Consider the following 123,550-nt stretch of genomic DNA (forward strand, 5'->3'; position numbering starts at 1 on the left):
TACGTCTCCTCGTATCAATCTCAATGCACTGAAAGAAGCATTGCGTTACGAGGCGTGCTTTGTATTGCACTATTTCATTCTTCTCATTACTTTTCCTCACGAAAACCCACTTGCAGCCAACAGGCTTCACGCGTGGTGGTGTGAAAACAATAAGTCCAAGCACTTTACGTTTCACGAGCAAATCGAGTTCGACCTGGATTGCTTATTTCCAGTTTGAACAATCAATTCTACGTCAGCATTCATCAATGGAACGTGGTTCAATGTCATCGCTAAGCATAATGTCAGTAGTTACTGAGTATGCGAATGCATCATCGACGATTATCTCATTCTTATTCCAAATCTCATCCAATAGTATGTAGTGGACTAAAATCTCGCGATTTTCAGGAGGACGACATGTTTCATATGAAACATCACCGTAATCTAGAATAACCTCATGCGTTGAAAAACGATGAGTGAGCAATGGTCGGATTCAAACTAGGGTCACTAGTTGGTGCCATTTTCCTCTTTCGGGGTTATGAATCCTTTGAACTAAGGGGTCTTGCACACTTCAGGTAAGGTTCTAAAAAACTCTAGACACTAGTATTGTGGATAAGATAATAAAAAAATGATAAAATGCAAAAAGAGTATCCAACAAGTCCAAAATTTAAAAATACATTAAGCATATATGCCATATAACTATAGTGAGAAGTATTGTAAGATGACACATGTACAATAAGTTCATAATTTAAATACACATAAAATACAAAATAATAGGAAAATAAGGAAATATAATAATTAAATTTATCATAACAAAACCTAATAATATTAGTGGGTTGTTATTATTAACCACAATTTAAAAGTTAATAAGATTGTAACCATATAAAATGGCCCAGCCTAGCCTACCCACTCCACCCTTGCTTTCTTTTCACTCTTATCATCTTTGTTTTGCCGCATCACCTCTTTTTATTTCATTATAAACGCCTCATTTCTATAAACTAATTAAATGAACCAAGTTGTATACCCCTCTCTCTCCATCTTTTTGGTAAACACCCCCTTGTCTATAAACTAATTAAAGGAACCAAATTGTATACCTCTCTCTCTCTTTTTTTTTGGTAAATACCCCCTTTTATTATAACCAGCCTTCCATTTCCTCTTCCAACACCTCGTTTCCATCGTACCTTTCTGTTTTCGAGAAAGAGGTGTTGCGTCTTCTACTCTCTCTCTCAGAATCAGGCCCCCTTTTAGAGCTCCCGCCACCTCAATAAGCTACTCTCATCGTCAAAGCTCTCATTGATATTTGTGAAGAAATTCGAGCTGGGTTCTTTCAACTATCAAGGGGGTTTGTCTGTATCACCAAGATTTCTACTATGCTCTCTCTCTCTTCTTGACAGATTGTAGCGAAATGGATAACCATCGAGGCTCTGACGAGCCCGCCTAGACCGCCGCCTACCACCACCTAGATAGAGCCTAGGCGGCCGACTAACTTCTACACGATTTTATAAATGCTTTGGCATAAATCCCGGCGGCACACCACCACCTAAGCCAATTTTTAGAACATTGCTTCAGGGTCGAAGCAGATGATTGGCTAGCCGCCAATGTACCTTGTCGCGTGGAAGGTGCGGCCTCCCCACCTTCAGGGACGGTTCAACCTTAACAGGTTGTGGATGTACACATGGTACATCTATCCTTGTAGGTGCGTTTGCAGTGGGTATATGTGATCTTGTCACCTTTACTAAATCATTAAAAGCATCCGGCATGCTCTGAGCAATGCTTTGAAGATCTATAATTCGTCATAGCTCAGTTTCATACTGGGCAGTGTGGGGATCTAAATGAGACATAGTGGGAGTATACCACAACAATTCGTGGCGTTTTACAGGAATGCTTATCTCTCCCTAAAGACGGGAAGGCTGTACTCATCAAAGTGACAATTTGCAAAACGTGCGACAAAAAGATCTCCTGTCAAGGGTTCTAAGTAGCGAACAATTGATGGTGAATCATAACTGACATAGATTTCCATTTTTCTTTGAGGACCCATTTTGGTATGTAGCAGCGGCGCTATTGACTACAAAAATGGCGCACCCAAACACCCGTAAATGCAAGACGTCAGGCTCGTATCCAGTGACTAACTATAACAGTGAATGTGGTTGAGTAGCGATGGGCCTCAGGTGGACCAACATAGCTACGTGCAATATTGCATAGCCCCAGGCAAATACTGGTAGTTTAGTTCGCATAACCAAAGTCCAAGCGATCAATTGAAGGCACTTTATGAAAGCTTCTGCCAGGCCGTTTTGGGTGTGAACATGGGGTACAAGATGTTCCAAATCAATCTCTACTAACATGCAATAATCGTCAAAAGTCTTATAACGTAAACTTTCCAGCGTTATCCAGTCAAACCGACTTAATCGGATAATCAGGGTGGTGAGCCCTTAGCTTAATGATTTGAGCTAGGGGTTTAGCAAACGCAGCGTTGCGTGTGGACAATAGGCAAGCATGTGACCATCGTGTTGATGCATCAACCAACACCATAAAGTATCTAAATGGTCCGCAAGTTGGTTGGATAGGCCCACAAAAGTCCTTTTGAATCCTTTAAAGAAATTTAAGGGGGGCGTGAATAATTTTTGTATATGAGGGTTGAGTGTTCAACTTCCCTAAAGAACATGCTTTACATGGCAGAAGTCCAACATAGGGATGTAACTTATGCTCGTGTGAAGATTTGAGAGTACGGCGCATCATGTCACGTCCATGATGTCCTAAACAGTTATGCCAAAGCAACAAAGTGTAGTGGAACTCAGGCATAGGGCCGACCACACTATGGGCTTCTATGCTTGCGAATGGTTGTGATGTACAACTCACTCGGCAGACGTTCCAACTTCTCGTGAATACGTTTCTGGCTATATTCGTATGAAATGATACAAAGAAATTCAGAACCATTATTTTCAGTGGTTTCAATGTGATATTGATTATCTCGTATATCTCTAAAACTTAGCAACATTCTTCGAGAACGTGGAGAATAAAGTGCCTCCTTGATAGTCAAGAGAGTACCATTAGGACAACATGATACGTGTCTTTCGTATCCTTTAATCAGGTTGGATGAGCTTGAGACAGTTGCCAAATGAGCTTTCTTGAGTATTAAGTTAGTAAAATAGTGTCGTTCATGCAAGATGGTGTGCGTGGTTGCACCATCTGCCAAACAACTAACTTCCCCACTAGACATACCTAGAAATAAATTGATTGAATTGGTCACATGTATAAATATAATTTCATTCATTCAATTAAGCAATTCGAGAAAATAATATCTATTCAAGTAACAATCCATAATTCAAAACAAACCAAAACCAAACAAATTATTCCAAATACTTAGAAAAGTTGTTCAAAATTAAACCATAAACCTAGAAAAATAAGGGGTTAAGGCCGGCCACTCCTAGTGGGTTCGGCACTAGGAGTAAACACCCTAAAAACATGACTAATTTATTCATCCATCGACACTGACGCCTCTTGAAAATGCGATATCTCCATTGATGTAGTTGCATCTTTCGGATGATCCACATGTGCAAAGTTAGACTCACGACGGGAATGATACTTGACAATAGCCTCAGGGGAAGCTCGGCATATGCGTGACCAATGATCCCTTGATTCACAGCGATAACACATGTCCAGTTCAATAGAAATGGGCTGAACGAGAGCTTTGCCCTTGTTCTTGAAGTTTGGGGCCTTAGGGGCGAGTGGAGGACGTTGCTGGGTTACATATCTTCCTTTATATGTGGCACTTTGTTGACCTTGGGCCCGTGGTGGGGCTTGCCGCCCATTGCTACGAAATGACGATTTTTTCATCGTTTATGGCTACTAAAATGTGTCGTTTGCGCTTCAGGCTCGGCATTCGAGCCAATCGATCAAGCTTGATGATTCTTCATCAAAAGCTGGTTTTGTTTTTCAGCGAGAAGTAAAACATAGATCAAATCCGAATACTTGGTGAATTTATATGCCCTATATTGTTGCTGCAGGACAATATTAGTGGCATGAAAGGTCGAATAGGTATTCTCCAGGAGATCTGATTCGGCTAGTTCCACTTTACAGAATTTCAACAGTGAACAGATTCTACAAACTTCAGAGTTGTATTCATTCATGGACTTAAAGTCCTGGAAGCGAAGATGCTGCCAGTCATGTCTTGCTTCAGGCAAGTATATGTATTTCTGGTGATCGAAACGGTCGGCCAGAGCAAGCCAGAGGGTACATGGGTCATCCTCAGTGAGATACTCAGTTTGCAAGTGCATCATGGATGTGTCTTCAAATGAAGATCATTGCAATAGCCTTCTGAGCTTTGTCAACAGGTTTGTTGGTGATAAGTGTCTTGATGGTGGCTCTAATACCTTTTGCGATCAGATGAAGCTTCACGTCTTGAACCCACTTCAGATAGTTTCTTCTAGAGACTTCTAGAGCAGAGAAATCGAGCTTGTTCAAGTTTGACATGTCCCTAAAATAAAGGGAAAAATGTGATTAGTCATATGGTAAGCCATAAACATATATTGTAGAACATGCAGGTTTTATAGACATGTATTAGTTTAATTTATTCATGAAAACTACAGGTTTCATGTGGTATGTTTTGAATGAAAATTTCAGGTTTCAAAGACACTAAATTTGAAACTACAAGTTCAATTTAGTTTTATGAACAATTAGTTCATAATGAGAGATTCCTGCAAGAAACACAGAATGTAATATATTAATTTGAATATAGTGAATTTGAGGTTCTTCGGGAACTCAAGTGTGAGAGTTTTGTTACTACGAAAGTATGTCACAGTTTAAAGTATAAAAATAAATTATTGAATCGTTAATGTCCAAAAGTAATCTTTAGGTCAATAATTTTGGATTCATTATCAGATTAATGGACTGTTGGTCGTTTTTAATTAATTCAATAAATCGGGCCATACATGGTTGATTATAGAAGCTAAATAATATTAGAATAATATTATTGGATCGAAAATATAGCCCCAAATATAATTAGGCACGGGTTGGGTGCCTTGAGTAAAAGGCAAGGCCCAAAAGTCCTCAGGAGTAGGTTGCAGGGCACAGAGGTGAGGGAGAAACCCTAGCCGCAACTGGGTTTCAAGGTTAGGTTGAGGGGAAGGCATGGGGCAAGGCCTAGTAGGAGCTAGCCTTGGGTCGCATGGGGAGCTTAACCGTATGGGTTATCTACATGTGATGTGGGAAGTAAGCCGCAATGACCAAGCCTAGCCTTGTGGGTTGGCGTGGAAGACACGGGCCAAGGTGCAGGCTGCAGGCCTGGGCAACGATTGGGCTCGGGGCTTCAGGCCTTGCCCAAGTTTAATTCCAGGCTGAGGCCTGGTTGTTGATTCCACAATGATGGTGTCGTGGTGTGCTGCACCATGTCCAATTTCCTTTTTTTTTTTTTTTCAAAATCCTTAGGGTTTGGGAAACCCTAAATATGCTTGTAATTGAATTTTATACTTTGACTCACATATTCCACATAACAATTTAATTGTGCAATGCATGAAACAAATATATATATTGACAAAAATATAGACATATACAATATATATCTAAAGGAAAATATAAATATAGAGGGGTTCATGCATCATGGGGACTGTTTTCATGCTTCGTGGACGTTTCAAATATCTTCTTTTATTTTAAGCGTACCTGATTAGCAGAACACGAATAAGCCTTGAAGTTGGTGGAAGATAGCCTCCTCCTACGATGCGTCAATTCCTCAGCTTCTGGTAAGAGCGTGCTGATAACGTGTTATAAGTCTATTTGATTGAACGCTCTAGGATATAGAGAGAGGGGGCCGACAATATTGATGGAGAAGAGAGAGTGATTTAATTGTGAGGTGTGTTTGATTCACCCCTTTGTGCCTTTATTTATAGTAGTACGATAGGTAAAATCCTTTTCCTTTAGGATTACAACATTGAATAAGTAATCTACTTCTAATAGGAATATAAGATACATTCCCATATCCTCTAGGATTTACACAATCACATTCCTATTCTCAATATGACTGCAACAATTTTTTCTATTTTTTTCAGTAAAGTGATAGCATTATTGGGTTAGGGGAAGAAAATTGGTGGAGATTTTTTTAGTTGAAAAATACCAAAATTTTTCTAGAAAAACTATTTTTTTCTATTTTTTCAGTAGAATGATAGTGTGAGCATGAGAAAAAAAAAAAAAATCCTAAAGAAAGGTTCCTCCCTAGAAACCTTTGTCAGCAAGAAAAACAAAACACAGCTTCATTTTAGATTCGAGGAATATCTGGAGGAGAACCCCTGGGAACGTTTCTTTTCTTCTCTTTTTTTTCACCTCAGAAATAAGGAGTTTAGCTCCTAGACATCTCTCTCCCCGTTTCGTTATAAAAAAGTTTTATTTGCTCCAATATTGTGGCTAGGGCTTTTGTTGATCCCTTGTTTACGGGATTCATACTTGCCTTTTTGGGTTGAATCTTGCTTTTAATTCTCTGTCTTTTGTCATTTCTGATGTGATTTGCTATTATGTATTGATGATGTCGTCAGACCAAGTTCATTAAGGAGGAAAGTTGACCGGATGGATTTGTTTTGATTTGGTACTTTCAGGAGTAAGTACTACGCTGCGAGGATCATGTTTTACTATAATTACATTGGTTTTCACCAATTTAGGTGAATTAGTAAATAGTTTATATGAAATCATTACTATTTACTTTAATTCCATAAAAATTTAGGAAACAACTCAAACATGATTTTGATTATGACTTTTGCCCATTTCTTCCTCCTGTTTCACTTACGGATTAGTAAACAAACTATTATAACATGTTCACCTACTATGGGTAACATAAATATGGAATGGGAAAATGCAATGTGTGATTATGATTCTCATTCAAGATATATGAATTGTGCAGTTACTAACACACAATTATGAACAAATAGGTGAATATCAAGTTAAAATAAAGCTTGCATTATATGCTCGTTTGGATGTGTTTTTAAAATTTTTAAAAGTACATTTAGAAAAAATATTTTTTTATTCCAAACATACTTTCTGAATTTACTTCTAATTTTACTAAAGATTAATTTTAACAATATTTTCATAAAAAATATTTTTAATAATTTTAAAAGTAATTCCAAAATTAATATTTACTCCAAATCTTGGATTTAGCATACGCAAAGAATCAAAATAAAATAATAAAAGGATTTAGATCCACGAGACAAGTACGGTCAGAGAGTTTAGTGAAAAAACAAGTACGGTCGAAGAACTGTCTAAATTGGAGGGAGGAAAGAAGAGGAAGAGTCCCCGGACAGCGGCATATCACCGCGCCATCGCGTTCGGGGTTTTTCATCACAAACGGGAACAAGATTTACAACCAAAGCGAAACGACTTAGGGTTTCGCACTCTTCCAGTTCCGCGGTACCAGCATTGCCTCGGTTACTATCTTCGGCTCTGTAGAGAGCCGCTGTAAGGTTCGATTTTGCTCTAAATTTTTGTTATTTCGTTATTTTTCCACTCGCGAATGTTTCTATGTTTGGTGATTGTATATGGCTTTCATTTATTCGATTTAATTGTCAGTTTTCCGGACCGGTTTAAAAGTTTTTGGATTTCATGCATATGAGGATTGATCTATGTTGTTTCTGTTTTTTTTTTTTTTCTTTTTCTTTTTTTTTTCTTCATCCAATTGGTTTTTTTCTAATTTTTTTTCGTTTTAGAGGTCTTCAGGGATGTAATTGGCATAGTTTACAGTTTTGAGTGCTTAAATCATAGATATAAGAAAGTGCAGTTAGTTTTTCAGGAAAGTAGGACTCTGGGATTCTAGGGTTTGTTTTTGTATCAATAGTTTTTCAGGAAAGTAGGACTCTGGGATTCTAGGGTTTGTTTTTGTATCAATTGAAAGCTAATGCTTTTATTTAATTTCTGGAGAGAAAATCTCGTACTGTCCCGAATCGGTTTCACTTTGGCAGTATTCCTCTTTATTGCTTTGAACTGAGGTAGTGTTTTAGGTTTACCGTAAACCAGGATTGGTAATCGTAGTGGGAAAAAAAGATTTCTTGGGTGGAAGTTGTTCTCGAGAATCATTATTTTCTTACATTATTGACTGGAAATTGTCTATTGAAATATTGATAATAGGTTTTCCCTACTTTTTCAGGTTAACTGTGAGTCTGCTTGTGAAGAGGCCTGGTGGGGGAATATGGAAGAAGATACACCGACTGAAGAGCTTGAATTTACATGGGGAAAGAAGAAAGGAAAGGGAGGGAAAAATAAGGACGTTCTGTTTTATGAATCTTTCACTTTTGATGGTGAAGAGTATACCCTGTATGATTGTGTTTATCTTTACAAGAAAGATGAACCTGAGCCTGAGATTGGAAAGCTAATAAAAATATGGGAAACTGGTGAGAAGGCAAAGAAAGTTAAAGTTTTATGGTTTTTTCGTCCTTCTGAGATTTCAAATTTTCTTGGAGGTGAAGAGATACTTGAGAATGAGTTGTTTTTGGCATCCGGTGAAGGTGTAGGCCTTGCGAATCTTAATCCATTGGTAATTAAATTTTGATTTATGCTTTTCACTAGTTTATTACTTGTATTGTTAGAAATGTAATTATTGCTTGATCAGGTAAAGGTATGGTATATAGTTCGCCAGGTTAAATGAAAATAAAGTCTTTCTGATTTTCGATTAATAATGATGCAGGAACTTTCTGTGCTGTATATCTTTGCAATGTTGTTATTTCTTTTTCTTCGTTCTGCTGCCAAGTTTGTCTGCAAACTTTTACTTTTTTTTTTTTCACCAGGGGTTGACTAAACCATGCACTTGTATTTTATAGATTGGTTGAAAGTGTTTGAATATAATTTACAACAGATTCTACGTCTCTGGTACAGTAGGACCGTAAAATATTGTTAAGCTTCTTAGTGTGTTATTTTTTATATTTCTTAAAAGACTCTAATTGGCAATCCTTACAACTTTGATTTCCAGCAATACCATAAGATATGCATTCCCCTTGCGATGGCAGTTAAAATTGTGTCAGATTACATGTTCTCTCTCTCTCTCTCTCTCTCACACACACACACACACACACACACACACACAATTACAAATACATGCTAAGGTGAACTTGGGTTTTGAACTTTTGGTAGTATTTGATAGATGTTATCATTGTTCTAAAAATCCCCTCCTAGGCCCACCTAGGCGCTAGGGGGCTGGCCACTGCCCCGATTGGTTCCTAGAGGTTTGAAAACTAGAAAAGTGTGCTTAGACCTACTTAGGTGTATGCCTAGCCTGTCTGGGCGCTAGGCCCTAGCTCGTCGTCAAACCTAGCGCCTAGCGTCTTTTAGAACATAGGATGTTATATCTCTAATAAACATGGTAGTATGACAAGTGAGAAATTGTTTCAGTTGGTAACAAACTGTAAATATTTGTGCAATTAATGAAACTAAGAACTTAGAAAAATAGATTATGTGCATGTATTGGTAAGTAGGAATTGAGTTTATACTTTATACTATGATAACATTGTAGCATAATCTTAACAAGTTGTGGAGCAACGGTTATGTTATGTTCTAAGACTGCCACCAATCTTGGGACTCTCTTTATCACAAGATATCATTTGTGATTTTGAAGCTCTGTTGGAATGGTCAAATGCAGGGACTTCAACAATGGATCTCATGCTTTTATACCATAATAAAGTTTATGTTGTTAGGATATAAATCAACAATTATTTCATATTCTACTATTATACATCAATGGTCTAGTTGCTGAATTGTATAATCAAATCAGGAATCTATTGCTGGAAAATGCAATGTTCTTTGCATTTCAAAGCACAAGGAAAATCCTCAACCATCAGACGAAGAGCTTCAAATGGCTGAATTTGTGTTTCATCGAACCTTTGATGTTGGGCTGCAAAAAATTGCCGATAAGATGGAAGGAATAATTGCTGGGATTGATGGTATGTATATCTGTCAACTTGGAGTCTTGTAGTTTGACATATAGTTACATGTTTGTTTCCACATTTCAAGTCTTATATCTTTGTTTATGTAATTGTTGCAGTTAAATTCATGTTTAACAGAAAGGAAATTCAGAAGCCTGGTGGCGTTCTGAAAGTTGATTTAGGAAAAAATGAAGTTTGTGGGAATGTCATAGCAAGTAATGAAACAATGGTTCTATCAAAGAAAAACTCATTTAAAGAAAATATCACTTTAGAGACAAATGAAAATTGTGTTGATTCTTCAACACAAGAAAATGGTGGTTTGGTTAAGCATAAACCATCACTTGTAGAAAAGCCTGCTTCTGGTGTAGGTTTAAATTCAAGTGACACGGATAAAATGAATGAAAAACTGGAACATGTGTCAAATCCCATGGCCTTGTTGAGGTTTGAAGTTAAAAGTGATGAAGGTGAGGTTAAGCATGGTAAAGTTCATGCACGACAAGTTGAAGAGGAAGAAAAAGTGAAGTTCACTAAGGATAACATTGATTTGGATAATAGGCCAACCAAGAAGGCGAAGCTTGATACGGGAAAAATTAGAGAGCGAATACATGTGGAGGTGGAAAGAAAGAAAAAATTTACCTAGTGTTTGTGACCCAAAGGTGAAGAATGACGCTTCAATTGAAGTGGGCAACGATAAAAACAAAAGTAGTGACTTGAAGCATAGGAGTGATACAAAGGTTTTATCCCCAAAGGTTTCTAATGAAGTGGACCATGGACAATCAAAAAAGCCGAAGCTTGACACTTCAATTGAAGTGCCCAATGACAAAAGCAAAAGTAGTGACCCAAAGTGTGTGAATGCTACAAAGGTTTTATCACCGACTATGTCTGCTCTTGATGATATATCCAAACTTAAGCGTTCAAAGGATTCTCTTGGAACAAACAATTCCCCTCTCAAAAAGATGAAGCCTGATGAAAAGGCAACAACCATTTCCAATGGCAACGATGGCAACTTGCCTAAAGCATCTCAACGTAAAGTCAAACATGATTGTCGTGGAACAGACGAAGAGTCTTGCAAGAAGATAAATCTCAATGAGAAGGCCATGGCGCTTTCTGATGGCAAGTTGCCTAAAGTTCCTCTTACACAGAATCAAAGTATGGCTGATAAAGTTGATGGCCTTGTAGTGGAAGTTACTCGACATCCCAATGGTGTAAGTAATGCCTCTCTTTCCTCATTTCATTCTAGTCCAATGATCACCTTATTGAGAGCGTGATTTGTTGTTATTCCCCACATGAAGTCGAACGTTGGTGTCATTTCTAGCATGTTTTTTCTTTGGGTCTTACAAATTCCATACTTTGTTTTATATGGTGGAGTGTCCATATACTCTCTCTCTCTCTCTCTCTCTCATGAGTGAGGGTTTCCCCAATGTGAAAGTTTGGCGAAGCCCTAGGTTTGACATAATTGGAACTACTTTTAGCGTTGATTTTGGAACGTTAAATAGTTTAGAGAAGGTTGGTAGTTATATTTTGTTGATAGTTATGTTTAACCTGTTACCGAAAAAAAGAACAAGATATGTTTAACCAATGGCACACCCTTGGAGATGCTCTAATTATGGAGAGGCACGATGTTGGGGTTAGGGCTTTTTTTTGTTTTTGTAGTTAAGGCACAAATTGGCACTCAATTGTAGCATTCGATAACAATTGAGGTCTACTCAAAAGAGTTGGTACTCATTCATTGTACACATGGCGAGTTGACTCTCATTAGTACTTTGTGGTCGAGTTGACATCACGTGCCATGTATGCTACACAAGAGTGCTTCATGCCTTGCCTGCATTAGTTACTTTTCTAAATGAATAATGCCAAGGCTATCACGAACTACCAACGTTTCTAGGAAATATTCAAATCATCAACCAAACTTCAATTTTTAATGCTTCTTTTATGGTCGTGGTCATCTTCGCCTTAGTCAATGATTACGCCATTGTATAGTGTAACAATGTATGAGAAAATCGTGCTTTGAGACACAACCATTTTGGTATAAGAGTCTTATATATGAAGTACTAAGACCCTTTTTACCTTTCATGACTTAACAATGGTTCTTCACTAAACCATTCATTCGTGTTGATTTTTTGTGTTATTTCCATGTGGAATTATGCTTAAATTTCTAACTTGTCGTGTTCAAATATATAAAGTTGAACCATTCACAAAGTTTTCATGCGAGTTCAGGTCATGAATGATTTCGCCAATGGTCATAGTAATGGAAACAATGTTCTACAATCTTATTTTTAGTTGAGGTAACTCCCTTCTTGTAATCCTTGCTAAGTTTGATTAGTGTCCTCGTGGTGTAATCCTTACTGGGTTGAAAATAGTTTTTACTTGTTTCTTTCTTCATCTTGGTTCTTTCAATTAGAACACTAAGGGCTAATTTGGCACTTCTTTTGGAATGGATAAAAGCGTTATTAGATAACCAAGGGCTCTTTCTTTTTAGGAAGCACGTTTACTCACAAGTCCTTTTATACTCATTAATTTCTTGTTACATTAAAGGGTTTCAGACTATGGACCTAGCCTACTTGTGCTCATCGCCCTACGCCCACCCTCATCACTAAGCTCACAAGTGCTTTTATAAGCCACAAGCATTTTTACGTTTTCATGTCAATCGTTGAAGAAGTTTTTTGGTTATCCGCAAGTGCTTTTAAAGCTCGCTTGGAACTACTTGTTTAGAAAGCGCTTACGCTTATAAGCGCTTTTGGTACAAGTGATTTTTGAAAACCCGTTGAAGTTTTTATTAAAACTCAAGTGCTTCTAATAAAAACAGTTGGATGTGCTTTTTGAAGAAGTGCTTGATGAGTGCTTTTCCATAAAGTTCTCATATGACATACTACATGAAGCCCACATTGTGTGTAAATATAAAAATTTCAAGAAGCAAAAAAAATATAAGGAAAAGAGAGAAGTTGGAGAGAAAAGTGAGAGAGAATGTGACTAGTTTTTTAGGGAAGTATTATTAGCACTTCAAAAATCTCATTCTACACTCCTCACAATTGTATTTTTCTTTCCAAATATAGAAAGTTAGGAGTGTAGAATGAGAATTTTGGAGTGCTAATAACAATTCCCTTTTTTTATTTTATGTTTTTTTTAATTAGAGATGCTATGATTACATGTGGGTGAGGTTTGAAATAAAAAAAAAGCAAAATTTGGTTTGTGTGCAAATTACATTACTGCCCATGATTTTATTTTTGTGATATAAGATCAACTTGTCTCGTTACCTTCTTTTGGTTGATAAAGAGGGTTTTGGTAATATGTTGTTTAGATAATAAGTGTTTTTTGTTAAACATAATCATAAGTGCTTTTGGTTGTCAAAAGTCACTTTACTACTTGATGAGGCTTTTAGCACGTTGAATGAGTCCTAATTAAGTGTTTCTTTGTTATAACAACACATTAGTGTCTCTGAAGTACTTGGTTGGAAGAACTTCAAAGTGTTTTTCCATAAAGCACTTGGCTTTTATAGAGTATTTGTTGTGATTCTAACAAAAAGCCTTCTCAAGGGATGTCATAAGTTTCTTGTGGGCTCAACTTAAACCATTGGGCTTGCATGTCTGAGTTTTGGTGCATGCCAAGTTGCAATACGTACACCAACATTGGTTTAGTGGTCCTAGCTTTAGGAGTACCAATGACCATCCCTAAAGTGCTTATGAGTGTTTCTTTTAAAGCATTTCAAGTGGGCTCTAATTTAGTGTACTCATTCAAATTATTCGTTATCCTTTATTTCTTGAGATTTGATTTTATACATTCACCTCTTGATCTCCTCATTCCTTGTCCTCCATCTACCATCAAGTTTTCACCTTGTGCATCGCCAGAGGCGGATCCATTCATGGACCCAGGTGGTCCCGCGACCCTCTGAAGTCTGTAGAAGCTCCTGTAAGGACCTCCGAGTATCACCCAATGATTTGGGCAAGTGGTGGAGGAGAGAAGACCACCATTGCTATGTTGCTGCTGTGTAATAGAAGCTTTGAACAAAGAAGAGAGGTCTAATTTCAGATGAAGAAGAACACAGAGCTCTTTGCTGTTCTTGGGCCTTGGTTCCAATGAAGAAAGAGAAATTGACTCTCTCTCCATTTCCACATGACCAACTCCCCTTTTTTCTTTTTCTTTTTTTTTTTTAATTGTTGTACAATCAGATTATGCCATCTAGGATTTTTGTTAATACCTTATACATGTTTTGCACTGTTATTTCTTTTAAAATTCAATGTAAATTCATACAACCTTTGAAATATTTCGTAAAGTACTACGGACTTGTAATCACTTAAACTTTCATCTCATACTATCAAATTTACTAGAATACTAAAGCGAAAATTATGATATTCTCAATACAAGTGTAGTTTCTTTTTTTTTGAAAGTGTAAATAGGCACTTATTTATATTATATATAATAAAGTTACTTAAATCCGCCTAGTTTGGCCATCTAGGCACTAGGCTTCAGCCCGCCGCTCAACTAGCACCTAGTGTGTTTTAGAACCTTGATTAGGACCACCCGATGTTAGAATCCTGGATCCATCGCTGCTGCACAAATAGAGTTCCCCCTTCTTTCTAGGATAGTGTTCAAGTGAAGCCTCAGTTACTTCATAGTGCTCAATGATTTCCTTTTCGTACTGTATAGTACAACCAAGTAATTATATTTATAGGGATGTGATACCAAAATGCAAAGGCAGTGCCTTCAACACTGAAGGTCTGCTTCTTATTTGGTATTCAATTACTAATTGGTTCTGTTAATTAAGATTATCATTCATTGATGCAACTGCCACCATGAGAAATATATGTAGTTGCATTTATGGTATGTCTGACTTTGTCTAGATAGTGATTTTCTAGCACTCTAATTTCCCGTAAATGCTTATTGCTGACTTTTCTCATACAACATGAGAGAGGATCTGTTTTGTTATATTACAACCAAGTTGTGCTCAACCTAGTTTAACTGGATGATGACTGGAGTTTTATACAAACAGATACAACAGCTTGTTTCAAGTTTGCAAGACTCTACACACCATTCTCACACAAATAGATATGCATTAGCACACCATCAGTTAATTAATCAATCCCCAATACAACTGTAGAGGGCATTGTATTCTCTTTTTCCTCAAATGAACAGTTTTAGATTATAACACTACATCTCAATAGAAGTTGGTTTTACCTAACATTTATTGTGTTTTGGGTGAGGGGTTTGGTAGTCAGGTTTACTGTTAGTTCTTTTGTGTTATTAATGCCTAGTTCTTCCAAAATGATAACATAAAGATCCCAAAAAGGTTAACCTTGGATTTAGTTCTTACAGTTTCTCATCTTCATTTTTGCAGGATAGAAGAACATGGTTCAAGGGATTTGTGAGTTGTTCATTTTCACTTCTATTCTTGGGTTCAATTGTTAAATTTGCTTGTGTATCTCAAATTTTTGTTTACTGTTGAATTTGATTCTAGTGCCTTGCACCTGTAAGGCCTCAAAATTGTCTTCCACTCTTTTGTCGAGGGGCAAGGAAACATAATGGGGTGTTGTCAATTTGAACCTCAACTAGTAATTACTTTCACCAAAAAAGTTCAAAGAAAAGTTCTAAGAAAAGTTCTTCTAAATTGGCGTTTAATGGATGTTTTAAAGTGGACAGTAGTGAGGGCCATGTTGGTGAAGAAAGTTAGGGTTCCACCATAAAACCAATTGGCAATATGGGGAGTAGCCCAATCTCTTATAAGCCCATGCAAGGTCCCTCCTCCCATCAACGTGGGACTCATTCTCAAGACGCCCCCTCATGTGTGGCGAATTTTTGAGCCTAACACGTGGACAACACAACAGGATGTTGTGGAGCACATGTGTCCCATCGTGGCTTTGATACCATGAAGAAAGTTGGGGTTCCACCATAAAACCAATTGGCAATATGAGGAGTAGCCCAATCTTTTATAAGCCCATGCAAGGTCCCTCCTCCCATCAATGTGGGACTCATTCTCAACAATTGGACTGATAAATTGTCTTTTATCAATGTCAGCCTTGGGAAGATAGAATTCAGAATGCACATGAGCAAGGCACTCTTGTTCTGCTCCAAAATTTGGATCCAGCATACACTTCAGCGCAAGTGGAGGTAATAATCGCATTGGAGGTTTAGATGCATATGCTGCTGTTACTTGGAGTACAGATTTTGAACTAAATGTACTAATGTAGTGTACTATTGTGTTTGTACTTGTCCAATTTTTCATCATTGTCAACTCCAGGCTGCCATTTATATGTTGGGTTCTCTACGTTACAGCAACATCTAATTTGATCTTATGCATTTCATTTCAGGACATAGTATGGCATGGTATTAAGGAAAGCTGCACGGCTAAGATGATTCAGCGGACTGCAAATTCTAGTCCTCACTATGGTACAGATATGTATTTGAATGACTTATTTTATTCTCTTATCTATTTTCTTGGAAAATTTGACTCAATCTTGCTTTCAGATGATAACATGTATTTGTAAACACAACATGGATGAAATTACGCATATAGTCTAATTGTAATTTTTTTCGTTTGTTCATATTGTAGGACAAGCTCTTGTGATTCTCAAAACTAGGGAAGCAGCACAAAAGGTTGTTAGAGAATTGGATGAGGGCTGCCTATTATTGTCAAATGGAAGGTTTGTAGTTGGATGATATTCTAGCACAGGCTCTGCAGCGTACATCATTTTGCTATTTATTCTCATTATCTTGTTATATTTCTCCTTATGTGTTCCACTCCCCATTAAATAACTTAGAATCCTCTGCATACCAAGATTTCTTTTCAAGTTCTTTCTTATGACTTACTGGTGACCTTTTCTGTTGTGTCCATTTTTTCTGTTTTATCAAATCAAAGCAGTTAGCATCTAAGATTTTTTCACAAGGCAGTGTATTTGTTTATAGTTTCTGTTATTCTAACTGCTTTCAATTGATGAAGGAGACAGGCATCTGTCAATCTCAGTGTGATTATCAGCTTTTACTTTATCTAATGCTAATTTTTGCAAATTGGGTGTCTCGCATGATTATACATAGTTTTATGTGATTTGTAGGCCTCTGGTTGGCAGCATTGGAACTCCTTGTTCCTCAGAAAGGAAGCCACCTTTTTTTGGTCATTTAACTATCGAGAAACTTTGGCACCAAAATGCACGGGAAGTGGTACAGTTGCATCTCTATCTCTCTCTCTCTCACACACACACACACACACACACACTCTCCCTCCCTCGCTCCCTTACATGCACGTGAGCGCACACAGGCGCCAACAAGGCTCCTTACAAGCATTGTCACATATAAGAGATATACAGGCACATAAAGTTGTTATTATTTGTTTCTGTTCAAATTTTCTTCTCATCTACATATTTATATTTTAATTTCACATCCAGAAAGAAGCCATATCAACTTCACATTGTTCCCAGCCCAACACTATTGAATACAATATGGCCATGGAGTGGTGTTTACAACAAGAAAGATCAGATCTTTTTTGGAAGAACTTGTATAAGGTCTTTGAAATATTCCACCTCATCTTCAATTTATTGTATTGTGATGGAATAATGCTATTACTGTTTCTTCATGTTATTTCCTTTGCCAAGCTATCTTAAATGATATTGTTTTTGCTTCCCAAATTTGTTTTTAGCAACAAGGAAAGGAGTTGAGACAACTCAAAGCTAAACTTAAACTCAAAGATGCACTTAAGGCGAAGTAAGCAGTGTGGCTGGGTAAACTTGCTCCCATTGGTAAGTTTTGCAACAAAGAAAGATCTCTACTTCCAACATTGAGTTACTTAATTCCGTTGCTCCTTGAATTTTTTCACCCATCAATTATCTTTACGTCAGCTCTATGCACTGATTCAAATGAATATTTTCTCCTCTTTTGGGGATTTGTGAAATTGTCAAGAATGATCTAATTTCATATTTTTTTATACTTGCGTGGAAGTGATTCATGAAAGTTCAATGCAAAGGTTTTAAAGGCTCTGGGCCAGCAAATGATGTGTATCTGTTCCCCTGTACAGTGTATTGTAAAATGTGTGTGATCGAACACATTTAAGTTTCAGTTAAATACTTGCATCGTTCGTAGTCCTTTCCTTGAGTAGGAGAAACTCAAATCATATATTTGCATATTCTATTTAGTCTATACTCTCTCTTCTCTCTCTATCTGAGTTTAGTCTATTGACACAATCCTTTTTTCTTCCCCTAGTTTTATCATGGAAGAACTTATATGGCTGGGCCGTAATTCAGGGATCAGGCAATTTCATGGTTGCACAGGTACAAATATTTTGTTTAGGACTGGTTTCCAGGTGTTGTGAATCTCACCCGTAGTCTTTGCCCGTAGGAAATAACTGGACGGTATGCTTACATATGAGCTCCATCACCGAATAAAAATGTAAATTCCTTGGTATCATTTTCAGATAGGTGAATGGCCGTTTGTACAGTTATGATTTAGGTTAAACAAGTGTTTTTTCATCTCAGTTGAAACTAACAGACCGTGGTCGTTGTTTGTACAGTTATGATTTAGGTTAAACAAGATTTTTTCGTCTCAGTTGAAATTAACAGGCCAAAATTCTTGTAGGCTTTTTCTAGTCACTGTTTACCATTGAAAAGTTTTTCTTGGTGGGGTGACTGGTCAAATTCACTCTTTTTATGGGAGAAGGAACTTGCATTTAAGGGGATGGCAATTATCTGTTCTAAATTAATCACGTTGCATTATGTGAGAAAGTTAAAAGACATGGTCACGAGATAGGTTTATGCATTGCCATTTTGCCATGGGGTTTTGTTCTTGATTTTGGTATTTATAAAAATTAAAGTAAATAGGGGATTAGAATGAAGGAATAAAAATTAAGGGAGTTTTAACGAAAAGTCTACGGTACTGTTCTTTTTAACGAAAAATCATATTTTTACATTAAAAAGTCAATTCTGATCTTATTTATTTTGTTCTTGTCATTAAAACTCAAAGTTTTCAAATAATTTTTATTAGTTTTCTTAAAAATTAAAGGGAATAAATCAAGCCTTGCCCTTTGATTTAATTTATGATACTTTTCTATTGGATTTGACATTCCTCCCAGCCAAGCAACAAAGCGTTGAACAGTTGAAGCACGAAAAAAGTTGGTCTACTTTCGCTGTTCCATAGCGAAAATATATTTAAAATTTTAGATTAATAACACCTGAATTTTTTCTACTTTTGTGCAAATCAAAATTTACGGTTTTACAATTTAGCACTCTCGTTAGGGCTCGTCCGATAATCGTATATTCTTTATACAAGCAATAGTGGAAGGGAGTAGGCAAGATGATATGTTTTTCGCCATTGTGTTGCAAAAGACTTGCAACCAGTGGCGAAGTCATATTAGGACAAGGAGGTGTGGTTGCTGTCGTTGTTGGAAACCCTATGAAGAGCGAGGACTCCGCTCCTTTGGACTTGCACGTTCGGTGAAATGCTTAAATGAACGAAGACGGCAAATTTGACAGCAGGGAGCTTGGGAAAGTCGAGCTTCTCCCGGCCTTGATCGGTGGTCAAACGGGGCAAGGATTGGGTGGTTCTTGTTCAGGAGACTAAGATGAGTTGAATGGGGGTGGTGGCTGAGATAGTATTTGCCGGAAAATTCACCTAAAAAATTTGCAGAAAACTAGGTCGGTGCTCAGGTAACCAGGTCGTCGGGTTGGTCTTTCCAAAAATGGTAAGTCTGCTCCAGGTTTATTGGAGCTCCTATATACTGAACGTCCAATTTGTCCCTGTCTTTGCTCACTTATTTCACATTTGTTTCAACTCTATTTCGCGAACGGTTTTCACCTACACGTGTGGAGTAGAGCTCTATTCGAAAATACTAAGAGTAACCTAGAAAGGTCTACAAATTTTTAATGATTAATTACAAAAGAAATGAACTTTGTAACTTGCCAACTAAAATTCTAAAATTAACGTTAATAATAGTAATTTCTTGAAAATACAAATTTTAATAGTGAAATCTAGGGATGAAATTTTACATTTAGCCTTTTAAGTTTTGCCCCTCCCTTTGACAATTCCTGGTTTCGCCACTACTTGTAGCACACACGTGTTCATGAGGCTCTTTTCTCTTAAAAAGCTTAGTCATTTTTTCCGTTTGCTTTCAAACTCGTACGAGTGTGTACCATCTTCGTTAAAGAAATAACGAGGATTCCCTTTAAAGGGGACTTGTGCATTAAGTGGATAGGAGGTGCCGAATTGCAAAACTGTGAAAAACTGAAAACATTTGAACACAAAGTATGCAAATTTCTTCAAGAACAATATTGACATTCTATTTTAAGTAACTTATTCGGCACATGACATGAGTACAAAATCAATAAGTTTTGTTGGAGGAGGCCACAGTAATATCACCTTTTACCTCGACGGTCAACGTTTATTCCATTCACACCAAGTAATTTTTACTTTATTTTTTTTGCATGAAGTAAGCAATTAGGTAGGTAATCATCCGTTTACCACTTAACGGACTGATCAACAAGTGCGACGTCGTATCAACTGCCTCAAAATATGTGACCGTTAATTTTTAAAATCATAACTAGGGACACCTCGAGTAGACGTTAATTCCTCCGTTCCGTGCGAGCACACAAAAATTCTCTCCCTCTCTCTCTCTCCCTCCTCCCTCCCTCTCTCTCTCTCTCTCTCTCTCTGCTCACTCTGTAGTCTGTACCAGTTTTGGCAGCACTCACACTCTTTTCATTTCACTTCGTTGCCCTCCTCCTCCATTGAAACACTCTTTCCTCTCTCAAAAGTGAAAACCCGAAAAAGCCCGTCTTCGCCTCAAATATCTCTGACCTACCAGAGCTCCCAAAACCCAGCTCCAACAAGTTTCACTCTGCGGTGGAAGTGGCGCCGTCTTAGCCGCACCCAGAAGCTCCAAAGCGCAAAGCCCACATGTTGTTTCTCGTGTTTTTTCCAACCTTTTGCTCTTAAATGTCAAAAAGTCCAAAACTTTGAGGATTTTTTAGTCGTATTTTTCTGAAGACACCCACAAAAGAATGGGGTGCGCCCAATCGAGAATCGACAACGAGGAATCTGTGTCGCGATGTAAGGAGCGGAGAAACCTGATGAAAGAGGCGGTGGTGGCCCGGAACGCCTTCGCTTCCGGTCATTCCGGCTACGCCGTGTCCTTGAAGAACGCCGGCGCTGCGTTGAGTGATTATGGCCATGGAGAAACCCAAGTGACCCAAGAGATGGAAATTCTTCACAGCCAACACCGGCCGATGGACCCTGCATCTGAGCCGCCGCCTCCGCCGCCACCCCATTTGGAGAATTTGAACCTTCCGCCGCCTCCGCCTCCTTTGCCCACTTTTACTCCGAGTCCGATCAAGCGGGCCATCAGCATGCCGGCGATGAGTGCTGAGGCTCGAAAAATGGGGGGGCGGAGAGTTGGGCTGGCCATTGCCAAGGAGGATGAGGAAGAAGAAGGAGACCATGAACATGGTGAGGATGAGAGCCATAAAGGATTTCAGAGGAGATCGAGAAATGGAGCTTCGGAGAAGACGTCGTCGCCGCCGAGGACGCCGGAGATGAAGGCGGTGCCTCCAATGCCGGAGTCGAAAGGCATGGCTTGGGACTATTTCTTTATGGTGGATAACATGCCGGGACCTTCTTTGAGTGAGAATGAAGAAGCTGAGGAATTTGGTGAAGATGAGAATATGGGGATTGGTGGCGGCGGCGGTGGTGATGTGGATGATGGGGTTGAGCCTAAGACTCCGGAAAAAGTGGAGGAGATTGAGGAGAAGCCGGAGGAGGAGACTCCGGTGAAGGTGGCAATTGAGCATTCGAAGACTGCACCACCGGAGTTCAGTAGGAGAGTAGCTAATGTGATTCCTGGTGTGACGTTGATGGACATATTGAATAAGATTGATGATCATTTCTTGAAGGCCTCCGAGAGTGCTCAGGAGGTTTCCAAGATGCTCGAGGCCACTCGGTTGTACTATCACTCGAATTTCGCAGATAATCGAGGTAGACGAGTCTTCGTATTTGCTTTAAGATCAAGTTATTTTATATGATGTGCTTGTTTTGTTCTGTTTCTTAGGTGTAATGCAATGATTATGTTGCTTCTTAAAAGTTTGAAAGAGACCTTTTTTTTTTGGCTCAAAAGCTTGGGCTTTAGCCTTTAACTATCAAAATAATAAATCTTTGGTATTCAAACTACCTTTTGGTAATCTGATATCAACCAAAGATGTTTACACTTTCTGAAAATTGAGAAAAAGCACTTTGTATGAGAACTTTGCCAACATGTTGCCTCTAGTGACATCTGAAACTAATTCCTCTTTAGTTGTCGGCATTTGCCCTTTTTTGTTTAAAGTTTGATGCTTTGAATCATCCTGTTCCAGTACTTGAAAAGTGTTGAACTAGCTTATGAGGCCGGAATTTGACTGGCTGTTGTGCCGAGAACATCTTTTGGTTTTTCTTAAAATTCTATTTGTGAGAGAGATCTGCTGAATCATTTGTTGGATGTGGTACTGATTCTCGTAATGTTACGCAGGACACATTGATCACTCTGCAAGGGTTATGCGTGTTATTACATGGAATAGGTCGTTCAGAGGCATACCAAATGGTGACGGGAAGGATGAAAACTCAGAAGATTATGAAACTCATGCCACTGTTTTGGATAAGATGTTGGCCTGGGAAAAGAAACTTTATGATGAAGTGAAGGTATATTGGATTAGTTTGTTTCATTTTAATTTTTTGCTGCTTTTCATCTTGATTCACTAGTGCCATCCCGCATCATGAACACTGTTAGTTGTGGCGGTCCTCTTTCTAATTGGACAGTTGACAACAGAAAAATGTACGGCTTCCTATATGTTTATTCTCTTACACTGAAATGTTTTTTTATCTTACTTTATGTTGATAGCAAGGGGAGCTTATGAAGGTTGAGTATCAGAGAAAGGTTGCTCTGCTGAACAAGCAGAAGAAACGCAGCGCTAGTGCTGAAACCTTGGAAAAAACAAAAGCAGCTGTAAGTCATTTGCATACAAGATACATTGTTGACATGCAGTCCATGGATTCTACAGTTTCGGAAGTAAATCAATTACGGGATGAGCAGCTGTACCCTAAGCTTGTTTCTCTAGCTGATGGGTAAGCTTGTGCATTGAGATATCTCGTTGCTTATTTACTTCGTTCTTGTTCCCCTTTGTGTCTTCTTGATTGATCAGATTATCGTTTCTGTCTTAAAATCATTTTGATTATGCATCAAGAGCGTTTCATCATAAAAAGACTAGCAACATTTAATGGTCCACAAAAGTACCATCTCTATTGCGGAAAATTGAACTGATGGATGATTTCTGTTTCTGTAATGTTATGTGTTGAGTTTTTCCATCCTCTTTTGTAAGGTTATGTGCTCGCACACAATTATTGTACGTGATTTTTCAGCTAAGTTATTTGCTTCCACCTTAATTGATGTGGCCATATGCTTGTATTACTGAGAAAAGGTTTCCACTGGAAATATATTAATCACATCTGCAACTCAGGATGGCAAAAATGTGGGAGAACATGTGCACAGATCACGACAACCAGTTGAAGATTGTTACAGACCTAAAGTCCCTCGACATTGCCCTTACTCCAATGGAAACAACCAAGCACCACCATGCCCGCACTGTCCAACTTTGGAACGTTCTCCAAGAATGGCATTCTCACTTCGTAAATCTCGTGACTCATCAAAAACAATACATCCAAGCTCTTAATAGCTGGTTGAAGCTTAATCTCATTCCCATTGAAAGCAGCTTAAAAGAGAAAATCTCATCCCCGCCAAGAGTTCAGCATCCGCCAATCCAAGCTCTCCTCCATTCATGGCACGATTTTCTTGAAAAGCTTCCTGATGAACTTGCAAAGTCTGCAATATCGTCCTGTTCGGCTGTGATAAAGACCATAATACTTCATCAGGAGGAGGAGATGAAGCTAAAGGAGAAGTTTGAGGAAACAAGGAAGGAGTATCTGCGTAAAAATCAGGCATTCGATGACTGGTATCAAAAGTACTTGCAGAGACACGCGCAAATGGATGAGGAGAGAGGTGAAGATGCAGTTCCCAAGGATCCCGTCTCAGAGAAGAAATTTATTGTTGATAGCTTGAAGAAGAGACTGGAAGAGGAATGTGAAGCTCACCAGAGACACTGTATACAGGTGAGGGAGAAGTCACTCGGGAGTCTCAAAACTCGCCTGCCTGAGATCTTCCGCGCCATGACAGACTACGCTCGTGCATGTTCCGAGGCTTATGGAAAACTGAGGTCCATCAGAGAGGCACAAGTATGAAGATGGTGATGTCCTAATGTGTATGATCTGTTTTGCTAGGAAGTAGGAGGATTGTGCACGTTTTTGTATGTGGAAAAATTGTTTCAGTTGGTTGGTGATCTTTATTCCTCTGAAAAAATTGCTGAAACATGCAATCATGCATAGGAGACAATGAAGTTGTGATTCTAAGGGAAATTTCATTTAACTTGTACATTTTTTTTGCTTGTGGAGTTGGTATTAGCAATTCAAAATAGTCCAATTGCTCTCTTGTCCTTTTTTTTATTAAAAAAAAAAAATGCTCATATTTTTAGAGTGTCGATAACAGCTTCATATGTTTGATCACATCTTTTTTTCAAATGGTTCCCACATGCAATTGAGATTTTCCTGTACCACTATGGCACGATGATTATTGGACGGTAACGCTATTGGGATTAAAACTCATTTAAATGAGAGAATCCTCCACATGCTGGGGTTCACTATTAGTGAGGATTGGTTGTATTGTATAGACAACGGTCTATATACCAGATCTTTTCGTCCTATGGACGAAACTCTCTCACAAAGAAGTGACCTTTTTATGAAAAGAAATTCTTTTATGCAATTAAGTTTTAATCCTACCAACGTCATCATCATTCAATTAATATTTGTCCTATGTTTCAAAACTACATTATAATTCAAGTGAATGACCATCACATAATATCGGTGACACGAGAAAATCTCGCTTTTGTAAGAGATGGCGCACTAGGGCAAGCCCCACACACTAGTTGCTTGGTAAAACATAGAATCTATCAAAAACAATGTTAGTGGATGACTGACTGACATTGTCAGGTCAGTAACGTGCGTGGCACAATAGAGAGAGAAAGGTTATGAGAATATATGACAAAACAATCAAACATGCCAAATTCTCTGACTGACTGACTGAGGATCTGAGGTGCATTGGTGTAATTAAATTAATGCGAGAAGTCATGTGACATTTTCGAATGAGGATTTCAAAGAATTTTTAGTCGCGTACATTTATTATATATTGTATGATTATAAATTATTTTATTTAAAATTGAACACAAATTGTATTTAATGAAAATTGACTGCATGATATACTATAAACGGATACGATTAAAAGACTCCTTAGATCCTCGCAAAGACGAGAAAACGAAGAAAACATATTATTCTTTGTCCGTGATTAGTTTAATCTCAACCTACGATATTCTTGTATTTATGTTTTTGTTTTGTTACACTGCCTTTTAAACAAATGCATATTTGGTAGTCCCATTCGATTACGAACTAAGAACATTGTTTTTAACACGGGTGATGCCAGAAGAGATTACATCTAATTAAATTATTCTTTTAATAAAAAATACAAATAGGTCTCACCTTTATTATAGAGATAATTTATATCTGATTTACAAAATGTGATTACCCTAACATTTCCTTTCTAACCGTACAGTTGCCATTGCAATTCAACTCTTTCTTGGAGCTTCATGGAGAGCAGAGTTGTTTGTAATTAGGTAAGACTTTCCTTTTCCAACAATTTGGAGTCCGTTTCGACCATATTATATTGACCTCGAAATCACAAGTACTTGTCAACTAGGAAGCTTAAGTAACCTTTCGAAGAGTTTCTGTTGATGCATCTATGCCGAAGCACACGAGCCAACCACAAACAAATGAGTTTTTCATTTCTCCACCACCTTTTGCGTTGACTCAATGTCCACCCGATTTTGTACATCAACAAATACAATAAATTTTAGAAAAGTACCAAGTGCTTCTTTAAGAAGTACTTGAAAAGCAATAAATGCGCTTTAAGAATCCAGAAAATTGTTGATAAAAAAAAAATAAAGAAAGCTAGAAGCATTTTTAGTTATTTATGCAATGTTGTCGTAAGAATTTTTAATTTAGGGTAAATCTCAGTTTACTACTCCCAAGTTTCGTGATTTTCAACGTTTAGTACATGAAATTTTTTTCGTCCCAGAGTCATACCTAAAGTGTTAATTTTGGGACGGTCTCATACATTCGTTAGTTTGGCTATTAAGTCTCCTGTTAACTGATGACATGACGTTTATGTGGACAATGACTAGGCGCCATGTGTCTCCTAAATTTAAAATATTAAAATAATTAATTAAATAAAAGTAAAAAAAATAAATAAACAAATAAAATTCCCAGTACCCCCTTCATCTTCCCCACCCTCCATCCCTGTGAAACCCTCATAACCACCACTGTGAAACCCTCACAACCCCCTCATTCCACCGTGAATTTACACAAAACCCAAGAACCCAAAACCTCCCTCTTCGTCTTTATCAGAAAACCCTAACAGCTGCATCTTTCATTTGAGAAAAAGATAAAGGTCTTATCTTCTTCGTGGGTTTCTTCCAAGCAATGGGTGATATGCGACAGTTTTAGAGAAATGCCTCCGACCAGTTTTCAGTGCCGGCGTCTCTCGGGTTGAGTGGGGATGGCAATTTGGGTCTCCCGATTCTACTGGTGGTAGCGGCATTTTGAGTAGACAAAGGGAACCCCGTTAATCGTGCATGGTAGCATCCTCGACCTTGGTCAGATAACGGCGACTATCCTTGATTGCAGGTCTGAGGCTCTGTTGGACTATATGGACCGGGAATTTAAGGAATGGACCCTCAGACATCTCTGATTTGAAGAAATCAAGGAAATCAGAGGCATTGTTTGGGTTTTCTGCGAAATGGAAGATGCAATTGTTAGGGTTTTCTGGTAAAGACGAAGAGGGAGGTTTTGGGTTCTTGGGTTTTGTGCAGATTCACGGTGGAGTGAGGGGGTTGTGAGGGTTTCACAGTGGTGGTTGTGAGGGTTTCACAATGGTGGTTATGAGGGTTTCACAGGATGGAAGGGTGGAGGGGGTGGAGAGATGTTGGGTGGGCAAGATGAAGGGTTTTTTTTTTTTTTTTTTTAATTAATTATTTTAATATTTTGACACCAATCATTGTCTACATGGGTGCTACGTCATCAGTTAATGGAGACTTAATAGCCAGACTAACTGATGTATGAGACTGTCCCAAAATTAACACTTTATGTATGACTCTGGGACGAAAAAAACTTCATGTACTAAATGTTGAAAATCATAAAACTTGAAAGTAGTAAACTGAAATTTATCCTTTAATTTATGTAAAAGCCCATGAAAAAATTTCAAAGGTGCTATCTGATTTTCTTTCAAACACTTCACAACTTCCATATCCTGATAGTCTAATCCGGGTTAGTAAAGCTTTGGAAATTTCAACACAATCTAATCGGAATAATTAACAAATAATCTTTTTTTAATTACTTTTCAAAGGAGGGTAGGCATGTGGCTATGAAATGATGACTCTTTCGGCGGTCACACTTTTGAAACCTTTAAACAAAGCTGCTTGCTGACACACCTCTCTCTCTTCTAGTAACCTTTGTTATAATATGGCTTCTTCATCCAAGCCTTTTCAGCTCATGACCATTTCCAACTTTCAAATCTTACCAACTTTACCAAAGTTTCAGGTTTACATTTTCTCTCTGTATTCACAATACAAATTCGTTGTATTTCGTGTCATAATAATAAATAAATAATAAAAATATTTTTTAGTATCTCTTCATTTATAATTTATATTAGTGTACTACCTTGTGTTCTACGGGCTATTGATAAATTGTCAATAACACATGAATTCCATCCAATATTAACAGTTAATAGGTAATGAGTTTTTGTTTCCACAACTTAATTTTGAAGTGCTTTTCACTAACATTACCGTGTACACGATTAGAGGAACTGCACTAGTTAAATATATCTTTCAAATGGGTAAATTATTATTAGGAAATAGGAATACAACTTTAATTTACATTTTTTGCTTATTGGTGCTAGAAGCCACCTTAAAGAGCAGCCGAGTTGAGCCAAGTCAAAAGCTAGAGCCATCTATTTCCAAGAAGAGCCCTTACATTTAAAATATATATATACATTATATATATATATGTATATATTTAATGTCACACTTAGAAAAAATGTCATATTTTTACATATATATATATATATATATACACACACACGCACACTGCTTAAGCTAATTGATTATCTAGATTCTACAGAGATTAATTAGGTGCACAAAACTTGGTCTTTGTCTTGGCAATGGGCATCAGAGAGTGGAGAAATTCACGCAGCCAAAGCATAAGGCTGGGACACAACTACGACATGCCAAGCAACTACAACAAGTCTCAACCAGGGTGGCAAAAATTCTGGAAAAGATTCAAGATCGAGAGGAAGAAAAATTTCGGTTCAAGTACTGTCATGCCGCAGACGTCTTATGATCAGGAAACATATTCGATGAATTTCGATCAAGGGACGGGATGGATGGAGCCGGATAACTTGCCTCGGTCTTTCTCAGCTCGTTTTGCTGATCCTTCTAGGGTTTTGCATGGCAATAGGCATTTACTGGATTGATGCTTTGAATGCTGAAGAAACTTTGTGTATATAGTTCTTGATCTTGGTACGTTGGAATGTTTTTTTCTGAATTTATTTGCTCTCTCTCTCTCTCTCTTTCTCTCTCTCTACTCTTTCACGTTCATCGTTCCATATATACGATAGTTAATTACTTTAAATTTTGTTTAAGCATCAATATTATTGACCACATAACCTATAGGAAATGATAAAACTCTCCATGTGGAAGGAAAATCCATGTAAAATGATTGAATTTCGCCAAGGTTTAGTCTTTTTACCTTAGCCTTATGATCTCAACCCAAGGAGAAAGATCTTTCCTACAAAGAGTATGTCACTGTTACAGCATTCTAAACAAATCGAACACTATTATGTATTTTAACTTTTTTACGCAATAATGCATAATTGACTTAAGATACCACCGCATGACAATTCGGTGCGTTTAAGTTCTCTTAAATAGAAGGTAAAAACACAAGCTGAAGAACAACAAAATCTTGGTGGTCTCTGGAATGAAAAGACAAGAGGCAAAAGATAAACATTAGATTGGTCCAACAAATCATGGCCGTTGATGAGAATCCTACGACTGAAAAAACTTTGCCAACAAATTAAGCACACCAAAAAACCCTAGAAAATCAACTCCCAAGTTTCAACTTTCAATCCATCAAATCAGATCAGAAAATCAAACCAAATAATACCAAATAAAAAAAAAAAAATACAAGATAATAATTCACACCAATCCACTGCCCTCAAAAATTGAATTTTAAAGCAGATTGCCTGTGACTTGTAGATAAAGTAATGAACAATAAAAAAGCCAATATAAACCCAACGCGAAATCCGATGGCCGGTGACTCAGACGATGGTTGCCGGTGATTCTGTGTTCACCATGAGGTTGAGAATTAAAAATTAAAAGTTTATTCATGGCTGCACGATTGGTGTGAACGGTCAGGATTGAATGATCAAGAAAATATTTCCCTCAGTGGTGGAACCAGAATATTACAATAGTTGGGTTGTGATTTCTCTATAAAAAAAGTTCATTGCACCATTCCATCAAGCATTTAGAGGGCACCTATCAAAATTTACCAACATTCGCCAAAAGTTTGTGATGACATCTATTGATAGCTGCTTGTTCTTCTAGCATCTACATCTGCCAAAGGTTGGCTGACTGTCAAGACCTGCCTGCCAAGACTTTCTAAGCGAGCATTACAGCAGCATGTGGTGCGCACAACTGGGTTGCAAACAAAAAAAGGAGAAGGAAGACATGGGAAAGAAAGAAGAAGCTTGGAGAAGGAAGAAGTAAGGCTAGGCTGTAATTCAACGTTATTCACTCTCTTTAGTTGGAATCAAAGATAAATATACCAACAAATAAACATGGAGTTAGGTAGTTGTTGGGGTCATAAGCAGCCATTGACCTCAAGCTGACTCTTCTACTTATCTCTCTTGTGCTATATATCATATATGTGCCTATGAGACTTGCGTAACTGGAAAGTTTTGGTGCTCCGCAAAATGGAGAGTGAAACTACTCACTGGAAAATGTTCTCAAAGAAACGCTGCCTCCACTGGATTCTGGCTGGCTCCGATGCACGGCTTATATAGTTTGAGAGAGAGAGAGATCATCAATAATCTCCACAAGAACACGAGCCGTCCTCAAACTTGTGAAACCTATTTGCATCTCTCACCAAAAACACCACCTTCAAAACCTTCGACAAGCCTATGATAAATGCATGGCAATCCCCACACACTCTCAAGTTCTTGAAAATCCGAATCGTCTTGTTCCCCTTCCCTGTCTCACCACGCACCAACGCCAGCCCGACTGCCAACTTCTCACTGTGAAATCTCAAGCTCTCCTCCTTCGACTCCTCTTCCACATCGTGCAGCGCAAACCTCACCCCGTGAACATAACCCAGCTCCGATTTTACTCTCTTCTCCATCTCTGAAATACTTGATGAATCTTTTCTGTAAGCGGATGCGTCTCATCTCCGTTGTAGAAGAAGTAGACCTTATTATACATCTCCACCCAACTGCGTCCAGCCTCTTTCCTTAACCCTTTCATCTTAAACAGTTTTCTTATTCTCTCGCACTCTTTCCAGTACCCGACCTCAGCGTAGATGTTTGACAGCATCACATAGTTGACAGGGTTACTGCCGTCCATTCTCAGAAGTGTCTCTCCTACTTCTCTACCTATTTCCAAGTCCCCATGTATTCTACAAGCACTGAGCAGAGTTTGCTGTATTCCAACGTTTGGTTTTAAAGGCATGGTGTCGATGAGATTCTTAGCTTCCTTTACGCGTCCGGCTCTTCCAAGGAGATCAACCATGCAAGCATAATGCTCTACATTCGGTTTAGAGTAATGTTATTCATACCATGTTTTTGTACCACATTTCTAGACCACCTTAGGTGACATCTGATATGAACAGCCACATCATTTGAAAAATTTTGCAAAACCCAAGGAAAGAAATAAGAAAGACTTCTTATATACTATAATCATCATTTAATTAATTAGTTTTTCTTAACTATTAGTTTATTAAATAATGACCTAAATTTAAAAATCTGATTAATTCAAATAATGTGGTTGTCCACATCAAATGTCACCCAATGTGGTATGAAAATGTGGTACAAAAATATGGTATGAATAACATTACTATCCGGTTGTCGCAGCACAATCTTGAGAAGTATTCTTGGCATTCTTTGACTAGTCCAGAATGGCTACAGGCTGAGAGCACGGCTAAGTCACTCCATCTGTATTCTTGCATTTTCCTAAACAAAACCAAAGCTCTCTCCTCATTTCCTTCAAGTGTGAATCCGGCTATCATCGCGTTCCAACTGATAAGATTCTTAACTGACATCACATCAAACATCCGTGCTGCTTCGCAAAATTTTCCACATTTCGCATACATGTCGAGGATAGAATTGCTCACCACTGTCCAAGACTATTGTGTCTTGGACAGCAATGGTTTCAGGGTATACGAAAATCAGGTGCTACGCGGATGCTTTGGATATTTTCTGGCGCATGCAAATACTGGGTATTGAAACCGGATGAGTTCAGTTTTGTTTCCGTCTTGCCAGCATGCGCGCAGCCTGGAGTCGGTTTGTGTTGGCAATTCCCCGATTGAAATTTATGTGAAATGTGGCTGCACTGACCACGCTTGGCAGTTATTTGATCAGATGTTGGAGACGTATGTATTTCTTGGAGTACCATGGTTGCAGGGATGGCGAATTACGGGAAAGCTCGCGGAGAGGTTGAACTGTTCCGAAAGATGATGCAAAGAGCAAAGGTTGAACCTAATGGCATTACATTTCCAGGTCTTTTATCAGCCTGCAACAACGTACCTAGACACGTGGCAACACTACAACAACGTTCCTAGAGTCCCCCATCGACTATATACAAGAATGAGGGGCTTTGCTCGCTCATGAAAGGAGACTTCTCTCCCACAATTAAGCTCTTGGATCTTAGGACCACTAGTCCAGGCTTGGTCCTCTACTTATGCTTAGACCATTCCATTGTATACAGTACATTATTAATGAAAACTCTTATAAATGTGGACGTAGTCACGTACCCTAACTTATGATGAATCACGTACATCTCGTGTCTTATCTCTCTATCCTTATCTCTTTACATATGATATCACTGTAACTTAGTGACCAAAGCACCCTTAAAAAAGGTTACTAAACCACTCTTTACATTACCTCAAGGTCGACCGAATTTTGCACATCAACAAAGTCAACAAATTTCAGGAAAAAAAAAAAAAACTTGTTCATAAACAAAATTCAAAAGCATTTGTAGTTATTTATATATGCATGCTGTCATAAGCAATTTTAATTATATAAAAAGCTCATGACAAAATAAATAAATAAAGGTGCTGTCTGATTTGCTATCAAACACTTGATGACTTCACATGTTTGATAATCTAATCCAGTTTAGTATTTCAACACAATTATGAATTAACAAATAATCTTTCTTTAGTTACTTTTCAAAGGAAGATAGGCATGCGGCTATAAAATGATGACTCTTTCGGGGTTTACACTATTGAACCCTTTAAAGGAAAACAAGGCTGCTTGCTGACACACCTCTCTCTGCTAGTAACCTTTGTCTCATAATATGGCTTCTTCATCCAAGCTTCTTCAGCCCAAGACCATTTCCAACTTTCAAATGCTAACCAACTTTACCACAGTACTAAATCTAGATTTTTCTATGTATTTGATGTCATAATAAAAGTGAAAAAAATAATATATCTTTCCGAATTCCTTTATTTGTATTAAGTAGTGTACCATCTTGTATTCCATGGATTTTTCACAAATCGTCACTAACATAAGAAATATTAATTTGAAGAAAAATTCCATATGAAACACCCAATGTTAACAGTTAACAGGTAATGAGTTTTTTTTTTTTTCTACAATTTAATTTTGAAGTGTTTTGCACTAATATTAACGTGTAACGGATAGAGGAACTGCACTAGTTAAATATATTTGTCAAATGGGTAAATAATTATTAGGAATACAAGGGTAGTTTATATTTTTTGTTTTTTGGTGCTAGAAGCCACTTTTTTATTTTTATTTTTTTTAAACAAACGATATTATCTACACTAAAAGGAGGAGTGAGTTAAACTTAAGTTAACAATAATGTAGAAGAATACTACTACATTACTAGACCTAGACGGTAATACTAAGTGGTAAAAGGCACCTTAACCTTAATCCAACTTTAAAAGCATCCAAGTTGAGCCAAGTCAAAAGCTAGAGCCATCTATTCCAAGAAGAGCCGCGTGTGTGTGGTATGTCACACTTAGAAAAAGATGTCATATATATATATATATATATATCACACTTAGAAAAAGATGTCATATCTTTACATGTCTATACACACACACGCACATTGCTTTAGCTAATTGATTATCTAGATTCTACAGAGATTAATTAGGTGCACAAAACTCAGTCTTTGTCTTGGCAATGGGCATCAGAGAGTGGAGAAATTCACGCAGCCAAAGCATAAGGCTGGGACACAACTACGACATGCCAAGCAACTACAACAAGTCTCAACCAGGGTGGCAAAAATTCTGGAAAAGATTCAAGATTGAGAGGAAGAAAATTTTCGGTTCAAGTACGGTCATGCCGCAGGCGCAGGCATCTTATGATCCTGATACATATTCAAAGAATTTCGATCAAGGGACGGAATGGATGGAGCCGGATAACTTGCCGAGGTCTTTCTCAGCTCGTTTCGCTGATCCTTCTAGGGTTTTGCATGGCAATAGAAATTTACTGGATTGATGCTTTGAATGCCAAAGAAACGTTGTGTATGTACGTAGTTCTTGATCTTGGTATATTGGAATGTTTTTTTTTTTCTGAATTTTATTTGCTCTCTCTTTCCTCTTTCACGTTCATGGTTCCACATATATGATAATTACTTTAAATTTTGTTTAAGCATCAATATTATCGACCACATAACCTATAGAAAATGATTAAACTTTCCATATGGAAATAAAATCCATGTAAAATGATTGAATTTGGCCACGGTTTAGTCTTTGTACCTTAGCTTAATTTTTGATCTCAACCCAAGGATAAAGAACTTTCCTACAAAGAGTATATATGTCACTGTTTCCGCATTCTAAACCAATTTGTTATGTGTTTCAACTTTTTTACGTGATAGTGCATGATTGACTTGAAATACCGTTATAATAATATTTCCGTGTATATAAGTTTCTTTCATATAAACAACAAAATCTAGGTAATCTCTGAAATGAAAAGATCAGAAGGCAAAAGATAAACATTAGATTGGTCCAACAAATCATAGCCGTTGATGAGAATCTTACAACTGAAAAATTTTGCCAACAAATTACGCACACCAAAAACCCCAGAAAATCAACTTCCAAGTTTCAATTTTCAATCCATCAAATCAGATTAGAAAATCAAACCAATAATACCGAATAAAAAAAAATAAAAGATAATAATTCACACCAATCCACTGCCCTAAAAAATTGAATATTAAAGCAGATTGACTTGTAGATAAAGTAAGTAAGGGATAGCTTGATATAGATCCAATTTTGTGAGCCATTAGTAGAATTAGTCCACTTCATTGAAATAGGTCCAATAATTAAGATTCCACATATACTTATTTGTGGTTTGTACCATATTTACCCCTTAGACTTACGAATTGTTATAAATACACAAAATTTCTTAATTATGGGATTATTTGTCGTTTAACTAATCCCTTAATTGTAGGATTAGTTATAGCCATATAATCACCTCAACCCTAGTTCGTTTCATCCCACCTTTTTTCCTTCTTCCAAACAATTCCCTCTATCAATCCTCCTCTTTTTTGTCTCTTCTTTTCATGGGTGAGATTTTTGTGTTCTTCCTTCCAAATTCGTTCCTTTAATAGAGGTATATCATATCATATTTATATTTCTATGTTCCGCCATGTAGGTTCCTAACATTTTTCTTCCTATACAATAGGTAGTTTATTTTTATTTTGCAGGTAGATTATATTTGCTTTGTAGGTATAAAGCATTTTTCTTCCTATACAATAGGTAGGTAGTTACTAGATTATATCGGTTTTGTTTTCTTCATAAACAGTAGGCAGTTACTAGATAATATTTTAGTTGGGTATTTAAATATTCAAAATTTAAAAACTGAATAAATGATAAAAAAAATTAAATAATTTAAATATTTTTATCTGAAGGGGCAAAATTGATATCAAAATATGTAATTGGATAACTGGACTCAGTCCCAAAAATTACCTATGTTTTTGGACCTAGATCCAAAAGCCCCATAAAGTAATGAACAATAAAAAAGCCAATATAATCCCAACACGAAATCCGGTGGTCCGTGACTCAGACGACGGTTGCCGCACTAGTGGTGTGAACGGCCAAGATTGAATGATTCGGAAAAATTCTCTCTCATTGGCGGAACCAGAATTTTACAAATAGTAGGGTCATGATTTCTATAAAAAAAAAGAAAAAAGGTTCATTGCACCATTCCATCAAGCCTTTGGCGGGCACCTATCAAAATTTACTAACATTCGCTGAAAGCTTGTGATGACATCTATCGATAGTTGCTTATTCTTCTAACATCTACATCTGCCAAGCCGCGCCTAGGCTAGCAAACTGTCAAGACCTGCCTGCCAAGACTTTCTGAGCGAGCATTACAACATCATGTGGTGTGCACAACTGGGTTGCACACAAAAAAAGGAGAAGGAAGACACGGGAAAGAAAGAAGAAACTTGGAGAAGAAAGAAGTAATGCTAGGCTGTAATTCAACGTTGTTCACTCTCTTTTTAGTTGGGATCATAGGTAAATATACCAACAAATATACATGGAGTCAGGTAGTTGTGGGGTCATAAGCAGCCGTTGACCTCAAGCTGACTGCTCTACTGATCTCTCTTTTGCTATATATCATATATGTGCGTATGAGACTTGCGTAACTGGAAAGTTTTGGTGCTCAGCAAAATGGAGAGTGAAACTACTCACCGGAAAATGTTCTCACAAGAAACTCTGCCTCCACCGGATTCTGGCTGGCTGCCATGCACGGCTTATATAGTTTTAGAGAGAGAGAGAGAGAGAGAGATCACCAATAATCTCCACAAGAACACGAGCCGTCCTCAAACTTGTGAAACCTATTTGCATCTCTCACCAGAAACACCACCTTCAAAACCTTCGACAAGCCTTTGATAAATGCATGGCAATCCCCACACACTCTCAAGTTCTTGAAAATCCTAATCGTCTTGTTCCCCTTCTCAGTCTCACCACGCACCAACGCCAGCCCGATTGCCAACTTCTCACTGTGAAATCTCAAGCTCTCCTCCTTCGACTCCTCTTCCACATCGTGCAGCGCAAACCTCACCCCGTGAACATAACCCAGCTCCGATTTTATTCTGTTCTCCATCTCCTTCAATACTTGATGAATCTTTTCTGTAAGCGGATGCATCTCATCTCCGTTGTAGAAGTAGACCTCCTTATCGATCTCCACCCAACTACGTCCAGCCTCTTTCCTTAACCCTTTCATCTTAAACAGTTTTCTTATTCTCTCGCACTCTTTCCAGTACCCGGCATCAGCGTAGATGTTTGACAGCATCACATAGTTGACAGGGTTATTGCCGTCCATTCTCAGGAGTGTCTCTCCTACTTCTCTACCTATTTCCAATTCCCCATGTACTCTACAAGCACTAAGCAGAGTTTGCTGTATTCCAACGTTTGGTTTTAAAGGCATGGTGTCGATGAGATTCTTAGCTTCTTTTACACGTCCGGCTCTTCCAAGGAGATCAACCATGCAAGCATAATGCTCTACGTTTGGTTTAATCCGGTTGTCGCAGCACAATCTTGAGAAGTATTCTTGGCATTCTTCGACTAGTCCAGAATGGCTACAGGCTGAGAGCGCGGCTAAGTAAGTCACTCCATCGGGTTCAATGTCATCCGATAGCATCTGGTCGAAAAGATAAACAGATTTCTTTCCAAGACCATGTTTTCCGTAGCCAGTGATCATAATCGTCCAAGAAATTACATTCCTTGCTGGAGTTTCATTAAACAGTCTTTCTGCCTCGTTTGTCAATCCACACTTGAGATACATATCCAGAATTGAATTAGTCACTGATATGTCTAAACCAGAGGGGATTTTAATGGTGAAAGCATGCATTTGCTTACCTTGTTCTATAAGAGCAAAATCAGCAAATACACCCATAAGGCTTGATAGAACAAACCCGTCCACTTGATGGTCGACACTAACCCTGAGCTGCCTAAACAAGTCCATAGCTTGTAGTAGATTGCGTTCTTGAGCATAACCAAGAATCAGGGAACTCCAGGACACTAAATTTTTCTGTTCGATTTGATCGAATACTCTCTGAGCTTCAGTTAAGTGCCCGCATTTGACATACAGATCAACAAGAGCACCGGCAACAGTAGTCCGAACTGAACACAGGAATCCTCTTGTGATTAAGGAGGAATGTATTTGGCTTCCTTGCCGAATTGCTCCGAGGCCACTACAAGCCTTGAGCGTGCTTGTAATCGTATACTCATCGGGCACTTCCCCAAGCCCTTGCATTTTCCTAAACAAAACCAAAGCTCTCTCCCCATTTCCTTCAAGTGTGAATCCGGCTATCATCGCGTTCCAACTGATAAGATTCTTAACTGGCATCACATCAAACATCCGTGCTGCTTCGCGAAATTTTCCACATTTCGCATACATGTCGAGGATAGAATTGCTCACCACTGTCACCCATTCAAAACCAGATTTGATGCACATATTGTGAATCTGCATTCCATTCTCAGCAATTCCCACAAATCCAGACGCCTTGAGATTGATCGAAAAAGTGAACTCGTTCGGTTTAATCCCTGAAAACCCCATTTTGCTAAAATGAGACAGTGACCCTCTGGCATTGCCATTCTGTAAGTAGCCACACATTAAAGCCGTCCACGAAACCACATTTCTCTCACGCATTCTATCAAACAGTTCATAGGCAATCCCCATTCTACCACATTTGCCATACATATCTATAAGATCATTGTTTAACATCAAATCAAACCCAAATCCCATTCTCATCACCATCCCATGAGCCTGCATTCCCTGATGAAGTAGCAAATTCCTCGAACAGTTTCGAAGGAGATTCGCCAACCTCTGCCTCTCATTCATCCTTCCGAGCAACCCCGTTCCGCAAAGTCCCCGACGAGAATCAGCGCCTTGTCTGTCAGAGAATTGGAAAATTCCTTCGTACCCAAGTTATTAAATTGCAAAAGCATAAAAGGGTTGCAGAGCATCCACGCTCAGATTGTGAAGCTCTCGTTATCACAGAGCAATTTCCTGGTTACCAAAATGCTGGACGTGTGTGACTGCATTGGGGATTTGCGCTACGCTGGTTCGTTATTCAAGCAAGTTACGGAGCCGAACGTGGTTCTGTTCAACGGGATCAGAGCTTATACGCATAATCACATATATGATTTAGCAATCAATTTGTATAAGCAAACGCTCAGAGAAGCAGAGAACCAATTTTTCCTGACAAATTCACGTTCTCGTTTGTGATAAAATCTTGTGCCGCGATTTTATATGAAGTTTTGGGGAGGCTGGTTCATGCCCAAGTGTGAATTTTGGCCGAAGTCTCATTTGCTGATAGAGACGCGTTGATGGGTTTGTATACGAAGTGATAATTTAGAAGATGCACATAAGGTGTTGATAGAATGTCTGAACGGGATGTGATTTCTTGGAATAGTCTCCTTTCTGGGTATGTTAGATTGGGGCAGATGACAAGGGCAAGAGCTCTGTTTGAAGAAATTCCTAACAAGACTATTGTGTCTTGGACAGATGGTTTCAGGGCATACGAGAATCGGGTGCTACCTGGATGCTTTGGATATTTTCCGGCGAATGGAAATACTGGGTATTGAAACCGGATGAGATCAGTATTCTTTCCGTTTGGCCGGCATGCGCGCAGCTTGGAGCTTTGGAGGTTGGGAAATGGATTCACATTTACTCGGATAAGAAGTGGCCATTGCAGTCGGGGTTTGTGTTTGCAATGCCCTGATTGAAATGTATGGGAAATGTGGCTGCATGGACCAGGTTTGGCAGTTGTTTGACTGCAGGGCTGGCGAATAACGGGAAAGCTCGCAAAGCGGTTGAACTGTGTTCAAGAGATGCAAAGAGCAAGGGTTGAACCTAATGCATTACATTTCTAGGTCTTTTATCAGCCTGCGCACATGCTGGTTTATGGAATGACGGAGTCAAATATTTTGATTCTATGGGAGAAGATCATAAAATAGAGCCGGAAATCGAGCATTATGGTTGTTTAGTTGATCTTCTGGGACGTGCCGGACACCTTAATCAGGCTCTTCACAGAAAAAAGAAGATGCCGATGAATCCGGGCTCAAAAGTTTGGGTTCGTTGTTAAGTTCCTACACGGCTCACTGCAATCTCGAGATTGCCATTACCGCGAGGGAGCGCCTTTCGGAGCTTGAACCAGAGGATGCAGGGAACTATGTGTTAATTTCCAATATCCATGCAGACCTGGGGAAGTGGGAGGATGTGTCGAGGATGAGGAAACTCATAAGAAGCAAGCGCACGAAGAGAACCCCGGGTTGCAGTTCAATCGAGGTTAACAACGTGGTTATGGAATTTGTAGCATGCGACGATTTAAAACCATTCGTAAAAGACATTTTCCATGCTAGAGCTGCTCGTTTCTGAGCAGAATATACAAAATGATAAGTTAGAACCTATACAAAATAACACGACAATAAAAATATCGCAACTTCGAAAGCAACGTTGATAAATTTGACTGATATAATTAAATTTCCAAAGAAAAACATACAAATCCTAATCCTAGCTGAAATGCTGTGCAAAAGAGAGGCCACATACAACAATTATTGCATACACAGCACAATCCATAAACAGAGCATCAAGTACCTTCTTCCCCTTCAAGCCTATCCCCAAAGCCATGCCTAACCGCTCAGCCCACTCATACTCGGTGCCACTAAGATTTTGACAATCACCGAATCCGGCAAGCACTCTGGAGAGTCTTTGTGGACCGCTGTCGAAAATTCGTGCCAGCACAAGTGTGACATTGGTTACCAAGACCAGGTACACAGGCCTAAAACCCAGAAGGGTTTTAACCATTTTACTTCCAAGTAAAGGAAAACCAAAATGGGCAAAAACCACGAGGAGTGCAACCGCCATTGAAATGTAAATTCGGGTCCTTTCTGATGCTTCAATGGCGCTACTAATTCTACTTGCAGTGAAAAGTCTAGGTTTCTCAAACGACAATGATGATGGTGGTAATTCATTCTGAACCGTTGATGGTGGTGATTCATCCTGAACCGTTGATGATGATGACCGTATTTCCTCAATCTCAGGAGTGAAAACTGCAATCCACAACCGCCATTAGCAAACACAAGAACAACAACAACAGCAACTAAAGATGGAGACTTTTGGAGATAGAGTGAAAGAGGGTACCTGGGATTTGATCAGGGACGGGGGTTTTGGTCTGGGACGTCGGTGATTCATTCTGAACCGTTGATGATGATGACCGCTTTTCCTCAATCTCAGGAGTGAAAACTGCAGACCGACACGCCATTAGCAACTACACCAACAGCATGCAACTAAAGATTAAGGCTTTTGGAGATAGAGAGAAAAAGGTACCTGGGATATGATCAAGGACGTGGGTTTTGGGAATCTGATCAGGGGGAATCGACCGCTGGGATGGCGGGTCTGTATCTTCACTGTGAGTTGCTGGGTGTGGCGGTGCTGAACAAGAAGAAGAAGAGGGCAGGGTTTGGATCCGACCCGTGATTAGGGCAAGGCGGTCGGCCCCTCGCTCCATGATCTTCCTCCGTCGGGCTTCTCTGCTGTTTGTGGTCATATTTTTCAATCAATCGATAACCGCTTCGTCTTTTGCTTCTGGGCAAATGCAGTTCATACTTCTCACGAGTCTATCAGATATCAGTTCTGGCTCTGGATCGGTTGGTTTTGGATACCGCTTTTGATTCGGATCCGAGTCCGATAGTTGTGAAATTCCCAACTTGACCTCATACATCAACCAGCCGTTTTTAATTTTAATTTTTTTTTCAAAAATATATTTTGTGAGATTTGAACTCGAGGCCAGTTTCAACAAAGTGGAGATTGAGTTTTAGTGAGAACGGTTACCAGCTATTAATTATATCTATGGGTGGTATTGGTGCGATTACCGTACCAAAACTCATGTACTAATTACTATACTAAACTTTTAGTATGATAAAATCTATTACCATTATCTTGTCAAATTTTTGGTATACCGAATTTCGGTATGCTAAATAATTCAGTTAGCATGGTATGGTAATGGTAATTACCACTTTGTTTTGGGCCAAAATTTTGATTTTTTTTTTTCAACCCAAATCAAGGCCCAAACTTGTTTAGGCTACTCTCTTTGGGTTTCTAAAACTTTTTTATTTAATTATGAGAATTTTATAGAGATTCATTTAAAAAACAAGAAGTAAAATGAATGGAAGAATTGCTGAAAGAACCCAACATCCCTAAAAAAAATAGTACAAAGATTCCTAAATTCCATCTCTACATTTGTTAAAATTGTAAAAAAATTAATCTGATAGACGAAGCCTGGGAAAGAGACATCCTAATTTGATGAAGGAGAAGATGAGATGGACTGCGAAGAGAGAGAATTGCCGAAACGGGAGCAACATAGATGAAGCCGATGGCTAGATAAGTGAAAAGATGAAGAGTCGCAACGTAAGAATGCTTAGGGGTTTTTTTTTATTGAGACTGTAGAGGTTAGGGGTGAGATGATTGGATAAATAACTAGGAAAAAAAAATATAAGGTGCATATATAATGATAATAATACCTAAGTATATATATAAATGAATAAATAAATAATATAATATTAATAGTAGTGGTACGGTATGGTATACCATTGGTAATGGTTTCGAATACCATTACCGTATCAAAAATATATGGTACGGTACAAATATCATACCATTACCAATGATACAAATTTTTTGGCACAACTTTGGTATGGTATGGTTAGTAATTTGGTTGGTATGGTAATTTGGCAAAAAATTTCACCCCTAATTATATCAACTTCTATTTAGTAGTTCAATTATTTAATCAAAATCATTCATTGAAAGTGAGAAGCATGTATTTTGGCAGATTTTAAAAGACATTTTGGCAGATTTGTATGATTTTAAAAGATTTTTTTATAAGTGACAGATTTTAAAGGATTTTAATGGATTATATAACTCTATATGGATTTTGGCAAATTTAGATAGATTTCTATAGATTTGTATGAACTTCTTTTATGAATTACGTAGGATTTTAAATGTTTTTATAACATTAGAAGAATACATAACAGTGGATATCATATTAGTTCGGATTTCAACAACTTACTCTCTCCAGCAAGTCTGAGATACAATGCTTCAATGTCTTGGAAAGATGGGAAATATATTAGAAATGAAATAATAGCCATGCATGTCTTCTTGTCAATAGATTCCTAGAAATGAAATATATTGGAAAGATGGCATTGATAGTTCTTCCCACGATAGAAACTAGATTGGTTAAGTAAAGCTGGTTATTATGACATGCAAGGCAATTCACATGAAATCGAAGCTAAGGCTAGTAAAACAATTAGGGAGTTAATGTCAAAAGGCTCCTTAAGTAATTAAGCTTGGATTGAAATAGCGGGCCTAAACAATCATCACAAAGTCATAAAGTCACAAAATCTGCGATTTGGCCTAAACAATTATCACAAATAAACCAACAGTCATTACTTATACACCAACAACAATAACAGCAATATGTGAAATAAAAAAAATAAACCATACAAGAATTTGGAAGAGAAAATCAATACGTTAAGGGATGAGGGATGAGGGAATAAAAAATCAGGGAAAATAAAACCAGTAGTCATTACTTTTCTATATCTGAGAGAAGAGGATTGTTCTTATTCTAGAGCATGAAAAGAAATCAAAAATCAGAGGGGGAGGGTTGGATTCTTGATGGCATTTGGTATTTATACCACCATCCTCAAATCTATCAAAATCCTTCACTTATTAAAATCCTAGAAAATCACTGGTATTTTGACTGCACCTAGACATTTGTGGACATTTTTAAAATCCTAATCGACTACTGGTAGATTTGGATGTATTCTTTAAAATCTTCTTAAATCCTAATTTAACTACACCATTTTTAAAATCCTCTTTAAAAAATCTTAATGGACTACACTCGGATTTTAAAATCTATTAAAATCCTAATTTAATTACATTCCTTTAAAATCATCTGAAATTCAAATTGACTACACCACTAAAAAAATCGAGACTGACTTTCTTTGACAATGGTTATCCACTATTAATCTTGAATCAACGATAACTTTTTGGTTCAATTATTTAATCATAATCATTCATTCAACAATAATGTTATTCTTACCATATTTTTGTACCACAATTGTATACCATCTTAAGTAGCATGTGATGTGGATAGCTAAATTAATTAGTATTTAATTTCAAAATGTTAATCAATAATTAATAAAAATATTGTTAATTAAATGATGATTATGGTATACGAGGAGTCTCTTTCTTCTACCTAAGATTATTTAAGTGTTTTAATTAATAAAAAGATTGAAATTAAATGATATAGTATCAGAGCCTAACCCTGGCCGCATGTGTGCCGACGAGGACGTCGGGCCCCTAAGGGGGGTGGATTGTAACATCCCACATCGCCTAGGGGAGTGATCCTTATATGTATATTCCTATCCCTACTTAGCACGAGGCCTTTTGGGAGCTCACTGGCTTCGAGTTCCGTAGGAACTCCGAAGTTAAGCGAGAAGGGGGCTAGAGCAATCCCATGATGGGTGATCCACTGGGAAGTTGCTCGTGAGTTCCCAAAAACAAAACCGTGAGGGAATGGTAAACCCAAAGCGGACAATATCGTGCTACGGTGGTGGAGCGGGCCCGGGAAGTGGTCCCCCCCGGGCCGGGATGTGACATGTAGCTTATCCAACTCATCTACCACCTAAGATGGTAAAAAAATATGATATAAAATTGTGGTAAGAATAACATTACTCTTCATTCAAATTGTGAGAATATGCGTGTATTACCAGACAAACTAGTCATTGGTTATTAACCAGTTATTAATGACAAATGATCGATTCAATAACCTAATCACCGTTTGCAAAGAAGGGTGAGATATGGGCAATTTTTAGAAGTACAACCAGTGCAATTTTCCTGCCAATTACCAACTTTGATAAGTATTAAGTATTAACTATTAACTATGACTATAATCCGATAATACATATTAATATGACCATACAAATGGCAAATATTGATACTGAATCATGGTTATAAGTAAAATTAATAATCTCAAATATAAGTGATGGGATGAGAAATAGCGTAACGCAAAAATCATGCATAGTTCAACAAAATTAGTAAATCAAAGATTTCAAAGACCAGATGATCTTCTCAAGAGTACTTAGCAAACTCATGCCAAGGAAAGAATAATCCACTACAATTTTTAAGTTAATAAACCCGTTTATCGACTAAGATAAAACACCCGAAGTCATAGAGATGGTGCAATGCGTCTGTAAACCGCTCGGAATGTCTGTCCTCCATTTCTGTCAACCTTCTGTCCTTCCTCAGTTGCAGAACTCAAGAGCTTCGTGACTGGATCTGCTTTGAGCTCTTCGTCTGTGAGAGCTTCAAACATTGGGTGATTCTCCAAGCAAGTCTTCATCCAGTCTCCAAGCTCCTCAACATCCGTAATTGTGTATATGATCCCACCAACTTCTAGAACATAAGCATACTCATCCAGCAAGAATGGACTGATCACTCTACGACGATGATTTTTCTCTTTGAAGTGAGGATCCGGAAAGAGAAAAAACATCTTCGAAAGCTGTCCTTTCTCAAAGTAATTTGGAATGTATTTCATGGAATTAGTCCGAACCACTGAGATATTTTGGTATTGACCAGGATTTGTCACCCTTAAAGCCAAGATCCTTTCTTTGACATACTCTGTCACTTTGTCCCTAAGCTCCATCCCGATCATCAAAGTCTCGGGGAAAAGGGTTGACAGACTTATCAGAAGCCCCCCAAAACCACAACCGATATCTGCAAACTGAATCTTCTTACAGCTATCAACTTGATTGGACGAGGGGAAGTATTGTGGGTAATGAACAGAATAATCTACATGACGCGGGGAGACAGGCACTGGAAAGTGGGAGTCACTCAGAGGGTTGCTGTGTGCTCTTGCTCTGTAGAAACGCTTCCGAGGCAGGCCAGTTGACTTGCTAAACGTCGGGTTTGTTTCCTTTCCCGACATGACTTTTTTTCAGCTAACTGCAGAATAGTAACAAGCAGGAATTTCAGGAGATCATGCTAAATTATGAAGGGAATCATAAAATGCAAACCAAGTAAAAATTTCCCTCTTGTTGCTTAGGCAACTTAAATCCTCAACAAAGTGAGGTGTGCAGCGAAAGGCCTAACTCCACGACTGTCGATATACACTGCCGGTAAGGACCGAGTAAGTTTCACTACATACCAGTCTTGTACAAAAGATATCAGGGAAAGCAAAATGCAATCACCATTGTAAATCTTAGAAAAGTAAACCAATTGCAAGCATTGCCTAAACCATTAACGAAATCTCTATTCCTTGGATTCTACCTAGAAAAACCAAATCGTAAGAAAAGGGTTTTCCTTCGGATAGTTAAATTCACACTCCTGTAACTCCCGAAAATACTTCAAAAGGCATTATCACAAACAAGTGGTGGGCATATCTAACAGATATCAGTTTCAATAAATAACGGTGGATGAACATTTACGACGTAAAAAATTAGCAAAACTAAACAGATTAAATCCTCTAAATTGCTCGAATGAAGCTGTAGAGCATTAATGGGCGTCGTTCAGAAGAAGCCTCAGATGGCCGTAAAACCACAAAAACAATGGAAAACCAGAGACAGAGGGTTTAAAGAGAAGGAACACAGACCTGGGTATCTAATTGGAGGTGAAACCCAACAAAATTTTGAAGCTTTTTCGAAGATGGAGAAGCTCTACTACCAAGTCTCGGAGGCCGGTACGGAAAGTGCTGAGCGACTGGAATTTATTTTACAGAGCCAGACGCAGTCCGAAGGGTCGGAGCGAAACGAAAGAAGAGATTAAAGTTGGGCTGTCCTTCAGGTTTGGGCTCTGGTGTATTGCGAATTGACTCATAGCCTAGCCCAATTTGTTTAGGGTTATATGATCGGCCCATCTCGCTACAAGAAAAAGAAAAGTGCCACAAGGCCCACGGGCCACAACTTATCGACAATGACGGCGCTATTTTAAAGCCACGCTCTTTTGACACACGAAATTTGCACATTTATTGGCACATTCTATAATATATGTGAGTCTCACATATAGGTGTGTTGATTTTGTGTTTAAGAGCTCGTTTGTTATGAGAGGGCCAGAATCACTAATGGAAGAAGCACATGAGAAATGTTTTTCCATAAAATCACCAAGAAGTGTGTTTCTTAATAAATCTCAAAAGTAATTTTCCATGTGATTTTATTGTTATATTAGTACAAGTTAATATGGGGTGTGGAGGAATCAAACACATGACGATAGGTGTGTGAGAATGTGAAGGATAAAAAAAAGTCTTACATCGGTGAAAGGAGACACCTTGTAAAGAGCTTATAAAAGTTTGCGCTACTTTTTATGTTGTCAATGGTTTTATGGTGGAACCTCAACTTTCTTAATGGTATCAAAGCAAGTTGGTCCACATGTGAAGCTCAACGGCCACACATAATCCACGTCACCCAATTTGTGTTGTCCACGTGTTTGGTTTAAAAATTCGACAGACTTGAGGGGGTGTGTGAGGATGTGAAGATAAAGTGAAGCTCAACGGTCACACATGCTCCACGTCATCCAATTTGTGTTGTCCATGTGTTTAACTTGAAAGTTTGACACACTTGAGGGGACGTGTAAGGATGTGAAGGTAAAAGAGTCTCTCATCAGTGGGGAAAAAAAAAAAAAAAAACTTGCAAGGGCATATAAAAGGTTGGACTACTCTTCGTATTGCCAATTAATTTTCTAGCATATAAAAGATTGTGCTACTCTTCATATTATCAACTGATTTTACAATAGAACATCAAATTTCTTCAAGGTGCAAGGGGTCAAACAAAGCATCACGGATGTAGAAGTATTGCACTTTAATCACTTAGCTTCAAACCCCTTGTTAAAAAAAGATTTTAAACAAAAATTCAAGCCCCAAACTCCCAGCACTAAAACTGCCAAAATCCACCTAGTGCTCCTAAAATTCAAACTTCAAATATGCAGTTGGGCTAAACAAACTACATATTACGATTCAATTCAATCCAGTCCAATAAAAAATAGTATAATCCAACACGTCGCGTGCTGAAACTCTAGTATATAAGTTATTACATAATGACAATACGTCTAATAATGATCAAATCATGTCTTGAACATACTCTGATCTTAGTTTTCTTTTTTCTTCTGTTCTGAATTAGACATCTACATACATAGTAGGAACCTACATGTATATATGAAGGCAGAAGCGATTAACTTCCGTCCCTCTCACACACACATTAATGGAAAAGATGACCCGAAAATTCATGCGACGATAACAACATTCCAACGTATGTGTGCTTCTCAGAATTATATATATGTTTATATATACTAGGATATTTAAATTTAGTAAAACCTAGTCTCAGTACTCAACTGAAATCAGGCAAAACGTGTCCCTTAATTGGTTTGAGTTTCTCTCCATAGTTAGCTAGCTGTGGAAGTACAAATTGATATGCAGGCATGCATGGCTCTAGCTTCTAATTAAGTTCTAATTAATGTCTAATTTCTCACCTAACTTAACTAATAAGCATCCTGTGTTGATATATTTTGGACAAGAAATTCCAATAAACCAACTACTATATATAAATTACGTACATATATACGTACGTAAGTTTATCAAGCACTGATTAAGTTTAGCACTGGTATTGCTCCACAAAACTATCTATTAACTGCAACAAGGACCAGAATTATATAGACTTAATCTGCGTATACAACATTGGCTACGTGGCTTCATGAAATCTTTACATACAACTACTCTTTTGAAAATTTGCATCCCTTTTGGGAACAATATTATCTCAACCTTATGCTGTCTTTGTGATCTTTCTTGCACCCTTTCCATCCCCAACAACTTAAATATATACCTAATAGTTAATTTAAAATTTTGCTTAATTATTTTGTGCACTGCAGGAAAGATGCAAACACATGCATGTGAGATTAACAGCAGCCTGGTATTTTATTGTGAAGTGTTTGACAAGTAGCATGTCTGACGAACATGGTGAGACTGGTTTAGGGGTTAGGGTTCTTCAATCATTCTAGATAGTCTTCTTTGATATAAACTTATTAACTACTACTTCTAATGTTACGAAAGTCGACAAAGTCGTCCCAATTTTCAAAAGTGGATCGTTGAGCGTTAGAGAATGTGATCAAACACGTCTCCTCTCTAATCATGTATCCTAAATCACTCGATTTTTAATTTTCTTTACGATGTTTGTAGATGCACGCTAACTTAAATAAATTTTTTAATTTAGTACATATAAAAGATGATAAATTGGTTAAATAACTAGATGACTTGTTCCATGAATATATATCTATGTGAGCAACAGATTAACTCAGTCGTAACAAACGCATAATCATTCATTCATATCCCAATTTATTGAATGAAACTGTGATATTAATCATGTTTGTTAAAGCTTCTCTGACAAGTAGCTTAATTAATGTAGTCAACCAAAACCCTAGCAAGCTAATTTATATACATAATCAATATGTCTTTCAATTTTAATCTTTGAGAGGCAGATAAATTTGTTTGGATAAATATTGTTGTTACTGGAGGCTTAAATAATTAAATGTTTCAACAAAATTACACACTTTAAAACATTTTTATAATCTTGAAAGGAGGATGACAGATGGTAATCGTTTCTGCTAATCAATTTGTCTCCTACTATAAATATTGATGGTTACACAGACAAACGTCTAACAACTACTTTGATCATCATCCTCGCTAATCTTCTTTGCCACAGATTATGATAATTTGATCCCAAAAATTGGACTACCAAGAAGAGAGGTTGAAAGTGCCCAAGTCCTTAATTGTTTTCCTTTGCAATGTGGAAAGTGTCCTAAACGTTTGAAACATTTCACAATTGCAACTTTAACTCCTTTATTTTAGTGATGAGGTTAGTTATGATTATGGAAATATTGAGAGCTTTAGAACAGAATTATTGAGCATTTCGGTCCACAGCTTTACGAGAATTTAATTAATTAAGCACAGTATGTATGTAGAAGTAATCCATCACAATCTCTCTCTAGATTACTTGATAGACACTTCAAATAAGAAATTGGTATAGGGGTCTTGATCAAACTCACCCGTTCTTCATGACCATCCAATGCTTTAGCGATCACAACTTGCTAATATTTCATAACGAAACTACGAGGATTATGTGCGATTGACCGAAATTTTGGGTCATTGGAAAGGGAAATCAAATAAATTTAAGTATTTGTTATATAGGATTGATTAAAAGGTGATAGTACACAGATTCATTTTCATGTATATACCACTGCAGAAGCATTTCTCTTGTTTTCTTCTCTTTCCTTTCTGCCAAAGACCTTCATCGGGCCACTCCACAAGCATATTGATTTGATGCATTAAGCACTTGAAGGGCATGAAGGATATGTGTGTGTGTGTGTGTGTGTGTGTGTTTTGGGTTTTATATAATGTATATAGATATGTATAGCGTATAAAAGAATATCATATATACTCCTATCTTGGTGTTGAACAAGTATATTAGTTGCTCTCTCTACGACTTCTCGTCTACTAGCAACCACAAAACGGACCCTTCACTATTGTCAAACAAGAAAGTACCACCCTTGATAAATTGTCTAGCAAGAAGCCAAAACATAGAAAGAAACGGATCGACGTTGTAATTATTACTGTTGGGTTTTCTGTAATGATAATACATATACATTCTAACGATCACTCTTGAGATCAATAATTATATTGTAAATGTCAATTTTCGAAGAATTGTAATAGTCATCAATTCATATATTTCTGCATTGCAGAATGCATCATGGGAGTATTTACCTTGGTTCAGGCATTAACATCTGAACTACTTATGTGCAGATCTGATTGTACATATTTGGTTGAGGATATTGAGCTTAATTAATATATATCATTCGGACGTATCCATGAATATATTTTGGACATAATCTATAGCTAGGCTTCTATCCCTAGGAATAAATAAAAAGATTTGAGCTCGTCTAACCAATTTGCTATTAGACAAAATAAGGATGAGAACTTTTGGGGGTGGTGCCATGAAACTGGGGTTCCTGTTCTCCAAGATGACATATATATATTGATTAACACTAATTTCCTACTGAAGAATAAGCATAATGTATCAGTACTAATTATAATTATGGATATATATTAACATAAAAGAGCCAAAACACAAAGGAACCAACTACCAAGGGCAAGGGAATCCAGGGGTTGTGTCTGGTTTGTGCCCTAAACCCTATTCCTCTCCTATTTTTCAGTACTCTTCAAGCATGTGACTCTCTCCGAGTCCTGCCAGTAGACGCCTTTGTTATTGTTTATACTAATGGTACCGAAATTTTAAATTAAATTTGTAAACTAAATGATGTGTCATTAATAAAAAAAAATAAGCACGTTATATCAACACTTAAGTAATAATTCAATCATCAACAACCATATCATTTGGTTTACAGAATTTGATATAAAAATTTGATCTTCCTAGGATTACCCTATTGTTTATACGTACATGTTAGCATCTTATATATGAGAAACAAATTAATGAGATAAAAGTTAATTTGAGAATTGAATAAATCATCGAATATATAACAGTCTCAATGTTTGGTCAACAAAATTTAGCAAGTACATTTGAGCTCATATTTAGTCATCGCTCTGAATCATAATTAGTCGTCGCAGGGCGATGTAATGACACATGTCATGCACTAATTGGTGAAACCATATTATACTCATATGGAAGGGCATTCATTAGACAATTATGTCCAAGTATGACCTAGCTAGCACGCTGGTTGCCTCTATCGAGAGAAATTTTAATTGTGACGGGAACACAGATAGTACACCACTTTGTTTTTATGTAAGTGGTGGAAAATTTTATTTTTTAAGTTATTAACTTTTTAACACACATATATCACCATTTATATAACACGTAATGTACTACACCATATGATGGTCACACTAAAAAATCTCTTCTATCTTAATCTAAACGCTACGTGAAGCAATGGATATATATATACAGTGGTCGTCTGCACATGATTTGTCTTATTTGCATGTAGATGTTGTGGATGCAAATTTCCGCCTTCTCCTTCTTGGACAAAATTGCACTTACAAAACAAATCACACATTTGGTCAAGGCCAAAAAGTCTCACGCGCCCATGATGAATGGGCGGGGCTTTGGCTGAAGAACCTCCAATGCCAAAGTTAGAATTTTGAGGGAAGAGTGTTTGGAGAATTTTGTAGAGTTTTGCAAGAGACTTGGAAGTAGTTTTTTGAGAGAATGGAGAGCTATTTATAGGGATATGGCTGGCCCTATTAGGAGAATAGGGACTGGCCATTTGTGGTATTTTTTGGGTGTAATTTGTAGTTAATTAGCCATTAATAGATTAATTAGGTAATAAATCCATTAATTGACTAACATAATTTAAAAGAAATGTTTTGGGGGTTATGAAATAATTACCTTGTGGAGAATATAGAATGAGGGTGGATGAAATAGTTTTGAATTTGTTACCTATTTTGGGCATTTTTGACTTGATTGAGAGATGATTGCCCGCTGCTACGCATAGGAATCCTGGTATGCCTCAAGGGTATTTTTGTCATCTTCTATCCAAAAATCCACATGTCGCCTTGTGATTATTTTTGGCTCCACAAATGCCCCCACACCTGTTGGGCTGCTCGCAAAAAAGGGCAACAGGTGTAGAGATTTTCTTGCTTTAGGAAACTTTGGACTGCTTCCTATTTTGATGTAGATTCCCTCTTTAATAGGAAATTAGATCATTCTAGGAAAAGGAAATAAATTTCTCTCAAAGCCTATTTAAGTCCACCTTAAGTGGGTTATTAAATCAACTTTGAAGAGTGATTTATTCTACCCTACAAGAGAGAGAGAGCTTAGAGGATATTTGTTCCCCCTCCTTTAGCAATCTTTTACATCTTGCCTATGCAAAGGACTGTCTTTCATTGCTTTCTTCGTTTTCTCTGTGCCATACTAATGTAAGAAAAATTTCATTTTTCTGTCTTCTTCGTGGATAGTGCTATAACTGGGCAGCCGTCAAGGTGGTGCGACACGTTGGCTGGCAGGGGACAGGAGTCGGCTTGGCATAGGCCAAGGAGGTGGTTTGGTAGGGGCCATTTCTTGTGCTGCTCAGCTTGATTGAAGCCAAGGATTGGCTCGGCATGGGCCGAGGAAGTGGCGTGGCGTGGGTAACGATTTGGGTTGCCACATCTGGGCTGCTTGCCAAAAATGAGGAAACTGCTTAAGTTTGATTTCTCAGCTGCCATAGATGAAGCAGTCAATGATGGAGCTACCAAGATCAGAGTTGCTGAAGATGAAGTGTTGAATGAGTGAACTGTTAAGTGTAAAAGTGGATGCTGCCCCTAAGCCATTTCTTGCTTAGTTGATCTTCAAGCATTCGATCTTTTAAGCTATGTGGCCTTCTTGCATTGAAGAGCTTACCCTAGATGGGTGTCGGGGATTTAGTTCACCCTCTCGCACTAAAGAGCAATTAGTTTACCTCTCGTACTGGAGAGCAAATCCATATAGGTGTCGGGAATTGGTTTACCCTATCGCATTGGAAAGCAATTAGTTTATCCTTTCGCGCTGGAAAGCAGACCCATATGCATGTCAGGGAATTGGTTTACCCTCTCACTACTGAAGAGCGATTAGTTTATCCTCTCGCGCTGGAGAGCAGACCCTTTTGGGTGTCGGGGAATTAGTTTACCCTCTCGCACTGGAGAGCAATTAGTTTATCCTCTCTTACATTGGAGAACAATTAGTTTATACTCTCGTGCTGGAGAGCAAACCCATATAGGTGTTGGGAATTGGTTTACCTTTTTGCACTACAGAGCATGAAATCATTGTCGTGAGTGCAGTTGAGGAAAGTTGGACTGTCGGGATAACCAAAATAATCCTTAGCCTGCCCCCGGTTCTTGGTAGTTGGGTTGGTGTGTCCTACTGGTACTCGTCTGCCCCTGGCGTGCCATTAGGCTAAGCTCTTACATTTGTCGGAACAAAAGTAGTCTTTATATCCAGCAATCTATATGGGGTAGTCTCGTCTGCTCGATCTTGTCATTGAAAGATGACTCGCTTATGTTGGTCATGTCTCATCAGAGCACCTTGTCAATAGCTTCGTTGCACGGGAAATTGCACAATTGCTCGGTTATGAGTCTTTCTAGTTCTTCCTGAATTTACCTTTTTTAGGGTGGCAGAGCTTTCAGATGCCCCCGGCCGTGACCTGTTGGTCTAGGCTACTCTTCCATGTGTTTGGCTCATCTATGTCGCCGCTGCGGTGGATGTGGTATGTTCCTAGCAGGCGAGCAGGTAACTCGCAAGCTACTAGTTAAACTTGAACCGAATTGAGTGACTGTTTATCTCCGCCCTCTGTGTTGCTTACTCTGATGTGAGGTGGATGATACTTCTTACGGGCCTTGCCGCGAATGAACACTTCGCCTAGAAGGTTACTTATGTTGATTATCGGAGTGTGGCCCTAACCGTGAATGTATGTTTGTCCATGGGCCTAACTGAGAATGCATGCTCCTCCACGCGCTAAGACGGGAGTATACGCTATCTCGGGGGTCCAGTCAGGAGTGTACTATGTTAGAACACTCGGTTCGTGACTGGTCAAGTGGCTGCTTGCCGGGACGCTAGTGGAGAGGTTCGTCTGCCCTTGTCCTTCTTCGGGATAGCTCGTTCAAGGCACGTTGGATCTCGGTGCGTTGCAAGAGTTGATTCACCAAGGTTGTTTGTTGTGCAAGGGCGCTCGTCAACTCTATGACTTGTTGAGACAAGTGTTGTTCACCATTTGGATTGGAAGAGCTTGGAAGAAATATGCCTCCTTGAGCAATAAAAGTGTGGGAGGCTCCGGGCATGAGATTTGAATTGTGAAATGTCAAATCTGCTAAGAAACGTAGTGAAAATGCCCCCGGCTCGATGGTTGGTCCATATGGTTGAGATAGTCTTGGGCCGATTTGGCCTGCTTAGAATGCCACAGGAGCAGGCTGGGCCATGAGAGTGGGCTGCTCGGCAAGAGCAGGCTAGGCCACGGGAGTAGGCTGCTCGGCAGGAACAGGCTAGGCCACGGGAGTGGGCTGCTCGGCGTATGAATCACGCGGGTGCGAGGCTTGGGCTCATGTTGGGCGTGGAGTGACATGGCTTGGGTTGTGGCCTTAATGTCGTGAGCCGCCTTGGATGGCATGGCTCGGGCCGTGGTGGTGACACTATAGACCTCGCCGCGGGTGGCTACCATGGTAGCCACCACGGTGGTTCCTGTGATGGAAACTTGTGGTGGTGGTGCCGCTCCACCTATTGTCACATTCAGCCTCGTGGATCGCCGTGGTCCCATCTCTTGAGTGTTGAAATTTTCATTTGTTGAATTTTCTAAATTTCTAACCATTGTACTTCTCTTTTATGTTTTATCAAAAAAATTTTGCAAATAAAAAATTCTAATAATAAGAACGTACGAGAAATCTACAAATGGACAAGAAAATAGAAAACCTTGGATGCGAGAGTCTTCTACGAGTGTGGGACTCAATCTCAATGAAAGCAACAATTTGTGAATGCAAATTTCTGCCTTCTCCTTCTTGGATAAATTGCAGCTACAAAACAAATCACACTTTTGGTCAAGGCCAAAAAGCCTCATGCGTCCACGATGAATGGGCGGGGGCTTTGGTCGAAAAACCTCTGATGTCAAAGTTTTGATAAATAGGGACCGGCCATTTGTGGTATTTTTTTGGTGTAATTTGTAGTTAATTAGCCACTAATAGATTAATTAGGTAATAAATCCATTAATTGACTAATTAACATAATTTAAAAGAAATGTTTTGGGGGTTATGAAATAATTACCTTGTGGAGAATATAGGATGAGGGTGGATGAAAAAGTTTTGAATTTGTTACCTATTTTGGGCACTTTTGACTTGGTTGAGGGATGATTGCCCATTGCTCGCACGTAGGAATCCGGTATGCCTCAAGGGTATTTTTGTCCTCTTTTACCCAAAAATCCACGTGTCGTCTTGTGATTATTTTTGGCTTCACAGCTGTAACTAAGAATTATAATTTAATCTGTTATCATTTGCATCTTACTGCAGTACTGCATATATATTCACTTATAGAGCTTTTTCGTCTAAGCTTCCAGTCACAATTATGAAAATAACCCTCCAACCTTCGCTAGCATATATAGTACATGTACGTACGTATTCATGATATCACACTTTGCATTAATTTTTATTCCAAAAATATCTAAGAATATAGTTGTAAAATCAAATTCAAACTTCTCATATGCAAGTTGTCATTTAGTACAATAGAGAAAGGTGTTGTCATTGTATGACAGCGTGAGTTCAAATCTCATCAGTAACTAATCTAATATATAACTTACTAACACTATCGCTCAAAACAAAAATAAAAATAAAATCGAACTTCTCATATGTATATCCAAAGAGGAAGATCCCAGCTTCATTAACTGTAGGATGTATACTTGAAAACCAAAAATTGAATGTGTGCGTGGGCCTAATCAATCACAAAGGTCATTTCTGTCAATTCGCACTTCATGAATGCAGGTAGACAATCATGCAATAATCCCAAAACAAGGATTTCGTCCATGATCCTTGATAATATTAAAACACTAAACCTGGCACCCTTGTATCTCAATACCCATAGTAGGTGAGAACTTCACCATCACACACAGGCCCCCATTTACTTTTCTTCACACCAGCTACTAGAAAGTTTAAATTCCAAATTTCTTGTGCATGCTGAGCAAGAAAAGCCCTAGTTAGCCTCACCCTCTCGCTCTCTCCCTCTTTTGCACCTTCATGATTCATCCGTTGTACCGCTCGTGCATCGGATCTCTTGATATTTTATGCCCAAAACCAAAAGGTTTTGAAAAGTGTCAAGAAACCTAATCAACATGTATGTACAGATATAGCTCTCCATGCAAGGAAGATACCTAGTTGCTTTTTATTTTATTTTTTCCTTTTGGTTTTTAGCTCCTTAATTAACTAGCTCCTACAAGTCTCCAGTACCCACATAGGGTTTATGTTGTTGAGTATTTTTAGGAGATGAAGAAAAATTAGATAGTTTTTTTTTTTCCACCTTAGCAAGTTTCAAAGTGAGCAATTCTCAGTAGTAATCTTGATCATCAGTCTCATATAATTATCTTTGTGATATATGCAGAAGCCAAACAAGCCGGCCGGAAGGGGAAAACCGTAAAAGGAAATTTGAGTTATCTTCACATCATGACAGCAGAACCAAAGGAGGACTTGCCACCAGGATTCAGATTTCATCCTTCAGATGAAGAGCTTATCACCTTCTATCTCATGAACAAGATAAATGATGCCACTTTTACTGGAAGGGCGATTGCCGATGTTGATCTCAACAAATGCGAACCCTGGGAACTTCCTGGTAAATATATATTGTTGTTCCAATCTAACCCTTGTTTTCAATTCATGCATCACATGCACAAATTTGATCTATTTCTATATATCCAAAGTTTTGAAGTTTGTGCTGCAATCAGCTCTTTCTTAGTTTGTACGTATATGTGATCTGAGGGGTCAGGAAGGGGGGATTCGGATTTGTGAAGAGAAATAGCAATAGAGCAGTAGCTAAATCTTGCTTACTTTTATCAGTTCTTTGTTGGATTTAATTTCTTTTACTTATTGATATTATTAATTAATTTTTAATTGGGACCAAATTTTTTATGAAACGTATTTAACTCGTGTGAACTTTGCATATGAACATTACATGTTTCATAGTATGTGCTCTTCTTCGATCAAAAGTTTACATTCTTTAAATTATGTGTACTTACGAGATATTGTTGTGAAAACATTTCTTGTAACATTGATAATGGAAAACAACTAAACATTTTCCCATAAATATAATGGGTATATATTTCTATATTCTCACCAGCTTGCATAGACAAATTAGCTTCTTGTCTGATTTAGTAAGGTGCTCATGAACTTGTAATTTCTTGGATCAACTATTGTAGCAAAAGCGAAAATGGGAGAAAAGGAGTGGTACTTCTTCAGCCTACGAGATCGGAAGTACCCCACAGGAGTGAGAACAAACCGAGCAACAAGTACAGGTTACTGGAAGACCACAGGGAAAGACAAGGAGATCTTCAACAGTATCACATCTGAGCTGTTTGGGATGAAAAAGACCCTTGTTTTCTACAGAGGCCGAGCTCCTCGTGGTGAAAAATCCAACTGGGTCATGCACGAATATCGCATTCATTCTAAATCTGGCTTTAGAACATCAAAGGTACCTAATTAAATTGATTAATACCATCTAATTAGTATAAGTTGAATTAAGGATCTAAAACAACTAGTTTTAAGTTCCATTTTAACTAATCTTATAATTAGTTGAAATCATCTTTGACATCAATAGAACTAGGGCTGATGAACTTGTGAAACTGAAATTCCAACCTCTCTCTAGCTTTCTCTCTCTCTCTCTCTCTCTCTAGATGGAGCTAGGGAGATAAACTTGTGAATACATGCACACATTGAGTTAAGCACAAGTTACATATTTATATATAGCATGATTCCATGCAAGATTTGTGAAACGTTGTTGATAGACGACAGTCCATAAAATTCCACGTATATATAATACCTATATAATATCGGGTTTTACAACTAGCTAGTACTCGTACCTTGCACATAATAATATTCTGACCAACTTAGATGACTAATACAGTAGCCAAGTTGACTCATTGCATGAAATTAACGATAGAGTATAGTACATGAACCTTAAAACTATTATGTTTCAAGTTATAGTATCATGTACATTACTGATATTTTGTTGATATTTTAAATAGATCAATCAAATTAATGTCAATAAGATATCCACAAAAACCTAAAGCATACAAAATTAACAACATATCATACAATATAAAATTAGGGTTACGCGGACTTTTTATCTTTTACACACTCCTTCCAATTTTATTGTTGGATGGAATAAATTTGAGAAGATCAAAAAATAAAAATTAACAGAGATGTGTGAGCGGTAAAAAAAAGTTTGTGGTTAGCACCACCCTAAAATTATGAATTGCTAATATACAATATCCAAAAATATAGCGAACAATAAATCATGATCTATATGAAAAGTAAAAGAACATAGATATGCATGCCCCCGTGATTTATGTCTTCCACTCCATATTATTCCATGCAACTAGATTTGATATTATGGATCAATTAATGATTAATTAACTGATCTGACTAGATTAATGTTGTATTAGCAGGATGAATGGGTGGTTTGCCGAGTCTTCCAAAAGAGCGCAGGCATAAAAAAGTACCCAACAAACCAATCAAGAGCGGCCAATCCCTACAACCTAGAAATAGGACCAAGTATGGTACCATCACCCCTAATGCAGCTAGGTGATCCAAACCACCATCAGTTCCCCTATGGCAGAAACTACATGACAAGTGCTGAGATGGCCGAGCTTTCAAGAGTCTTCAGAGGTGGTGGTGGTGGCGGTGGTGGATCATCAAGTAGCACTATCAACCTACCAATCCAACCCCAATTCAATTACCCAATTGGTGGAGGAGGTGGTGGTGGTGGTGTTGGAGGAGGAGCAGGTGGGTTTACAATATCTGGGTTGAACTTGAATCTTGGTGGGCCAGCATCACAGCCTACGTTGAGGACAATGCCACCAGCACAGATGCATCATCATGGCCCTCCATCTATGAATCATCATCATCAAGTGCAAGATGTTACTATGATGAACGGTCCAGATCATCAAGCTGGATACGGAACAATAGACATGAACAACAGCAACAACGCAACCGGTGGGAGTGGAAGCAGGTTTATGAACATGGATCCTTGTGCTGATCTTGAGAACTACTGGCCTTCCTATTAGGGTACTTAAGAGTATCCACCAATTAATTCCCAAGGCCAATTAAGTTAGAGACGAGCTTTATTATTATTACTTATTGTTATAATTTAGGTATAAAATCGATATACTTTTCCTTCCCAGTTAGGGTAATCAAGAACTAAGAACCCAGCAACTAAGGTCAGATATATTATATATAGTCCTGTGAATTAGAGTCAAGTGACTACTCTCGTTCAGGAACGTTACATCTTTGGTTATTCAATTTACTACCATCAACTTAATGTCTTTCAACAATTATTAAGCTTATTTATAAAGTTGGTTTTGCCTTAACACACATTTGCCATCCCTTTTGCATTTTTTGAGTTGCTTATTATTACATTTCAACATGATTCACAATATCCAAATCGATGCTACGATTATGCACATAGAAAGAGAAGTTGTGGCTATTGGGTCGTGGCCATGCTATACTGAAATAAAATCAGGTGGCGTAACCAGTATTTAAAATATTCACGAAATTGTAGAATATTTCTGTCGAAATATTCAAAAAATCAAGAATCAATATGGAAAGGGGGTGAAATGCAAACTTCACCCTATATCAGCGATATATAGAAAAATTAATAAATATCGATGATATTTAATTATCGATTCATTATAAAAAAATTTGCCAGAACTTATTGCAGATTTCAAACTTTTGATTTATTTTTTATTTTTAGAAACTTTTCTTTAATTCTCTAAAAAAGTTGATATACCTATTCCATTGCAAATTTCTATAATTTCCGTAGAAAACAACCGATATTGAAAATACATATCGATGTTTTAAACAGTTGCTGTAACCAATCTATATATATTATTATATGGGAATACAATTAGTTTTGTTCTAGAGAATAGTTTGATGGACATGCTATAACATACGATGTATTGTACTATGCATGTGTCCATATTACACAATATCTTGTGTCTAATATATAAATCGCCTATATGTATAGTTTAAGCACTCCACCTTTGTTACACCACCTCCAATCATTGGTCTAAAGACATGCATTGGGAAGTTTTTTTTGGCTAAAAATTCAAATTTTAAGACAAACTGCCAACTAGCGTGCGGAGGGAGGGATAACTCTTACACTTGTGTACAAGGAATATCGACAGGCCAAAGAAAAAATTCCAAAAATAAAGAAAACTAATGAAAAGGACTTAAAAACTTTGAGTTTTAACGATAAAGACAAAATAAAGGGTAAAGTGAATAGTACTAAAATTGACTTTTTAGTGTAAAAATATGATTTTTCGTTAAAATAAACAGTACCGTGAGCTTTTTGTTAAAACTCTCTATTAAAAAAAGGCAATATCGACAAAGCGTTGCGGGCAGTAGGTCACAAAACAGCACCAGTTTCACAAGAAATGCAGCCCATCAAACCAAACGGGCTTAATGATTGAAAAGAGTCATCCATTTTATGCACGTTCAATTCGTGCAGCAACATCAGCATTTCGATTATTAGTCTCCGTCATAACCAATGCTCGCGTCCATCCTATGCCATTGGTGTTGAAAGGAGCTCCGGTAAAGAAACCATTAACCACAATCACGTATGCTAAAAGGAGCTCACACAAATTAACCACCATCATTAACATTCAATAGCTTTGTTAACCACATAAATCGGTCTTCTTCACTAAAATATTGATTCTCCACGGTGCTTCAAAGTTCGAAAGAAAAAACAAAGCGCGATATGAAGAAAAAGAAATAAAAATAGGAAGAACAAATGTTATAGTTTAAAAAACAAGAAAGGGTAGGCACGACAATCCTTTCGGCTGTGACTGTAAGAATAAAGATGAAACTAAAATACACCTTTCAACAACATGAGTAAAATCTGCCCACTCTACACACCAACTCCTAGACTTATCTTAACATCGAACTTGCGTATCACAGTTTCTAAAATTTTACGCAGACGATTCAACCTTCACGAAAAAAGGACATGTAAACAACGCCAGTAGGCGCTTACTTCTCTGGATGGCCCCTTTTAACCTTACGTCGTGTATGGTTGGTACCTCGAACGGGTTTTTTAGTCTTTGTACTGCATAATGACGCACAAAGTCGTAATGAGCAAACAGAAATATGTTGGGATTACTTTTCATTAGAGAATGGGGTGTTCATCCGTAAGCACGTATAAGTAACTAACCCAAAAAGTGAGGAGAAAATTCTGAACAGAATTATGATGGGCAGGGCTAACAAAGCCGAGGCCTGCAACATTTTAATTGCGACTAAATAAGACGATCAAACCTAAATTTCAAAGAAAGAAAACAGAACAAAGAACGAAAAGCAAGAAGATTGATTTCATTATACGTACCGCAAACCACTCCAACTCCTTTGTAGCAAGAGGTCTTGTCAGTTCATGCCTCTTCAGCAAATCTTTTACTGTCCCTTGAACCTTGAAGAAATGTTGATTACAAAATTAAATAACACTACAGCTGGTTCAGTGAATGGCTTAAGCTACGGTGCATCCACCACGGCAACAACATCCAAAGAAATAAAATAACACACAATTCATTCACACCATGCAGTACGTCTTCAACAGAATATAACATATAAACTGAAGACCGTTCAACGCGGTCACTATAAGATAGTAGACAAAACATATATGTCATCTTATGTCACGATGAAGTGATTGGTCAAAGCAGTTGATAATTATATGTTAATTATTGTCATCAAATGGAAAAGAAAAAGAAAATGGAAAAACAAGGAATAATAAATGAACTTGCAGCAATCAGCCTTTAAATAATTTGTATCTAACTAACAGTAGCATATTGAATGGAGGTTATTTTGAATTGATGTTGATACCTGCTGATGGTATGTTGTTGCAGATTTGAGAAACTTCTCGTAGGCAATAACTGCCTTCTTTGTATAAGGCTTCAATACTACTCGAACCTTATCGACATGAGGTTTTGCCACAGTGGCCACCTGATCAACATACGGCTTGCTGAACCTTTTTGCTTCCTGTCACCCAAAAATACAGCTGTAGGATGCATGTAGGCAACATGAATGGACCAAATTTTTTGTCTAAAGAAATGTATATGTGAAAATATAGATACCTGAAAATAAGGATCAACAACTTCCTGCGCTTTTAGAACATGTGGAGCTAGTGTAGTCTTTGAAACCTCATAAACTTCAATAGTTTTTGCACTTAACGATTTCACATGAGGTTCAACAGTATCCTTCACCACCACCCATTGTTCCTTGATTGCCGGGACCCATTTCTTTAATAGGACAGACATGAAAAGGGGAGAAAATAAAGTTTAGTGAGAAAGGCAAACCATTTCTTATAAACAAGGCATAAACCACAACTGATTGGGATAACATGCTAGCATTCATACATGCATACAAGCATACTAACATAAATGTAAACATACTAGCATGCATATGTGTGTGTGTATACTGCGTAAAATTATTAACGCCATGGAACAATTTTATAGCTAGAGTCAGTGGAAACAGCAACACCATCAATCTCAGGTTCTCATTTAGTGTTATGACTCGAAGCTCTCCATTGTTACACAAAAGTGGAAATCGAAAATAAAATAAATTAGCTTACAGTTTTTAATGTTTCCACATGGGGCTCAGCCCACTTTTCAGCCTGGGCTTTTTTCTCCAGAGCCTGAACAAATTTGAAGGACCTCGTCAGTTGTTGAAGGATAATACTAAGTAAATTAAGCATAAACTTGTAAAAGAGAAAATTGTAGGAGTGACGTATCAGATTCTTCAAGTGACCATACAGCAATTAATTGTAATACCTTCTGAATTGCAATATCCACTGCCGGTTTTCCATGAACTTTCCAGTGTGTCTCTAGAAAGGACTGCAAGTTGATAATAACATCAATTCCTTGAAAAAAAAGCTTATCTTTACTACAGTAAAATGTACTCAGTTTACCTGGCACTGCATAAAATGTACAGCAAGCCATGGTGGAATCCATGCTCCATGCACCTGATTCAAAAAAAAAAAAATATCCTTTAGGGCTCGCAACCAAAACCTAATCACCATACGATATATAACATAAGGGGAAAGATGTGCGAAATCATATGATATATAAAGACCAGGGGAAAAAAACAGCATATGTGCGACTGTGAATTGAAAGAAAATAAGCAAACTAAACTTTCGTATCACTTTCAGATTCCAACTGAACCATTGACGGATGAGTTATATAAATTACTGAAAAAAAATTGAGAAATGAACTTTAAAGAACCTTAATTCTATGACAAGCTTAAACAAAACCTTCTATTTCTTAAGAAACTCACTTGAATGATTTTTTCTGAATTTACAACTAGCTCAGAAAGAATATAGACAAACATTGAGAGATAGTTAAAATGACAGAGAGAATCATGCAACTTAATACCTCATTTAACTCTTTTGCTTTTTGAGTAGCTTCAAACTTTGCCCTTAACATTTCCTCCTGAAGACAAATTTAGAAACATAGACTAAGCATAAGCGCCAACCCCCACCTACAACAATGTGCTTCCGCAGAGACTTAAAAATTACCTCAGCCACTTTAAGAGCACGCTCAGTATTACGGATTTTGGTCTTCTGCTCATCATTAGTCTTCTCAATCTGTAAAAAGATCATCAGACATCATTCTACTATCCCCACGGGATAACATTAAGCAAATCTCGAGTAGCATTACACCTAGCATAAAATGATACGAAAGAAAAAAAAGAAGTAGAATTTTTTGTTCATCATTGTATAGAAGTCAAGAAAGTAATACAAAACACTTCTTTTTTGTTCATCATTGTATAGAAGTCAAGAAAGTAACACAAAAAACACCACAGCATCCCAAATTGTGTCTACATTGGTGCTAAAGAAGGATGTAAACTAACAATATTGTTTTGCCCACCAACAGCTTACATTCTAATATTCTATACAAAAGACATTCATATTAACAAACTTATTTCTGTGGGAATAAACAGAGGACTCATCACAAAAAGGACATGAAACGTATTGACAATATCTGCAGACTCACAAAAATACAAACCAAAACAAAATGGTGATCAATTGACCGAGTTAGTTAAAAATATGACAACTTTTGGTATCCTTTATGTTACAATCATTCTTTACTTAATACAGAAACAATATTCTTATTATCAGAATCACTAAGGACTTTCACTATGAGCACATTCAGCTACAAAATAACTTAAATCCCAAATGAGAAAAAAATAACTCACCTTCCCTATTTTTAAAAGCAAAACATCGATCTTCTTCTCAGCTTCATTTGCCCGGGCTTCCAAGCCCTCTTTCTCCTTACGTTGCGATTGTAATTCCTTGTTAAGTTCATTAACCTGCATAGGAGAATGAATTGGCAATTCAGTGGTATTCTCTCTTTTCGCCAACAAGAATGTAGTGGTTTCCACCGAGTAAAACAGTCCACTTAATCATATCTAACCTTTTTCTCTAGTTCACCGGCACGTGCATGAGCCTTCCCAACCAGCTGCTCAGCATCTAATGACCCTTTTTTCTAAAATACAGAAACATAGACAGAAATCAATATGTAGATAAACAAACTGTTACTCGAAAAACATATTGGGTAATTGGTTTTCTGGCATTTCATGGATAAATGCCTAACCTGGAGAGACTCGATTTCACTCTGCAACGAAGAAATGCTATCCGAGTTCTCTTGAATGACTTTCTCCTTCTCTTCTATAAGCTCATTCTTCCCTTTTAGTTCCTTAATCTTCTCACCGACCTCGAATTCTTCAACATTAAACAAACACAAACCGTCAGCCAGGGAAACCCCAAACAGCACTCAAAACACTTAAAAATGCTCGAAATCGAAATTCGACTAATATCGATGTTGTTTCTACTCACAAAGTAACAAGCAATTAAGCATTTTACTGTTCTGATTAAAATTATAACAGATTGAAAAACCAAAGCTGTACAAGTAAGCACCAGAGCTCGGCTAATATGCAGTATTACTTGGATTCCAAAACAAAAACACAAAACTATAAATGGAAATAAATTAAAACACTTCCCAATTGAAAGACCAGAGGATCTCTAATTTTAGTAACATTGGATGGCGAGAAAACCGAGGGAAAAATGGAAATCTGCAAACACTTGAAAACTCACAAATTTCATCCCATAAACCCTAGAATTCGCAGAAGACGACAGAAACGAACCTAGGGAGTGGATCTTAGCCCTGAGCTGATCCAACTCGATCTTCAGAACGGACGAATCAGGGCCGTCCGATCGGAGGAGCTTCACTGGCTCGTCTTCCTCCGCCGGGACTGAAGCGTCAGCGCTAATCTGGGAGCAAATTAGGGCAAGAAAGATTGAGAGAATCGCGAGCTTGGAGGCCGCCATGGGAGCATGCAATCACAGCCAACCAAACTCTCACAGCGACAGTTTATTCGATTTTTTGAGTTGGAGTTCGATTTCTTCCGACTACTAATAGTAAATCTCCTTCATATTTTTTTAGGATATACAAGCATTAAACCGTACCATAAAAAATTATTTTATTACCTTCAGGGTAAAAATGGAAACTGAAATTTAAATGGCACGTGTCGGTTGATAAAGGGCATGTGGACGAGTGGGGATGCGTGGATTTTTGACTCGTGGCAGTTGAGGTACTTGTCAATGAAGGTGGGCCGTTTGGTGCACGTAGCGGGGTGGTTGAGGGTTGGTGATGGTATGAATTGGAAAGTCTGGTATTATTTCAAACATAAGAGTATCCGTCCACAAACGCAAGTAAGGGCATTCATCCACGAACACATGGCATTCGTGCATGCATATAAGTATATCCGTCCGCAGACAAAAACAATGACATCCCTCCACGAATATAAGGGGATCCGTCTACAAACACTGTATGCGCATGCCTCCACAAACACAAGTATGGTACAATGCGGCTCACTTAAGGTCTTCATTTTGAGAACACGCAAAATCTTTTTTTTTTCTTTCAAAACGAGCTCTCTGATTAATCTTGCAGTAGATTAAACTATCAACTTAATTAATCTTCGTTATATCGAAACACAATAATTCTGCAAAGTGATTAAATAAAAAATATTAGTTCCCACGTGAAACCTTTGTTTTCTTCCCCTTCCGCCTCTCTTCCAGATCCCCTTCCTCTCTCCCTCTCTCTCTCAATCACTCACCCACCTTCTCTCCTCCTAAGTTCCTTAATTTTCCCCTTCGCGTATGAAAAAGGGAGAGGGACGTGTTTCAAAATTTCATCGTCGGAATATTTCACATGAAAAAAAATAGTTCACACGTTTAATAAGAGGATCCTAATTTTCAAACGCACACAATCCTAGTACATGGACAGGATTCATATGACTTTAAACCTTCTTTTCATAGCGTCCAGAACAGTGGACTACCGTGGCTTGGCCACTAGCTAGTACCTCTTTTTGAAGGGAAAAAAAAAGAAGGAAACTCACCTCTCTCTCTACTCATTTTGTTCTTTGTTTCTAGTTTTTGGTTTTATCAATTAGTATTTTGTTTCAGTGTAACATAGATTATTTTAGTTGCTAACTTCATCTACCGTAAGATTAAACTGAAAAATCATATGAAAAAAATATTAATGTGTAGAAAGTTAAATAATGTCATTTTTTTTAAATTAATAAGTGTGTTATAACTTATAAAAATTAAAAATATTCATTAAATAGTCAACTATATTTTTTTAATAAAGCAGCTTTTTGCTTTTAAACGGGCCAAAATCTTTTAATGATATGTAATTGAGACCACGAGTTTGAGTTGATGTTCTTTTAGGTTTGAACGTGTAAAAGTGTTGAAATTGTAGAAAGTAGAAGGAATCAAGCTAAAAAGGAAAGTCATAGTTTCAACTAGCAATAGTGCCGCGCGTTGCTGCGGGTCTTAAAACTACTGGATGTAAAAGAAGAAAACAGGTAGTACAAACTTGTAATGGATAGTCTGTAATTAACAGGTTTTTAGTATGTTCATGCTATTTAAACGCAGAAAATATAATAAGAAAAAGAAGCAGAGTGTTGACAAAAAGTGATACACTAAAATTTCAATAGTCGACTATTACAAATATACAAATTAACAAAATGCAAATCAAAACTGACCAATTCAATTAGATAATACTGCAGATTTCATAGGTATTTGTTAAGGTGTAAGCTTATGGCATTAAATTTATGCAAACACGTTAAGTATGTGTAATCTATCATAAATCAAATGTAAACAAAATATGAAAAAATAAATAGGTAAATACGCTTTAAAATCAGTTCACAAAAAAGGGAATTAACATGCCATCACAACTTTTCAAACCGCTATTTTATTTCTTAGGTCTCACCTTCAACCTTCAAGTGTTCTAAAATCGTGGAAGGTGTTGCATATGTCCTTTACTTTGCAAAAACGACACGTGCAAAACAAACCGCCAAATGAAACCTGTAATCATAAACTTTAGAAGCATCAGAACCATAATAACTTGTTTCATACACCTTAATTCCCTTAAGGAAATAAACTTTGAAAGAAATGGAGCAACTCGAAAACAGCAACTAATATTTCTAACCAAAAACCTCTTTGCTTACCAGCATAGAATATACTACAAATATTGCCTCGCGCGTTGCTGCGGAATTCGAAACCATATGAAATAAATATGTTTCAAAGTTATAAGAGATTGTTAAAGAAGGCTAACGTTATTTACACTGAAAGATGTTTGAGCTTTTTGAAAGAATTTTTACATGAAGAACAGAAATTGGGTGAATGAAGATCTTGGAATTCTTTAAACCACTCTATAAATAGCATGACGTGTGAGTGATTGATAGTGTAACAAAAATTAGTAAAAGAGTGTAAGAGTATTATATATATTATATATGAAACTATATTATTGGAACCACTTAATGGAAAGTTGTAGTCCTATGGTATACTCAGTTATAGTTTCAAACCCAATAAAAGAATGCAAGCCAGAATATATACATATAAAAGTAAAAACTATTAAGTTTGAAAGATATGAACGATTGAGATTGCAGAAAACGTGGACAGCAATTGAGAAAAGGGAGCACTAAATTAACTGTTTTTCCTTTCCTTCCCTTCCCTCGCTACATAAACAGTAGAGTAGCTCTATTTTTTCAGTTTTTATTCACGCCATTCTTCATGCCAAGCCAAAATCAACAACTAAATTATAACATGCATGTTAATAATACCATGAAAAATTCCACTTCATTATACATGCATATTATTTTCTTAGTTCATATATGAATTAGATATTATCTCTTCCAAAACCACCAACCAAAATCACTTCTCAAAGAGATTATAAATAGAAGAGAGTGGAAGCTTACCCAAAGCCAATTTCACATAGTGTTGTGCTACTCTCTCCGTTTTCTTATTTTTGACCCAACAATCTCTGCATTTAAATGCATAATGGTTTTTTTTTTATAAAAAAATTTCAGTAAGCCCATGTCAATTCCAGAAAATTTTAAGTTTAAAACCAAAATTAGGCATAATCAAAGATGGACCATTTCATCATCATATGCGAAAGGCAACAAAAACAAATTAAAGGCAGAAACTCAACAACATAAACAATTTAGAGGTTAAGCATCTAAAAGGTACAATCTTAAAGATCATAGAAAATAAGAACTTACTGAGATTATCAGGCAGTTTCTGATTTTTGAATTTGGGATTAAATGATTCAAATAAGCACTTGAAAGAGTGATTGATAACAAAAATCTGAAGTCAACACAACATGCAGTCATCTACAGAGCTCAAATACACATTCACTAAACATAGTCCACCATCAATCCACACACATATTTGGTTAAAGTAAAAAAGCGAGTTTAACCTGTTTTGCCACCAAAACATCTTGAGGATCATCCGTGAGCAGCAGAAAGCAAAGTTTGTACAAAAAGAAGTGTTGTTTTCAATGTTAGGGTGCCTTCAACATATGAGATACATACACCAAAAAAACATTATTAGTGATCCCTATGCATATTGTTTCTCTGAGTATTCCAATTCAGCGGTCCGAGAATCGTACACAGTAGCACTTGGCTGTTTCTCTTACTCTATGAACTGTTTTTTCTTTAAAGCACATTCTGCTGTCAAATAGATTATTCACAAAAATTATGAAATACAATTGTACATTAAGTGCTAATAATTTTCATAAATTGGCTAGTTACATTTCCTCACAACTTGAGTGATGTCTAAAATAAATGATGGAGGAGGTTATAGTTTATAAGTTTCACATTTACATTTACCCACAATTTAAGTGGTATATTTTAACTCCAAACGATGCATAGGTTATCAAGCAGTTACATCATTATTTTAAAAATTCACATCCAATAAGAGTATAAATACACCTAATTGGTAAAATCTTGAGAGAGAGATACCTGACTATGGGTCGACTTGCAATGAATGGCGATGGGTCAACTTGCAATGAACTAAAGAACTCAACTTTTTCTTATGATTACATCACTACCTTCAAGAAATACATTAATCAGTAAAATCAGAAGCGACAACACAAAAGAAAATCCCAAGTAAAGTTCTCATTAGCAGTGAAATTATTAGTATTGCACAAAAAGATTTAGAGATAAGGAGATAATGATTTAAACAATATTATCTCAATCATCATTATGATAAAGAGAATATGTTACTTGTCCAAAACTACCAATCAAGACCACGGATCAAAACTAACTGTAAGATTCCAAATACTTGGATACACAATCCTTTTATAGTTTATATGGATACTTGACACTCATCAGTCTTTATGTACTCCCCTCGTGGCCATGGGACTTTTTTGTGAGAGCATTAGATAGAAGGGCATGCTTCGAGTATTCAAAAATTTTCAATTTCTCAGTTTTCTCTAAACCTCATGATATGCCGATAATAGTTAAAGATGAATAAACAAAATTAAAAAAAAAAAAAAAAAAAAAAAAAAAAAAAAAGAGGGTTAAAACCAAAGGAGAACTAAAATAGAGAAATGAAGAAAGAAAACCATAAATGGAACCCAAACGCAAAGAGAGAGAAAGAGTTAAACCCAAAAGCTTAACCCAATCTCATTTGCATACCATTTGACCATATTAAGAAAAATATGAAATTTGCACCCCCATTTGACAATATTAAGGATAGAGGGTACCCACATTGTTGTAGAAGTACTCTTCTTTGTTATGCTTTTCCTCAAAACTGCCATAAAAAACCCAGAAAGCATAAAAATTTAGAAGCAGAAAAGAAAAGGTTCAAAATTGCGATTGGAAATGCAGAATGTACAGATGGAAACCAAATTGAATTATTATGCCCTCTCTCCTCCTCTCTCCTCCTTCCTCCATATACTGGTAGTTACAGTCAATCTATTTAATTTATTGCCAACTTCATCAAAACAACCAAGAAGTATAAAACAGCAAGGTTAATTCTCACTTTCTTTAATCAAAATGAATTCTGCTTCTGCCCATCTATTTGCACATCCCTTCAACACTCTCAATTAATATTAAGACAGAAAACAAATTGTTGCAAGAAAGAAGCGAGAGGAAACATCGAGAAGGGAAGCCGAACAGTGAACAACCTGTGTAATTTTGTGAAGATTGGCAAAGAGATCCTATAGAGATGGGAGCAAATGACACTGAAATAGGAATCCCAACCCAAATATCATCCCAGAAACAAAACCTCCCCATTTACAACTGTGAAAGGAAGATTACAAAAGAACATGGAAAGGACCTGAGCTTGTCTTTCCATGGGCATCCCCACGACCCTCTAATAAACTCAAATAAGTCATATCATGCAACATGTATTTACTCCATAGTCCATACAACAAAATTCCACACAAAATTAGTTCCCAAGAGTAGCGAAGAAATTATCAATGTTATTTAGTCATGCATTTTCATATATACTTGAGCAATATTACCCTCACCAGTCATTTCCAAGTCAATCCATACCAGTGGCATTTTGTACTCTTCTGGAGGTATCTCTGTAATTTGCTTACTCTGCTTCTCATTTACCAGCGACATGTTATCAGAGTCATTGACTTTTTTCTTGTTATTGCCTACCTCAAAAGATGCATAAAGAGAACAAAGATACTCATATTTTTCAATCCGCATAGAGGGATTATTAACAAATATTCACCTAAGTAAATCATTTATTATGGTTATTACTTATTATATATGCCCAATGCCTAGTTTATCACGAATGTGGCTTACATTTCAAGAAAAAATAGGCTAAGAAATAAGTTTTTTTTGTTGTTTATAAATAAAAATTTATACCTCAGCTTCATCAAAATTGCAGGATCCATTCAAAAAGTACGAACTTTTTTAGAGAAATATTAAGAAAAATAACCTAAAATGGTAGTTCATAGATTCAGTTTTGTTGTAAATGTTAGTATACAGCATCCAAATATATTGGAAAGATAAAAGTAAATAGTAATTAACGAAATTTTCCTAGTAGAACTTAGCCCTGGAAATAGTGGAAACCAGCTCAATTTACAGGAATCAAACAGAGGATAAGAGAAAATTGGTCCGAGAAAATACCATGGTTGCGGATGAGCTGACAACAACAAAAGGGACAGACACCGGCGAAGGGCTGGAGTCTCTGGAACTCTCATCGTCTACTGTGTGGAGTACAGCCTAAAACACTAATGTGCGATTTGTAGTAGGTCTTTGGGTAGAACCAAAAAATCAGCCCTACGCCCATCCCTCCCTCACTCTTTGTCTGTCTCCAATCGCTCAATCCTACCCCTTCTAGGACAACCATACTTCTCCCTCTCTCTCTGTCTCTGTCATTTCAAAGTCACATTCTTTATCAAATTCAACAACTGGATTTTAACAAAAAAGAAAAGAAAAAAAAACTGGATAATTCACACAGATTCAAAAAAAACCTACTCACATCAAGAGTCGAGACAGATATTTCGGAAGCAGCGCAAAGCAGTCATATGGAAGATCAAAGATGTTCTGCATAGGAAATAATAAAATTGAAAAAAAAAATCAAAATTTTAAATTACAACTAAATTTATTCATTTCTTAATTGAAATCCAGAAAAAAATATGCAAAATTTAAGCAATGCAGAGAAAACCCAGATCCCATACCAAATTTGTACTCGAAGCCTTTTTACAAATCACCCAACCATGAATCAGAGAAGTAGAGGATTGAGTATGGGGGAGGAGAGACTGCAAGAGAGAGAAAGAGAAGAGAGAGAGAGAGAGTGTCTGTGTTTGAGCGCAGTGGTGTTGTTGCAGACGGCACAAAGGGATAAACCCAAACCTCAAAGCTAAAAAAAACCCAGAAATCCCCAACAACCTAGACCATAGATTTGAACAATCAAGAAGCCGCTGAATCAAAAAAAAACCTTCAGGGGTTTCTCAGGCAAGAAAAACCGCCGTCGGCAGAGATTTGCGAGCCGATTGAAGCAGAGATTTGTGACAGGAAAGTGGAAACGGAAGGAAAAGTCGAGAAACTTCTAGCCGCTCTAGGGTTTTCAATGAAAGAAATTCGCAAAAGAGTGGGGCAGTTTTCCGGGAAGAAAACCGCCGTGGATAATCGGCGAGAGAAAGATGCGAACGTTTGACGTTTGATAAGAAGAAGCGGAGGAACAGCATCAGTGAACCTTTGAGCTTTCTAAGAAAGAAAAGTCGAGAGAAGCAGAAAAGAAAGAAGAAGAGTGCGACCCGTCAACTCCTTTTCCACGATGACCAACACGTGGATATCGGGGCAAAATGTAAATTCAATGTTCAAAACAGAGAAAAAAGCTTGAGAATTAGCAGCAGCCAAGGGCATTTTTGCCACTTTACTGTCCGTAAACAGTACACCCGAGTTTGGATTTTAGTATAAAAATAATTTTAAGATATACGTTACAACATTTGGTTATTGGCAGCAGAAACACAAAACACTCTTCAGTAAAAAAAAATTAAGAATCTGGAAAAGTCATTAGAATAATGTGAGACTTAAACTTTTTAATGCATATTTCCAATATGTACAAATTGTTTTATTTTACATGATCAAATTTTAATCTAATTTAATCAGAAAATTCTAATCTAATTTGATATAATATATATGTCCCCAAGGATTTGATCATATTACCAATTATCAAATCACATTTTTCTACTCAGTTTCCAACTCATTTCAAACTTATTCAAAAGGCCAATTCGGTCTACTTATCCATATGCTGTTGGGTTTTCCTGTGCGAGCTAGCTTACCACCAAAGTTCAAATCTTTACCAATATCCCAACACAATTCTCTCTCTCTCTCTCTCTCTCTCTCTCTCTCAACATTTTCCACTCAGTTTCCAACTCATTCAAGTGCAAAGGAAAGCTGAATCTGCATGCAGTAGCTAAAGCTCAAATCTTTACCAAGTAATTTTCTCTTTCTTCATCTAATTATATACCAAAATATGAAGCTTTACCCTTTCAATTTCTTCTTCTTCTCATTTCTTCCCAAAAAATACAAATCCATTTTAATCCAACAATTATCAATGCATCTACAAACTGGTTCCTTGAAAACCACTAAAGTAGAGTTGGAAAAAGTGGGTTAGTCATGACGAAATTTAAGAAGTCACTAAAACGAAAGCTCGTACAGATAGCAAAGTTCAAATGTTGTGCAAATAATCGAAAATCGTAAATGTGGAAATTGGTGAAATTGCAAACCTCCTTGTATTCTATGTATCCAATGATTGCAAAAATAATAATAAAACAAAGATCGATCTCATGCACTAAAAAAACAACAAACAAATATCAGAGCAGCATTAACATAATAATAACGACATACCAGGGGCACCAGCAGAAGTAGCAGATACTAAAAAAACAACAAACAAATAGGAAAAAAAAAAAAGTAAGTCGTCAATCTTAATTTCCAAAAAACCTATAATAAATAAAAAGAGAGGAGAGAAGAAAGACAAACATCCACAGTCGGCCACAGAAGGAAAGGAGACGTTGGAAGCAGCGAGGAGGGAGGCGGCTCTTGTGATGTTCAAAACGACACCAAACGGAGCGCTGCTCATGAAAACCACAACTAACCCAAAACAAAATCATTACAGTTTCATCCAAACTAACAAAATTACAGAATAAAAACTGAAAGACAGTAGTTATGAATCACACCTCAGTTGTATAAAATTTATTTCCCAACGATCTAAAGACAAAGACGAACGCAAAACCTTTGAAATATGCCCCCCGATCGCAACTCTAGAAATAGAGACCAATTTTATGAGGATGGACACAACACCCACAACTCCAGGTTTAAAAAGATGCAAAACCCTCCTCAAATTAGAGACTAGAAATAAGATCTCTTAAAACACGAAAAGCAAGAACTTTCCCCCAATATTTTTCGATGCAGAGACCACAATATTTAAGAAGCAGATAGAAGCACATTTTCGTGACTGAGATCACAAGGTGGGAGAGCAAGAGAAGGCGGCGTTGGAGAGTGAGAGAGACAGAAGCAGAGAATTGTGAGAGAACGAAATCCAGAAACGAAAGAAAAAAGTCGAGAAGAAAAGTGGAAGCAGTCGACGCACTACGATGATCGACGCGTGGAAGACATGTACTAAAAAGGGCAGAGCAAAACCCAAAAAAAGAAAAAGACCAGAGACGGAGGAATAAGAGATGGGCTCCCAGCAAGGACAAAATGGACTTCTTACTATAGTAAAGTGTGAACAATACGGGGACCAAAGCAGAAACCAAGGGCAGTTCCGCCCAGTCCCAGCTAAAGATCCATACAAAAGTGCGGAAGAACAAAGACATGAGAATTTCCCTTGCGCGGTTTGAGTTGGCTATAACTTACAATTTGGACTTGCAATTTGGGCTGCCTATGTCACAACTTAACGAATTCATACAATCATTCAAAGCATAGAAATACAAATTGATACACATTTCAATATGTGAGGGGTACAAAATGGTTATAACTTATCTTCAATCGAAAAGACTAAATATAATAATGTCTAAAATTATATTCCTGCAAAAATTATTGCTAAATGAACAGTGTCAGACCATACTCATATATTATCTCCAACCGAATGGGCTAATTATAGCCCCCTCAATAATTTATTAGTTTTAAGTTCATACTTTAAATTTATTGATTAATTTAATTAAACTATTGTTGAATATTTTCAAATCTAGCCATTAAATTTAAATAAGTTATTGGAGCTAGGCCAAGAAAAAAAAAAAAAAAAGTTAAAAGGAGGGTTACATTTGACCAGCCTGGTGCTCATTTGACTGGACTCCATAGAATTATAGTCCAGTCATCGGTTGGATATGAATTTTTGAGCAAATTAGGCCCTTTTTTGTTTTTTGAACTTTTAACCCTTTCATTGGGGATATCTTAATATCCATGAGGTAAGTGCTTCAGTTTTGGTTGGGTTTACTTATGTATGCTTTAATTCTATTTGTTACTGGTTTTTATTATTATTATTATGCTACTCCGTACTTGGAAGGAGGTTGTGAAACCGATCGAAGGAGGTTATGTTGGTCCTCTATGTATCTTGAGTTTGATTACAATCAAGCAAGAGGTGGATAAAATTAGAACTATCTGAAATCCACGTGCAGAAATTTCATTTTATTTTACTTTTTCTTGGGTTTTCTTGTGTCGTGTGTGGTGTGTTCACAATCGACTGCTTTGAATTAATCCACATGCAACAATTATTGAATCAAAACTTCATTAAACAGTAAACTCGTTTTATGTAACTTAAAACGCTTCAATAGCACACCAAAAACGCTTTACTTTCTCCAAAGAAAACTTTCCAACCTTGAATTTAAAATCATTTTTATATGCAGCATTGGTTTTTTGATTTTTTGTTACTTTCTTTCTGTGCCCACTGCGGGACAGCAGTGCAGTCTGCAACCTCTCCACATAAGGCTTCTTTACACTTGACTGGCTGCAACAAAGTTCTGCAGTCTCAATTCGTATCTGCATCTTAATAATTTCTGTCCTTTTTTGTTCCTACCAAATTATACCAGATTTTAAATTCCTAAGTTGACATACATACACTTAAGAATTTGTCATACGTGAATTCTAACATGCACTTTAGAATTGTCATTTTCTTAAATTAATTTTATAGGTTTTTTTAGCAACGTTTCTTAGAACTTGTATCTAATTTCATTTTACTTCCTGTAACTCAAAAGTCATCATTTTACTCTTTAAAACTCAAAGTTCACTAAACCTTGCCCATTGAAACTCGATTTTAATCTCATTTTGTCCCATGAAATTTGAAAATCGTCTCTGTAAAACTCAAAATTCGCTCCACATTACCTTAGATATTTTAATTTATTATGTCGGATTGATTCGGGTGTGTCAGGCTAATCAATTTCTTTTTTCTTTTTTTTGCATCTCTTCAATTTTTTTTGAAATTTAATATTATCTTATTGTTGAATGTTAATGCATAATGAAGATTTATAATCAAATTTGGATTTATAATCAAATTTGTTGCATATGTAGCATAGTCTTATTGGGTGTTGGATCTCACTTATGTTTTATGAGGCTACCCACTTATGTTTAAGGATGCTACCTATAAGTTTCAAGAGAAGAGAGAGTCCACAAGTTAAATTGAAACACTTTTTGTGTTTCAGGAAGCAAAGTGGTAACATTTAAGTTATAGGGGGCAAAGTGATTGAAATGAAGTTCCAGATGGTGTAACTAAAAATAAGTTTAACTTATAATACAAATTTAAGTTGGAGTGTTAATATTTTTCATGTAATTTCTTACACTTTAGTCATCTAACATTTTCAACATTTTATGCATTGTAGACATGACATGTGCTTACAAAAAAACTAGTTGCAACACTGTTTATGACTTGTAATAACCCAAGCAACTTCACAAAATTGCACACTTCATGTAATTTCTTACACTTTAGTGACCACGTTGTTGTAAATTAAACCAAAAACCAATCAAGCAATAAACAAAAACACAATGATTTCAGAGTTCATCCAATATAGAAGTACCTCTCTAACAACGGAAGCTTTATTGATTACCAACAAATACAAGAGAACTCACAAACACAAAATATTCTCAAGTATACAAACTTATGCCTCTCAAAAACTATCACACACAAAACTCTATCACACATCCATCTATTTATACTAATAGATGTCATAGCTTTACACAACGTCCCTAAAATATAGGAAACCAAATCCTATACTAAAACCAAATCCCAAACCAACTAGGAAACATAAATTCAAATATTTTGCGTCCAAGATATCCTAATTCTTTTTAGTTTAGGCACGTTGATTTAATGCCAAATCAAACAATCTCCACCTTGGCATGAAATCCATAACGAGGCATCAAATAACTTCCATTGCTCCACCATATTGCAAGATCAAACTTGCTTCACTGCACCAAATCCAAGCAGTGCTTGAACTTAGCTGCATTAACCACTTTTGTCAACATATGAGCTGGATTATCTTCTATAGCAACTTTTTTTAGATGAATCTCACCTTCAGCTACCACTTCTTTCATAAAATGATATCGTACATCAATGTGCTTATTCATAGCCTAATGTACCTAATATTTGGCCAAATGAATGGCACTTTGGCTGTCACAATATACATCCAGCTTGTATTGTTCTACACCTAAATCTCATAACAACCCCAGAGTCCACATTGCTTATTTGATAACTTCAGCGATCGCCATGTATTCTGCTTCTATGGTTGATAGTGTCACCGTTGGTTGTAATATGATCTCCAACATACAAGACCTTTTGCCATAGTAAACGCATACCCAGTCATCGATCTTCTCTTGTCTAAGTCTCCAGCAAAGTTTGAGTCCACATATCCAACTGAAAACTTATTAATTCCTTCATCACATATTTCAAAATAAATACCTTTGTCCCTCGTTCCATGTAAATACCTTAGTATCCACTTAGCAGCATTCCAATGCTCTCTTCCAGGATTATGCATGAATCTACTAACAATTGCAGTTGCATGTGCAATATCAGAACGAGTACACACCATAGCATACATTAATCCTCCAACCAAATTAACATATGGAATACCATCCATCTTCATCTTTTCTTTATCAGTTTTAGGACATTGTTGACTGCTCAACTTGAAGTGAACACCTAATGGAGTTCCTACAGGCTTAGTGTCCTTTGTTACTCCAAACTTTTGTAACAACTTCTCAAGATATTGCTTATGAGACAAACACACCAAACCTTTTTGTCTATCCTTTGTGATTTCCATTCCCAATATTTTCTTGGCTTCACCGAGATCCTTCATTTCGAACTCTCTTCTCATTCGCTCCTTCAACTTTTCTGTCTTTCAAATATTGTTTGAGGCAATGAGCATGTCGTCCACATGGATTAACAAGTACACGAACGAACAATCTTTCAACTTCTTGTGATAAACACAGTGATCATAGTGACTTATTGTCTAGTCTTGACCCTTCATAAACTTGTCAAATCTTAAATACCACTGCCTGGGTGATTGCTTCAAACCATAAAGAGATTTTCTAAGCTTACAAATCAATCTTTCTTTGCCCTCTACTTGATACCCCTTGGGTTGTCTCATATAAATCTCTTCATCCAAATTACCATGAAAGAATGTAATCTTCACGTCTAGTTGTACCAATTCAAGGTTGAATTGTGCAACTAGAGCAAGCAATATTCGAATGGAGGAGTGCTTAACCACAGAAGAAAAAAATCTCATTGTAATTTATTCCCTCATTCTGAGCATATCCTTTAACCACTAGCCTAGCTTTAAATATTACCAAGCTCTTGTCATCCACTCCATCATTCTTTGCATAAACCCATTTGCAGGCAATTGTTTTCCTTCCTTTAAGCAACTCCACCAATTCCCAAGTCTTATTCTTATGAAGGGAGAACATTTCATCGTCCATTGCATCATGCCATTTACTCTCTTTTTCACTATTTACTGCTTTTTCAAAATTAGTGGGAATTTCAGCCTTAATTACTAGCAATGCATATACCATGTAGGCCATGCAATCTTTATATCTCATAGGTAAGGATATGTCTCTTTTTTCCTTCTTTTTGGTTATGCAATCATCTTGTATCTTTAGTTTTTTTTTTTTTTTTATGGTGGTTCTTCTTTGTGATCACTATTTTCATGTTCAAGTTGATCACCTTATCTTTCTTCTTCCACAACTTTATTACTTGGCTATGAATTCACAACTACTTGTTCCCCAAGCTCCACAATCTGAATATCTTCCTTCAATTTCACGTCACTTTCATCAAATGTCACATCTCTACTTACTGTAATCTTGTACAACTTGGGACACGAAAGTCTAAAGCTTTTCACACCACTATTGAATCCCATAAAGACAACTTTCTTGTCTCATGAATCTAGTTTGTTTTCCTTCACATGAAAGTAGGCATTGCATCCAAACACTTGTAGCTTATCGTAGTCCTGAGCTGGTTCTCCAAACCACACTTCAATGGGTGTTCTACCCTCCAATGTTGTTGATGGTACTCGATTAAGCACATGACATGCATAACTCAAAGCTTTTGCCCAAAATCTCTTTGGTAGCTTAGCTTGAGATAGCATACAACGAACTTTCTCGAGCAAAGTCCTATTTAGCATCTCTGCAATCCTATTCTACTGTGGAGTATGTCTAACATTGAAATGTCGAGTAATCCCTTCCTTTTTACACACTTTGAAGAAAGGATCAGAGGTATATTCCCTTCTATTGTCACTTCTCAATATCTTAATCTTTTTTCTAGTCTTGTTCTCCACCATGTTCTTCCATTCCAGGAAGATGTCAAGAACCTTGTCTTTTTGTTTCATTATATATATCCACGATCCGCGAGAGCAGTCATCAATAAAAATACAACCATATTTTTCCACCTAAAGAAACATTCTTTGCAAGCCCCCAAACATCAGAGTGAACATAGTCCAAAATCCATTTCGTTAGATTAACAGCTGAGCCAAATTTCACCTTTATTTGTTTGCCAAGAACGCAGTGCTCACAGAACTCTATCTTTCCAGTTTTTGCTCTTTTTAAACACCTTTGCTTGATCAATCCTTGCAATGCTTTTTCTCCACAAACATAAGTAAGTATACAATGCGGCTCACTTAAGGTCTTCATTTTGAGAACACACAAAGTTTTTATTTTATTTTTATTTTTTTAAATGAGCTCTCAGATTAATCTTGCAGTAGATTAAACTATCAATTTAATTAATCTTTGCTATACCGAAACACAATAATTCTGCAAAGTGATTAAAAGAAAAATAATAGTTCTTGCGTGAAACCTTCCATTTTCTTCCCCTTCCGCCTCTCTTCCACATCCCCTTCCTCTCTCCATCTCTCTCTCAATCGCTCACCCACCTTCTCTCCTCCTAAGTTTCTTATTTTTCCCTTTTGCGTATGAAAAAGGGAGAGGGACGTGTTTCAAAATTCCATCGTCGGAAAATTTCATATGAAAAAAAAGTTCACATGTTTAATAAGAAGAAGATCCTAATTTTCAAAACCACACAATCATAGTTTTTTTTATTATTTTTTTTATAACTAACTGGGTTTGAATATTATGATAAAAGATTGGATGAAATTGGTTGTGTAAAATTATTAGGGTTTTATGCAATTGGATTTGATAGGTTTAAATATTCAATGAGAAAATTAAGTTTTGCACATGGACATGATTCATATGACCTTAAACCTTCTTTTCCTAGAGTCCATAACGGTAGACTACCATGGCTTGGCCACCAGCTAGTACCTCTTTTTGAAGGGGAAAAAAAAAGAAGAAGGAAACCCTCTTCTCTCTACTTATTTTGTTTTTTGTTTCTGGTTTTTGGTTTTATGAATTAGTATTTTGTTTCGGTGTAACAGAGATTATTTAAGTTGCTAACTTCATCTACCATAAGATTTAACTGAAGGATCATATAAAAATAGATTAATGAGTGTAGAAGGTTAAACAATGTCATTTTTTAAAACTAATGGGTATGTTACAAGAATTAAAAATATTCTTAAATAATCAACTATGTTTTTTTATTAAAGCAGTTTTTTGCTTTTAAACGGACCTAAATCTTTAATGATATGTAATTGAGAACACGAGTTTGAGTTGATGTTCTTTTTTATGTTGATCTTTTAGGTTTGAACGTGTAAAAGTGTTGAAATTGTAGAAAGTAGAAGGAATCAAGCAAGAAAGGAAAGTCATAGTTTCAACTAGAGCCAAAACCCTTTACATACGGGACCTAAGAAGGAAAACCCACCAAGAAAAGCTCAGGGATACACAAAAATTCCCGAGAAAAATTCAAAATTTTCGGCAAAGATGGTGTTTTTTCAATTTGTTGGAGGGCTTCAAGGTTCTTGGGATTTGTTGGTTTTAGGGTGAGATTAATGTGGGAAGCAAATGAAAAAGCGTACTGGAAAATTACCTGAAGGAATAATAGAGGGAAAGATGAAAAATTATGGTTCTTTTAGTATAGAATGAGAGTCAGAGGAAGAGTGAGAGATGTGAGGAGGAGAAGAGAGATGACCGCAGAGTGAGAGAGGAGTGGAAACAGAAAGAAATGTCAAGAAAAAATCGAAGTAGAGCTTTCGACGATGATCGACGCATGGGCAGCCTAAAGGGGAAATGGTGAACAACATGTGTATAAGAGGATAGAACCAAAAAGAAGATGGAACCAAAAAGCACACGGATGATAGACGCGTGGACTAGAATGGAAAAGGTGTCTTTTAGCGGTGTAAAAAATGAAAAAAATGGCTGATAACAAACGAATAGGAAGGCAATTCAGTCTGTTCACTGCTGGTGCACAGGAGCCCCTCTCACATGATGAACAGTGGAGGGGAACTGAGTTTTAGTAGATGGTAATTTGCAATTTAGGCTTTCGAAGTCCCAGCTAAAGATCCATACTAAAGTGCCGAAGAACAAAGCCATGAGAATTTGCCCTTGCGCGATTTGAGTTGGCTATAACTTACAATTTGGACTTGCAATTTGGGCTACCTATGTCACAACTTATCGAATTCATACAATCATTCAAAGCATAGAAATACAACTTGATACACATTTCAATATGTGAGGGTACAAAATGGCTATAACTTATCTCCAATCGAAAAGACTAAATATAATACTATCTAGAATTATAGTCTTGTAAACATTATTGTTAAATGAATAGTATCAGACCATATTCATATATCATATTCGACCGAATGAGCTAAATATAGTCCATTCAATAATTTATTAGTTTTAAGTTCATACTTTAAAGTTATTAGTTAATTCAATTAAACTATTATTGGATGTTTTCAAATCTAGCCATTGAATTTAAATAAGTTATTGGACCAGCCTGGTGCTCATTTGATTGGACTTCATAAAATTATAGTCCAGTCATCGGTTGGAGGTGAGTTTTTGAGCAAATTGGATCATTTTTTGTTTTTTAGACTTTTAACCCTCTTCATTGGAGATATCTTAATATCCATGAGGTAAGTGCTTCAGTTTTGGTTGGGTTGACTTATGTATGCTTTAATTCTATTTGTTATATTGGTTTATTTATTTATTTATTATTATGCCCCTACGTACTTGAAAGGAGGTTATGAAACCGATCGAAGGAGGTTATGTTGGTCATCTAATGTATCTTGAGTTTGATTACAATCAAGCAAGAGGTGGATAAAATTAGACCTATCTGAAATCCAATTGCAGAAATATTATTTTATTCTACTTTTTCCGAGGTTTTCTTGTCTTATGCGTGGTGTTCACAATCGACTGTCTTGAATTGATTCACATGCAACAATTATTTTGTTCTTCAAGATTTGTGTTATTTTTTTAACATCTGACACTATATTATTAAATTCAAACTTTATAAATCAGTAAACTCGTTTTATGTAACTTAAAACGCTTCAATAGCATACCAAAAACGCTTTACTTTCTCCAAAGAAAACTTCCAATCTTGATTTAAAATCATTTGTATATGCAGCATTGGTTTTTTGATTTTTTGTTACTTTGCTTCTGTGCCCACTGCGGGACTGTAGTACAGTCTGCAACCTCTCCACATAAGGCTTCTTTACACTTGACTGGCTGCAATAAATTCTGCAGTCTCTATTCGTATCTCCATCTTAATAATTTATGTCCTTTTTTGTTCCTACCAAATTATACCAGATTTTAAATTCCTAAGTTGACATACATACACTTAAGAATTTGTGATACGTGAATTCTAACATGCACTTTAGAATTGTCATTTTCTTACATTAATTTTATAGGTTTTTTTTTAAGCTACTCCTCAAAGACTTGTATCTAATCTTATTTTGCTCCCTGTAACACAAAAGTCGTCATTTTACTCTTTAAAACTCAAAGTTTGCTTAACTTTGCCCAATGAAACTTGATTTTAATCTCATTTTGCCTCATGAAACTTGAAAGTCGCCTCTCTAAAACTCAAAATTCGCTCCACATTGCCTTTAGATATGTTAACTTCTTATGTGGGATTGATTTGGGTGCACCAGGCTAATTAATTAATTTATTTATTTATTTTTTGTCTCTTCAATTTTTTTAAAACTTAATATTATCTGATTGTTGAATGTTAACGCATAATAGAGATTTATAATCAAATTTGTTGCACAAGTAGCATAGTCCTTATTGGGTATTAGGTCTCACTTATGTTTTAGGAGGCTACCCAATTATGTTTTAGGAGGCTACCTATAAGTTTCAAGAGAAGAGAGAGTCAACAAGTTAAAGTGAAACGCTTTTTGTGTTTTAAGAAGCAAAGTGATGACTTTTGAGTTACAGAGGGCAAAATAATCAAAATGAAGTTACAAAGAACGTAAATAAAAATAAGCCTAACTTATAATACAAATTTAAGTTGGAGTGTTAATATTTTTCATGTAATTTCTTACACCTTAGTTATCTAACATTTTCAACATTTTATGCATTGTAGACATGATATGTGCTTACAACAAAACTAGTTGCAACGCTGCTTCTGACTTGTAATAACCCAAGCAACTTCACAAAATTGCACAACTTCATGTAATTTCTTACACTTTAATGACCACGTAATATATGTGTGTATAGTACACATCTGTTCATATTTGAAAATTGCACAACTTCATCACTCAAATAAAAATTCATCTACTAGTAACATTATATGATACCATTTTTACAGAAGTGTTATTGATTATATTCGGCATCGTGCTTGTAAACTTACTTTTTGCTATAAAAAAAAAAAAAAAAGTAAAGAAGTTGAGGTTCCACCAAAAAATTAATTGGCAATATGGAGAGTAGTCCAACAAAGTCTTGCATTGGCTTCTCCCTCACCAATGTGGGACAAATTGTCCTCACATCATCAACTCTCAACACATCCCTGCATGTGTGACAAATTTTCAAGTTTATACATGGACAACAAATTGGGTTATGTGTAAGCACGTGTGGCTGTTGGACTTTAACACGACACTTAAGACAATCTGGTTCTGATTCCGTGAAGGATTTAAGTTTCTACTATAAAATTAATTGAAAATATGGAGAGTATCTTAACATTTTATAAGCACTTACATTGACTTGCCCCTCACCCACACATTACAACTCTCAACAAAAGAACTTGTACACACTATCTAAAAACACAAATTTTGCTATAAAAATTGAAGCGGGCTTTTCAAACATTTTTCGAGCGAAAAAAACATGTTGCTCTCTTGCCATCTTAATTAGAGCATCTCCAATACAAACACACTAACATTCTCACAATAAGAAAGTTTAAATTTCGTATGTGATTAATTCAATTATTTGCAATTTATTTTTTATGTATTCCCAGCTCTTTATGAGTTAAATTTTGTCAATGTTATTCTTGATTTATTTTAAGAAGATTTACACCTAAAACTCTTTAAATTCTGAAAAGAGGAAAAAATATGGATGAGGTCAAGACTCAAATTTAGAATGAGGAGTAGGGTAGTGCTAGGGAGACTAAAATTTTAACCTAATTTGTAAACCAAATGATGTGGTTGTTGATGATTTGATAGTTGCTTAAGTGTCAATTTAAAGTGCTTATTTCTTATTAGTGACATATCATTTGGTTTGAAAATTTAGTTTAAAGATTTGGTCTCCTTAGCATTATCCTAAAGAGTACGTACGCGTTATTTCATAGTCGTTGCCCGCCACTTGCGTGTACAACTAACACCCTTTTAGGCACTATTTTTCCTAGGGGTCCCACTAAATTGGGTCTTTTTTTTGGGTTGTATTTTTTATCGCTACCTTGAGGGGGTGATAATAATCACCAACTTACTTATTACCATTGGATGTGATTAAATTCTGATATTTATATCTATCCACTATATATATATATATATATATCGAATTTAAACTCATTTAACGGTGATAAATAAGGTGGTGAGTATCACCATCACTTGATAGTGGTGAGAAAAATATTCCCTCATGTGCATGTATGACTATCTGAAAATTTTGATAATTCAACACACACTGCAACATAATTTTTGATATGGTACCTAGCGTAACGACATTTGATTGGTGGATATTGAAGTTTGGTTTATGTGTGTATTAGAGTTGGTTGGTTATTTGTATATTGAAGTTTGGTTGGTGTGTGTATATTGAAGTTTGGTTGGTGCGTGCATTGAAGTTTTGGTTGGTGTGTTTATTGAAATATGGTTGGTTGGTGTGTTTATAGAAATTTGGTTGGTTGGTTGTATATTGAAGTTTGATGGGTTGGTTGATGTGTTTTATTCGGTTTTGAAAATTTTGTCAAAATTTAATTTTTAGGTCAAAATTTTGTAAAATTAAATTAATATAACCTAATTCAAAGTTATATAAAAAAAAAATCCTTACTGAAAAAATTAGGGTTAAAATCATTGTAGGAGAATTAATACATTTAGGTCTAAAATTTAGGTTCGGATGATTGGATGATGTTCACTGTTTAAAAGACTTAAATTTTGTATTTTAGTGGACTTAAATATTTGAATTTGAGTCCAAACTGATGGAGTTGGTCATAGAGAGAAAACTTAAACCTTGATGGAGTTGGTGACAATTGTTAGCTACCTGTCATCCAACAGATGCTTTTCAGAGAGAGAGATAATGCATGTGTAGGACTTTCTTGTGTGCATGCATATAACTTTTGATTTGACTGTTCTCTCTGCAAAAAAAGTACCTAGTCATTTTAATTTGAACAATTATAATTGAGCTACGTTAACATTTTAAATTGATTTTTGTATTAAAAAAAAACAAAGTGTGAAATGAGTAAGAATTCTATTCTTCTCCGCATGCTATCAAAATGCAATGACATTACAGTACATCTGTAAAATCTTTGACTGACAAGGCCAAAAGATTTTCTTAAGAAAGGCAACAGGCTCAATGTTCGCAGTTGAAACCATGGCAAACACTGAGGATTAATTATGACAAGGGATTAAGGTGAAAGCAGGATTCCCACTATAAAACAATAGGCTTCACCTTCTTCATGTTCTCCACCCACATCTTCCTTCCTCCGCATTTTAGTCACCACAGTCCGAAAGTTCTGTGCCAGTTGATGGAGGTTTTTTCCGCCACCATATTTCCTCTTGATTCATCTACAACCACCCAGCCCTTTGAGTTTTGTTCCCCTCTCTTTCTTCATATTTTCCTTTGAGTTTTGTTCCTCTCTCTTTCTTCACATTGTACTAATGATAGAAAACTACTACAAAATATATTAGAAATGGTGCAAACAAAAATAGAGAATACCGATCTTGTCGTCGTATGTGGCCGTACTGCTCGTCGTTGTCCTCATCCTTGTCTGTATATGGAGGGAAATATGATGAAAGTGGTGGATGATTTTGTGCTTGTTGATGGAGGTTTTTTCCGCCACGATATTTCCTCTTGATTCATTTACAACCACCCAACCCTTTGAGTTTTGTTCTTCCACTATATGTCGCTCCATTCTTCCACCATATGTCGCTCCATATATCCCTCCATGTACTAATGACAACAACGAGGAGCAGTACGGCCACGTACGACAAGGTCGGTATTCTCTATTTTTGTTTGCACCATTTCTAATATATTTTGTAGTAGTTTTCATTGTCATTACCCCTTGAAACTAATTTTTTTGGAATATGTAAATTAGTACAATATTTTATATCAGTAAGCTCTTGAAATTGGGTTGGATTCAGTGGCTATGAATGTTGAAGGGTGGGTTCAGCGGCTATGAATGTTGAAGGGTGGGTTCAGCGGCTATGAATGTTGAAGGGTTGATTCAGTGAGAGCAACAAAACCAAACCATGCTTAACGATGAATTGACTAAACTAAAAAAAACGGATGGATGGATTGGAGCGACCAGTGATGGACAAAAAGATTAAATTACCCAATCTCTGTCTTTTAATTTTTATCTAATGTCTTTTTTTTTTTTGTTTTTCTCAACTTTTTATATTCTTCTTCTTTCCAAAAGATTATGAATTACACAATACATCTAAATTGACCTATGTATTAGTTACATGATATATATCACAAACACAAAATTAATTTATCAAGAAGAAATTACGAGTTACACAATACATCCAACTGTTTGAGGTTCACGGTTTAGACAAAAGTCCTCATTTTTCTTATGGTTGCATATATAGGATCTGGAATCCGGTGGTACAACAAACATGGTTTGATCTATGGAAAACATGCATGCATGTGATACTGGCGGCCGACTCCAGGGCGAATAAATATGGCATTTTCAGTAAGTTTATTTGTGTTTTTTTTCTTCTTGTTTTACGGTTTTCAGGTTTCTTTATTTCTTAATTTAGTGTTTTGTATTTTATATTATTGAGACAGTGGATTAGTAAAGCAGCTAATAGTGTGCAATGACAGAGCTCCAATAGATTAGGTAAACCAAGTAGGCAAAATTATAGTTTATTATTTTTTTCGTCTATAACATCTACTTTCACCTTTAACTTTTTGTCATCTTCCTCCACATATAATAGTACGATAAAAAGAGATATGGGCTCCATTTGCCACTCATGCTCTTGTAGGCAACATTATCTACATAGGAGAGTAGGCAAAATTTGCAAACCCTGCCTATACCATTGATGATAATTTTTGCCTATGACTATGTAGCTAATCAAAATGAATTTTCCTCCTCAATTGTCTAGAACATTGGAGATGATGTTATATGACAGCCAATTTACCTACGGTTTGCCAAGAAATGCAAAAAAAGCAAAGAGTCATGATTAGATTAATTAGTAATTGAGTTTGTGAGCATCATAATGTCATCATACCAACCATTTAATTTACTAGCACAAAAATTCATTAGCAATGATAAGGGCAATGAAACAAGTTAAAAAGGTAGGGTAGACTTTCTTTATATATATAGAAACATTTGCTGTAAATAATCAATCATTAGATTCATTACACTCAAAGTGATGCGCTTGCAATACTTGTAAACATAACAACTACATGGACTCGATCTTCCTCCGACTATGAGAAACAGTCATATTCATCTAGCAGACAAGGTCCGGACCAATTCACTGTTTTGGGCATGGACTCGCATTCTTCAGTCCAGTGGCTACGGTGATACTCACACCAATCACAGTACTTCAAAATAGAACGTCCTTCATAGTCTACATTAAGCTCACCTTTGTGCTTAGAAACATGCTCACCACATTCTATACAAACTATATCATAGTGTTCACCAACACGAGTACCCTTTGGGACCAAAAGTAAGTACGGGCAATTGTGACTCTAGTGGTCATCAACTTCCTCACAACAAACTTTACAGTAATTACGCTTTTTTTGTAGTTAGAGTTGAGCCATTGGGTCTCCAATTGCCTTTTGTATACCTTCCTCTTCAATGAAACTTTAAACAAACTGATGAAGACGAAGGTATAGAAAAGGCGATTGGAGACCTTGGCTCGACTCCAACTGCGAAAAAAGCGTAATTACTGTGAAGTTTGTTGTGAGGAAGTTGAGGACCACAAGAGTCACAATTGCCCGTACTTTGTTTTGGTCCCAAAGGGCGATCGTGTTGGCAAACAATATAATTTGTACATAATGTGGTGAGCATGTTTTTAAGCACAAAGGTGAGCTTAATGTGGACCATGAAGGATTTGCTATTTTGAAGTACTGTGATTGATGTGAGGTTACCATAGCCACTGGACTGAAGAATGTGAGTCCATGCCCAAAATAGTGAATTGGTCTGGACCTTGTCTTGGAGAGTAACTAGTGGTAAGTTTGTTGGGATTGAGGTGCTACTCGATGAAGATGACTGGTTCTCGTAGTCGGAGAGGAAGATCGAGTCCCTGTAGTTGTTATGTTTACAAATCTTGTAAGCACATCACTTTGGGTGTAATGAATCTAATGATATGGTTATTTGCAGCAGATGGTTCTGTATATATAAAGAAGGGCTACCCTACATTTTTAACTTGTTTCATTGCCCTTATCATTGCTTATGAATTTTTGTGCTAATAAATTAAATGGTTGGTATGATGATATTGTGATGCTCTCAAAACCATTGGTAAATCGGTTGTCATGTAAAAACATTTCCAATGGTATAGACAATTGAGTAGGAAAATTTATTTTGATTAGCTACATAGTCATAGGCAAAAATTAGCTTCAATGGCATAGGCGTTTGGGTTTGCAAATTTTGTTTACTCTGCTAAGTAGGTAATGTTGCCTACAAGACCATGAATGGCAAATGGAGCACATATTTCTTTTTATTGTACTATTTTATGTGGAGGAAGATGACAAAACTTAAAGGTGAAAGTAGATATTATAGACGAAAAAAATAATAAAATATAATTTTGCTTACTTGGTTTGCCTAATCTATTGGAGCTCTGTCATTGCACACGGTTAGCTGCTTTACTAATCCACTATCTCAATAATGATTTGATATACGAGAAAATTTTTGTGTGGACTTGAATTACCGTTGGACCATGTTGAGCAGCACTACAACCCACTAAAAACTTATCATTTGTTAACCCAAAATAAGAAAAACTCTCATTTTTAGTATCAACGCATGTGCACCATCCTACCTTCCCAAGAGATCGAGTATCCTATCATCTCTCTTTCCTATCATCCACTGCCATCTTAGTCTTGTGTAGGTGTCGATAGCCAACACTGGGTTTCGCAAATTTAAATAATTCTTGTCAAATATAAAGCATCTCCAAGAGACTCTTTAAAAGCAGATTAGCAAATTATTTTAGCAAAAATCCAACAAAACCAAACCTTGATCTAAAATTGATTTTCTCACACACATTGTCGTATACCCCCATACCCTTTGTTAGCATGGTTTCTATAACACAATAACATATCTAAACAAAGATTATAATACTGAATTGAAAATTAGCCAAACGGACAATCCAAAGCATACCATCATCGACCATGGTTGCTTCGTCGAACATGGCTTCGTCTGAGAGAGAATAGAGGAGAAAGACAGAAGAGCGATATAAATCGAGTTAGAGTTCGGCATTAGTGTGTTTGAGCGCAAATTAACAACTATAAAAAATGGAATAATTCTAGATAATCACAAATCATACCATTAGGGTTCGGCATTCGTCTGGACGTTCGCATCGATCTCGTTCAACGGACGCCACTCCATGGATCTTGCTCCGGCGTCGTAACCGGAGGCTGTGGGAGAGGGAGAGAGAAGTTTAGCTCGCGACCGAACGATATTGGGGCTCGGCAATTTCTAACTTACAATTTTTTTTTCTTTGAATGCTTTTTATAGCACAATGTTTCGGGGTGATTTGTAAAACGACCCACAAGTTTCAATTTTTGCATATTATACCACCTGACTTTTAAATTGCATCAATTTAACTTATTCGTCAATTTTAACGTCTAATTAGAGTATTGGCCCATAATTTTCAGCACGCCTTGCCCGTTTTACGCTTAAACTGGTGCATTTTGTTTTGTTTTTTGTTTTTTTTGAAATAGTAACTGGTGCAATTTAACTTATCATGATTTAAACCTACAGATGAACTTGTCCAATAGGAAGATCACTGCTTAAATATTTCAGGTCGTTGAATCAAACCAAATTGAGAGGAAAGGACGAAAGCTGCCGTTTCATGTTCATCATTTATGAAAAAGAACTTTCTCAAACTGGTCAGCTTTCCTCTACACCGTGTTTAGATGAAGAGATTTATGATTACTAAGGAATTCAAAAATGACGGAATAGAAATGATTGAATTTTATTTTTAAGAATTTGTAAATTTTCTTATTTAGTTAATCTCAAAGAACTATGAAATTTGAATTTTGATGGGAGTTGTAAGGAAGCAACTCAATCCCTCCCAAATTTTGAACTCTTCTGAATCTAAGAAGAATAGAATTGCACCTCCTTTCCCATCCGTTGTCCTTATGGCTCCCTCCACATTCTGTTCTTCACATCAACCTTGTTGCCACAGAGAACAATAGGGATGTTCTAGCACACACTGAAATACTAACGTGAGGAATCAAATATACCAAACCATCACCAACTAATGTAAAAACAAAAAAAAAAAAAAAAAAAAAAAAAACAAAATAAAGAAACATTAGACTTGACACAAAAATTATTTAGCCAACTCACCGGCAGAGATCACGGTGCCATGTAGGGACATGCTTGTATGTCAACCTAGCGTTAACGTCAAACATGATGATTGAATATTGCCCATGAATGCTGAAAATTTTAGGTGTTCATTAGGAGGCATCCATCATGATTGTTTAGTTTTACTCACTCCGCTAGTTCTTCATTGGCCTCCTGGAAATCATGCATCCAACTGAAAGTGTTGTGAATTAAAGCCATAGGAATGCATGCTTGACAGGGCATCCATATGCGAATGAGTGGCAAAGGCGAAGGTCCCGAGTTTGCACTCAGAAGCATTAATCTTGGAGGTAGTTTCACAATGACTGGCATTGGCATCATTTCTCTCTAACATTGATTGATTCTTGTATGGCAAATCTACTACTACTACTACTACTACTACTACTACTACTACTACTGTGATTATGCCAAGTCCAATGCTTGATTAGTTTTTCTCCTCTAATGTTTTGCCAATCTCATGCTCAGGATGGAGGGGGATGCAACGACAAATTAATGTACTACTGTATCATAATCTCATAGAGTTAGTTAAGCAAGGCTGTTACTGTTAGCTGCCAACCTTTCATGAACTCCAACAGAGAATATGAAAGGCTGGCAATGTGAGAGTTGTTTCCTCATCCATGGGACTCAAGAGATTATCGGACATTTTCATGGTCTTGTACATTGAACATGGATGCGCAGCAAATCATACGTAACGAAAGGAACAAGAAATTCAAGTAATCAACATAGGAAGCAACAAGCATTGGCATTGAAGAACTGAAACAAGAAATTCAATTCGTAACAAGAACTTCAAGTAATCAACAGAGGTTCCACTTTTAATACTACCATCCGTAACAAACATTGGCATTTAATTGAAGAACTGAAACAAGAACTTCACAGGGCCATAACCCCTTTAATTCAATTTAGACTGAAGCTACAAACTAAGTTCATCTTAAACTTTAATTTCAACAGCAACAGAAGGAACAATATTACATGACCTTGGAGCAGAAGCGATCAATGCTCTGCTAGCAATCCCCTTCACCCTAGCATCCAATTGGAAGTGGAAGTGGACGGTCAACATGCTCGGGTAACTTGTAGCAAGAGCTTCATTCATGGAGAACAATTAAATTTTGTAAAAAAGTTACCGAACATCTTGCAGCATAAATCTTGTACACTTCATAGCCAATTCGCAGTGATAGATACTTGAGTCTACTTTTGCTCGAAAATCGAACACGAGTTCGTTCACTGTCGACTTTTGCCATTTGAATCAGGTAAGCAACAGATGATTCTTGTTGGAAAACAACTCTTTGAATGTAATAATTGCCACGCAATTTGGCCTAAGGATGACTTCCAAACGCTACAGTCCCATAATATGAGCACATGTTACTGACTCCTTCTTTCGATACTTGATTCGCTTGATAGACCGCTAACATCACCTTTTCGTTAGGAGCTCCCAAACGGTTATAAAACCGTACGTAAGACTCAATGGGGTTTGTAGATGTCACCTGATACCCAACTGTTGGCGACACTTGTGCCACTGCCAACATAATAGAAAAAGGAATGATTAGTATATTTATTAATTTGTTCATAAATAGAAAAGCTTATTATATCAACACTTCACATATAGTTGAATAAACTCCACATACTTAATATGCTTCACATTTGATTTTTTAATTAAACATTATATTAACGCACCCCACATACTTCTCCATAATACCTTCACACTCCACATTCTGAACATATCCCTTACATTTTCTATATGCACCTCACCTTTTGTATACACCCCATATTTTTCAAAACTTATACCTCTCATTTTTGTCGAAGGAGAAAAAGATCTATCCAAATATTGTTTGTCAATGTGAGTGAAAATCGTACAAGTTGCCATGCCACTAACAAAAAGTTTGTAGACATGCTGAGATTTCAACCCATATGCTATTCCCTATTATGAACCTAATGCACTATAATGCAAAAAAGGCTATTCCCTATTATGAACCTAATGCACTATAATGCAAAAAAGAATGCAAGAGTTTCCATGAAATTCACAGATGAACATTAAGGAATGAATCGCGTTAGAGAGACCGATCCTTTGCCTTATTTTGTATGGTGTGTAATCATTGAGGTTTATATCAAACTAGAGACTTTGAAAAACTATATTATAATTGAATAAGGACGGAGAAGCTTAAATAACACAACAAAAGCAGGCTTGAGTAATTATCAATGTCATCGAGATTACTAAAACAATGAAAAATAGAAAGTCTTACCTCATGTGAAGCTTTCGAAACATCAATTTCGTGTTTCATTTGTCAAAAATAATTTTTCTCAATCAACGTATTTGTAGTTTCATTGGTTAAAGTTTTGTTCAACAATGAAGGGTGAGAGGGGTTTTGATAGTTGAAGAAGATAAATCCTCGTTAAAAGTAATTTGGGGTGTATATAAATTTTTTATTTTTTAAAAATCTAATATGATCAAAATTAGAGTAATCAGTCATTTAATATCAAATTTTAATGTGCCGTGCTAGAATAAAAAACAATAAAAAATTACATAAACAATTAAGCGAGAAACAATTACCGTGTAATTTACCGCCATTGCTACCATCTTCCAAAGCGGCCTTTAACAACGCAAAGGCAACTTCCTCCTTTACGTCGTCTATGGAAACACCGCTGCCGCGTCTAGCCATCCCTTTTACATATGCTCTTCTAGCATAAACCATATCAGAGCCCATAATAGCAAATGTCTCGATCTTGCGTTGAAATCCTCTGCCGCTTCTCAAAACCTTGTCATAGCGATAGCCAAAGGAGTGTAATATGGGATGCTGCAACATGCTAAAATTGGTTAGATACTGATTTAAGGTTTTTGGCTAAATTATATGGTTCAACATATCTGAAATCGATAATTACCCCTCCCTCGATTCCCCCAACGAAGCACTTTCCAGAAGCATCATCTGTAATAGTGTCTGCGAATTCTTTCCCGCTATTTGCAAGCTCTTCAATAGTTACGTATCTGCTAGTCTTTCTTAGTTTTTCCGGTAGGTGCGCCCATATAGCTTTATAAACTCTAATTCTGCCAACCCTAGTCAAAACTATGGATTCGGTAAGCTGGATCATCTTCTCTTTTCCGTCTCTCTCTCTGAGAATATAAAGGGTAAAGACAGTAAATAAAGAAACAAAGAAAAACCCTAAACACTGTAAAATAAGAAAATAAAAATAAAAACAAGGATTTATAAACTTACTGTAGACGCCAACCCGGCAAGCCCTGGAGTCGACCGCCAGTATCGTGTCTTCGCCGTGGATCACCCCTATGTTTGTTGTGCCACCGGAATCTGGATCCTTTATGTACAACCACAGACAAGTTTGATGTGTAATTCCTAGTTTCATTTTGACAGATTAATTTAGTGTTTGTGATATTTATCATGTAACTAATTAATAAATAGGGCACGTGTAAATTTGGATGGAAATGTGTAAATCATAATCTTTTGGAAAGAAGTAGAATATAAAAAAAAATAGAGAGGGAGAGAGAGAAACAAAAAAAAAAGACAACGGATAAAAATGAAGAGGAGAAGAGAAGAAAAAAAATAAAAATAAAAATCAGAGATTGGCTGAAATTCAAATCTTGTTTCCATCACCGGTAACTCCAATCCATCCATCCATCCGTTTTTATCTTTTGAGTTCAATCAGTTTTCATGGTCAAGTATGAGTTGGTTTTATTGCTCATCTCACTCATTCATCCTTCAACATTCTTAGTCACTGCAATCCACCCCAACGTCAAGAGTCTAAGATGTTATGCTAATTTACCTACATTCAAATTAATTTGCCTATTCCGAAAAAAGAAATAGTTTCAAGGGGTAATGTCAAAGAGAATGACTAGAAAGATATATTAGAAATGGTGCAAACAAAAATAGAGAGTACGGACCTCATCGTCATGGCCTTATTCGGCGGTGTAGTTGCCATCATCGTATTCGTCGTCGTCGTAGTCTTCGCTGCTGTCTTCCTTGCTGTTGTCGTCATCATCGCCGTTGCCATCATCGTCATTGTCATCGCGACCGCCATCTCCCTTGTCATCGCTGCTGTCGTCTCCATCGTGGTTGTCGCTGCTGTTATCTCCCTTGTCGTTGTTGCTGCTGTCGTCTCCGTCGTCGTCGTTGGCATTGTCTCCGTCGTCGTCACCGCTGTCATCTCCGTGGTCGTCCCTGCCTTCGTCGCCGTCGTGCGCATCGTTGCTGTCGTCATCGCCCCCGCCGTAGTACTGGTCATTATAGGGAGGGTAATATGGTGGAGGTGGTGGATAATACGAGTAGTCCGTAGTCGTCGTAGGAAGAAGGCTGCATATCCATGGGACTATGAAGAAAGAGAGAGGAACAAAACTTGACAGGTTGTAGATGAATCAAGTGGAAAATTTATATGGTGGTGGAAGGGCTGCTACACCTGCTGCCAACAGCCTTAACAAGGAATTTGGGTCAAAATGGAAGGAGGAAATGCAATACTGTGTTGATCATCCTGAAGAAATAAGCAAGCAGGTTGGTTTCAGAAGTTAAAGGTAAAAGCTTTTTGGATGTGGGGGAGGGATGGAACTTTTAGTCGATAACTCCATCAACAGGCACATGACTTTCGTAATGTGGATACTAAATGCTGAGGAAGGATGTGGCTGCACAACATCTTATAGTTGGTTAACTGAGTAGAATTCGCTCTCCTAACATGTTTCTAGGGGACGTACTTGAAGCAAAAGCGTTTATGAGCCCTAGTGCTCCTTAGAAAAGTTGTCCACATAAGGGCCTGATGTTTTACAACTCAATTTAGTTTAGACATGTATTCATATTTTTGTAGCAAGGAAAAGTCTTATGGACCATGAGATGATATGTTACTAATTGTTATTGATATTCTCATTTTGTATTCTAACAACGAAACTTTAAACAAGCAAATGAAGAGGAAGCTATACAAAAAACGTAATAACTGTAAAGTTTGTTGTGAGGAAGTTAAGGACCTGTGGTGAGCTTGTTTCTGAGCACGAAGGTGAGCTTAATGTGGACTACGAAGGACGTGCTATTTTGAAGTACTGTGATTGGTGTACTAAAGAATGCGAGTCCATGCCAAAATAGTGAATTGGTCTGGACCTTGTCTTGGTGAGTAACTAGTGGTAATGAAGATGATTGGTTCTCGTCGTCAGAGGAAGATTGAGTCCCTATGGTTGTTATGTTTACAAGTCTTGTAAGCGCATCACTTTGGGTGTAATGAATCTAATGATATGGTGTTATTTGCAGCATATGGTTCTATATATATAAAGAAGGGCTACCCTACCTTTTTAACTTGTTTCGTTGCCCTTATCCTTGCTTATGAATTGTTGTGCTATTAAATTAAATGGTTGGTATGGTGACATTAAGATGCTCTCAAACTCAATTACTAATTAATCTAATCATTACTCTTCAGATTTTGTGGCATTTCTTGGATTGTCATGGGTAAATCGGTTGTGTCATACAAGTTTTGCCTATTTCATTGGAGTGACAAACTTTTTTGATGAGACAATTGAGTAGGCAACATTTTACGTCAGCATTTATATTACAATTTTTCCCACTTTAATTTTCCTAATACCGTTAAAGATGCTGTAAGCCATTGCAAAAGATTGGATCTCCTACACCCGACGACTAAAGTTTTGCCCGTCGAAAACATTTTTTCGGACAAAAGGCTTTTGTCGAAAACAGTTTGTCGGACAAAAGCCTTTGCACAAACCAAAGTGTCGACCATTTTCCCCGACAAACATTTGTATTCGGTCTTCGGTCGGGTAAAGAACTAAAGATTGTTTGCCCAACAAAATACTGTTTGTCGAACAAATGGTGATTGCTGGTAGTGCAAGAGAACATGAAGCATGTCTCTTTTCTCTCCTCCACCACCCTCTTAGTTTTCCATAGGTGTCGAACATTAGAGGGTTCCTAACTTGGAACCTTGAAGAACACATGCAAGGAAGATCAAGGGGAAGAAACTTGGAGCCTGGAGCCTGTAGCACGGAGCTTGGAGAAGTACCAACGAGGGCTTAAACCATGTTACAGAGGTAAGCTTCGGAACAAAATATAGTTAGAAACTTAATTTTTTTTTTCACTCGAGTAGTATACATTATTCAAAAGCTTATAAAATATATGAATTTCTGAATTACATTTCATAATTTCAGAACATGCCTAAAAGTCCAAATTTGAAAATTGTGATCCAATCCAATTCTCAAATCACAACACACATGCCTTAACGTTCTTTTGAATCTTGAAAAAAGAAAAGTGAGAAATTTAGGTCGGAATTTGGATGTTTATATGTGTTGTAAATCGATGATAAAACCTCATGAACAAAATGAAACGAGGTGCGTTCGGCCTTGGTTGACTAAACTCCTCCCTTTGCATGCATTTATTATGGTCCGAATATTAATTTAGTTTCAGTGAATGACTCTTCAATGTATCTTATGTTGTTTGTTTGGTGGACGACGCAAACAGGTGATTAGAATATTTAGACATGGTTCCCCGAGCACGTCGCGATAGGCTTCTTATGTGAAATTGTGATGGAAAAACTCAAAAATTGTTCTCGTACCTCGCTTCAAGACTGCCAAACAACCATTTGTGACCAAAATCTTTTTGTTTTTTTTTTTTAATATGTATCATGAAGCATGTGAACTGAAGGGATTGAATTGGAACTATTACTAGGGTTTTAGAAGGGACTGGAAAACTTATCGACATGTATTCATGTTTATAACTCAATTTAGTTTATACATGTATTCATGTTTTTGTAGCAAGAAAAACTCTTAAGGGCCTTGAGATGATATGGTACTATTGTTATTAATATTTCTTATTTTGTATTCTAACAATGAAACTTTAAACAAACAGATGAAGAGGAAGGTATACGAAAGGCTAATGGAGACCCAATTGCTCGACTGCAACTCCAATAAAAAAAAAAAAAAGCGTATTTACTATGAAGTTTGCTGTGAGGTGGTTGAAGACCACAAGAGTAACGATTGCCCGTAATTTGCTTTGGTCCCAAAGGGCGCTCGTGTTGGCGAGCACTGTGATATAGTTTGTACATAATGTGGTGAGCTTGTTTATGAGCACAAAGGGGAGCTTAATGTGGACTAAGAAGGACGTGCTATTTTGAAGTACTATGATTGTTGTGAGGATTACTGTAGCCACTGCACTAAAGAATGCGAGTCCATGCCCAAAATAGAGAATTGGTCTGTACCTTGTGTATTGGTGATTAACTAGTGGTAAGTTTGTGTTGGAAAAGTTACGGAAAAATTGATATATATTTTATTATAAACTATTAAATAACACACAATAGTATCTCTATAAATGCAAGAAAAACAACGAATAGAAGAAACTTAAGAGATCGAGGCTAGAATTTGATTCTATAGCCTTAAGACAAGATTGCCCCTCAGTGGTGCCTCAAGGTTTGCGTTGGCAAATGTCTCCCAGGATACAACGATCTTTCTCTTCGCGGAAGTAGCACTCCAATCCACAAAGAACAGCGAACCAAAAGTGTTTAAAACTCTCTCTTTATTGAACACTAAACTACTCTAATTTCTATATGATTTCTAGATGCAAAATTATATCTAAAATGCTTGACTTGGTAGTCTATTTATAGGCATTGACATGCCCCATTTTCGAAGGATGCATCTGCTCCCAAAGGACAAAGGTTCCGTCTGCACAAAAGCTGCGTCTGTTTCCAAGGCAGAAAGTATGCAACCTTTGGAAATCTGCCACTGAAACAATTTGTCTGCTTTTCCAAAAGAAAAAGATGCAACCTTTGAGCAAAAGTGCATCTATTTCCAAAAGCTTCAAAAGTTGCATCTGCTTTTCCTAAACATACATAACCTCTTGGGAAAAGCTGCAGGTCAAAACTTTCCTTGACCATTTTCATAATAAAATAAAATTAAAAGGAAACATATACAAGCCTTGAAAATCTACTAGTCAAACATTTACTTTAATTTTCATTCACTTGAATATTTAATATTTTAAATATTAATAATATTAATATTTAAATTATTAAATTTCTAACAATCCCCACATGAATGAAAATTACTAAAATTAATGCAAATGAAGATGCAGACACTAAGAGAGAGTTTAATTGAACAAATACCGTATGGGGAGAGGTAGCTTTTGGCTTTGAACCTTCCATAGTGAAATATTATCGGATTTACTAGCTAATCAGTGAACGCAATGTCTTGAACTGCTCAGCTGTTGATGTAAACCAAGACAATAATATTCACACGGTATTCCTCTGAACACATATGATTCTACGGTTGTGTTCATTTTGGCCCTGAACAATTCCCGGTAATCCTGAGTGCTTTAGAGAATTCAACCTTATAGTTCTCATAGAAACGACCACTTTTCACACTCATGCAGGTGATATCCCATTACGAGTATCCTGCACAATACCCCACTTGTTATTTCCAAGTATAGGAATCATTAAAAGCAAAGCTTATCCTAAACACGCTGCAGATAACACTATTTCATCATAGGATATGGGTAGGAGATTATCTCCGCAATGCTCCTATTGAATCATCCACAATTCGGTTGTCCCTTTGAACCTAGATCTTGGGATCTCCAGTCAGCTAGGTTGGGTTGCCATTATGGCGATTCTTAAGACATAGGCTTTAAACCCATTCCTCTTGATGATTTATAAACTTGCTCTCTAGTCAAACCTTTAGTAAATGGATCCGTTATATTTTCTTTTGACCTTATGTAATCAATGGTAATTATACCACTTGAGAGAAGTTGCCTAACGGTATTATGTCTACGACATATGTGTGGGGACTTACCGTTATACATATGATTTTGTGCCCTTCCAATTGCTGATTGGCTATCACAATGTATACATATGGCGGGCACCGGCTTCAGCCAATTGGGAATATCCTCTAAGAAATTACGAAGCCATTCAGCTTCTTCCCCTGCTTTGTTTAAAGCAATGAACTCAGATTCCATAGTGGATCTAGCTATACATGTTTGTTTAGAGGATTTCCATGAAATAGCTCCGCCTCCCAAAGTAAAAACATATCCACTCGTGGACTTTGAGTCTTGTGTATTAGATATCCAGTTAGCATCACAATAGCCTTCAAGTACTGCTGGATATCTTGTGAAGTGCAATCCATAGTTCTGCATAAATTTCAAATAACCAAGAACCCTTAATTGCCTTCCAATGATCCTTTCCAGGATTACTCGTATATCTACTCAATCTGTTAACTGAATATGCAATGTCCGGACGTGTACAATTTGTAATGTACATTAGACTACCAATATTCGTGCATATTCACTTTGAGATATACATTGACCAATATTCTTTGATAAATGCAAATTGACATCATATGGTGTTTTTGTAGGACTACTTACATAATTACTAAATTTTGTAAGTATTTTCTCAATATAATGTGATTGAGATAAAATTAGTCATTCAGACGTTCTAGAAATCTTGATTCCTAGTATAACATCTGCAACTCCCATATCTTTCATATCAAACTTACTAGCCAACATTCTTTTGGTAGATTTAATAATCTCATGATTACTACCAATAATTAGCATATCATCGACCTATAGACACACAATGTGACATCCCACATCGCCCAGGAGAGTGATCCTTATATGTATATTCCTATCCCTACCTAGCACGAGGCATTTTGGGAGCTCACTGGCTTTGGGTTCCGTAGGAACTCCAAAGTTAAGCGAGAATGGGGCTAGAGCAATCCCATGATGGGTGACCCACTGGGAAGTTGCTCGTGAGTTCCCAAAAACAAAACTGTGAGGGAATGGTAAGCCCAAAGCGGACAATATCGTGCTACGGTGGTGGAGCGGGCCCGGGAAGTGGTCCCCCTCGGCCCGGGATGTGACACACAATGACATATCCCTCTTGTGTGCTTTTAGTGTAAACACATTTGTCACACTCGTTTATTTTAAATCCATTTGACAACATTGTAGTGTCAAACTTATGGTGCCATTGCTTAGGTGCTTGTTTTAAACCATAAAGTGATTTAACAAGTCTACATACCTTTCTTTCTTGGCCATGCACTATGAAACCTTAAGGTTGTTCCATATCGTCCAAATCACCATTTAGAAAAGCAGTCTTGACATCCATTTGATGAATCTCAAGATTATGAATTGATGCAATAGTAATCAACATACAGATGGATGTTATCCTCGTGACTGGCGAATATGTATCAAAATAGTCTAAGCCTTCTCTTTGTTTATAACCTTTGGCGACAATTCTTGCCTTGTACTTGTCAATAGATCCATCTGCTTTCATCTTCCTTTTGAAAATCCATTTATAACCTAAAGGTTTATTTCCAGGAGGAAGATCCACCAATTCCCATGTATGATTTTGCATGATGGATTCAATTTCAGCACTAATAGCCTCTTTCCAAAATGAAGCTTCTGGAGAGGATATAACTTCCTTATACGTTTGAGACTCATTTTCTAATAAGTAAGTAAGAAAATCAGGTCCAAAAGACGTTGATATCTTAGCCTTCTTACTACGTCTTGGTTCAATTTCTTGTACATGTTCTCGGTCAACATAATTATCATTACTTTCTTTATGACTGCTATTAAAGTCATCATAAGTTCTTTTCAAAGAACTTTGTTCTTGTGCAATTTTCCATGGAAATACATTTTCAAAGAATGTAGCATTCCTTGATTCAATTATTGTATTAACATGTATTTCGGGATTATCCGATTTATGTACAAGAAACCGATATGCACTACTATTTATGGCATAACCAATGAAAACACAATCAATGGTTTTAGGTCCTATTTTAATCTTCTTAGGATCAGGGACCATTGCCTTAGCTAGACACCCCCAAACTTTGAGAAATTTATAAGAAGGCTTTGTGCCTTTCCATAATTCATAAGGTGTCTTATCTAACTTCTTGTGAAGTAATTTATTGAGAATGTGGTTTGCAGAAAGTAATGCTTCTCCCCACAAATTTTGGGTTGCCCCAGAACTTATCAACATAGCATTCATCATTTCTTTTAATGTACGATTTTTGCGTTCAGCAACTCCATTTTGTTGAGGTGAATAAGGAGCAGTAGTTTGGTGAATAATCCCATGCTGAGTACAAAATTCAGAAAAGGGTGCAACATATTCACCTCCCCTATCGCTTCTTATAGCCTTTATATTTTTGCTAAGTTGATTCTCAACTTCGTTCTTATAATTTGTGAATGCTTCTAAGGCTTCATCTTTGCTTCTTAGCAAATACACATAGCAGTACCTTGTGCAATCGTCTATGAAAGTAATAAAATATTTCTTGCCTCTTCTAGTTTGCACAAACTTTAGATCACCAATATCACTTTGAATTAATTCTAGAGGTTCTGTACTTCTTTCAACAGAGTGAAAAAGGTGCTTTAGTTGACTTTGCTTCCACACAAGTTTCCCATTTATGACTTATATCAATATGAAACTTAGGTAATAGGTCCATGTTAATTAGCCTACGGATAGTATCATAATTCACATGTCCTAACCTTCCATGCCATATATTTGGTGATTCCACAATATAAGCAGAAGAATTAACTTTATTGATAATTTTGGGTACAACAACCATTACATTGGTTTTGAAAAGACCATCACTAAGATATCCTTTCCCAACATATATTCCACTCTTTGTTAGTACAAACTTATCAGACTCAAAAACCAAATGGAAACCATTTTTGCTCAATAATGGTCCGGAGACTAAGTTCTTTCTGATTTCAGGCACATGAAGCACATCATTAAGAGTGAGTTCCTTTCCAGAAGTCATCTTTAGAATTACCTTTCCTAGGCCTTGAACCTTGGATGTAGAAGAATTCCCCATAAACAGTTGCTCTACATGAGTAACTTCTTGATAGGTGGTAAACATTTTTCTATCAGAGCATATGTGGCGAGTAGCCCCAGTGTCAACCCACCATTCCTTAGTGTTTCCCACCATGTTGACTTCAGATACCACAGCCGCAAGATTTATGTCAGAGATCTCTTTGGACAACCTCTCTTCCTCGATTATGTGTACTTCATTACTCTTCTTTTTGGAATTGTCTTGACCTTTGCGGTTTCGACATTCGCTAGCACGATGTCCTATCTTGTTGCAAACAAAACACTTGCCTTTGAACTTCTTAAAATTCCCTTGGCTTGAACTTTCACCAGAGTGCTTCCTCTTTTTGTTATTCTTTGGCCCACCCTCCACAATGTGTGCCTTGGCTTGCATAAATTGACTGTTAGACTTCTTTTCAGGGCAACGATTATCCTCCTCAATCCTTAATCTTACGATTAAATCCTCAAGTCCTATCTCTTTGCGCTTATGCTTGAGATAATTTTTGAAATCTTTCCAAGCAGGAGGTAATTTTTCAATTATTGCAGCCACTTGAAAGGTCTCACTTAGCGACATCCCTTCAGCATGTATTTCATGAAGAATAAGTTGTAGCTCTTGGACTTGATTGATAACCTTCTTGGAGTCTGTCATCTTGTAGTCAAGAAATCGACCGACCACGAATTTCTTCATTGCCAGCATCTTCAATCTTTTATTTCTTGTCAAGAGAGTTCCATAAGGCTTTTGCACTTTTAATTGGACTATACACATTGTATAGTGCATTATCTAATGCATTGAGGATGTAATTCTTGCAAAGAAAATCAGAATGGTTCCATGCATCTACTGCAGCCACTTCTTCTACGGTAGTTCCAGACACAGACGCATCTTCAGTCAGAAACTTTGCCAAGTTCAGAGTGGTGAGATAAAATAACATTTTCTGTAGCCACCTCTTGAAGTCTGTCCCATTGAACTTCTCAGGCTTCTCACCATGGTTGGTGGAAGATGGGATCACCACGGGCATAACACTCGCAATTGATGTGCTACCCAATTTACCAGAAAAATTACTAGTATTATCCATTTTCCCTTAAGAGAGAAAATCACACAATTCAATATATTATAATAAAAGTAAAACAACAAAGTATTTAGGAAACAACCAGACGTTAATTTCTTAATACCGTAACCCACAAGATTATTTAATTAAACTTGGCTAATAAAATATAATCAATTTATGAGCACGCACCGAAATTACTATCATAATCATGAATCATAAATCATGCTTCATATATAAAATGCAAATACCAATCAGTACTATAATGCAAATGCACAACACAATATATATGTCTTCGAATAGTCAATTAAAATATATATGCAGCACTATTGTAATCAGCATATAGCAAATAAACCTATATCTTGTCTTAAGTTGTTGGAAAAGTTATGGAAAAACTGCTATAAATTTTATTATAAACTATTAAATAACACACAATAGTATCTCTATAAATGCAAGAAAAACAAGGAATAGAAGAACCTTAAGAGATCGAGGCTAGAATTTGATTCTATAGCCTTAAGACAAGATTGCCCCTCAATGGTGCCTCAAGGTTTGTGTTGGCAAATGTCTTCCAGGATACAATGATCTTTCTCTTCGCAGAAGTAGCACTCCAATCCACGAAGAATAGCGAACCAAAAGTGTTTAAAACTCTCTCTTTATTGAACACTAAACTACTCTAATTTCTATATAATTTATGGATGCAAAATTATATCTAAAATGCTTGACTTGGTAGTCTATTTATAGGCATTGACATGCTCTATTTTTGAAGGATGCGTCTGCTCACAAAGGACAAAGGTTCCATCTGCACAAAAGCTGCGTCTATTCCAAAGGTGAAAGTATGCAACCTTTGGAAATTTGCCACCAAAACAATTTGTTTGCTTTTCCAAAAGAAAAAGATGAAACCTTTGAGTAAAGGTGCATTTGTTTCCAAAAGCTCCAAAAGTTGCATCTGCTTTTCCTAAACATACATAACCTCTTGGAAAAAGCTGCAGGTCAAAACTTTCCTTGACCATTTTCATAATAAAATAAAATTAAAAGGAAACATATACAACCCTTGAAAATCTGCCGGTCAAACATTTACTTTAATTTTCTTTCACTTGAATATTTAATATTTTAAATATTAATAATATTAATATTTAAATTATTAAATTTCTAACGGTTTGTTGGGATTTTGAGGTGCTAGATGAAGATGACTGGTTCTCATACTCAATTACAAACAATAAGATGTATATGTTTATATGTTTTCTAGCTATAACATACCCGTTGTTCTGGTTAATTAGTTGCCTAAAAATTCATGTAATTGATTTGTCTCAATATTCATACATGTTCTTTACTACTCTCTCGTATACATGTTGTTTAGCAAGAAATATTCAGCTCAGTTTATGCTATTTGGCCTTTGAGATGCCCAACACGAACAGCAAATGGATGTGGCAAGCCGTCGTGAATTGGAGACGAGTTCTCATGCAATGCAAGTTCAGCGCCCCCTAGCGCCGTCATCATCTAATGACAGGTTTCCTAGTTCTTCCGCAAATTCATTCCCACGCAAATCACTTAAAGTGCACTTACTGTGATGGAGATGGGCACTTGGTGGACAGATGCTATTACATCATTGGGTTTCCAGTGGGCCACAAGTGGGATGGCAAGAATGTGAAGCCTAAGAATAGGAAAGCAACAGCCCATAATGGCGAGATAACCAAGCCTGCTGTGACCACCAAACCAACCATTTCCAACGGTCCTACTTTCACTATCGAGGAACGTAATCAGATAATTGCCATGCTCCGCAACGGTAATGGTCAACCACTCGCAAATGCTACAGGTATTTTCTCACCTACATGCAATATAACACAAAAAGATGCACACTCGATTTTATATTGGATTGTTGATAGCGGAGTAACCAATCATATATCTCATTCACCACCAACTCACAACATCGTTGATACTCAGCATGACTTTGTTGGTTTACCAAATGGGGGCCAAATGGAAATAAAAAATATTAGCTCGGTAAATTTGTCGCATGACTTATCTCTTGATAAATTTCTTTATGTACCAAAGTTTTGCGTCAATTTGTTGTTTGTTAGTAAGTTGACAAGAGCCTTGCGGTGTATAGTGACATTTTATCTGGATTTTTGTGTTGTGCAGGACATGGATACGAAGAGGGTGATTGGCCTGGGCAAGCATTTTGATGGGCTATACTACCTTACACCAAGTCAAAATCCTCACCTTGCCAACCATATTACCCACACCATAGGTCTTTGGCATCAGCGCCTTGGGCATCTCTCATCCGCACCCTTACTCTTGCTAGCTAAGAATAATATTGAAATAATGTTTGATTCCAAACACCTTTGTGAAATTTGTCCTTTAGCAAAACAAACTCCATTACCTTTTTCTACTAGTACTATTAAATCTACTGCACCATTTGATTTAATTCATTGCGACATTTGGGGGCCTCATAAAATTCAAACACATTCCGGGGCACGATATTTCCTTACCGTTGGGGATGATTTCACTCGTTTTACATGGGTACATCTTATGAATTTTAAGTCAAACACGCAAATGTTATTGAAATCATTTTTTTCTATGGTGAAGACTCAGTTCCACATCAACATTAAGGCTCTTTGTGCCGATAATGGTGACGAATTCCTTTCCATGCATTCTTACCTAGACTCTCGTGGCACTACTTTACAACATTCTTGCCCTTACACATCACAACAAAACAGGGTAGTCGACCGCAAATATAGGCATCTTTTAAATGTAGGTCATGCTCTTCGTTTTCAGGCCAACTTACCTTTAAAATTTTGGGGGGGAAAGTATTCAAACCGCTTGTTATCTTATAAATCGCTTACCTACACCCTTGCTATCTCACTAGTCACCCTACGAGATTTTACTTGGCAAACCACCCCCTTATGAGCACTTGTGCGTTTTTGGATGCCCTTGTTATGCCACCAACCTTACACCCACACACAAATTTGACATTCGTGCTAGACTTGTGTTTTCATTGGTTACCCTCTTGGCCAAAAAGGTTATAAAGTATATGATCTAGCCACCTAAAAAATTTTCATGTCCCGTGACGTTACATTCCATGAACAAATTTTTCCTTATGCCACAGTCACCACCCACAGACCAAAACGATTTTCCCATTTTACCAATCCTTCATCCATCACATTGCCTAAATGAAAACAATGACCCAAATGAACCCACCAGTCCAAATGCAAATGAACCCCACGGACCACATGTAACCAATAACACAAATGAAACCCATGGCCTATCTGACACCATAATTCCCACCCATCTACCTGATACCCCCATTGCCCAGATTCCCATTACAACTCGACTTCCAGAAAACCCTGATCCCTAATCTGCTATTGCCGACGCTGACCCACCTTCTGACACCCTTCCGTCACTTTACTCGCTCCACACACCCATCTGCTCATTTCAAAGACTATGTGGCTCATCATTTCGTCTTGCTCACGCCCCCGGCTCCTTTTCTCTCCATGTCCAGCACTCGATATCCCTTACATCGGTATGTCCCTTATTCATGTTTATCTCCTGGATATTGACAATTTGTTTCCCACATTTCACATCTAGTGGAGCTAACTACTTATGAACAGGCCTGTCAAGATTCTCAGTGGGTTGTGGCAATGCAAGCTGAAATTAGTGCCATCGAGGAGAACAAAACTTGGAGTTTCGTCCCTTTTCCGCTCGGACAATGTCTCATTGGCTGCAAATGGGTTTTCAAACGTAAGTACCACTCTGATAGCACTCTAAAGTGTTACAAGGCCAGGCTTGTCGGAAAGGGATTCACCTAAAGCGAAGGCATCGACTACAAAGAAACTTTCACACCGGTCGTTAAACTTATTACTGTGTGATGCTTGTTAACTGTGGCTGCTATTCGACATTGACCTTTACATCAAATGGACGTTCAAAATGCCTTTTTACATGGCAAACTTTAGGAAGAGGTGTATATGCTGCCAGTTCCGGGTTCTAGCTGACAGGGGGAAAATGTCGTGTGTCGACTCCACAAATCCTTATATGGTCTTAAACAGGCATCGAGAAGTTGGTTTCGAGAATTCTCCACAACTATCTGTGACATTTGTTTTTGTCAATCTATGGCAGATTACTCTTTGTTCACTCAAGTCAAGGGAAATTCTCTCACTATTGTGTTATTATATGTTGATGATATGGTCATTATAGGAAACAATGAGGCTAAAATCAATAACCTTATGGCATTTCTCAGCAGTTGATTTCGAATTAAAGATCTCGGACCCTTGAAATATTTTCTTGGAGTTGAGGTTGCACGTTCGAAAGTCGGAGTCACGATTTGCCAAAGAAAATATACACTAGACATATTGGAGAGGCTGGATTGCTTGATGTTAAGCCTGCGAAGGTCCCAATGGAACCTGAGTTGGTGTTAACACCTACAGATAGTGCTTTGCTTCATGAACCTGCTAGATATAGACGCTTGGTTGGAAAGTTAATTTATCAAACAATCACGAGGCCAGAAATTGCATATACGATCAACACTTGAGCCAGTTTATGCAAGATCCTCAACGACACCACCTTGATGCAGCATATCGACTTCTTCGATATCTCAAAGGGGCTCTTGGACAAGGTTTGATGTTTTCTTCCTAAAGAAACTTACAGTTAATTGATTATTGTGATGTAGATTGGGCCTGTTGTCCCACTACATGTCGTTCAGTGATCGGTTATTGTATCTTTCTTGGAAAATCACTAGTGTCCTGGAAGAGTAAGAAGCAAGTCACAATGGCTCTTTCATCTGCAGAAGCGGAGTATCGATTGATGGTTGCAACCACTTGTAAATTAAGCTGGTTGCGGCACTTGTTGGAGGATTTACATGTTATGCATCCCTAGTCAGCAAAGTTATTTTGTGACAATCAAGCCGCTTTATACATTGCTGCAAATCCCGTATACCACGAGTGTACAAAACATATTGAGATTGATTGTCACATTGTCTGTGAACGAATCCAAATGGGAGAAATCAAGACTACCTATGTTTGAACAGGGGAACAAGTCACTGACTTGTTTACTTAACCACTACACGCGCCTGTTTTCCATTCGCATCTAAGCAAGTTGGGTCTCATTGACATCTATACTCCAACTTGAGGAGGAGTGTTAAAGGAAAGAAAATCCTATGATCTGATTGTGAGCTATTCTAGCACTTGGTGATTAGTAAACTCTTGGGCTAGAGTAATTGTAAGATGTAAATACAATTAGCTATTTTGTAGATTTTATTTACTCTAAATAGCTTATAGCTTCTATATAAATCGATTTCCATGTATCAATATTCATATTAATGAAATATACAATTCCACAATTTCTTAACATCCAAAACTAACAAGACTTAAAATTAACAAGAAATTGACCTTTTGAACCAAATCCTTGATCAAGAAATTTGATCTACAAACCCAATCCAAATTACCTAACTCTAATTCATGTTCAGACTGGTTCATTGAATGGTAGAAAACCTAAATAAAACTAAGAACTCTAAATACATCATAGCAGTTTCAATTCAACTTAAGGAAATTAAATTCGAAAATCAAGATAAACAAGGAACAAGGAATTTACCCTTCAAATCTCTGAATGCTTCCTTCACAATCACATTCTCTAACTCTCAATTTCTCTGCCAAACACTCCATCTCCGATTATTGTCTGAAGGAAGAAGAATTTTCTTCCAAAAGCTATGGAAAAGCCACCTCCTACCCTTTTTTTTTCTTCCTTCTCATTTGTCTCCTCTATTTTTTCCCCTAGCCACAGCCACACATGTGGCTTATCTCCACCAGGCCACTCCTCCAGCCAAATCTGGAGCTTTCCAGATTAGTGGCCAAATGACCATTTTACCCTTGCCTTTAACTTTTGTTATAACTCCGTTTCGCGAATGATTTTCGCCTACGCGCTCGTAGGGTCATCCTCTATTCAAATATGTCAAGAAATATGATAAAATATATAAGGATAAAATACGTCATCGTATAATTACGTTAAACCAACTAGGGGCATTTTCATCATTTTCCACTTTACGAAAAAATTATATGACATAAATGATAATAGAAATCTGGAAGAGGAATTTCACCATTTCACCATTCGAATTTCATAACCATAAAACAATCTGTTGATGCACAAAATCGGCGAAGACTTTGGTACAACAGAAAGTGTCAAGTTTGTGACCTTTGCTAGGTTGCTTTGGTTATTAGTGTGAATAAGTATGTAAATGAATAGAGACAGGGAAGCAAACAACACAAGATGTACGTGGTTCACCCAAATTGGCTACGTCCACGGAGTAGAGGAGTTCTCATTAGTTGTGAACAGTTTACACAAATACATAGGTTCAAGCTCTCTTTTAGTGAGTTCTAGTGAATAGTTTAGTACAAATGACATTAGGGATTATTGTGGGAGAATGATACCCTTTTATAGAAGAGAGTTTCTAGCTTTGTTCTGACATTGACACGTGTCGTGTTGTGATTGGCCTCTGATATCGACACGTGTTGCGCTGTGATTGGCCTCTGATACCGACATGTGTCGTGTTGTGATTGGCTTCCTGGTTGGAGGAAAAGTCTTGTGGTCCTTGACGGTATGCTGTTGACCGGTGCTTAGTAGTTTCGGGATTGGTCAAGTATGGTACAAACACAATCTATTTTTTATTTTCTCCACATATTCATATACTTAAAATTTTTTAGGGTATTACACAGCAGCTGCAAGAGTTGATCGCTAGCACCATCAAGGCGTAGTACGAAGGAAAAGGCAATGGGTTATCAGCCGCCAATAAGATTGACGCCTTGAGGATGCCAATGGGTTATCAGCCGCCAAAATTCATGCAATTCGATGGAAAGGGCAATTCTAAACAACATATTGCCTATTTCATTGAAACTTGCAGCAATGCTAGGACAAAAGGAAACTACCTCATCAAGTAGTTCGTGCGCTCATTGAAAGGTAACACATTTGACTGGAACATCGACCTTGAGCTTGAATCCATCAACGTTGGGACCAACTTGAAAGGGAATTCCTTAATCGTTTCTACAGTACTCGCGCGCACCATAAGCATGCTGGAGCTGACGAGTACGAAGCAGTGGAAGGACGAATATGTAACATCCCACATCGACCAACGGAGAGAGGATGATGTGCCTTATATGTACATGCCTACCTCCCTATAGTATAAGGCCTTTTTGGAACTAACTGGCTTTGGATTCCATCGGAACTTCGAAGTTATGCGAGTTTGGGCGAGAACATTCCTAGGATGGGTGACTCATTAGGAGGTTCTCATGTGAGTTCCTAAAAACAAAACCATGAGGGCGTGGTCGGCGCCCAAAGTGGACAAGATCGTGCTACGACGGAGTCGAGCCCAGGATGTGATAATTTAGTATCAGAGCCACTCTGCTGTTCGGTACAGATGTGCTGGTGAGGACTTCGGGTTCCCCTTAAGTGGGGTGGATTGTAACATCCCACATCGACTAAAGGAGAGGGTGTGATGTGCCTTATATGTACATGCCTACCTCCCTATAGTACGAGGCCTTTTGGGAACTCACTGGCTTCGGATTCCATCGGAACTCTGAAGTTAAGTGAGTTTAGGCGAGAGCATTCCTAGGATGGGTGACCCACTGGGAAGTTCTCGTGTGAGTTCCCAGAAACAAAACCGTGAAGGAATGGTAATCCCAAAGCGGACAATATCATGCTACGGCGGAGTCAAGCTTGGGATGTGACATAATATATCGTCGACTACATCAACAGATGGCGTTCATTAAGTCTGGATTGCAAATATTGGCTTTCTGAAACCTCCGCCATTGAGATGTGTGTTCAAGGCATGCATTGAAGGCTATATTACATCCTCCAAGGCATAAGCCAGGGACATTTGAGGAACTAGCGACTCGTTCCCACGACATGGAGCTGAGTATTGCCAATCATGGGAAAAAGAGCCAATTACTGACTTCAAGAAGGACAAGGTGTTTGCTCCGAAGGTAGATAAGATTGGGAAAAAGCTTACTAATGAAGCTTTTACCGTTAACATTACCTCCATCAAGACCTCATATGCATCCATCAAGATCTCCCCCAAGAACAAAGCGAAGGAGGTAAAGAGATGTGAGCCTTCTTGCACCCAAGATAGGTACAAAAACACCTTAAGGAAGCTAGAGTAGAAAACGTACCCTTCCACGGACTTTGATATGGCAGCCATACTAGACGCCTTACTAGAAAATAAAGTGATTGAGTTACCGAAATGCAAGCACCCTAAAGAGATGAATCGCGTTAACGATCCCAAGTACTACAAGTCTCATCGTATTGTGAACCATTATGTTGGTAAATGCTTCATCCTCAAGGAGCTCATTATGAAGCTGGCGCAAGAAGTACGAATCAAACTTGACCTGGAAAACACCATCATAACGCACACTACGACGATTAGGTTTGTATTCTTTAATCCTGTACCTCTCCAAGTGGCGCATGCTCATTCCCGTCCATGCTCAAGCCACACGGTACCTTCTACACAACCATCGCTGGGGGCAAGTGACTAAAATGCATCTGCCAACAATGAAAAAAGATGAACACTAGTGACCTACAAAAAGACAAGAAGCCAAGACCACAAGCCACAAAGCCAAATGAGGAGTGAAGAATAAAGCACTGCTGCCATAATAATAGGAAGCATAAATGAAACGCAATAGCTACTGAAGCCAACGTACATTTGGGAATCTATGGAGCAAAAGCCACACATAACTGTCTATTTGCATGAGTAAACCCCGAAGGATTTCTTTTAACAGTGCAATGTCGCTGCTTGTCACATAGTCGAAATAGAGATAAAAGAGCCATCAAAAGGCAAAGCTATAGCCGTCAAGGAAGAGAAAACTCCTACGCCTGAAGAAAGCCTGTCATTATACTTTAGCATCGATGAAGCGTTATGATTACCCAAGGAAATGCAAGAAGAGCTGATAGTGGTTTTGGCTACCTTTCTGTCGACTCATAAAGAATGACACTCTATTCATATGGGATGACGCATGTCGCAACGCCTTCGAGAGCATAAAGAGGTACCTAGCAAGCCTACCTGTCTTAGGAGCACCCACGCCTGGGAAGTCCTTCATCTTATACATTACCGCACAAGAAGGTTCCATTGAAACACTCTTGGCGTAAGAAAATGAAGACCAAAAGGAAAGAGCATTCTACTACCTAAGTAGGACCTTTATTGGTGCCAATCTTAACTACTCACTGATCGAGAAAATATTGCCGTCCAAAATCTTAGACATTACATGCATGCTTACACCATCCACTTGGTTGCTAAAGTTGACCCGGTCAAATACGTCATGTCCAAGCCAATTTTGACAGGACGACTAGCGAAATGGGTGTTGATTCTCAATCAATACGAGATCATCTATGTTCTAGCTAAAGCTTTCAAGGGACAAGCGCTAGCAGACTTCTTTGCCGATCATCCAATCCCAGCCGATTGGAAAATCTCAAATGGCTTACCTGACGAGGTGTTCTACATTTACATCTTCCTGACATGGACAATGCTCTTCAGCAGATCCACATGAGCAAACGGAATGGGGGCAGAAGTAGTATTCATGTCACTACAAAGACAAATACTACCATATTCCTTTTGACTAAATGCGTTATGCTCCAACAACGTCGCTGAGTACTAAGCACCGATTATTAGACTCCAAATGGAAATCGACATGGAAATCACAATGCTGTATGGTGACTCCAAGCTCATAATCAATCAACTCTTGACTGAATATGAATTGAGGAAAGATGATCTCGTCCCATACTTCTGGCTAGCAACTCAACTATTACAAAAGTTTGAGGCCGTGACGTTAAAACATATGCCAAGAAAAGAAAATCAAATGGTGGACATTTTCGTTAACCTAGCCTCAAGTATGACGCTAGGAAAAGACGAAGCTGTAGACATGCCAGTTTGCCAAAGATGGGTAATCCTGCTTATCACTGAAATGCTACTAGATGATACAAACTTCATCTCAGTACTTCTAGTTGACATTGAAGAGTGGAGACAGCCGCTGATCGATTACTTGGAACATGGAAAGCTTCCGGACGATCCTAGACACCGTTCTAAAATACGTCGATGAACATCTTGCTTCCTCTACTACAAAGGAACACTCTATCGACGCTCTTTTAAAGAAGTACTTCTAAGATGCCTAGGTGAGGAAGAAGCCAATCAAGTGATGGAAGAAGCATACTCAGGTGTATACGAAGCGCATTAGTATGGACCAAAGCTGCACTTCCAGCTCAACATGATGGGCTGCTACTAGCCAAGCATGGTAAAGGATTGCCTGGAACACGCCAAAAGATGCCAAGCTTGCCAATTCCTCGCCAACTTCATACATTAATCACTTGAGCCATTACACCACACGGTTGCTTTATGGCCATTTGATGCATAGAGATTGGACGTTGTGGGACCAATTACACCAAAATCATCTGCCAGAGAAGCCTACATCCTAGCCACAATAGATTACTTCTCCAAGTGGGCTGAAGTCGCACCCCTAAGGGAGGTCAAGAAGGAAACTGTTGTCTATTTCATCAAGAAGCATTTCATCTACCGATATGGTATGCCTTGTTAGATCATCACCGACAACAAAAAATAGTTCTCTAACCGACTTGTGGATGAGCTCTGCGAGAAATACAAGTTCAAGCAACACAAGTCTTCCATGTATCATGCTCCGGCCAACGATCTCGTGAAAGCATTCAACAAAACGTTGTGCAACCACCTCAAGAAAGTAATCGGCCAAACAAAGAGAGATTAGCACGAAAGAATAAGTGAAGCACTTTGGGTATATAGGACGACACATATGACTTCTACCCAAGCTACGCCTTATTCTCTAGTATATGGCGTAGAAGCTATTCTGCCACTCAAAAGTCAAATCCCCTTACTAAGGATAACTATACAAGAAAGCTTGACTGAAAAGGAAAATGCAAAACTACGACTTCAAGAGTTGGAAGCACTCGACAAAATGAGGCTTAAAGCTCAACAACACTTGGAATGCTACCAAGCACAACTATCCAAGGCATTCAACAAGAAAGTCCACCTAAGGTCTTTCCAAACTAAAGATATTGTTTTGGCATTACGAAGGCCCATCATCATAACTCATAAAACAAAAAGCAAGTTCACGTCATAGTGGGATGGACCTTACATAACACAAGAGGTCTACACCAACGACGCCTACTTAATCATGGGGGAAAGCGTTTTGAAGATCAGCCTCATCAATGGTAGATTCTTGAAGCGCTACTATCCCTAAACCAAACACTCAAAGCTCCTCGCCTGCACGAGCCTAAACTGCAAACGGCACAATGCTCATCAACTGCACTAGCCTAAACTGCAAATGGCACAACATTCATCGCCTGCATGAGTCTAAACTACAAATAGCAGTAAATACACATAACGATCCTCGTCTGCACGAGCCTAAACTGTAAATGGCGAAATGCTCCCTGCCTACACAAGTTTAAACTGTAAATGTCACAACGTTCTTTGCCTGCATGTGCCAAAACTGCACATGGCACAAAGCTCCTCGCTTGCATAAGCCTAAACTGCACATGGCACAAAGCTTCTCGCCAGCATGAGCCTAAATTGCACACGACACAACGCTCATTGTTTGTACGAGTTTAAAAGGTGACACTCAACGCTCCTTGTTCGCATGAGCTTAAAAGGCAACACTCAATGCTTCTCGCCTGTACGAGCTAAAACTGCATACAGCACAAAGCTCCTCGTTTACACGAGCCTAAACAGCAAACGGCACAACACTGCTCGCTTATATGAGTCTAAACTGCAAACAGCACTAAGTACACATAATGCTTTTTATTCGCACGAGCTTAAAAGGTTGCACCCAACGCTCCTAGTCCGCAAGAGCATAAACTGTGTACGGCAAAACAAAAAAACAACATCATCAAAAGTCACCATCAAACTCGCCAACATCCATCACTCATTTGAACTACGTCATGACTTGATCCCTCCTCAACCAAGGTATGTAGGTAACTTGAAACTTCAAAACTTCAAGCACAGTCACATCACCAATAAAAACAAACAAGTCAACATAAGTGACTCACTGCAACAAGGTCCAAGCAGCAAAAAGGGCACAGCAGAAGCAGCAACAAATGCACACGACAACGTCACTACCAAGGGAATACTGTGACCAAAAGGCACTACATAGCATAAAAATGTTGTAGTCTTTTGTACAACACTACATGGTAAACAATGATGCTCCAAGCAAAACCCACCGCAAAAGCTCCAAGCAAGCCCACAAAAAGAATTGTGTGATGTGAAAAAAAATGCACACGCAATTATCCTATAAATAGGGGTCAATTGCTTCCTAATGCTATAAGGGAAATACATACCCGAATAGCAAATGGAAAATCAAAACAAGGAAGCACATTACCACCAAAAGAAGGAAGCAAATTCCAAGCAAAAATGGCAAGTTTCAGCCAATATGCGGAGGCAAGATGTTTTTGGTGATAATTTAATTTTCCAGAAGAATTTTGATGCAAGGAAAATTGGAGAAGGAAGCTAAGTGGCTGAGGATCATTGTATCCAAATTTCATAATTTTCCCTAAAGCCAAACGTCCCAGTTTTTAAAGTCATTCACGCAAAAGTTGTTTTTCCGTCAGGATTGTGTAGCTGTAGGAATATGCAAAGTTGAAGGCTTTCATGATTTTTTCTAGTGGCATGCGATATATGCCTAAAAAGATAAGGGACAAAGCTATGTTTCCCATATTTTTTTTTTCAGAATTTTCCAGAAGAGAAATCGACCTCAAACTGGGTATGCAAGTTAGATGACATGTTTCCCAAAAAAAAAAAAAAAAAAAAAAAAAAGTAAGAAGAAATACCTATTTGCCGTGGGGAATCAAAAGGGGAAAGAAAAATACCTCTCCTTGCTGTAAGAAATCAAAAGGGTAAAGAAAAACTCCTTCCTTGCCGTGAGAAATTGAAAAAAAAAAAAAAAAAAGAGTAAAGAAAAATTGTCCTCCTTGCCAAGAAAATCAAAACAAGGAACAAAACATCTTCTTCATTGCCGTGGGAAAAGAAAAGAGGAAACAAAAAAAATTCCCCTTTGCAAAGAAGGAAAGAAAAATGCACATCCTACTTACCTAAGGACAATTGTTAAATCTTTCCAAAACCTTGAAAGAAATCACCAAAGCTTTCCAACACTTTGAAGGAAGTCACCCTCGCTACCAAAATTGAAGGGAATTAAAGGAAGGAAAACATTTTTTCCTACAACCACAAGAAGTAAAAAAAATAAAAAATGTGCCAAATGTATGTGCCGATTTATCCATTTTCATATCAATATGCACAATAAGTATGTGCTGATTTACCCATTTTGAAAATTCCTTTCAAGATCAAGCCTCTATGGCCCTTGGAGAAAAAGTTTATTTTCTTTCAAGATCAAGCCTCTACTGCCCTTGGAGAAAAAAGTTTTCATTGCTTTCAAGATCAAGCCTCTATGACCATTGAAGAAAACTTTCATTCCATTCAAGACCAAGCCTCAACAGCCCTTGAAGAAATGTTTCGTTCAAGAACTACGCCTCTACGGCCCTTGAAGAAGCGAACTAATTCAAGATCAAGTCTCAACGACTCTTGAGTTAGAATATTCACATTCCAGGACTTCAAAACACGTTTCCTACATGTGACAAGCACATACCTACAACGCGCCTTGAGGTGGGGGCATTTGTAGACATGTAAATTTCGTTGCAAACAAATGATGCTTCACAAAGTTCCACGTGGCATATCATCACAAATGGACAAGTCATCAATGACATGTGGCACAAATCAAGCAAGGGAAGTATAAAACATTCCCTAAATTCGGCTAAAGGAAGAAACATCCTTTAAATTCTGCAAAAGAGTTCCAAAATCTCTCAAAACTAGAAAGAAAGCTAAGGCATCTTCATAAAACAAGCAAGAATTGAAGATTGCTCACAAAATAGGCAACAAGACCTCATAATTTCAGCTAAAGGAGTAAAGTAGTTGAAATTAAGACACAAAACATGCCTAAATTCTCCCATGGACAAATTAGGACACAAATCAAAGCTAAATCCACCCAAAGGCAAGCTTTGAGAAGCCTATAAATACAAGGTCTTCGCACAAGCATTGGGGTCATAAAATCTCTACATAGAAGAACCTCTGCCAAACCTTTGAAGACTAATACGCTACCAAAGCTCTCTTCGAAGAACGCACAACCAAAGCCGAAGCACTCCCTTGAAGAATCAACAAGCACTTGTGCCAATTCCTTCAAGACTTTGTTACTAGCTTATAAACTTGTAGCAACATTTGTTTCAAGATCAAGTCGTCCAGACTCTTGGAGCAACGAAATCTCGCATCAACACCCCTTTGCCGCAACTTTGAGGTGAAGACCATCCAAGCATTGTTTTCAAGCTCAAAACTCGAAGCAATCGTTCAACCATTTGTCCTAAATCAAGTCATCGCGACCCTTGGATCAACAATCAACCATTTACATCAAATTTGAAGACTTGATCATAGGAAAAGTTGTAAACAGAGATTTTAACTTACAAATTAAAATCAATACAAATCTACTTTATACTCGTGTTCTCGTTTCATTTGATACATAATTTTCGTGTTTATAGTGATCTATTCAAGATCTTTCTGCATTGTAAACATGACATGTGCTTACAACAAAGTTAGTTGGAGCTCAGTTGCTTACGACTAGTAATAACCCAAGCGACTTTACAGAAATTTTACTATGCACCTCATTACTTGATTCGTTGTTTGATATAGTTACAAAAATAAATAGTGCAATACATTGCTCATTTTCCAGTTCGATCTCTAGCAAAGGTTCTCTCTCACTTTTGCCTAATATAATTAGACATCTTGCTTCCCACCAAACAAGAGTTTGACTTTGTAAAATCCCATAAAATTTCCCAACTGGACAAAAATTAGGGGCTAATTACAATGGGAAAGGGGAAGGAGGTTATTTTCAAAATGAGTCATGGGGCTTCATTGTGGCGTATTATACTGCATGGTCTTCAAATTGCACCAGTTTAAGCGTAAAGTAGTAAATATTGAAATTAACGGGCAAGGTGCGCTGAAAATTATGGGCCAAGTCTCTAAGAGCAGCTCCACCGAAGCAAATATTGCCCAGCACCCAGTCCAAATAACAGCCCGGCCTGCTCCATATGTGCTCCAGCCCGCAACCTTGCCTGGCACCCAGCCCGTGCCAGTCAAGAGCCCAGCCCAAAATGGACAGACCCATTCCCCGGTCTGTTTCTGGCGCGTGCACAACACGCGGGGGGGGGGGGGGCGGCGAGTAGCCGACAGGTTTGCAGGCGCGGGGGCCCGCGTGCAGACCCACTTGCAGCGTCCGGGTGAAGGAAACGTGGCCTCCTCAGAGCCGTTGGATTTCCAACGGCTAGTTTTTTAGGCCGTTGGATTTCCAACGGTAAAAAAAATTTAAATTTAAATTTTAAATTGGTCCGTCCGATCACAGATCAACGGTCCACGTTTATTTCACCAAAAATATATAAAAAAAAAAAAAGGCCCAACGGTCAGAAATTTGACCGTTGGCCACGTGGCGTAATGAGTGCTGTTGGATTTGATTATTTTTCAAATCCAACGGTCCCGATTAATTACAACATTAAAATTTATTAAAAATTAATTAAAAAATGTCAAAAATTTTTAAAAAAATACAGAAAAATTTTAAAAAATTAATTTTTTTTTTCTATAAATACCTAACACTCATCTTCCACCTTACACCACATTTCAATATTTTCTACACTTTCTACGCTTTCTACATTTGAATATTTTGTACACTTTGAGAGAAAAAAATGACTTCGTGGAAGCTCAGTGAAGATGTTACGTTGTGTGAATGTTGGGTTCGCACTACTCATGACCCGATTACGGGTAATGAGATGGATAAGCGAGAAATGTGGAGTAAAATTACGAAATCGTTCAACGATGTACATGGAAAAGATGTACATGGAAAAGATGCCAGATCTAGTCAAGGTCTTCAAGGTCGTTGGAAAAAACTCAACGCATCCTTTACTTGTTGGAAAAACGCCCTCTCTCATGCTTCTGGTAATTTGCGTAGTGGGACAAGTTTAGCGGATGAGGTAACAATATTTTTATTTATTTATATGCATTCCACCCACATCAATCTTTTAATTTATTTAATTTCTTATATGTAATTTTTATGTAATATGCATTCCAAATACTTATGTAATTTTTATGTAATTTTTATATAATTTTTATGCATTCGACAATTCTTATTTAATTTCTTATGTAATTTTTATGTAATATGCATTCCAAATACTTATGTAATTTTTATGTAATTTTTATATAATTTTTATGCATTCCACAATTCTTATGTAATTTTTACGTAATTTTTATAGACACTACAAGCACAAGCATTCTACAATGCAAAGAACCATAACAAATCATTCAACAAATGGGAATGTTGGCAAATTGTCAAAGATTGCCCTAGATACAAAATTGTGGCAACCGGTCCAGAAGTTGTCATGCACGGTATGGGTCTACACAGTTCGCCAGAAGCAGACACAGCCGAACAAGAAGCCAACACATTTGAAGACACGGAAGGGATGCCTGAACAAGTGCCAGAGACCCAACCGACTCGTCAGTCCCTCAGGCCTCAAGGTAAAAAGGCATCAAAGAAAAAAGGTAGTTCTTCCAAAAATGACTACACTAAATATATGGAGGAACTTACTCGTCAAGGTGAAATGAACATGGCATGGGAAAAGGCTAGAGATGAGGAAAAAGCTGCTGCTGTGGCAGTAATTATTGCAGCTACTGAGGCTCGTGATGCGGCGTCTGAGAGACAAAGAGAAATAGTTAATCGAGATAACGAGATGATTAGAGAAGCACTTCATCGAGAGAATGAGATGCTTAGAGAAGAAAGGATGGCTCAAACAGATCGTGACACTATGAACAAGTCTCTAGTAGGACTGTCTCCGAATTCAAAATATTTTTGGACATCAGAAAAAAGAGATGTCGTGCGAAGGAGGCGTGCAAGAGATGCCGAAACAAGTCAAGGGGGTTCCAGCTACAGAAATCCTAGCAACCAAGATCCTAGCACCACATATCCTAACTCCACAGACTTTATTTAATTTCTTATGTAATTTCTTATTTATTTTTAGAACTTTATTTAATTTCTTATGTAATTTCTTATTTATTTTTAGAACTTTATTTAGTTTCTTATGTAATTTCTTATTTATTTTTAGAACTTTATTTAATTTCTTATGTAATTTCTTATTTATTTTTAGAACTTTATTTAATTTCTTATGTAATTTCTTATTTATTTTTAGAACTTTATTTAATTTCTTATGTAATTTCTTATTTATTTTTAGAACTTTATTTAATTTCTTATGTAATTTCTTATTTATTTTTAGAACTTTATTTAATTTAACTAAGTAATTTCTTATTTATTTTTAGAACTTTATTTAATTTCTTATTTACTTTTAGAACTTTATTTAATTTAAAATTAAAATTACATAACCTCACCATTTAAACTTAAAAAAAAACCATTTAAACTTAAAACACCAAATAAAATTACATAAAACACCATTTAAACTTAAAACACCATTTAAACTTAAAATTACATAACCTCACCATTTAAACTTAAAAAAAAAAGCAAACACACTAAATAAGATTACTTAAAAAACAATACACTTTATTCTTCAACCACAAGCCTTATTTTAATTATCTTCGCCTTCGTGCAAGCTCCACTGATGCTCAATCAAGTCATTCTGGCGGGCTATGTGCCAGTATGGCTCTTGCAATGAAGTGTATCGTTGAACGATCAATTCATTGTAACGTCCATCCCGTTCCAACGGCTCGTGTTGCACGGGATCTTCGGTCCGGTCATGAGCATAGTAGATTTGTGTTCTTGAGTTGTTCATCGGATCCGGCTCGTATTCATCGACGGCATCATAATCATACTCGTCTTCAACAATCATGTTGTGGAGAATAATACACGTCATCATGATGGATCGAAGAGCCTCGACATCAAACATTCTAGCTGCAGCCCTGACAATGGCCCAACGAGCTTGCAGGATACCAAAACAACGCTCGACATCCTTCCTACACCCTTCTTGACACTTTGCGAAGTGTTTCTCTTTTTCACTCTGCGGGTGTGGCACTGTTTTGACAAATGTTGACCACCTTGGGTAAATACCATCTGCAAGGTAGTATGATCCCTCGTATTTAGTACCATTAACCCAATATGTGCATCTCGGCCCACGCCCTTGTAGCAGTTCATCAAACACTGGAGATTAGGCAAGGACATTTAGGTCATTCTGAGCTCCTGGAACACCAAAAAAAGCATGCCAAATCCATGTATCAAAAGAAGCCACCGCTTCCAGAATGATGCTTTTGGCTCCTTTTCTGTCGCCATAAGCTCCTTGCCACGCACTTGGACAGTTTTTCCATGTCCAGTGCATGCAGTCGATGCTTCCAATCATGCCAGGGAAGCCTCGCATCTCAGCCTTCCTAAAAAGCCTTCGCATGTCCCTTGGCGTGGGTTGCCGAAGGTACTCATTGGTGTAGAGGGCTTCAATTGCAGAGCAAAACCGCATCAGGGACTCCAGAACTGTTGTTTTTCCCATCCTTGCGATCTCATCCACTTGATCTGCGGATGCTCCATATGCAAGCATTCGCAAGGCAGCCGTAATTTTTTGCTCAGGAAGAAGACCTAGAACATGAAAAGCATCCTCTTTTTGCACAAAATATGGATCATGGTTGCAAACATCACTCATGATTTTAGCGAACAAACTTCGTTGCATTCTAAAACGACGTCTAAAAACATGATCAGGGTAAACGCTGTTGGGAATAAAATAATCTTCCAAGAGATCTTTACCTCGTCTTTCCCTTCTTCTATCGATGTTTGCCGCACGTCCGGGTTTGGCTATCTGACCCATAGCTTGCATGATACGGCGGGAATGTGAGGCCCTCCGCCTTCTATGGTGATCATCGTCATCCTCCTCCATTGCGAAGGCCTCATCTCCACCTCCACCTTGGTCAAGATTGACCAATTCTTCCTGTTGTGCCAACAACCTTTTCTGCTGCTCTTGCAACTGTTTATACGCTCTCCTTGAAGAAGACATTGTAAGAACTCAAGATTTGAAAATGATAAAGAAGAATTCTGAGCTAAAAAAAAGGATTGAGTTTAGTGTGAGGATGGATGTAGGGATGTAGGGTTTATATGGACAAAAAAAAAGAAGATGAGGTTCTGGACAATGCCACGTGGCACTACGTGATTGGTTGAAAATCTTAGCGGAAATCTATTCAAAAAATAGTACGTTCGGATAATGACACGTGGCGTGACGAGATTGATTAAAAATCTTATCGAAATCTTGCCTAAATTATTGTAAACAGGAAGCGACACGTGGGTTGTCGGGATTGGTTGAAAATCTTAGCGGAAATCTATTCAAAAAATAGTACGTTCGGATAATGACACGTGGCGTAAC

At 37.4% G+C, this 123,550-nt stretch overlaps 8 protein-coding genes and 1 long non-coding RNA gene across 23 annotated transcripts; 4 read left to right on the forward strand and 5 right to left on the reverse strand.

The window, feature by feature from the left end:
* The first annotated feature begins 7,154 nt into the window (after positions 1-7,154).
* Positions 7,155-18,418, forward strand: LOC103937061 (protein ANTI-SILENCING 1). 3 transcript variants are annotated; one of them, XR_665764.3, is made up of 13 exons: positions 7,155-7,415; positions 8,096-8,482; positions 9,713-9,881; positions 9,983-11,068; positions 15,196-15,222; positions 15,873-15,965; positions 16,166-16,244; positions 16,408-16,498; positions 16,907-17,012; positions 17,237-17,353; positions 17,488-17,587; positions 18,048-18,115; positions 18,183-18,418. XR_665764.3 is itself a non-coding variant. In XM_009346977.3 (12 exons), the coding sequence occupies exons 4-11, from the start codon at positions 10,469-10,471 to the stop codon at positions 17,554-17,556; spliced, it is 1,182 nt and encodes a 393-aa protein (XP_009345252.2). In that variant the 5' UTR covers positions 7,155-7,415; positions 8,096-8,482; positions 9,713-9,881; positions 9,983-10,468; the 3' UTR covers positions 17,557-17,587; positions 18,048-18,418. The 3 variants fall into 3 exon arrangements, 2 of the variants coding, with proteins under 2 accessions (XP_009345252.2, XP_048436317.1); XM_009346977.3 differs by having other exon boundaries at positions 18,048-18,418; XM_048580360.1 differs by lacking the exons at positions 18,048-18,115; positions 18,183-18,418 and adding an exon at positions 17,787-18,001.
* A 2,035-nt stretch (positions 18,419-20,453) lies between these two features.
* On the forward strand, positions 20,454-24,285 carry LOC103937065 (protein ALTERED PHOSPHATE STARVATION RESPONSE 1-like). The gene is made up of 4 exons (XM_009346981.3): positions 20,454-21,806; positions 22,333-22,502; positions 22,702-22,925; positions 23,318-24,285. Exons 1-4 carry the CDS (start codon positions 20,837-20,839, stop codon positions 24,093-24,095), a joined length of 2,142 nt encoding a protein of 713 aa, XP_009345256.3. The 5' UTR covers positions 20,454-20,836; the 3' UTR covers positions 24,096-24,285.
* Positions 24,286-35,349: 11,064 nt separating this feature from the next.
* On the reverse strand, positions 35,350-41,062 carry LOC103937060 (putative pentatricopeptide repeat-containing protein At3g15130). The gene is made up of 3 exons (XM_048580361.1): positions 40,585-41,062; positions 40,399-40,500; positions 35,350-40,307 (listed from the first exon to the last, which is right to left on the reverse strand). Exon 3 carries the CDS (start codon positions 38,092-38,094, stop codon positions 36,037-36,039), a length of 2,058 nt encoding a protein of 685 aa, XP_048436318.1. The 5' UTR covers positions 38,095-40,307; positions 40,399-40,500; positions 40,585-41,062; the 3' UTR covers positions 35,350-36,036.
* LOC103937064 (pentatricopeptide repeat-containing protein At2g20540-like) lies at positions 38,637-39,633 on the forward strand. The gene is made up of 3 exons (XM_048580185.1): positions 38,637-38,833; positions 39,013-39,101; positions 39,278-39,633. Exons 1-3 carry the CDS (start codon positions 38,637-38,639, stop codon positions 39,631-39,633), a joined length of 642 nt encoding a protein of 213 aa, XP_048436142.1.
* Positions 39,769-40,804, reverse strand: LOC103937059. Its single transcript, XM_009346974.3, has 3 exons — positions 40,585-40,804; positions 40,399-40,500; positions 39,769-40,307 (listed from the first exon to the last, which is right to left on the reverse strand). Exons 1-3 carry the CDS (start codon positions 40,802-40,804, stop codon positions 39,769-39,771), a joined length of 861 nt encoding a protein of 286 aa, XP_009345249.2.
* A 3,252-nt stretch (positions 41,063-44,314) lies between the features above and the next one.
* LOC103937058 (tRNA (guanine-N(7)-)-methyltransferase) lies at positions 44,315-46,059 on the reverse strand. Its single transcript, XM_009346973.2, has 2 exons — positions 45,902-46,059; positions 44,315-45,255 (listed from the first exon to the last, which is right to left on the reverse strand). Exon 2 carries the CDS (start codon positions 45,236-45,238, stop codon positions 44,480-44,482), a length of 759 nt encoding a protein of 252 aa, XP_009345248.2. The 5' UTR covers positions 45,239-45,255; positions 45,902-46,059; the 3' UTR covers positions 44,315-44,479.
* A 9,805-nt stretch (positions 46,060-55,864) lies between these two features.
* Positions 55,865-59,370, forward strand: LOC103937057 (NAC domain-containing protein 100-like). 2 transcript variants are annotated; one of them, XM_048580362.1, is made up of 4 exons: positions 55,865-56,126; positions 56,391-56,618; positions 57,202-57,473; positions 58,447-59,370. In XM_048580362.1, the coding sequence occupies exons 2-4, from the start codon at positions 56,453-56,455 to the stop codon at positions 59,065-59,067; spliced, it is 1,059 nt and encodes a 352-aa protein (XP_048436319.1). In that variant the 5' UTR covers positions 55,865-56,126; positions 56,391-56,452; the 3' UTR covers positions 59,068-59,370. The 2 variants fall into 2 exon arrangements, with proteins under 2 accessions (XP_048436319.1, XP_009345247.2); XM_009346972.3 differs by having other exon boundaries at positions 55,867-56,126; positions 58,450-59,370.
* Positions 59,371-60,637: 1,267 nt separating this feature from the next.
* On the reverse strand, positions 60,638-65,460 carry LOC103937056. The gene is made up of 14 exons (XM_009346970.3): positions 65,186-65,460; positions 64,636-64,763; positions 64,456-64,527; positions 64,238-64,351; positions 63,558-63,626; positions 63,415-63,471; positions 62,952-63,005; positions 62,815-62,877; positions 62,616-62,678; positions 62,119-62,283; positions 61,868-62,023; positions 61,377-61,457; positions 61,209-61,270; positions 60,638-61,103 (listed from the first exon to the last, which is right to left on the reverse strand). The coding sequence occupies exons 1-14, from the start codon at positions 65,367-65,369 to the stop codon at positions 61,028-61,030; spliced, it is 1,344 nt and encodes a 447-aa protein (XP_009345245.2). The 5' UTR covers positions 65,370-65,460; the 3' UTR covers positions 60,638-61,027.
* Positions 65,461-67,135: 1,675 nt separating this feature from the next.
* On the reverse strand, positions 67,136-72,781 carry LOC103936605. Of its 12 annotated transcripts, XR_007256885.1 has the most exons (9): positions 72,028-72,779; positions 71,829-71,893; positions 71,474-71,718; positions 70,668-70,992; positions 70,097-70,139; positions 69,347-69,431; positions 68,995-69,055; positions 68,303-68,895; positions 67,136-67,409 (listed from the first exon to the last, which is right to left on the reverse strand). It is a non-coding gene; the product is annotated as an uncharacterized LOC103936605 (long non-coding RNA). The 12 variants fall into 12 exon arrangements; XR_007256883.1 differs by having other exon boundaries at positions 68,303-69,055; positions 72,028-72,781; XR_007256889.1 differs by having other exon boundaries at positions 68,303-68,690; positions 68,803-69,431.
* Between the last annotated feature and the right edge of the window lie 50,769 nt (positions 72,782-123,550).

The sequence above is a fragment of a genome, unplaced genomic scaffold (genome assembly GCF_019419815.1).
Source record: "Pyrus x bretschneideri cultivar Hongxiangsu unplaced genomic scaffold, Pyrus_bretschneideri_v1 Contig15, whole genome shotgun sequence".
NCBI lineage: Eukaryota > Viridiplantae > Streptophyta > Magnoliopsida > Rosales > Rosaceae > Pyrus > Pyrus x bretschneideri.

What these genes read in the sequence shown, in the direction of transcription:
- LOC103937061 (XM_009346977.3), top strand. Translation starts at nt 10,469, where the DNA reads ATGTGGAGGTGGAAAGAAAGAAAAAATTTACCTAGTGTTTGTGACCCA. An exon ending in CTATTATTGTCAAATGGAAG is followed by an intron (nt 16,499 to 16,906) that starts GTTTGTAGTTGG and finishes TGTGATTTGTAG; the next exon opens with GCCTCTGGTTGGCAGCATTG. An exon ending in TTTGGAAGAACTTGTATAAG is followed by an intron (nt 17,354 to 17,487) that starts GTCTTTGAAATA and finishes ATTTGTTTTTAG; the next exon opens with CAACAAGGAAAGGAGTTGAG.
- LOC103937065 (XM_009346981.3), top strand. Translation starts at nt 20,837, where the DNA reads ATGGGGTGCGCCCAATCGAGAATCGACAACGAGGAATCTGTGTCGCGA. An exon ending in GAATTTCGCAGATAATCGAG is followed by an intron (nt 21,807 to 22,332) that starts GTAGACGAGTCT and finishes AATGTTACGCAG; the next exon opens with GACACATTGATCACTCTGCA. An exon ending in CTTGTTTCTCTAGCTGATGG is followed by an intron (nt 22,926 to 23,317) that starts GTAAGCTTGTGC and finishes TCTGCAACTCAG; the next exon opens with GATGGCAAAAATGTGGGAGA.
- LOC103937060 (XM_048580361.1), bottom strand. Translation starts at nt 38,094, where the DNA reads ATGAATGAGAGGCAGAGGTTGGCGAATCTCCTTCGAAACTGTTCGAGG.
- LOC103937064 (XM_048580185.1), top strand. Translation starts at nt 38,637, where the DNA reads ATGTCTGAACGGGATGTGATTTCTTGGAATAGTCTCCTTTCTGGGTAT. An exon ending in CCGGCGAATGGAAATACTGG is followed by an intron (nt 38,834 to 39,012) that starts GTATTGAAACCG and finishes TGCATGGACCAG; the next exon opens with GTTTGGCAGTTGTTTGACTG. An exon ending in AAGAGATGCAAAGAGCAAGG is followed by an intron (nt 39,102 to 39,277) that starts GTTGAACCTAAT and finishes CACCTTAATCAG; the next exon opens with GCTCTTCACAGAAAAAAGAA.
- LOC103937059 (XM_009346974.3), bottom strand. Translation starts at nt 40,804, where the DNA reads ATGACCACAAACAGCAGAGAAGCCCGACGGAGGAAGATCATGGAGCGA. An exon ending in CGTCCTTGATCATATCCCAG is followed by an intron (nt 40,501 to 40,584) that starts GTACCTTTTTCT and finishes GTCGGTCTGCAG; the next exon opens with TTTTCACTCCTGAGATTGAG. An exon ending in CGTCCCTGATCAAATCCCAG is followed by an intron (nt 40,308 to 40,398) that starts GTACCCTCTTTC and finishes TGTGGATTGCAG; the next exon opens with TTTTCACTCCTGAGATTGAG.
- LOC103937058 (XM_009346973.2), bottom strand. Translation starts at nt 45,238, where the DNA reads ATGTCGGGAAAGGAAACAAACCCGACGTTTAGCAAGTCAACTGGCCTG.
- LOC103937057 (XM_048580362.1), top strand. Translation starts at nt 56,453, where the DNA reads ATGACAGCAGAACCAAAGGAGGACTTGCCACCAGGATTCAGATTTCAT. An exon ending in CGAACCCTGGGAACTTCCTG is followed by an intron (nt 56,619 to 57,201) that starts GTAAATATATAT and finishes CAACTATTGTAG; the next exon opens with CAAAAGCGAAAATGGGAGAA. An exon ending in CTGGCTTTAGAACATCAAAG is followed by an intron (nt 57,474 to 58,446) that starts GTACCTAATTAA and finishes ATGTTGTATTAG; the next exon opens with CAGGATGAATGGGTGGTTTG.
- LOC103937056 (XM_009346970.3), bottom strand. Translation starts at nt 65,369, where the DNA reads ATGGCGGCCTCCAAGCTCGCGATTCTCTCAATCTTTCTTGCCCTAATT. An exon ending in TACATTTTATGCAGTGCCAG is followed by an intron (nt 62,878 to 62,951) that starts GTAAACTGAGTA and finishes ATCAACTTGCAG; the next exon opens with TCCTTTCTAGAGACACACTG. An exon ending in AGGAGTTGGAGTGGTTTGCG is followed by an intron (nt 61,271 to 61,376) that starts GTACGTATAATG and finishes AAAATGTTGCAG; the next exon opens with GCCTCGGCTTTGTTAGCCCT.